Here is a 144,179-nt window from a genome sequence, read left to right as displayed (position 1 = left end):
TGGAAGCATGAGAAAGAAGGGCTCCAGAAAGGATGTCTCCAAGGAAAGAAAAGATGAAATTGATAGATGACCTAAAGTGTTTAAATGTGTTGAGATAATATAGACACTTCTAGAAGAGAGTTTGGGGATAAAGAAGTAAATGATCCATAGAAAACCATGCAAAGAGTAATAATTTGGAGTCAATGCCACAGAATACAGAAAAGTGAATGATAAAGTAATTCACTGTGTTGTTCACTTGTCAAAATATTTACATAGTCACTTAAACTATTGAATATTTATGCAATAGAATAAGATATTGGGAGGATATGGGTATATGAAAATAAATATCTCTCACAATGGGAGATAAATAGAAAAATTGATAAAAACTAAGGCATAATAAAGCAACATTAAGAAAAAATTGATGCTAACTTGAAAAATTAAGGAATGGCTATATAAGCACATTATTAGAAAGATTTTAATGTATTTACCTGAAGAGAGTAAGAATTTTGCATGAAGAAGTGTGGTTCAAGAGACTGCTGGGGTTTTTCTGTTTGTTTTAATTTTTACTAGGCCTTCTACATGTAAATTTTTAAAAAATAAATATTTCTCAAAACATAGACAGATACTAAGTATGTCACGGAAGGCTTGGGTCTTCTGAGAATCAGACACCAAGACGGAATTATGCATGTAGGAGATTTATTTGGGTAAATATCTATGAAGAATGAAGAGTAGAAGAAGTAGAGGTAGACCGGGAGCACCTTCTAACAACAACGCAGGTCTGAGCGCTGCAAAAAGACAGCGGAAGAATGGAGAGGTGTAGTTAGAGCCTCAGACTGCAGAGTAGCTCTGAGAAAGGCTCAGCCAGACCAATGGGGAGCCCCAGCACATAACCCATCAGAAGGGTCCCACATTGTTCAGAAACGGCCAAGCTCCAAAACCTCCATCGTGTTCTGTTGTTGGCTAGTAGCAGCCTGGGAAGAGAGTGATCTTGGCATGAATGCTGTTGTGGAGACAAAGGTGCAGCAGATGGAGGGTGTCAGCTTTCCTTATGACAGGCTCTCTTAAACGGAGAGATGAGTTATAAATTTCCATGGCTGCCACCACACTGAAAATAGAGAACATGGGAAAGTTTAATTTATTTCTCAATTAAATGTTCGAGGTCTCCTCTTAGAGATAATAGAAATTTAAGGTACAGTTAAACTGTCTAGTCTCATTTTAGAAAGTATAGGTTCTTTGTCTTATAAAGATATTCTTAATTTTACAGAAAACTTTTTGTGGTTCTTCAAAATGGTATTTTTATCCATTTAAAGACATGCAAAATTTTCTTCATCAAAAATAAACTTAGGTAACATGGATATATATCTAGATATAAATAGATATAGGTGTATCCATTTTATATATACATAAATAAAATGTTTAAATAATATATATGTGTATATATTAATCTTATTTAGTCTGAATTCTATCAATACAAAATATTACAGTATAATAAAACACAAAAATAAAATATTTTGTGTTAATATGTTCTAGAAATTGTAAGTACTAGCAATTACCGATTGGTTAAGTTTAAAATTGTATTTTTATTTATTTTGTAATTTTAAAATATTAATCAATTATCTCGTTTATTCCAAACACTAGATAGTCATGAGTGATTTAACACCTCTGTTTACTTAAAAATAAATAATTGGGGCCGGCCCGGTGGCGCAAGCGGTTGGGTGCGCGCGCTCCGCTGCGGCGGCCCGGGGTTCGCTGGTTCGGATCCCGGGCGCGCACCGACGCACTGCTTGGCAAGCCATGCTGTGGCGGCGTCCCATATAAAGTGGAGGAAGATGGGCACAGATGTTAGCCCAGGGCCGTCTTCCTCAGCAAAAAAAAAAAAAAAAAAAAAGAGGAGGATTGGCGGATGTTAGCACAGGGCTGATCTCCTCACAAAAAAAATAAATAAATAAATAAATAATTATAATACATTGTAACAAATACTCTATTAGACATTGACTTGTTACAGAGGAGGATTAGAGAAGAAAGGACCACTTCTGCTGCAGCAGCCGTTGAAGAGCAGCGGCCTTGGTTCTGTGCTACTCCTGGACCATGGACCTCAAGAAGGGCCACAAGGTGACCAAGAAAATGGGCAAGCTGGGGTGCAGCTGAGCACACCAAGTTCCTGCGGGACTTGATCCAAGATGTGTGTGGCTTCACTTCACAGGAGTGGAAGCCATGGGGCTGCTCATGGTGTGCAGGGACAAGCGAGCCTCAAGTGCATCAAGGAAAGGGAGTGGACACACGTCTGGCCACCGTGAGGAAAGCAGCTGCCAAGAAGAACTGAGCCCCTCCCCGCTCTGTACCTAATAAAATATTTACAGAAAAAAAAAAGGATCGACTTAGGCAGAGAATAAGGGAAACTTTCATGGAGAATGTTATACTTGAGAAGAGTCACATAAGATGAATTTACAAGGCAAAAGTGAGAAATAAAAAACAATATATGCAAAGTAGAAAAAATAACGTTCAAGAACATAGAGTTGTGAAATAACATGGCATATCAAGAGGATCCTTAGAGATGACTTGTTGAGTGAGGCAGGAGGTGGATCATAAAAGAGCCCATTCTGGAATTTGTTATGGTGTCGTTATGCTTTTATAAGGGATTAGAATTCAGTATTTTTAGAACAGTTATTGAATGTTTTTTAACAGCCTATTGAGATGTAATTCACATGCCAGACAATTCACCCCTTTAAAGTGTACAATTTAATGGTCTTTAGTATATTCACAGATGTGTGCAACTATCATCATAGTCAACTTGAAAACATTTTTATTACCTTAAAAAGAAACCCCCTAGCCATTAGCTATCACTCACCTCTACCCCTATCGTGCCCCTCCCCCTCCTACTGTAGCCCAAAGCAACTACTAATCTTTAGATTGCACCTCTTTGGACATTTCATGTGAATGGAATCATAATATGTGGTCTTTTTTAGTGGCTTTTTTCACTTAGCATAACATTTTCAAGGTTCATCGTGTTGCAGCATATATCAGTACTTCATTCCTTTTTTGGTCAAATAATATTCCATTGTATAGATATACTAAATTTATTTTTATCCATTCATCCGTTGATGGACCTTTGAGTGCTCCTACTTTTTGACTATTATGAATTATGCTGCCATAGACATTCATGTAAGAGTTTTTGTGTAGATATATATTTTTATACCTTTTGGGCACAAAGCTAGGAGTAAAATATCTAGGTCACTTGGTAATATGTTTGTTTGAGGAATTGCCAGACTGTCTTCAAAGTGTCTGCTCCATTTTATATTCCCATAAGTAATGTATGAGGGATCTAATTTCTCTACATGCTTGCCAACGCTTGTCATTATCTGTTCTTAAAATTCTAGCCATCTTAGCCGTTATGAAATGGTATCTCATGTGGTTTTGATTTGCATTTCCCTGATGACTAATGATGTTGCATTATTTTTTTAAGTTGGGTTGTCTTTTTACTATAGAATTGTAAGAGTTCTTTATATATTCTGAATACAACTCTCTCATCAAGTATATGATTTGCAAATATTTTCTCCTCCCATTCTATATTTTCGTCTATTCACTACCTTGATGGTGCTTCCAACAAGACGTGCTCCCTTAAAGAACAAAATCTGTTAATTTTGAAAAATTCCAATTTATCTATTCTTTATTTTGTTGCCCATGCTTTCTTTTGGTGTCATAGTTAAGAATTCTTTGCCAAATGCAAGGTCATGAAGTTTACCCCTATGTTTTCTTCTTAGAGTTTTATATTTTTAACTTTTATATATAGGTCTTTGGTTTTGAGCTAACATTTGTATATGGTGTGAGGTAAGAGGCAACTTCATTCTTTTGCATGTGGCTATCCAGTTGATCCATCATCATGTGTTGAAAAGACTATTCTTTCCCCTAAGAATGGTCTTGGCATCCTTGTCAACCATAGACCACGTGACATCAGTTGACAATAGATGTCTGACTTTATTTTTATACTTTCAACTCCATTACATTGGTCTATATGTCTGTCCTTGTCAGTACCACATTGTGTTAATTAATGTTGCTTTCCAGTAACTTTTAAAATCAGAAAATGTGAGTTGTTCAACTTTGTTTTTCTTTTTTATTATTGTTTTGGCTATTCTTGGACTCTTACAATTCCATATGAATCTCCTATTTCTTTGCATGCCTTGTCTGTTTTTTTTTCTTTTTTTTTGAAACTGAATATTTTAGATAATAAATTGTAGTAACTTTGGGTACTGCCCCTCTCTGGAGCTTGGAGATTGTTTATTTGTTTAATGACGAGCTGGACTATTTTAGTGCAGTCTATTTCCTTCCTCCTCCACTCTGTCCACTGTTAATCCTCTGATGTTTCTCTTGAGGGAGGTGCATCTTTGTGTATGCCCACAGTCACCCTGGGGTGGCAGTGATTATGGTAGAGCTCTCTTCCTCTCTTTCTCTGACCACTCTCAGCTTTTAAACTTCAGTAATTACCAGCCGACTGCCCTATTGATTTCAACAATACCCTAGGCCATAAATTGCTCTACATATTAATCCAATCAAATTCTGGACTTAGGATCAAGTGATATGGAAAACCATTGAAAAAATAGACCAGAGAGTTCTGAGTTGTGTTTAAAAAATTTTTTCTAGATACAGTATGGAGAATAGACTGCAGTGGAACAAACATGGAAGCAGGCAGAAGAGTACGAGGGCCCAAGAAACCAGGCAACAGATAATGGTGGATTGAGGAAGGATATCAGCTATCAGTGGAGTGAGGTAGTAAGAAATAGTTGATTACAGGTACATTAAAGAAGTTGAGTCTATATGATGTGCTTATGCGTTTGATACAGTATGAGAGAAGTTTTTTGAATTGAGAAATTGGAAAAATGGTGTTACCATTTAATAAGATAAAAAGCTTGAGAGAGGAACATTTGGAATGTGTGGAAGTTGAGTTTATTTTTTGACCCATTGAGGTTGAGATGATGACTGAAAGTCACCTGTAGAAAATAGATTTTCAGGGAACAAGAATAAACGGCTATAGGAAAAGAGTTTAGAAATTTAACAAGAAGTGAAAATGTAGAGGCATTTTGTATAAAGAGTAGAGTAGAGAGACAATTAGGAAGTAGAAGCAATGGGACTTGGTGATGGATAAGCGAGTGAAAGGAGGGCTCCAGGATGGCTTTGTTTCCTGGCTTGGTTGAGTCTTTGGAAAATGATGCCATTTATCAAAATAGAAATTACAAGAGGAGGTATACCCTTAGAAATTTATTATAATCGATTTTTATAAGAACTCATTTTTAACTGAATAGTACTTTTGTAATTTCAAATGTTAGCGACTTTAGGAGATTAAATATTACTCAGTTAGGCAGGTCCAGCCACACTGGGCTTTCAGTGCCTGGAAGGGAGAATGCTCCCAGACTAATAACATAGATAGGCTCATAGCCACTATTATGAGGTTAAACAGCTTCTGTCAGACTAATGATCGATTCTCCCAGTATTCTCCTGTGAGTGTTCGTTTTCTATATCAGGCAAGAATATTCACAGGTCCAATCAATCCAGCTGTCCTTCCAAATAATCCAGGCTTAAAGGTACCCCCAAAGTAGAAGCACACTTTTTTTTTTTAATTTCACTTAATGAAGATGCTATGATGACCTGAGATTTAAACTAAAATCCTTAAAATCATCCAAAGAGGCATCCAGTAACTACAATGAGAAAGGGGTATTGATTTCTGAAAAATGTTTCATCGTTTATGGAAAGGTATATTTATAACTAAGACCCTATAAAAAGCATGGTTCCTTTTCTATGTCAAAATATTCTCTGTAAACATATGGACTGATTCCTATAAATTCTCATGGTCACCATTAGACAGCACCTTCTTCTGTCAAAGAATCTACATGAGTCCTATGCTAACGCACGCACTTGTGTTTCCTCAGGCATTGTTAATAAGATGTTATTTGATCAAATTTTCTTTTCCGAGTAATATATTTGGGTTACCTTCATGCTTTGACCTTTAAACTAAAACTAAATTATGTTTTATTACCCTCAAATGAATAAGATACATTTTACTTCTTATCAAGCAGTAGATGAAATAGTGAACTCTACTTGTGATTCCTAGTGGAGGCACATTTTACATATTTCACGAATCATCTCTTAGAAAGCCGTCACCTATAGTTATACTCCTCATTTGTAACAACTGTCTCTTGTGTTCAGATTTTCCTTCTCCCATGAGAACTATTTTGTTTCCTCTTTTCTTTTCTTCTCTTTTTTCCTCTTTTTCTTCTATCTAGCGTTTTTTCTCTCTCTACACATAGATATCTGCAAAGTCCTGTACCGGGTTCCAAAAAAAAGATGAATAAAATACAATCTCTGCCATCAAAGGTCTTATAATCCAGTAAACGTGTATAGATAAAAGACAATACTCAATAATTAATCCATGGAGAAACGTCCAAAAGTGCAGTAGAAACACAGTGAGTGGAATAACTTACTCTGCATGGGAAAATCAGGTTCCCAGTGGAATGGAAATATGAGCTGGGTATTGAAAGGATAAGTAGAAATTTATTTGTTAGAGTAGCGGGTAAAAGATGTATTTAACACAGAGGCCATCATATATGAACCACAAGTTGTGAAAGAAAAGTACTTAGGGAACCATGGCCGGAGCACAGACATGTTATGAGGAGTGGTTAAGGGTGTCTCTGGGAATTTAAATGGAACTAGATTCTAAAGGCCTTGATTGTCATGACAAAAAGCTTACACCCGATACTAAGAGGTGGGAGAATCAATAGATGTTATAACAATACTCACACAAACTCAGCTGAGAGGTATGCTGCACACAAACTCAGCTGAGAGGTATGCTGAATGTGGGATAATTAGGGCCAAGGAGAATACCTTTACAATGGGAAAAGGAAAATGACTATGTTTAAAGAAGAATGTAGAATATTAAATAATGATAAAGTTGAATGGGGTTACATATAACAGTAACTGATCTCAAAATAGCTTAAATAATAAAGGAGTTTCATTGGCTTATAAAATAAGAACTTAGACTTCAGGATTTGGTTTGAAATTTTTTAAGTATTGTTCATGGACCTGGTTTCTTTCTGTCTCTCTTCTCTTCCATAGTGTCAGTCGGCTCCCCATTGTGATTGCCAGATGTTTGTCACTAACACCTTAAGTTTCATTCCTTATTATGCAGCCATAATGATCACTGTAATACCTGGAGGATTTTAATTTGTGGATGAAGCCCAGCAGCGGTAGTCTCTGGCCATTGCCTATATTTGCATTAACAGAGAAGTTGTGTTTTGTAAGGGAAGTTGTCCCAGAGGGGATACGTATAATTTAAAGCAGAACACCAGTTAGCAGCTGAAAATATATGGCTTTCAGTATAATACTCTGGTCATGAGGTTATAAAGTGCTAGGCACTATGGACTCTAGCCCTATTATCTGACTTTAAAGCTAGGCTTGAGTTCTAATAGGAAATTGAAGGGAAAATAAAAACTTGAAATAATTCAATTGCATGGACTGGGCACAGTTGGGAGGGTAAGAGTTATATGATGGGAAGACAAGGGCTTCTAATTCAATGCCTAGGGTATGTCCTTCAGATTCCTATTTGGTAAATATGGTACATACCCCTGTTGGGAACTCCAGCCCCATTTAATGTATATGCTGAAAGATAAGGTAAACACAAATATAAAATTCCCAGAGTTTTGAACACGTACTTTACTTTCAGATTGTAGATTAAGTATTCAAAAAGTATAATTATAATATTTAATTTATTACACATATTTAAAACTACATATTATATAAAATAATAATGAAAACATTTTGTTTGAACTTTAATTTTCAACATCAGAGACTCTCATTTTATCAGAGTTATTTTTTTGGATTTGTATAACACAGATTTCTATAGAATATCATCTTCTTGATCATCTATGTTGCCTGAGAGGTGGCCAAGGTTGAATCCATGTATTATGCTGTCACGGCAAATTTTACCCAAAGCCACAGGTAAGCAATTGGTATAACAGAACATCTTTTTCTTTCTCTCCTTTTAGAATATCTTTGTAATCTCTGCTACATAACCATTTTCTCTATTGCTTCTTTAAAGTATTTAACGAGCTTGTTTGTGATGACATTCGGCCTTTACATCTGTGAGGTCACACTCCGAGGAATATAGACTAATTGGTGTTAATTTTCTTTGCTTCCTTTTCTACTTTTCCATTGATGACCTCTATAAGTTCCCCAAATTAGCATTGATTGAAGTTATTTCAGGCTAATGTGTCATCTCTCAACATTACTTTGATGCTCCAAATAAAGTAATTGGAAAAAAAAAACCCTCATAAGATGAGAGATGTGGTATGGATTCAAATACAAAATAGGTCTTTTCTTGGAGATTTTTTTTGAAAGGAGTGTGAGGGGAGAAAGTCTCTTGTTATATTTAGGGGTATAAGGCATTCAAATGCTTACAAGTCTCCTTCGGAATGTTTAAAATGTACCTCAAATTCAATACAGCCAAAATAGAGCTCATCAACTTTTCTTCAAAAATTGGCCTTGCTTCCTATATCAAATTCTCAAAGAGTAGTAACAATAGTGATCATTTTCTCTTCCTTATCTCCTCTATTTAATCAGTCCTCAAATTCCTCCACTTCTAGCTCTTCAATATCTATTTTATCTCCCTTCTCTTTCCAATGCCCCTGTCTCATTTTAGATATCCTCGTTCAGTCCCTGAGCTATGGTAAAAATCCTCAAACTGATATCCCTGTTCCAGGTTTTTGCACTTTGAGTCACATCATGCTGTTGTTCCAGTTAACTTTTTAAAATGTACAATTGAAAATGTTATTTCCGAATTCAATTATAAATAATTACCTATAGTTCCTTGAACCCTATATGCCTTTTAACACGTGCAAAATTTTCACATGCTGAAACTAATGTCTTTACTAGAAATATTCTCGTCAATATGTATTCATAATCTATGTAGCCTTCCCTGGTAGAATTACTTTGTGTTCATTTCTGTGCCCGCAGCACATGAACTACATAGCCCCTCGAAGCATTTGCCATGATGCACATATGACCACTTAAATGTGTGTTTTTCCACCAGTCTCTGAGCTGTTCAAGGCGGAAAGACATATTCTATTCTTGTTTCTCCAATATAAAATATCGATATTTTGCAGAGGGCAGAATAAGCTCTTATGTTGAATGAATAAATGAGTGAAGGCAAGAAATTAACTCAAAGCATGGTATCTATTTCTTTGTTAAACAGGACAAAAAGAGCATTTGCTAGAAGTAAAAAGTAGATGATGGTGTTAGGAAATTTGATGAGACTGCTAAGTATAAAATGCATTGCAAGAACTCCATCTGGGGACAAGTACAATAAGTGTCCAGCAGTAGTGAAAGTTCTAAATTGGAGTATAAACTATATATTTTAATGTACTAGACAGTAGAGTCTGTTAAAAAAGAGACAACAGGCCCAAAATGGAGTCACTTGTGCTAAGCCCCACATCACCAAACTGATACTTAGTACCTAAGTTAATTACAGTTTCAGCCTCTCCCAGGAATGAAATCTTAAATCAGTCAATCTGCAATCGCCTGGTCAGCACTAGAGAGGTAATCTGCCTGATAGACCCCTCCCATCCCCTAAAGGAAGGTGACCTTGCCACAACCAATCTGCTCTTTGCTAGTGTAACTTCCTTGTTCTGCTTCCTTCTGCCTATAAAAGTCTTTCATTTCGTGCAGCTCCTCATGGCAACTTTCTATCTGCTAGATGTGATGCTGCCCTATTCATGAATCATTGAATGAAGCCAATAAGATCTGTCAAGTTTACTCAGCTGAATTTTGTTTTGTTTTGTTTATAACAAATTTTGTATTTTAACCTGCAGCAGCATCGGGGTGCAGGAGAAGAAAATTGACTTGAGAAATTAAGATATGATATTTTATTTGAAATGAGTCACCATGGTTTTCAGAATGAGAAACAATACAAAAAGTAGGCAAATTCAAAAAAGGAACTATGATATTTCAAGGGAAGTTTATAGGAAACAAAGGCATAAGGGAGGTGGAAAAATAGGAGCTGTTGTCAGAGCATAGATTTTTTGTGAGTGATGTTGAGGGTACCACTATGGGGTGGACTGCTATAGAGGCAGAGGGAATGTGATCACTAACAGAAGGTCAAGCTACTGTGAGATTCCATACTAGAAGCATTTTGCATGAGATTTAAATTGTCTCCTGATTTGATAAATTAGGGTGCCAGGGTAGACAGTGCTCCTGTTACATGATTTCCAAGAGCTGAGATGTTGGGACCCTCTAACTGGGAGATAAATAGTGATCAGTGTATCCAGACACTACGAGACTTGAAAGAGAAAGGCTAGTTCTCTCAAATGCCTCAAATACCCCAGTTGTACATTCATAGCATTCCTCCAAAACTTCCAGTTTACTTACTTAGTTTTAGCTTCATTTTTCTATGGTAATATAAATTGCTATATGATAAAAAGAAATACAAAAGGATAATCACATCACCATCAAATATATAGTTTATCAAAAACAATACATATTTATTCATGAATCTTTTTTGTTTTTATGGAATAGTCAAAGACATTTTCAGTATTCAAAAAAATCCTTACAAACTTAAAATATTATTTTGGCCATCCAAGAATGTAATTGTGAGGATAACATCAAGATTGGCAAAAATTTATTTTATATCTCACATACAAGCACTGCACATAGGCATCATTTGTATTTGTCAGCCCTACTAGAAAACACAATGCATGTGGGTACACACACATACGCCAGACCATTTCTGGCTTAATGAGGGCAATAACAGAAATGACAGCCTTTGTTTTCATATTTTAAAAAATCTTGTAGTTAGTGAACACAAATCACCTAAGGGAAGAAAAGACTGCAAACTGAAGAAGGAACTGTCAAGTATCAAAAAATTAAATTTAAATGACTATAAAAATTAATACAAAGATGACATCTCTCCTTTAAATGAATTAAGAAAGCTTGAAGTCATAGAGAAGCAATATTCATATATCTGAATATGCATTTTACATGCAAGATTTCTAACATTTTATTATACTAAATACTGCTATCCTGCTGCATTGCTTCCTATATTCACCTTGTTTTTGGTGTAAAAATGGTTTGTACTTCACATATATTATAAACAATTATTTATTTATTTATTTATTTTTTCTCCCCAAAGCCCCAGTAGACAGTTGTATGTCATAGTTGCACATCCTTCTAGTTGCTGTATGTGGGACGCGGCCTCAGCATGGCCAGAGAAGCGGTACGTCGGTGCGCGCCGGGATCCGAACCCGGGCCACCAGCAGCGGAGCACGCGCACTTAACCGCTAAGCCACGGGGCCAGCCTGTACTTCACATATATTATAAAGGAAAATTTTAATTTATAGCTATAGTATTTGTGAAGTAACTCATTCTAGAGTGATTAATCTCTTTTACGGAATTATATGTTTCAAATTATTGAGGAAATTAAAACTAAATTTCAAGGAAGTTTGTAATTCTTTTTCCCACAGACTCTCTCATTTAAATGTCATCACTGCCTTTCTCAAGATTTTGAGGCATCTGAATATACATACCATACATATACCAAGAATATGTTAGTGAGAGTGTTTTTGACTTATTAAAATCTATCACGAAAAATAACGTGCACATATTTGGCAAGAAATCATGTCAATAAATGTGTTTGCATTGAAAAATATGAATTTCTTCCATCCTGAATTTCCAAATACACACTCAAGAGAGTATCTAGCTTCAAAAGTTATTGTAGCTCCTAAAAATGTCATTCGTATATTTGTATATTCTTCAAAACAAACAAACAAACAAACAAAATAAATTGTAACATACTATACTTCACTGTTCTGATAGTAGTGTTCCACTCAAAAATATATCATTTTTCATAGTTTTTATTTCAAGTCATACAAATTCACTTCATTCTTTCAATGGCTCTACATACTCTTTCTAGCATAGATGTTAATGCCGTGGAGTCCATTCTGACTCCTAGTGACCCTGTGTACAGCAGAATGGAACCCTGCCCAATCTTTTCGCACCATCCTCTCACTTTCCAGTGCTACATCAAACGATGCTCCGCTGCTATTCATAGGGTTTTCATGGCCAATTTTTTTCAGAAGTGGATGGCCAGGTCCTTCTTCCTTCTTCCTAATCTGTCTAGTATGGAAGCTCCACTGAAACCTGTCCACCATGAGTGACCCTCCTGGTATTAGAAATCCTGTTGGCAGAGCCTTCAGTGTCACAGCAAAATGCAGCCACCACAGTATGACAACCAACAGACTGGGAAACGAACCCAAACCTGGGCCAGGGTGGTGAGCATGGTGAATCTTAACCACTAGACCACCATGTCTGGCTAGCGTAGATGTACAATGATGTATTTCAGCATTCTCTATTGATGGGATATTATTTTGCAGGTTAGTTAGAACCTGTCCATAAAATATCCCAGAGGTAACTTGTTCTTTTTTGGTCTTTGTTTATCTTGTCAATTACTTATATATTATTACTCAAATTAATAATATAGATTTCCTATATATTTTTGAGTCAAATATATGTCTGTTTATTCTTTGAAATTTAACCAACTTTTCTATATTTTCAAATCTATTTTTATGAAATTATACATGTCATTATCTTACATTTTTTACCTCTTCCATATTTTTTTCAATTATTTGCTTCCATTATTATACCCTTTGCCTTGTTATTACCTATAATTAAAAACCTTCAATCATTTTAACTTCATACGTTTTACCCTTCAACTACCATCACTTTATCTTTTCAGCCAACTTTTTCTGGTACTCTATATCCCAAGTCATCCAAATCAATAATACTTTCAATTTGTTGATTCTACTATCTTTTCACTGTGTATCACTATCTTCATGTATTCATTTCTTTTCCTTTCCAGTTTGAATTCCATAGCCAATCATTATAAGCATATTCTGCAACTCCATTGTCTCTCTCTCACTTTCTGTTATTCACTTAGCTAAATCAAACCTTGGTTATTACCAACCCTCTGCTTACTCTATGTTGTCACCCACTATGTTGAATGTGGCTGCAGAAAAAGACATAGTTTTGCTGATTATTTACATATTGAATTCCTAATCACTAACCTTAAGTGGGCGTAGCAAGCATACTTTATATCTCCTTAGTCCTTTGACATTTCCACTCTTCTAGTCAATTATTTTATGCCTTCAACTGTTTCCTCATACATATAGCCTCCTCTCCTGCATCCATACTCTTAGCTAATAGTTTGATTTCTATTTTTCTGAGAAAACAATGCAACCAAGAGCAGCCCTGATGGCCTAGTGGTTAAAGTTCAGCACTCTCCACTTTGGCAGCCCAGGTTAGGTTCCCAGGTGCAGAACCACACCACTCATCTGTCAGTAGCCATGCTGTGGCAGTGGCTCACGTAAAAGAACTAAAAGGACTTACAACTAAAATATGCAACTATGTACTCGGGCTTTGGGGAGGGAAAAAAAAAGAGGAAGATTGGCAACAGATGTTAGCTCAGGTTGAATCTTTCCCAGCAAAAAAAAATATATTAGTGCTAATTTATAGCAGTAAAAGCTGATATAAATTAAAAAAACAAAAAACAATACAACCAAAATGAAATTTCTACAACCTCGCACCACTATACCTAGACACTAACTTGTCTGTGTGCCCATAGACTCTTTTATCCTGTTATTATGGTTTAATTTGGTGCTGTATATCTCAGCCCCTCTTACATATTTAAGGTCATCCAGAAATTCTCCCTTCTGTCTCCTCCATTATCAATTCCTTGCTCAACTCTATTCTTGCTGTGAACGTAAAAAAAGTTATTATTTTAGCCATCTAAAAAAAAAAGGGAACTTCTCTGGACCCAATATCAGTATCCAGCTACCAACACTTTTCTCTTTTTCCTTTTACAGCAAAATTATTTGAAAAACTTGTCTTTCTGTTATCATTTCCTAATTTTCCCCTCAAATTCTGTCTTGAACCCTCTTCTATGAGACTTTTGTTACTCAATCACTACACTAAAACTGCTTTCATCAAGGTCATCATATTGTTAGCTAAAACCAAGAGACATCTCTGAGCAATATTTGATTCAATTGACTTCACTTGACCTCTGTGGCAACATACCTGTTTTTCATCTTAATAGCCTGGTCACTCCTACTCAGTCTCCCTTACAGATTCTTTTTTATTGCCCCTTCCCTAATTGTCAGAATGCCCAGGACTTCATATCTATTCCCCTACACTTATTCCTTTGGTGATCTCAATGTCAAATTTACATCTGTGCATTCATCTCTCCTGAGCTCCAGACTAATAAATCCAACTGCACACTCATGAAATTTTCCATGTGGAAGTCTAATGGTCATTTCAGTTGAAACATGTCCGAAACCAAGCTCTTGATATCCCCAAAACCCTCTACCTCTCATCATCTTCCACATGTCAGCAAATAGCATTTCAATTCTTCTAGTTGCTAAAATTTTGGAGACAACATTGCCTCCTCCCTTTATCTTATATTCCAAATCAGCTAGAAAATTCCATTAGCTCTATCTTAATAGTATATATAGGACTAACTACGTCTCATTTTTTCTACTGTTACCAGTTTAGTGAAAGTCACCTTTATCTCTTGCTTGGGTTATTAAAGTTGTTTCCTAACTGATCTCTTTCCTTCTGAACTTGCCATTCCTCATTGTTTTCTACACAAATCAACCAAACTTAAATTTTGTTCAGACCATATTTCTCCACTGTTGGAACCCTTTAATGGCTTCCTATTTCATTTCAAGTACACCTCAGTCCTTAAAATGATAAATGATAAAATAATAAGACCAGGTGCTTTATTACTTCTCTGGTCTCATTTTCTGCTCTTCACCATTCCCTGCTCAATCCCACTCTAGGGATCTCTGCCTTTCCTCAAACATACCAGGTGAACTCCTAGCTCAGGGAACTGTTTTGTTTGCATAAACTTCTCTCCCTCAGATATGTGTATGATTTACTCACCAGCTTCCCTCAGGACTCTACTCAGTTTTACTTCTCAGTGAGGTCTTCCCTTATCAGCCTATCTAAAAATTGCAACCCTCTTCCTTTATTTTTCTCTGTAGTACTTGTTACGCTCTGATATATTACATAGTTTAATAGTTCATCCTACTTAGTGATGTACTGTCTGTCCCTCTATGCTAGTGTCAATTCCATGAAGGGAGGGATTTTGTATGTTTCACTACCGCTATATTCCTAGAGCATATAGCAATATTTGGTGCATAGTGTTTGCCGAATACTCGTTCCCTAAATGAATTATGGGCTTTCTTTCTCTTTCATAATATTGTTTGTTTTCTCTTCTCTCTTCTCTCTCTTTATCATCATTTTTTCAAAGTTTGGCCTATTTTATTGGTCTTTTCAAAATTTTTGTCTACTTTAAATCAAACCGTTCCACTTAGTATGGCTTTTTATTATTTTTGTTTGTTTGTTTTCTTTGCTTCTTGAGTTGAATGCCTAGTTTGTTGATGCTTTTTTCCCCCTAATAAATTTTCTTCAAAGGAAATATCCCGCATGGTTTTCTTTGCAGAGATTTTATTGTGTTGATTTCTAAATAATTCCCATTCTGATTGTCCCTTTTATTGTTTAGAAGAGTCTGTTTCTTTTGTTTGTCTGTTGGGTTTTGCTATTGTTTGTTGGTTTGTTGGTCAAATGATTTATATTTTCCAAGTGAAGGGAATATTTTGGTGTCCCTTTTCACTTTACATTTCTAATTTATTATATGGTAATCAGATAATATTTTTGTATGCTTTTCACTTTTTCATAATTTTTTGAGGTCATTCTTAAACCTTCTAAGGTACCCTATCAATGAGAATTTTCTCCCTTAACACCTTATCACTAGCCGTCTTATTGACTTCCATCTTACCCGTTTTCCTGTTATCTTTCTTTGCCATATTTTAAAGTGAATTAAAACAGAGGTTCAAGAGAATGTTGGGGAAAGGATATTAAATTTATTTGCCTCAGGAAGTTATGGGAAAAGGCTTTTGGGCAGATTTCCTCTAAGCTTTTTAATAAGTTTGTGAAGAAAAGAAAAAGAATATCAAATTTTTTATGTGGCAGAGAACTTGATAATAAGAGATGTCGATGCAAAGGAAATGTTTAAATAGAAATATTCCAGATTTCATAATATAGTCATTTCAAAAATAGAACACATATACACAGGCAAATTGTGACTAAATTAAAACCTCTACTTGTGGGAATTTCTTTTTTTCACAGAAAGAGAAAGAGATACATTTCTCAGTGTACCATGAGCTGATATTAAAAACAATGTGTAATAAATTGGGTCAATCAAATGATATATTCTATTTACTTTCAGTCTTACAGGTTCCAACATGAATCTAAAACTTTGAGTGCAATTAGAGATGAAATTTTTTTCTAATTAATATTTTCCTTAAGTCAAAAAATATTTCCATAATAATTTCTCAAGAATTTACTTTTTTAAACTTCCAAAACAAATACTCTATTTACTTAGTGGAACGTAGTGAAAAATGAAGTTAACACAAACTTTATGTTGACATTCTATATAGCAACTATATATTAATGTAAACTGCCTAAGCACCAAGATAAATACATTTATAAAGTAAAATTTATTGCTTCCTTTTTTTGATACTTTGCTGAAAAAAAAAAAAACAATAAAGATGCAGCTTAAAGTCTTACAGATAGAAAGTGGCTCCATTGAATTGTCTTCCTCGATTCAGAGTCACAGATCAATATTGTTCCGGGAGTAAAACAATGACAAAGTATGAGGTTTATTTTTAAATTAAATGTGTTTAATTTAAAGGACCTTATTAAATTTTGAATTTAATTCCCTCCTCTTTTTTTTTCGTTGTGTGGAAGATCAGCCCCGAGCTAACATCCACTCCAATCCTCCTCTTTTTCCTGAGGAAGATTGGCTCTGGGCTAACATCTGTCCCCATCTTCGTCTAGTTTATATGGGACACTGCCACAGCATGGCTTGACAAGCAGTGCGTTGGTGCATGCCTGGGATCCGAACCATCAAACCCTGGCCACCACAGAGCATGCACACTTCACCACCACGCCATGGGGCCGGCACCCTCCCTCCACATTTTATTGTGTAAACATTTATTTTGCTTTTACATATGCTGATAAGTAAGCTTTTTTTTTTTTTTTTTTTAACACATTCTCTTGTTAAAATAGAAATTAGTGATCTTGTGGATCCTCCAGGTGTCCTTCACCCATAAAAATCAAAGTATATGGGAATCTAGGGCCTATCAGTATGTTAATGGCAAGGAGTACTAATAATGACTTGAAAGTTTTATAGCTCAGCTTTTCTTTTACTGAGACACAGTGAAAGGACTTTTCTTTGTATTTATTCCATGTAGACTTATGAACTTTCCGTGGATTAAAGGTCCGTTCTAAGTTTTGTGAGCTGACATACCTTTCTTGCTTTTCCTCTTTGGGAACCACTATGGTTAAAATATATGGGGACAGGAGAGAGTTATAGAGGGAACTTGCTTTCTACTACCCTCCCCAAAAAAGAAAATGGCTAACACCTCCTGCTGTGTAGAATGGAGCTTGCTGAATTCTAACTGGCAATTCACAAAAGAGCTTTCTGTAAACAGGAGCTTAACATTTAACTGCCAACATAAGAAATTTAGAGTAAATTGAATTTTCTATGGCCTCCCAGGTCCAGCAATGGAAATCAACAAGCTGAAGAAACCACACTTAGCTGTTGCTAAGTTACGGTGAATACCCGCTGTAATGCACGTGGCTGTACATTAATTCCAAGTGCTGTCATTATGCACTGTGGTAATACAAAGAACAAATAGATTTAAAATGATTTTTTAAAACCCATTAAATTAAACAGAATCCATATCCTCTTGCTCCATTTTTTCTCTTTGTCTTCAAGGTTTTTTTTTTTTTTATTGTTGTTATTAAAACTTAGTAATAAGAGAAGGGAGGAAAATGTGGCTTTACAGGCAGACGTGCAGCACACACTATGTTTCTGCCTATAAGACAACAGAATAGAAAGAAATTCTAAGAGAGAAATAATGTGTGTGTGCACACAATATAAATGTAGAACACATCTTCAACATTTTCTTGCTGCTCAGTGACAACACAGTGCTGTTACTGAAGCTTACTTAGAATGAGGTTTCTTTGAGACAGAAATTTACAATTTGTACCTGAAAACCAATAACTGTGGCTCAGCTATACTAAGTTCCCAAACTGAGAAAGAGAATTGTTTGTACATCATTCGTGAGTAGATATTCCTTCTGTTCATTCTAAGGCTCAAATTGCTGGCATAAATGCCACATCTTCCCAACAATCATGAAAAGACATTTTGCTCATATCTTGAAAAAGACAATGAACTATTTTAAAAATTGATTAATCATTGTCTATGACTTATACTCTACATGCAATTAAACACTGTACTTAAATTCTTCCTATCTATATGAGCTGTAGTACATATATCCTTTACAACATTTAACATCATGTAGCTATATCAATACCATGAGTATAAGTAAAATTAATATGTAGGTAAACTTGGTATCAACCCATGATCTCTACTCATTGAGGCCTGTGTTCTTTTCCTCTTTTTGTATTTGCTAATCTGCTCCTGCTGTCCTTACCATCCCCTTCTCCACAGCATTTCATACCTCACCACATTGTATCTTAGCAGTGTATTTTCTTACAGTCATTCATTCAATCAACAAATATTTGAATATCTACCAGGTGCGAGGTCTGTGCTAGATACTAAGAAAACAATGGCAAGTAGAATCAGATTGGTTTTCTGCCTTCTAAGAGCTTATGACCTAAATAAAAATATTAAATAAATGACTACACAAATATATATAAAAGTATACCTGTAATAAGTACTATTGAGGCAAGTTGCAGGTGCTGTGAAATCACATACTAGAGAACTTTGAACCAATCAGAGAGGTCAAGGAAACCTGACCCGAGGAAGTAAGAACTGAGGTGAGAGCCATAGGATGAGTTGGCATTCAACCAGGCAAAGTGAGTAGAAGTACAGATTTCCAATCAAAGGCATAAGGATATATGACGTGATCAGGGAACAAAAATGGGGCCAATACAGGGGGTGAGTAAAAGGCCTGTGTGAAATGAGACTAATGGGGTAAGGACCAGTTCATACAGTGCCTGAGCAATATGTTAAAGAAATTGGTTTTTATCCTAATAGCTATGTAAAGTTATTGAAATGATGTAAGATGTTGGGGGTAATAGAGTTTGAAAAGTGGGAAAGAGAATTAATATGGACACACCACTTAAGAAGGTATTACCTTAATCTAGTTTAGAGAGGATGACTATTTGCATTAAGGTGGTGATAACAAGATCCAGGTAAGCAGACGGATTTGGAAACATTTAGAAATTAACATTAAGAAATAAAGGTGATGCATTGGATACAGGATGTAGGAGATGGATGTGTTAAGGATTCCTCCCATGGGGATTACTTTCACAGGTTTGAGGGTGAGGAGTGAATTTAGTTTTCAATACATTAGGTTTTAAGCACCTTTGAAAAATCCAAGATGAAATATTAAGTTCAACAAGTTCTAGGATGGTGGTTGCAGTGTGTGAGTTGACCAAATGTTGGTGGAAAGTGAAGCACTGTGGATACAATTCAATACAGAAAGATTATGGAATGAGAAAAAAGAGAACCCAGGAATAAACTTTGAGTAATTCCAACATTTAATGACCATGTACAGGGGAACATTTCCAAAAGAGAGCCTACAGAGTGACCATAAATGTCACAGGAAATTCAAGAAAGTGATGTGTATGGATCAGAATATTTCAGGAGGGAGAATTCAAAAATGTTGAATGTCACTAAGAGGTCAATTCAAATGAGAACTAGAATATTTCTACCAAAGTGAGAGACAAAGAGGTAGGTTAGTAACGATCCAAATAAAAACTGGAATTAAGGGCAGATTAGAGTGGGTTGAAAAGTGAATGAGAAAGTTAAAAAAGGAGGAAAAGAAATATAGAAAACTCCTGTGATGAATTTCTTAGTTTCTTTAATTGCTCAAAATTCAGTCTTAAATATGGTTCTGAGAATCTGTTAATTTAGTTCTTATCACATCATGAAAAAGTATGCATACTACTCTGCAACACATAGGTGCTACCTTGTGTCTTCTCAAAAAGAAAAATAAGGGGGCCGGCCCAGTGGTGTAGTGGTTAAGTTCGTGTGCTCCACTTCGGCGGCTCAGGGTTTTCAGGTTCGGATCCTGGGTGCAGACTTATGCACTGATCATCAAGCCATACTGTGGCAGGCGTCCCACATAAAATAGAGGAAGATGGGCACAGATGTTAGCTCAGGGCCAATCTTCCTCAGCAAAAAGAGGAGGATTGGCAACAGATGTTAGCTCAAGCTAATCTTCTTCACACACACACAAAAAATTAATGCTACAGAATGCAATTGCTGCTACGTTTGGGGAAATTTCATATGTCTTACTAACAATGAACAAAAGAACCACAGTCAGACTTGGAACTAACCAGATGGCTCACTTAATTTTATAGAGTTTTTTATTTTTTGTTTATTTTTTATTTGCTTTATGCTTGCTTCTGCCTCTCTATAACAATGCAGGTTTAAAAATTGCACATTTTCCACTTGACCTGTGATTTTGTCTATGTCCAGATTTCATGTGTTTTACACTACCTTGACTGCTTCTGAGATGCAGAAGTGAAATTAAATTGAGTATTTCTTTTTCTGTCATTTCTATTTACCCAACCTTAGTATTTTCCACCTTGCACCACTAAGTTTAGAGCACTAAATGGAGACTGTGGGGTGTTCATAATCACTGGAGTACACGTCTGAAAAAGTATCACTGGTTTATTAAAAAAATAAAAATAAAATGTCTTCACTTTGTGATGTGAGAAGACGGAGCATGTCGGTGAGACATCTATTCTTCACTATCACTCCTTAATTTACCCTCAAATTTCATAGGCGCTTTAAACAGAGGTTGAAGAAACTCTAATCTTTTCACTTCTGCCCTCTTTTTTGACCTTTGGGTACTGGACAGTGGCATCAACTTAGTGAGGTGGCACATAAATGGGTCAGTCGCCTCTTGAAGTAAAGTGGCTCTGACTGAGCAGGAGAGCCAGAGGGAAGATCTGCAAATGCAAATGCCGGGAGGTGAAGTGGAGGCTGGGGCTAGTCTGCAATGTTTTTCCCTGTCTAGAGAGAAGCTCATATGTGGGTAAAATTGCAGTATGAACCCGATGCTACCTATCTTCTGTAGCGGAATGAGTGGTCTTGCAGGCCAGGGTAAGGAAGGGCCTGTAGCCAGCTTCACAGCAACTATTGAGAAAACACCAGTACCAAGTTTCGAGAAACTAAAGTTGGTGGTGAGAACTGGGTTAGGGCTCAAGGGTTAGACATATTAATTCTCAAAACTCGAACCCTATGTATTCGTAAATATATAAAACATACAAAGACTTATTTGCACACACGTGTGCATACTCACACAAACATACACAACTTGAAAAATCACTGTTTCATTGATATTTCCTGATGGAGAGAGACAAAGGACAAATACTATAGTGATTTGGGTAAAATCATGTCCAGTATTTAGAAGAGCACTTTTCCTGAATTTATCTTTAAAAAAATTTTTTTAACCTCAGTTTCTATGAAATAGACATACAATATTTCACCGAAGGTTGTCTGCAGTCTGGACCCCAAGATGTATCCGCATGCTCTTGAAATAATCTAAAATATAGAATATAGGGAAAAACACCTGAATGCACAAGTGTTTGTGCAATATTCAATATTACTTAAGCTACCAATGTGTTAATGTATTAATTAATGTGTTAATGTGCCAATAAAATAATTTATTTGAAATAAGATTAAAAGTTCTATCGTGCTACCACAGAAATGTAGTAAATCTTCCTTATCTAAAATAAAAAATTGAATTAAAATTGGTTAATATCCAACAGATTCCTGTGACCAAGTTAATTTTAAGTCTCACAAAATAAGTGCCTCCCAGCTTCTTCTTAAACAATGAGCATCACTTTTATAGGGAGAGCTGAGATTGTTTTGCTGAGATAGACAATGCCTCCCCAGGAGTCAGGCTTAGTGTAATGTGGCCTGAGGAATTGAGAATGGCAAGGTTTCAGCTGCTCAGAAGTCTATTTTTGCACTCATCTTCCACAATCCCGCCCTTTCTTCCTGCCTGGTCTAACATTTACACCTTCTGGTACAAGTCTCTAGAAAGTCCCTGAAAAGATCAAGCGGAAACCCAGTCATTCCAACCTGCTGTTATCTACAGATAGCACTAATGCGAGAGCTTGCCAGATTGCCTAAATGGCTGGGAAGCATAAGAAACTAGAGGAGGTGCCCAGGTAGGAAAGGAACAGCAATCATCTTCTCCCTCACAGTCATACTCGAGTACTCTGGATCTTCACTCCCTCTCAATACTGACTCTTACTTAAATACAATTAATCCTAATGGAGAGAGATTTTAAAAAGTAACAAAAAGAAAGCAAAACATATTTAATATTTTTTAAAGAAGTAAATAAAACACAGTGAAGTAAGCAATTAGTGAGATCATATATTAGGTCCTGAAAACGCAATTATTTTAGGAAAAATTAGTTATTAAGCGTGAGAATGGAACATATAGAAAGCAACCCATCCCAGACATACCTACTTGCTTATTTAGTACTTTGCCAAATCATGTCTCGGAGAAAAACAGCATTTATTTTCTTAATATACTAATTAAATTAAGAAAATAAACTGAGTTTTATTTTTCATATGCTGTCCAGTGAGTTTTGAAAGTTCAAAGAGATCATGTGCACATTTAAAAAGAGATAAATGATGTATTTTGTGTGTAATCTTTCCTCTATCAATTTGACATAATTTTATCATAAAACTGAAATCTGGAGAACGTTGGAATCAGTCAAATGAAAATGGCTTGACTTTCTTGGTGGAAATTTCCACATAATTTAGTAATGAAAGAACATTTTGTTTGAATTTTTAAATAAAATTTTAAATACAAATACCAAGACAGGACAGGGTTGCAAGCAAGAATAACGGTCCCTGGCAGTTCAACTCCCCACAAATTTAAGCTGATGCTGACAGATTAAAATAGATGTTTTGAATCATCAACCTTTGTCTAGATAATACTATGTCTTCAGCAGGTGGATGAGGATCAGATTTCCAAAGAAACGATGCATACTTGTTATGTCACTGACTCCTGTGCATGTCAGAACTGTAATCTAGGCATTTATGGCTTTTAAATGCAGTTTCATGATTAATTTCACCATTTCATCTCAAATTTATATCTGGAAAGCTCTAACGTCTGTTTGGTATAGTTAGTAGTGGTGCTCACTTGTTCTGAATGGATTATTTATTACGCATTTTCATTCCTTATTCAAGATGATATCATTTATCTTTTTCCCAATATCCACCTTTTCTATTATTTTGCCTTAGAATTTCAGAAGTAGGCGAAGACAGGCCCAAGGGTTGTATGCATCTGTCTTTGCTCTAATAGAGTCTTGGAATATTCCACTACAAATACTATTTGCTCATGAGCGCATTGACACATAGAATTTCCTTAAGTGTTCTAAGAGTCATGCAGGTGGGAAGAATGCCAGTTCACAAGCAACTGCAGCCTTTAAAAATATCCTTTCTTGAGGCAGGCCCTGTGGCCTAGTGGTTAAGTTTGGCATGCTTGGGTTTGTGGGTTCGGATCCTGGGCACGGACCTACACCGCTTGTCAGCCGTGCTGTGGCGGTGACCCACATATAAAATAGAGGAAGACTGGCACAGATATTAGCTCAGGGCTAATCTTCCTCAGCAAAAAAAATAAATAAATAATGCTTTCTCAATCATTCTTGTTGACACACATTCATCAGCTTTGTCTTGCACAACAAATAATAGCACTGCATTATTTATTTTTCTAACAGAGATCTCCATTTCAACTCTCTAATGCAGGAAAATCTAACTCTAGACGAAGCAGATCAATATAGATAACTGGAATTCTAGGAAATAAGAAATACCAGAATATCAGCTAAACTAACACTGTTTTTCTCTCTTTAAATCCTTCAAATTTTCATGTTTGACTTGCCATTTCCATAAAATTTAATTCCAGAAATTATACATATCCATTTTTAGCTTACTTTTCAGATATTTCTGTTATTACTATAATTACAATAATTGTAAGTAAATATTTACTTTGGTGCTTCCATAATACTGTAATCGTCATTGTAATATCAGTGCTGTTTCAAAACATTGTGCACGGTCACTCAGAATGTACTATGGACACAGGCTCCTTCATTTGTGAGTGGTGATTAGGAGAACAATTTTTAAAATATTTAAATAGATGAGGTAATTTCAGAGAGTAAACCAACAATTCTCATGTCCCTACAATTTATAATTGACTAGTGTTGATTCTTCATTGTTCCTTCAATTTTTTTTTTTTTTTTGGTGAGTAGGATTAGCCCTGAGCTAACATCTGTTGCCAATCTTCCTCTATTTTGTATGTGGGACACCACCACAGCCTGCCTTGTTCACACACCAAAGTGGAGTGTGTGAACTTAACCACTACGCCATCGAGCCATCCCCAAATTTTTTGAATTAAAGATGTAAAATATTTTACGCATAAAGTTATTCCCTTTATCATCCTACTTTCTACCTTCCGTCCTCAGAGGAAGCTATTATCATAAGTTTGGTGTATATCTTTCCTGTGTGTGTGTGTGTGCGCGCACGCGCGCGTGTGCGCGCATGTATGTATGTATATGTATCTCTACAAACATATTGTTTAGACAGTGTATTCTTTTATTGTCATAAGTGACTTAAGCGACATACTACAACTTTGTTTTCACTCAACATTGTTTTTAAGATCTAGTCATGATGATAAATATAGATCTAATTCACATATCTAGATCATTTGTTGTAATTCTATGACACTGCTCCATAAGCATATACCACAATTTATGCAACCCCTGAAAGTTAGAATTGTTTCTGATTTTTCATTATGATAAACAGTATTGCAATAAATTTGTGTCCTTACACACATGCACATGAATTTCTCTAAAGTAAATAATTGCGGATGAAATCTCCATGTTATAGGGTACATGCATTTTCATATTTATTAAATATTGTGGAACTGCAGGAGAGAAAATTTAACTTAGGTTAGCCATGAGAAAATTACGGGCTCTTCATATGTAATATTTTTGCTAACATATTATCAAAACATTTATGGATCAGGATTTAAAAGATATTTATGTCAAGAGCAGAGATTTAATAGTTACAATTTGAGCAGTTAGTAAATTACAATAAATACCATGGCATTATTTTCAAGGCTCAAATATTTATAAACATGAAGCAAAAGTGAATAATATCTTCATAACTTTTAAATTGCTAAAACAATAGTCTTTTCCTAGTAATTTCCTGATATAACCAAAATCTTATATTTATATGCCATAATTATCTCCTAAAATCCTATACATTTTTAATTGAAAGGAACCATAGAGACCAACAATTCGTTTTGGCAATAAACTATAATAAAATTCAGGCCAAACAAATTATTGATACTTTTTAGATACCTTACTTTTCCATATTCCCCAGGGTAAGTATGAATGTATTCACAGGGGAAAAAAATAGTGCCTAGATTCCCACAGCCATATTTTTATATACTGTCTGTTACCACCTTCCATTTATTTTTATATATATCCATTTTACTGCCTACAGTATTTGGAATACTCATCAAATATAAGGTTATATATTTTTTTTGTTTTTAAAATCAGGTAATAATTTATGTTTTGAAAGTATGATGTTCCAGATGATAAAATGATTAACTTTTATAGTCATGTATTTAAATGTAGATTTCCTTTCCTACAATGAGTTTCAGATATACACTTGATTAAGACTAATCAGAAAATTAAAATACTGTATCTTTGTGGGTCGGCTGGGTGGCGTAGCAATTAAGTGTGCGTGCTCCACTTCGGTGCCCCGGGGTTCGCAGATTCGGATCCCAGGTGGACACAGATGCACTGCTTGTCAAGCCATGCTGTGGCGGCATCCCATATAAAGCAGAGGAAGATGGGCATGGATGTTAGCCCAGGGCCAATCTTCCTCAGCAAAAAAGAGGAGGATTGGCATCAGATGTCAGCTCATGGCTAATCTTCCTCACACACACACAAAAAATACTGTATCTTTGGATCCTGATCCTGTCATTTCCTGCTTTATTCAGATGGTATAGATTATAAATTCAAATAGTGTTTTTTCCTAATTTTTCCCTTTCATTTTCACTAATATCACTCTCACTAGTTAACGAATATGAAACCAACTCTTACTTTTGCACCACTGCACGATCCCATTGCAATTATCCTCAACATCAGTTGCATAGTTAGGTGGTTGACTCTGTTTGATCTGTGCCCTCTTTCCTTTAATTCGGGATGGTGTAGATTATATTGTTCATATGTAAATCAAAACCTTTTCTAGTTTGTTTTCCTGACACATCTCATTGTGTGTTCTTTATTGCAATGCTGCTCACTTTACTACTACATTCTGATTTTCACTTCCGATGTATACTGACTCCTTACAATAGTGGATTCCCGAAAACTCTGGAAGAAATCGTTTTCTTCCTGTTTACAATGGCTTCCCACGCAGCCCTAGTGAAATCAATCTGTGTTCTGTAAATAGTTAATAAACACACTCGCATATTGACATCAGCCACAAGTACAGAGAAAAATCCCCAGCCAATTATTCCACCGTTCTAGGAATCGGGTAGTTGATTTGCAGTCAGATATACCATCGTGATATCCTCCACAGGTTCTCTGCGGGAATGCTTCTTGAATTGCATACCTATCACTCCATCTTGGAAAAATCCCAGAGCAATCAGAATGTCTCTAGTTTATGCAAAGTCGAGGGGAAAGCTGCAATGCCTCAAATCTTCCTCCTCCATCCTCAGAGATGTGGAATTTTCTGCCAATAAAAAGGTCCTTTAAAAAAGAAAGAAAGAAAAGCAACATGTGTAAGCAGCATACATAAATAAGGGCAAGGGAAAAAAGCCTCTCTCTCTCTGTCCCTCCTCCTCTATCCCTCCCCTCCTCTTCCTCCTCCTTCTCCTCCTCTCTCTCTCCCTTCGCTTCTACTTCCGCCTGTAATAAGATGAAGAACCACATTCACCAGAATACAATAGTCCTCCTTATCCACATGGGATATGTTCCAAGACCCCCAGTGGATGCCTGAAACCGTGGCTAGTACCAAACCCTATCTACATATATATAATGTTTTTTTCTATACATACATAGCTATGGTAAAGTTTAATTTACAAATTAGGCATAGTAAGAAATTAACAACAACTAATAATAAAATAGACCTATAACAATATAATATAATAAATGTTACCATAGATCTTAGCAACCTCAGCATAGGATTTTTTTGTCTTTCCTTATTTTTTTTTTTTTTTCCTAAGGAAGATTGACCCTGAGCTAACATCCGTGCCCATCTTCTTCTACTTTATATGGGACGCTGCCAGAGCATGGCTTGACAAGCAGTGCATTGGTGCACACCTGGGATCCGGCCACGAACCTGGGCCACGAAAGCAGAGCGCACCATTGGGCCAGCCTGTCTTTCCTTATTAAGTGGGGAACTTTCACCTTTTCACTTGAGGGAAGCAGTTTACGGCTTCTCTTTGGCACATCCGAATTGCCAGCATCACTATTCTTGCACTTTGGGGCCATTGTTAAGTAAAATAAAAGTTACTTGAGCACAAGAACCGCAATACTGCCAGAGTCAATCTGATAACCAAAAGCGCTGCTAAGTGATTGACGGCCGCGTGACATATACAGCCTGGGTATGCTGGACAAAGGGATGATTCACATCCTAGGCAGGACTGAGTGTAATGGCTGGAGATTTCATCACCCTTCTCACAAAGGCGCCCAATTTAAAACTTATGTAGTGTTTATCTTTGGAATTTTCTATTTAATATTTTCAGACCCTGGTTAACTGGGGGTAACTAAATCTGTGGATAAGGGGTGACTACTGTACCAAGGGGATTGCCCTCTCTGAGGACGATACTGGCCAGCAGTGTAGAGCCTTGACTTTGAGAAGGTGCAGGAACATGATCAGAAGGTGCAGCTGAGGGCAGAGCTTGGTGGAGTAGACTGTATGCAGAGAGAGAGAAAGACAGAGGGAGAAGTATGGAGCATGCCATGTACAGTTTTTATTGGAAACCGCCGTGTACTTGGATATAAATGTGCTAGTTTTTTGCAGTATGTTCTAAAAATGTTGTCTGCATGATACTGATTCTTTGAAACATATGAGGCTTCCTTTGTAGACGTCCTACCACTTAGTCAACTGAGTATGTGTGTTTCTGTCTGTGTGTGTGTGCACGTATGTGTGTGAATATTCCATGTGATGCCCTAAAGAATAGCTATTCTTTGTTTGTTGGGTTTAATGTGTGTGTGTGTATTCATATATATTAGTCCAAGCTTAATTTCTTATTCAAATTTGTGGTACCTTTACATATTAAATATAATGGTAATCTCTCAGTGTCTGAGAGGGGGGTGTTGAAATCTCCCCCTGTACATTTTGATATAATTTTGGCTTCTCTTCTAAGTTCTAGAATTTTTGCTTTTTTAATTCCAGGCTATACATTTATGGGCCTGTAAGACAATTATCTATTTTTCCTTTTACTCATATGCAATGCTTGTCTTTATTTCTTGCGATGTTTATTCCTTAATTTCGCTTTTGGATCTAAGGTTTTCTTTTGGTACAGGTTTTACTATCTTAATTCAAGCTTATTATATGTTTGTTTAAATAGGATTTTCTTAGACAAATAGTATTAGATTTTATATTGGTGTCCAAAATGAGGGGTCTCCCTTTCTCTCTTTGGCTAAGTTTGACATATTTACATTTCTTATATTCCTATTATATTAGGAATTACTTCTGCCATCTTATTTTGTGATTAATGTTGTATCTTTTCCTACTTTCCACTATATAATCAAATTTTTGTTATATGGGGTTTTAAAAAACTTTATTAAAATCCACCCTTAATTTTCTCTACCATTTTCTTATGTTCATCAATATCTATACGTTTCACTAAAATGCTGCAAGAGCTTTAGCACTTTCTCTATTTTGCTGAACTCCCAAAACCAACCTCCACCTGTGAAATAGTTAAATTTTGTTTAGTTTTCGGATTTATATAGTTTTCATTTATTTAGTTATCAGATTTAGTTGATAGTTTAACCAAGCTACAAAATTCCTTGTGCAAAGTTCTTTTGCTTTATCAATTTGAAAACATTATTTAGTAATCACCTTGCATCCAGAAAACTATTGAAAAGTCTGAGAACAGTCAATACTCTTCCTTCATGAGTAATTGCATTTTTCTTTAAGTTTTTGGAATTTATCTTTCTTTTTATTCCTCTTAAATTTCCCTATACTTTTTCTTTTGTAATGTTTTTTCTTTTTTTTTCTTATAATATCGTTTTGAGACTCTAGATAAATTTTCAGTTGAGACCCAGTATCTTCCTTTAACTCAAGGAAATACTTAATTCTTTATTTTCTCTTGTTTATTACTTTTTTCTTCTTTGAGTCTCCTACTATAGACATATTGACATTTCTACTTTTTTTCTCTATATTCTGTATCTCTTATCTCACTTTTAAAAATCTATTTCTTATAGATGTTTTCCAGCAGAGCGCTGCACTTGATCTTCCTCCTCAGTCAATAGTTTTAGGTACAAATATTATATACTTAACTATGCACATACATACACAATTATTCACATAAGACGTACCATATGCCATTGATTCCAATATGCACATATTTTGACCCGTTTTTCTAAAACCGAGATAGATCTAACAATTGATGGCATCTCAAATATCCCACTGCTGGTTAGCTGTTATTAAGTAGTTGCTATTGCCTATGTGTGCATGATCTGTCATAGCTGTTCATATGGTTGTGATTTTTTCCTCTGTACTACTAATACTGTACACTTGCTGTATAATTTCTTTATAAAATTCAGAAATTTTATACCATAAGTTGACCTTAAAATTAAAATATATTGTGTACACAGCAAAGCACAGGAACAGTGACATCAGGGTCAAGTTGATGGTAGTGAGATATTTGTCTTTGAAGGAATATGCACAATTTCATAATGTTTGCAAGACAATAACCAAGTACTTTAAGAGAGCTAAGAAAGGAAGATGGCTTTCAGTAAATGAAGCTATGTTACATCTTGTAACTGAGATATATACAAAAGGCATGTAGAAAATGTGTTTTATTAGTCAGAGTTCTCCAAAGAAACTTAACCAATAGGATGTATGTATAGAAAGAGACAGATTTATCTTAAGGAATTGGCTCATACAATTGTGGAGGTTGGCAAGTCTGAAATCTACAGGGTAGCTTGGCAGGCTGGAAATTCCAGCCAGAGTTGATGTTGCAGTCTTGAGCACTGCAGAAGGCTGGGAACTCAGGTGGAATTTCTATGTTGTGATCTGGAGGCAGTCATCCTGTCTTTTAAGGGGACTTGGTCTTTTCTCTTAAGGCTTTCAAATGATTGGATGAAGCGCCACATGATGGAGGGCAATCTGCTTTACTTGAAGTCCACTGATTTAAACCTTAATCACATCTAAAAAATACCTTCACAGCAATATCTGGACTGATGTTTGACCAGTCAACTCGGTACCATAGCCTAGCCAAGTTGACACAAAATTAACCATCATGCAGATCAAGAAAGGTAAATAAAGGCAGGATAAGTTACCAAATCCCTAAGGAGTGATCAAAGAAATTACAAAGTGATGAAAGGCTGATGTGATCAATTCAGGACTAAGTGTTGAACATCATTTTTAAGAAACTTTCTGCTGACTTTGAACAGAAACTGTTCAATTTTCAGTGATATATTTCAATGGATGGGGAAAGAAGTAACTATGAGTTTAGCAAAATTTTTTAAATAGCTGGTGCAATCTCGGTGTCCTTACATGTGCCTTGAGACAACACTGTGCATGCTAAAGATTCTAAAGAGATCAATATATGACCATGGGTTATAGACAATTTATATCTAAATACTTCTAAAAGAGATTTATCAATAAGTAGATAATAAAAACTCTAAAATACAAGAGTTTACAGATCAATAGTAGCAATTTTTTAATGGAAAAAATACTGGAGCATTCTGCAACTAAAGATGACTTGTTCAACTTCTGGTTTCATCCTTGCATTTCTAATATGGTCATTTAATTCTAAGAACATTTATTTTAAATTCCTGTTGTGTCTGGTCCATCAATTTGTCTTCTTTTTCCATAACTGGTTCAGTTTTCTTTCTGAGATTTATCAGCTGCGTCAGCATTTGTAACTGTAAGGAGAAATGGAAAATCTATAACTTAACTTGTACTCCTCCAGGGGAAGGAACTTAGACCTCCAGGGAGAGTTCCTTAGACAAGAAGAGGAGAAGGAGATGGAGAACGTGTCCCAGAGCAGAAAGCCATGGAGGGCAAACTGAGTTCAATCACTCCCTGCCTCCTTGACACCTAACAGGGCAAAATTACCCTGTAGAAAACTTCCCAGGAACTGCTCTTTTATATAATATATATAAGATATATATATTATATAAAATATATAATATTATATATTATATATAATATATAATATATAAAAGATCTTACTGATCTTTTATAGCGTTCCCTCATCTGTTGTAATTTACTAGCCTGCTGATTGGGATTTGAGGGGAGGTGGAGCTGACACAGAGATATGGATCATGTTCAGCTGTTGTGCACCATGAAAGTGTTTTAAATAGCTGCTGTTTTGAGCTCCCTATTGCTCCTGTCACTCAGAAACTACTCTACTATCCAATAAGTAAAGAGATATGGGCTGGCACAGGAGGGATCTCCATGACCAACCACTCCACGATACCATTTGTATCAGTCAGGAGTAGGGTGCAGTGCCCTTCTTCATGGGTTACCACTATAGCCATTGTCTGTTCTGACTGGTCAGTGACTATGCCTTAAAAGCTGTTAAACATTTTGAATATGTAAGTGGAGGCAACACTCAGGGCTGTGCAGCAATCTGTGCTCGTTCTTGTAGGCTCCTTCCCCCGCCAGAATACAATATTACTGCAAAATTACCAGCTCCCTCTGATTGATGCTAGGACATTGCTGTTGTTTTCCTGCCCCAAAATGTACTGAGACCATTAGTGATCTTCCTAGAGTAATGGGGAAATGGAAAATGTCACAAGGAGAAAAGATGTCCTTGTGGTCTAAGCTTTAACATTAGTGCTTAGTCACTTTTCACCCTAGAACTCTGTTCACAGAGTAACATAATTACCTTAAGAATCCCCAAGGATTTGGGGGGTACACAGCTTTGTGTTTAACTATGAGAAAGAGTCTCACTTCTGTGTTTTCCCCAAGTTTGGATTTGGTGGAAGCGGTAAACAGCACATGCCAATTCTCCATCTCGTTTGGAACTAACTGCAATAGATCTCATGGGATAAATTTTCTGCTGCTTCCGTATTATTTTCAAGCAATTATTTTTTCTTTATCCCTAATTCCCCAATTTTTAAACTCTGGCTGTATTATATCTATTGCAGTCAGCTGTTTTCCATTCTTAAATATATTACTTTATAACATAAGTAAATAGATAAATAATTTAAATTATTTTAAAAATGACATAAGAAAGAAAATATTTTCATTAATCTCAGTCCCTAATCAATTCCACTTTTTTCATAGATGTTACACATTGAGCGATTTTTTTTTCACATATCACTTTACTTATAATGCAAAGCCCTAAGTTTATAGATGTTTTACATGAATTTGAAAATAAAACAGCTTTACTATCTATCTAAATAACTCTAATAAATTACAAAACTCTGCTATGTATTTTATACTGACTCAGGTCAAGGATAAAATTAATGTTAATAATCCAAAAGAAGTATTAGATCAGTTTTTACATACTTGTTTCAGATAGCAATGATGTTTTCTATTAGAAATAAGGAGATGAAAAAAACACATTGCAAACTTCCAAACCTATAAAATCTAAATTTCAGATTTTACTCAACATTTTCTAAATATTTTAAGAAGTGTAGTATATGAAGAAGGAAGTAACCAGTAATTCATTCCTCACTGATCCATCACCCTTGGATCATAGTTGAGACTAGATATTTACCCTCAGGATAGATGTGACTGGTCATGAGTGTGTTAGGACTCATTTATGTTTGACCGTTGTTGGCTACCATTAGCTCCACTCACATTGTATATACAAGGGCATCTAACGAGGCATTTTTATGTTTCAGTGTATGATCCAAACACACAGGATGAAAAGCCATAGAACTCTTAACCCACGGTATTCGGCTTAGTCCTTTTATAAAGTCTAATCTATTTTTGGTGATTATTTAACTTCCTTAATAGAGTTTATCTTGGTCAGAACAAAAGTTCAGAAAAACTGCTACTCTATTTTCCTTATCTCCAAAATGAAAATAATCACAAACATTTTTTAAATCTCCCAAGAGATACCATTTAATTCAACTATAATTGTTTATAATTGTCATTATTGAGGAAGGATAAATACCTTGAAACCAAGGACCAATAGAAACATTGTTTAGATACTTAATAATTTCACTTACACTTTTGGCTTCTAATTCCACAGATATCATCGTGATTCACAAATACTATTTCCAGCCCAAATCACTCTGCCAAACTCCTGAGTCCTAAATCTCACTTCAAACTGGATATAGCCACCTGGATTTCCATTAAAAGCTCAAAATAGACATTTCCAAAACCAAAATGACCTTTCCCTCCTCTAAATAAATTTCTACCACTATAGTCTCACCATTGGCAGCTTCATATTCACACAGTCACATAAGTTAGAATGCTGAGTGTCATTCTTGAACTTTGTTCTCCCCTTGTGTTCAGTTAACTACACATTTCTATTGATTTTGTTGTTGTTACATGTTGGCAAGTCAGCTCCAACTCTTGGCGACCCTATGAATGAGTGATGTCCACAATACCCTGTCCTCAACAGCTCTACTCAGCTCCCACAGACTCATGCCTATGGCTCCTTTTATGGAGTCAATTCATCTCATATTTGGTCTTCCTCTTTTCCTGCTGCCTTCTACTTTTCCCAGTATTATTGTCTTTTCCAAAGAATCCTGCCTTCTTATGATGTGCCCGAAGTAGGACAGCCTCAGTTTTATCATTTTTGTCTCCAGTGATAGTTCAGGCCTAATTTGTTCTAGGACCCACTTGTTCATATTTCTGGCAGTCCAGGGTATCCATAGAGCTCTCCTCCAACATCATATTTCAAATGAATCAATTTTTTTCCTGTCAGCCTTCTTCACTGTCCAGCTCTCACACCTGTACATCGTAATTGGGAATATGAGGGTATGGATAATCTTGGCCTTGGTCTCTAATGACACTGTGGGAGATCAAGATTTGGCCACCCTGAAATCTATCTCTTTACCTTGGTTGTTTTCTCTGAGGACATTTGACCTCCCCCACTAACTGCCTAAAGAATTTGACATGGTAGCTCCTTCCTGGAATAGATCTATCATGAGGGCTGTAAAGATAACGTAGGGTAAATGTTACAATAGGAAAGGCACCAACAAGCCCCTCTTATCAGAAGTTCTGTCTCTCTGGCCACATTCTCTGGATGACCCTGCGAAGAGTTGCCGGACAATCATTTACATTTATAAGGGAAATCTCCATTTGTAAAGGTATCTCCCTCTCTGTTTGGAGAAGAGAGGGGCCTGAGCTCATTTTTAATGACTTATCAATGTGGAAGGTGAGGCCTTGGGCTGCATAATAAACCTTACTCTTGTTTACTGTGCTTTAGTGGTAATCTCCTGTAACTGACTTCCCCCACCCCCAAAATCCTCCTTTGTCATTGGCTGAAAATGGTATTTAAGACGAGAATTTCTGCTATTGTGTTGAGAAATGCAGTGTCCCTGCTTTCTCCCATGTATACATGTTATTAAACTTGGTATTATTTTCTCCTGCTAACCTGTCTTGATTATTTGGCCAGCCAGAAGAACCTTAAGGGAAAGGGCAGAGGGAGATTCTCTCTCTTCCCCCAACAACACCTTGGTCTCTAATTATGATAGATCTGATGATCTATTGATTTATCACCTAGAAATGTCTCAAATATGGTCTCTCTTCTGCCCTTTTGCTACAATATTGGTTTAATCTCTCATGCTGTTTTGGACTTCCACAACAAAAACCCCATTCCTTTTACTCCTCTACCTCATTGAACTCTTCAAACACCACCACAGCCATCTACTTACAACTCAAATCTCCTCCTTCATGATTCCTCATTTTCTATATCAAGGTGTCCTTCCCTAGTTGTACAGTACTAAAGTTCTGGAAGTTGTTGATTGGTGTCATTAAAGAGCAAATATGTATGTGGACACAAATGTGTTTGTGACATGCTCAATATAAGATCTCCTTTTCGGATAGTCACAATAAATATTAGTTTATTACAACTTTGGGAAGTTCTGCAGTAAGGACATCTGTTTAAATTTGTTTTCTGAAGCCTAAGAATTTTCTAAACACTCATGATTAGAGAATCTCCTTTTAAGATTTCCTATTAGCATCTTAACAAGCTATAGAGAGAGCATTTTGGATATCTCTGACCTGAATGATCAAATCCAAGTATCTTAACAACACATTCAAGGCCCTCTAAGTTTTGGTACTGGCCTGTCTCTCCAATACCATCCCTTGCCACTAACTACTTCAAGCAAGATGGAAATAATTGTTTTCCCTCCCACCTGGTGCTGCTTTTAGTATGTGGCTCTTTCTTAGGCTATTGCCCTCTGCCTGGAATGTCTCTTATTTCCTCTCTACCTCGTCAACTCAAACTCAGCATTAAAAACCAAATTCCCATCAAATTTCTTCCAGAAAACATTCCCTGACTCATCTCTGATAAGAGAGTTGCCTCCACATTGTTTTTGTATAATATCCAGTGCACATTTCTATCCTCATGCTTTTCACATTGAATTATAATTATTCTTCTATTTTCTGTCATTTTCACTAGACTTTGATTTCCTTAAGAACAGAAACTATCTTATTAATCTTATCTATAATAATTTATACAGTGAATGGACATAATCACTAAATAAATAATTGTTAATGAATGAGATAATTATTATATATTTAAAGTCATGTAAACAAGAAAAGAATATATTCCTACCAGTTTATCTCTATTTTCAATCTGTGCATACCTTTGGTTGAATTAAACAATTTAGTAGCCGCAAAGCCCAATTCTAGGCCTGTAGCTCAGCTCTAATTTTGTGACATAGTAGTAGAGATGCGCGTGAAAAGAGCCAACTCTAATTCAAGAGCAAATCTATATGTATCATAATGGGAGTAAAAATCCAATTGTTATGAGTTCAATAAAGAGGAAGCACATAATTTTCACTTGCTTCAGAGAAATAATTTTGAGTTGAGATTTAAATAACAAGTAAGTTTTCCATACCCAGGGAATGACGTGCCCGACTGAAGAACTGCATGAACAAAATCAAGGAGATAGGACAATGTGTGATCTGTTTGAACAGCTTAGTATGTCTGAAGCACAGAATCCATGAAGAATGCAGTGGGATAAGAGGCAGCAACATCTAGTTAGATAAGCTCAGAGGTGATCTGAATGCTATTTTTAGGAGATGGTCATAGGTGTTACATTCATGGAGTAGAATATGCCAGTTCAGAACAATTTCTGGCTTTTCTTTTTTACTGTAAAAACAATTCACATAGAAGAAAGATTTTAAAAAGACATTACATTTGCAAGTACACTATACGTAATAACTGTATTTGTATATAATATATAAAATATATAGTAACTGTACATTTATCTAAACATTTCAAAAAAAAAGAGAGAGAGAAAGGAAAAAATAAATGACCAAAACGAGGATAATGTATCATCAAAGAGAAGACCAACACTTCTACAAAAACTTCATCTCAATTAAAGTATTTCTTCTCCTAAGGGGACCAGCTTAAAGGAGCCCAGAAAAAAAGAAATTCTCATTACCCCAAGTGACATATTTAGGGATTTCAGAGAGATTATGCTTGAACAGGGAATGCAAGGGCTGGGGTGGGGAGCAGGTGTTGAAGAGTTGAGCATCTAAGAACTAAAACAGAATTTGCACATTTTGAATATCAGATTAAAACCAAAAAAAAGAAAGAAAAAGAAAAGAGCTTACTCTGTTAAAATATTGAGTGGCTTCACTCTAGACAAGAGAGGAATAAAAGACATGAGCTAATTTTCAGCCAAGGATTTAGGACTTAAGCTTGAAATTAGATTTCAGTGATCTTTTGGATCTAATTTGCACCTGCACTCGGAGAAACAGAGGTGAGTTATTTGGAGTATTCTTTATACAGGTAACATGTGGAAGTTGTCCCAAGGAGCAGGGCAAGGAAATAAGAGTTAAAATCATCAGCCAAAACTGTTTACAATGGAGCTAGGAAGCAGGCAGGGACAGGTGGCAACTGGTAGCTGTCAGTAGCTCCCTGAGAAGTTTTTGTTGTTGTTGTCCCCTCCACCCTCAATCAGGTGTTATTGTAGGATAACGTTGTCAAGAAAGCCAGAGATATCTAGAAAGGAAACTGAGAGAAAACTACATAATAAGGGGACTAAGTGAATCTGTGCCAAGTCTCAGAGGGTAAAATGGAGAATTTAAGTGATTATCTGAATAATTCAAGCAAATAAAAATGCCTTCTCTGTACTCTCTGTGACTTGAATAAGAAAGATTTAGGAAGAAATCAAAGATCCATTTCACTTTGCCTTTTTAGACAGTGTACTGTGGAAACATTCAATGTTTTTAAAGAAGTTTAAGAAAAAATAATATTTTTTATTAATATTGTGTTGTTATAAATATAATTATATATATTTTTAAACTTGATTCTTCTATAAGAATCAGATTTTTTGAAAAAAATTATGGCCATAAATATGACATGTATTTAATGTATTTGTAAATGTCTCTGGTTGTTTTGTTCTCGAGCAACCATAGTTAATTCTCCTTGGCATGTCTTCAGTTATATCTCCTAGGAGAAAAACCTTTAAACATTAGCAACTACACTTAAACAACTACATGATATGGCTAGACTAATCTAAGAGCATTTGGGGGAGATATAGGAAGAAATGCCTGATGGTGGAAGTTGCTAATTGCTGTAATTAGTTACCAGGGTATATCATGTTGTGATGGTCTTTTGTGAAAGATTTCATTGGGTTTCAACACTCCAGATCCCTTTCAGCCCTCAGATAAATGTTTACAAGGGTAAAATGGATCCTATCATCATGAAAAAACAGTAAATTAAAAAAAAAGTAACACATTAAAACAAATGAAGTGGAATATATATAAATGTCTGTATCTCCAAAACCAAAATACAGAATTTAACATTTTATGCAGGAAAATACAGAGTTTAGTTACATGTTAGACTCAAAAAAATTGAATACATAACCACACGCACTAAGTCATACATATAAGGGGGAAAAGGCTTGAGAAATACAAAGCTAAACAGTTTTTTTCATTAAAAATGCACTGAACAGACATTATCAGAGGGTCCTGATAGGAAGATTTATGTTTACTATTGCAACTTCCCATGTCAGTGTCTGTGCTAGCCTTTGTTCCTTGTTCTCTAATTTTTTCTCATTGCCATATAATTTTACTATGTGGATTTTATGCTGCATCTGCCTCCACTACCTTGCCCTTCAGGCACTACTTCGATTTGTGTTCTGCATCATAGATACCTTCTTGTCAGATAGTCAGTGGCGATGCTGGTTTTATTGCCCATAACAAATAAAAGTTATCTCCACTCTTTAAAGCTTATCTGTGATTCCAAGACACTACAAGTTCAACAGCACTCAATGACAGGAGGCTATTGCACCAATAAGTAGATGAGACAATGAGATTATAACCATTTGTTTAAAGGATTTAGGACCTCTTTATAGCCATAGTAAGTCACTATGAATGCTTTATTGTCTTCCCTTAGAAGGACAGATAAGTCAAAAGATAATCTGAAGGTGTGTTTATGAGTAGATAAGACTGGGGAATCATTAAACAAAGGTTTCTGGGAGCTGAAAACTCAGAGAACCCCAGTCCTGAATATGAAAGCAAGGATTGTTTGGGAAATAGTTCATTAAAACCAAATGAAACAACTTGCATTAGCGTATGAATTTTTATCTTTGAAACCAATTAACTTTAGAGTATTTCAGAAACTGCCTCTGAAACAACTTATGCACTATAGGTAGTATTTTCTGCCAAAGATAATTTTATAAATAATAATGTATGTAACTTCTGTTTCTTATGTGACATAGAAGAGGAAGCTTCTGATTGTATGGGGGAAATATAATTTTGAAACATGGTAGAGGAAATTCATCCCACAAAACATAGGGGATAAATAAACGTGATGGTGGAACTAAGGTCTGGAGCTAAATCATTAGCTATATTTCTCAACAGTTTAAATATATAGAAAATTACAACTCAAAGGTTTCATATTGAAAATTCATTTCCTTTCCTCTGAGTTAGGAGAACGGTTTTGAACTTATGATAATTGCAAATATGTCTTTGCTTGCTATGTGCCAGGTTCTCTGAGTATCAGTTTACATTGGCTATCTAATTTAATCCTCATAGTAGCTTACGAATTGGGAACATTTATTATTATCACTCATGTTTTACAGATTACAGAATTCAAGTTTAATTAGTTTACCCAAAATTATATATTTGAGGTTGTTGATCAAGAAGTTGAATACAAACTTCTCTGAAAATTGAAGAAAACTTCTGCAGGGATACATTTGATCATATGAAGCAGACAGACTTCAGGAAAACTTATAATTGGTTTAGCAGAAATGAATTTTATAGGAGCCTTTAGCACACTTCCTACAAATTCAACTTGGCTAAAATGGAGAAAAAGTAAGAAATAAAATTCTATAATAACTCAATATAATTAAAATAATAATGTCAACTACAAGAACCATCAGAATATTGTAGAATAGCTATATAGAATGGTTGATTTTAAACAGGAAAAAATCAAAATCTTTTCCTTAAAGGGTTACTAAAGGAAAATAATGTATTTAGTAGACCTTTATGGCTTGAATTACCAGACATCTTTTTTACACTGAACTGGCAGAATGACTGACGCACTAAAGGAAACATAGTTATGTCACATCCACTCAAAGCACGTGTGTGTGTGTGCGTGTGTATGTATAAATACACATAAATACATACACACGCACACACACCACTACAAAAAGCCCCTGCTTGTTATGTACACAGAGGATCCCACAACAAATAAGAAATAATTACTCCTATCAGGAAAGAAGCTTTGAATCTCAAATTAAGAATTTTTATTGGAAAAGTCTATGGAGTTTTGAGAGCTTAGTCTCAGCCATAGCCCAAATGTACCTGTTTTATCTAAGTGTTAAACAAAAAAACCATTTGCCTTCTTGAGGAAAATATTCACGTAACTGTAATAATAATAATAAGGAAGTAACATTGTTCCCACATATACAAACACTCAGATACATATTCAAACACACATTTATATCCACACACTCAGAAAAACGTCTTTCATCATCAATAATTGTTTTACGGCAGATACACTGCTTTTCTGCCAAGATTTCTTCATCGTACGCCCTAGACACACATATTATTTCCTTAGCCTGGGCCTTTAAGAACCGCTCAACACAGAGCTCTAGTTGCTATTAATTAATTAGAATGGATATACAAGATTTAACTCACCTACCAGCTTGAATTTAGATAAATTAATTTGAAAATCCTGTATTAACTTTCCTGGATTAATGCAAACACTGTGTCCTTAAATAGTCAAAATACATTTAATAAGAAATCTATGAAGCTCATGGTTTTAACTGAGCTGTTGTTTAAAGATGACTCAGTAAAAGCACACTATAAACTTTATGCTTAATACGGAAAATAAAGGCCAGAAATGGTCTCATTGGCTGCGTTCTCCTTTCCAGTGGTTGAGTGAGTTACGATGCACTGCTTTTTCACTTGTAAAGAATGAGACCAGGGAACGACTGGAAAATAGACCCATGAGCATATGAATCGTGGAAGTTTCACAAATTGTCACAATGAGATGCTTCAATAGTTTTCATTCTTTTTTTTAGTAAATTTGTTAGTGTAACCCCACTGTAAAAATATGACTATACAGTGATTTCTATTATTTTAGAATAAACATTAGTCAAATTGTTAGGTATATAAAATTCTGTTAAATATTAATACTTAACTGTTTTCTTCAAGATACCCTAAAATTGAAACAAATTTTTATTGCTAAGTTAAAATTCCATCAATTTTAATGAACCAGGAAGTAATCTTTTATGCTTAAAATGAAATAGGATCATCATCTTTGGTATCCAAAGATGACGGTATTTGATTTCTTCTTTTTTTCCTTTGGTATTTGATTTCTTCTACCTCCTGCAGTTGCGTTTATGATGAAACTCCCATCCCTCAAGTCTTACTATAACTATCATTGCAAGTAACCAGGAAAGCAATTTACATAATTTTGTGATGTAATTTCATTGATAGTACGTAATTTTTTCATTGTTTACACTATTTTGAAATATAAAATCATCCTAAACTTTATATCACGTATCATTTTATAGAACTGAATAATCAATTTTATGACTGGAAGAGACAAAATTAATAAATAATTTTCACACTTTTTGCACAGATCATCTAGGGCTATTTAGAATCTGTCAGGGAACACTGGGTAGAGAAAAGGGGGAGGGTATGCACGCAAAAGCAATCTAATGGGGAGGGGAGCTCCCTGTCACTCCTCTATCAGAACAATTCTGTGTATGTGTACTAGTGTTTAAATGTGTACACTCACATATGCACTTGTGTGTGTAGAATTTCTAAGGATTTTAATTGAAGTAAATATTCTTCTGCCAAAAGAAAATATTTGAAATCCTCTGATACATGTTGAGAATCTCACGATCTCTTCTATGAACTAAGTTACCCAGGATTAGTTACTCTGAGCCTGAGTTTCCTACTCCTGTAATGGAAATAAGCCAAATTTTCTCTAACATTCATTATACACTGAAGGTTTATGTTATGGTTTACACAGAAGCACCTCATCTCAAATATACAAAAATAATTGTGAAAATAAAAAGTTTTCTCTATATGTTTTAAGATTCAATACTCACAACATCAAAGGTTAATGAAATGAGAAGCAAAGTACATTATATTTTTGGCAAGCTTATATTTTCATTGATTAAATTTCAAGATTGCTTAAATCTTCATTCATTCATTTGTTAAACAATTGAACAACTATTTTTTGGAATATTTATATTGGTTTCCAGAATAGGGAATGCAAAATTGTATCACATGAGTCAAATATTGCTTATTATGACACAATGTGACCTGTTCATATTTTATCTATCGTAAACACAGTTAATTTTATAATAAAAAATTAAAAACTATTGTTTCTGCCAAGAGCACGTCTCACCTAAAAGTGAAGAAAAAAATCTTTGTCATATGCCAAGGAACTAAGGAGAAGCCTATTGATTTCATAAGCATGACCTCACCTAACTCCTACTTCAGCCTTCAACTGAGTAACAGAGGTTTAGAAATGTGTTTAACATCACACAGACTGCAATTAGTGGATCTAGGATCCAGATCAACCTTGTCTATCTCCATGTCTCATCCACCTTTCTCACTCTTCAGCACAGCCTGTCATGCGATGGAGGAAATCAGCCAAAACCTAAAGAAACCCTCTATATCCTACCTAGGTATGGAAGAGTGTTTCACTGTGTACTATCATGTTAGAATAAGACAGTCTAGCAACTTCTAATTATCCTTCATTATGTTAATAAATGAGATGGATGAAAACACTTCAGAAAAATGTTAATATTAACAGAGTATCAGAAGAATTTTTATTTCTTAGGAGAGAGAATAATAGCACTCTAGAGAAAAACACCTATTGTAGGAAATATAGGAAAATAATAATTGTGATGATAGTATTAGTATTCTTTTCTACCTAAAAATACTCTAATTATATTCCCTCTATTCAAAGCAAATGAGACTCACTTTTAGACATTCCAGTTAAGCAACAAGTAGAAACTTTTCCTGAAAGGTTTATGAAACCATTATTCTCTCTCTTCCCAATAATATGCCACTGTGGACTGATGCAGAACCACACAAAAGGCAATTAATTCATCCAGCAGAGCACTGCACCGGGGCAATTTGTCTGACACGTAGCATTTGATTTTCAACAGTTGCTTATCTACCAAGGGAACATACCAAGTTCATCCTTTAAAAATGGGATAGGGCAATATGCTGGCTCTGTGCCCTGAGACTCAGCAGTACCATTTAGTTAGAGATCTTATGAGTATGGCATTAGAAGTGTAGATAAAAAGCAGACAGTTAAATTACATTCTCTTGAATAAAATAGACTCTGAAATATTGTATTAAACAAAACATACAGTTTGTTATGTAGTCATTTATGTATTTGCAACTAACCCCTAGATAAATGCATAGAGATATAGATAGATAGATAGATAGATAGATAGATAGATAGATAGATGATAGACAGACGGATAGATAGATAGATAGATAGAGAGATAGATAGACAGATAGATGATAGATAGATAGATAGATAGATAGATAGATAGATAGATAGATAAGTATACTATCCTCTCCTCTCCCCCCAACTATCAAAACTAGTGTTGACTCTTGCTACTATCCCCATCTGTGAAATAAGGATAATAGCACCCACTTTATAATATGTTATTAGGATTAACTGTAAAACACTTAGAAAAGTATCTCATTTGTAATAAGTGCTCAATAAATTTAGCTGTTCCTATTGGTGCTAGTGGTTTTTAATAGAAAGATCAGTTGTTAGACCTCCAGTTTGATCAGTGCATATCTCATTGAAGACCACAATCATAATACAAACTGGTGGGCTGATTTCTTCTTCTTTCTTTGCCATCCTTGTCAGTGAACTCTTTGAAGCAAAGATTATGTCTTTCTCATCTGTGTAACCTCCAGCCCCACCCAGCATGGTGCTTGGCACAGAATACATACTCGTGGGTATGCGGGTATTTGGAGTGTGTGTGAATGAGTGAGTGAATTTACAGATGAATAAATGCTTTACATAGCCTTGTTATTTGGGAATATTTCTTGCATGTGTGAGTGAAGTATGAAAAACTTCTGAACTGGTGTTAATTATAAGATTGTTTTAAATCAGCAAAGTTCTGTTCCTATTATTCTCACTCCTTTTCTATTCTTCCGTAATCCACCAAATAGAATATATCCACTATCCTCTTCTAATAAGTCATGTTGTCACCAGGATCCTAAATAGCTTCTTGATATGCTAGTAATGATATGTGACATTACTTTTTTGCATCCATTTATTCAGCTAACATTTGAGCACCTGTTAATGGCCAGACATTGAACTGGCATAGTCTTCAGCAACACTGTCTTATCAAAATAGAATGAAAAAAAAGAATGCAAAGACTGAGTGAAAATATTTTCAAACCATATATTCAACAAAGGACTATTATCTAGGATGTATATTTTTAAAACCCTCAAAACTTAACATTAGAGAAACAAATAATCCAACTAGAAAGTGGGCAAAACATATACACAGACATTTCACTGAGAAGGATATACATAGGTCAAATAAACACATAAATAGAGGTTCAACATCATTAACCATTAGAGAAATGCAAATTGAAACTACAGTGAAATGTCCCTACACACCTGTCAGAATGCTAAAATGAAAAATAGTGATAATACCAAATGCTGGAGAAGATGCAGAGAAATTATATCACTCATATATTACTGGTGGGATACAAAATGGTACAGCTAATTTGGAAAATAGTTTATTAGTTCCTTTCAAAACTAAAAATCCTAGCAACTGCACTCTGCAGTTGAGGACATTTTCATGCAAGAACTAGCACACTAATGTTTATAGCAGGGTTTGTTTGTTTGTTTGTTTGTTTCATTCCTATGGTGGTAAAAACATTTAACATGAGCTCTAACCTCTCAACAAATTTTGCATTGCACAACGCCCTATTGTTATCTATAGGCACAGTGTTGTACAGCAGATCTCTAGAACTTATACATCTTACGTAACTGAAATTGTGTAGCCATTGAATAGCATCTCTCCATTTCCCCCTCCCCTATCCCCTGATAACCACTATTGTATTCTTTGATTCTGTGAGTTGGACTATTTTAGATTCCTCATATATGTGGAATCATGCAGTATTTGTCATTCCGTTCCTGGCTTATTTCACTTAGTGACTGGCCTCCAGGTTCATCCATATTGTCATATATGGTGGGACTTCCTTCTTTTTTTTTTTTTTTAAGGAAGATTGGACCTGAGCTAATAGCTGTTGCCAATCTTCCTACTTTTTTCCTTTTTTCTCCCCAAAGCCCAGGGAGATAGTTGTCTGTCATAGTTGTACATCCTTCTAGTTGCTCTGTGTGGGATGTGGCCTCAGCATGGCTTGATGAACAGCGTGTATGTCCGTGTCCAGGATCCAACCTGGTGAACACTGGGCCACCGAAGTGGAGTACGTGAACTTACCCGCTACACCACCTGCCGGCGCTAAAGGACTTCTTTCTTTTTAAGGCTGAATAATATTCCACTGTACATATATACCACATTTTAAAATCCATTCATCTGTTTATGGCTATTTAGGTTGTTTCTACATCTTGTCTATTGTGAATAGTGCTGCAATGAATATGGGAGTGCTAATATCCCTTTGAGATACTAATTTCAATTATTTTGGATAAATGCCCAGAAGCACAATTGCTGGATTATATGGTAGTTCTATTTTTAATTTTTTGAAGAATCTCCATACTTTTTTTCCATATCGGCTGCACCATTTTGCATTCACAGTAACAGTACACAAGGCTTCCAATTTCTCCACATTTTCCTCAACATTTATATCTTTTGTTCTTTTGATAATAACCATCCTAACAGGTAAGAGATGATCTGTCCTTGTGGCTTTGATTTTCATCTTCCTGATGATGAGTGATGTTGAGCATCTTTTCATATACCTGTAGGTCATTTGCACGTCTTCTTTGGAAAGATGTCTATTCAGGTCATTTGCCCATTTGTAAATCTGGTTAGTCTTGTTGCAGGAGTTGCTTACATATTTTGGAAGTTAACCCCTTGTTGGATATGTGGTTTGCTGCTATTTTCTCCATTCCGTAGGTTGCCTGTATGCGCTATTGGTGGTGTCCCTTGCTGGGCAGCTTTTTAGTTTGATGTAGTCCCATGTGTCTATTTAGCTTTTGTGGTCTGTGCTCTCGGTGTCACGTCCATGAAATCACTGTCAAGACCAAGCTAATGAAGATTTTCCCCTGTGCTTTCTTCCAGGAGTTTTACAGTTTCAATTTAGGATTGTGTTTAATCCATTTTGAGTTAATTTTTGTATATACTTTAAGATGAGTCGAGCTTCATTCTTTTGCATGTGGATGTGCAATTTTTCCAAAAACATTTGTTGAGGAGACTTTCCTTTCCCCATTGTGTATTCCTGGCACACTAGTTGAAGGCCAGTTGATCTTATATGCGTGATTTTATTTCTGGGCTCTCTATTCTGTTCCATTGGTCTATATGTCTGCTTTATTCCAGTATCATTCTTTTTAAATTACTATAGTTTACCATATGTATTGAACTCAAGAAGTATGATGTCTCCAGCTTTGTTCTTTTTTTCAAGGTTGTTTTTGCTGTTAGGGGTCTTTTGGAGTTCCATATGAATTTTAGAATTGTTTTTTCTATTTCTGTGGAAAATGCCATTGGAATTTTTATAGGGATTGGAACAGTCTTCTTTGAGAATGTACCCAGCTTTAGGGACATAAACCAGTGCAATGACCTAACCCATACATTGACTTTCCACTGAGAGACTTACACAATATTTGTCTTTCTCTGTCTGAATTATTTCATTTAGCATAAGGCCCTCAAGGTCCATCCATGTTGTTACAAATGGCAAGGTTTTTTTTCTTTTTAGGGCTGAATAATATTCCATTGTGTGTAGATGTCTATAGAAGCTAACAAAAGAAAAAGAGAAAGGAAATAAATCATATCAATACAGAAAAAAAGAAACAAAAGGAAGTTAGCAAGAGGGGAAAAGAGAGACAAAAGAACTACAAAGCAACCAGAAAATAATTAACAAAATGGTAATTCCTTCCTTATTAATAATTACTTTAAATGTATTCCTTTTGTTTGCTACCACTTAGACCCATTTTTTATTGTTTTACTCTGTCCTCCATGTCTGTTAACATCGTGCTTTCAATTTCTTTGTCTTTCCTTGTAGTGTTCTGTTTATCTTTTATTCTTCGAGTTCACTAATTCACTTTATAGCAATAACTAATCTGCTAATTAACCCATCCACCATATTTTTGGTTTTTAATCATTTCTAAAAATTCTATTTGTTTATTTTTAAAATCTCTTAATTGCAAATATCTGTATCTTTTCACCTGTATGTTTTTCTCCCTCCTGTATTAACCTTAAATAATATTTTAACCTAATTTTTATATTGTATCTAATTACTGCAATACAATTCCTTAATAGTTTAATTCTGTTATTTGTCTCTACTGAAACTTGCTTATATTGGCTTGTGGAAGATTTCAGGCTTATGCTCTTTCGAAATCCATCTCTCTGAAATCTGTAAGACCTGAATTGAGAACATTTTCCTCCAGAAGGAATTTGCTTCTACAAATTTTGGTACCTGTCAAGCTATTTTTCAGCTTTGGATTTTATGTACCATGCACATAGTGTAACTTCATACCACAAACCTCTTTGAAGTTAAGTTTGTATTTGTTAATTCTTAGGGTAAATCTTTTCCTCGTGCAAAGCGTACACCACGATAGACAAGAATAGTTGCAGTTTCTTTGCTGGTGGTTAATTTTTTCCCCTAGGTCATTTATTCACTGATGTTTCAAATCTTTAAGGGTTCCAGCTTTATCTAGCAAATTCAATTCTCACTGTCTATTTTGGGAAGGGACAAACCTTGCTCTCTACCCTTTCTGTGGTGAATAAAACTAAAAATATAGGCCATGAAGCTGTTTAAACACTATAAAAGAAGCAGAGAATCACCTCCAAAATAATTTTACTACTCCCCTGATTTCCACCTCCATGTTTCTATTTTATTTTCTGGAGATTTCCATGTATTTGTGTGTGCATGTATGTATAAGAGAGAGAGACAGAGAGAGGGAGAAAGAGCTATGTGTCTTGATAGATATTTGTTATGTAGTATCCAGCACTTCTGAACGTTGTTAAAGTGGGAACGTTTTTCAGAATACCTTGTTTGCCCTCATCTCACGTCTCAATTCCGATAAAAAGTTGGGTCTTATAATAGTGTTTGGAGCCTCTTGTCTCATGCTTACATTGAATATATCTAAACCACAGATAAGAAACGAGTCCAATAGCTTTATTTAAAGCCCATTTGTAAGGACGGATCAATGTCTTTGCCACAACTTCCTATGAGAGCCGTAAAGCCCTTCTCTCAGCATGGCCTTCAACAATAGCCTTAAACTCACTGCCAGCTTTCATATGTGAGAACCAGGAGATCCATGGCAGCCCCCCTCAGCGCTTTGCATTTCTTGTCCATTTTACAATCCTTAGAGTTATCTACCTTATTTATTTATTTATTTATTTATTTATTATCCTTTTAGATGCACTGTGCCTCTTTCATGTTCTTTTTCAGATATTATATATTTCTTCTAAGTATTTCAGGCAGAGTAGGGTACCAAGTGTGACTTGTCTGTCATGTCTTCACTGGACATCACATATACATTTTAGAAAGGGCATTCTTGCACTAGGAGGGAGCCCAGTTAGCAGGTTTTGACAATAACTTAGGCATGATTATAAAAAGCCCCTAAGCCAAGGCATTGACTCTGGTAATAGAAAAATAAGGACTGATTCAAGAGATGTCCTAAGAAGGAGAACAATTGAATTGTTGTAAAATTAGACATAGAAGAATTCTAGGAAAAAATCTAGACTTATAATAACCTTTATTGTGTACTTACTGTGTTCATATATCTGAGTCAAACTTTAAGTACATTGTCTCATAATACTGGAAACAGTTCTATAAAGTATATTCTTGAGTAATATCACAGAACAGGAGTGGGCCCACCCAGGATTCAAATCTGGGTGGTGTGTTTCCAAGAACTTCACTATTAATCTCAATATTATACTGATCTGTAGTGTAGAAGAGATATCCATGAGATGAGATGGCTATGAGTGTAGATGAGTTTACCCTTTAAGACTGAAGGAAAAAAGCATAAAATAGGTAACAAGCCAAAAGAAAAACATTTCTTTACACAAATGATCTGTTGCCTGCTCTAGCAGAAAGAGTCAGGGATCATAGGTTGAGCCACAGCTTGACTGGGTATGGCATTTTTTTTTTTGCTAAGGAAGATTCGCCCTGAGCTAACGTCTGTGCCAATCTTCCTCTATTTTGTATTTGGGTCGCCACCACAGCATGGCTGCTGATGAGTGGTGTATCTCCGCACGGGAACTTAACCCGGGCCACTGCAGTGAAGCACGCTGAACTTAACCACTAGGCCACTGGGGCCAGCCCATGACTGAATGCAACTTTTATGAAGTCTTTTCATCTTTGTTTGTTCTTTCTTTGTCTGAAGAGAGGTGATGCTGTACTTATCCCTAAATTTTTTGCTTTCTCTGATTCTTCATTCTGATGAATAGATTTTTTTTAATACATGTGCATACAAATAGAAAATAGTGCCCCTAAAACTATCGTCAATAATCTTAGGCTCACTGAAGATTCTGAAGTCAATCCCAACAGCCTGTTTACTTAAAACATGAATCGATACATGCTAGCAAAGATAAACATAAAGAAATTAGAAAAAAGACATCACCATTTATGACTGTCTTCCAATGATTGACCTAAAAACACAGGGTTCTTTTTTCTCTTAACAAAATAATTTCTTAAGTATAAAACATAAAGGCATACTTATTGCAAATTGCCTTCAGTTTCTCTGCTTCATCCTACTCATTTAATAAACTATAATAAAGGTGGGAGAGCAAATCCTTCTCAGTAATTTATGCCTATAGAAAAGACATAAACTTCTATGTAATATATTTATAGTTTTAACTCTGAGGTACATACTGAAAGTGATTTTATATACTCTTTTCTGCATTTTGAACCTCAGGTAAAAATATCTTTTATTTAATTAAAACATTCCATTCTATTAAAATTCTATTTACTAAACACTTTTATGTACTAGGCAGTGGCCTGGTTGCTGACAGGAATAATAAAGTAAATAAGACCAAATTGTTACAGTCAATAGGAGAACAAGATTTCCTCTACGTGGGAGTGGTTCAGAAAGGCATTTAGAGTAACTGGTGTTTCAATGTTACAGCATAGGAGAATTTCAATCTGTGAACAAAGTGGAGGAGATCATTCCATGTAAGCATGAAGGTGAAGGTAGAGATGGGAATCCATGCTAGTTTGTTTTAATCAGCGATAGAGACTCCACCAGTTGAGCTAGTATACAGACCACTTGGACCTCAGTAGTGCAGATTCTAATGGAAATGCAGAGGTCAGATTGTACAGCAGATCACATATCAGGTGGGCAAGAATTTGTCATAGTAGCATTTCTTTTATATTTTATATCAGTTGCTTGTCATTTATATTTATATCTAAAAGCCCTATTATACCTGATTTGTGCCTGTTGAAAGTAACTTTTTATTCAAACTTATATTTGTGGGGATTTTTATTCTTTTACTCCAGTATTTTTATATATATCTGGAAGTTTATTTCTCCTAGAGGGTGAGGAACATAATTATTTTGCATTTCTATTTGTACATAGATGGATTGATTCCCCACTTTTCTCAGAAATGATGGGGACTAACATATCAGAAGGTGAATTCAGTATAAACATTAATCTCCCTCTGCATTCCCTGTGTTGCTGTCATTTCTCATCTTGATTGCCGCAAAGCTAGCATCACATAAGCCAAGACCTAATTTAACTAAAATTAATAATTTTAATAATATAAGAGTTATTGTGTGGCAGCTATTTGAAAAACAATGTCATTAATTTAGCTACTGCTATGAAGAATTCTTTCACACTAAAATCAAAACTTCAAATATCCCCAATTCTTTGTGCTTAATGAAGCATAAGAATTTTGCCATTTCCTTAGAAAGATTAAGCAATATCCTAAAGCAAATTTATTTAGTAAAAAAATGTGAGACATTAAAGTTTTGTTAATGGCTATGTATTTATCTCATGAAAGACAGTTGGAAAGGTAATTATAACATGCAAATTAGCTTCCATCAGGCTGCATATTAAAATTATATATTAATGTACAGTATCTCACGTTGCAACCTGTGCTGAGTTTTTTCCAGGTAGGCAAGTCACTGAGGCTTTTTTCTTAGGTTTATGTTCTCTCTACTAATCATTCCTTTGTGTCATTTTATTTCAAGTCCTCTAATGCTCTTGTTTAAAGCCTCCTTTTTTCCTGTTAGTCTATTAGAGAAATGCTTTTCTAGCCCCCTAATTTTTGCTTCTCTCTTATATGTTCATCTGTTTCACTATTAGAGTTTTCTTAATTTATCAATATGTGCAATATTGTCGTTAAGTAGAGTACAACCAAGACCAGGAAATAAGTCATTCTCAAATAGTTCAATGATAGGAAATATATGAAGTTTTTTTTTAAATGATTCAATTTTTGTGATTCATTAACATCTACCATGAGGTTATAAGGCTATTCTGAGAAGGAAAATACACTTGTGATTTAAGGAATTCAGATTTCTTCAACTCTGTCTTTCGTTTTCTCATTAGAGTCAATAGTCCTTGAGTTCATCTTTGTTTGAAACATCCGGCTATCTCCAACACTCTGTGCTGTGTTCTTTGAAGTTGCTACTAGAAAATCACTGAATAGTACTGTTTGCGTAATACTGTCTTTCTCCTAGATTTCAGTGTATATACATATTTTCATCTATTCTAGTTTGAGAGGAAATTGCTATTTGGGATATTAGAAAATGGTACAAATGCCTTATTTCTATGAAGGCTCTGAATATTCCTTCACTTTACTGTACACTTTAATTCCTTCCTTATTGGTAGCTTTAACATTCTGTATCCCCTTCACTATCCACCACCATTCCCCCATCAAATATATTTGTCTCATTATCCAGTTCTTCAAGATGTTTGCATGGAATCTGAGGTTTTTTTTTTAACGTGTGCATGAAAATGTTCAAGTGTGTTAAATATAAAGAATAACCTTGTGTTTAGTACCCACCTAATGTTAGTTATAAAGAACTCTCTTGTATTTAGCACCTATATTTATTGAACCTTAATATTTTTCCAAATTTTCATTAAAGTTTTTAGAAACTAGTAAAATATTACAAATATGTAATATCACCTGTGTACCACATCTACTACCATTCTTTTATTTCTCTGATAATAGTTATTCAGACATAACTATTATTCTGACCATTTTTGATTTTCTGACTAGTTTTTGTTATTTTACTACATATGTAAGTATCCACCATAAATAGTTTGTTCACTTATGTTCAATAAATGGTACATATCTTTTGTGACTTGCTTTAACCACTCAATATTGTATTTTTGAGATTTATCCACATTGATGCTTCATTCACTTATTTTAATTGACATATCATATTCTAGTGAGTGACTAAAACAAAAATATATTTATTATTGCTTATGTTTGTAAACATTCTTCTGTATTCCATTTTTTTCAATATTATCAAAATGCTGCAATAGTAGGCGCCTCTTTTTACAAATCAAAATTAAATAATCCCAATGACTAAGCCCCACCTCCAGAGATCCTGTATGAATGGGATGCCAAGGAAGATTGGTATTTTTACAAGTTCACCAAATGATTCTGATACGATTCCAGGAATGGAAATCACTGCTTTAGATTCTTAGGTATGGAATTGCTGAACTGTAGGGTATGTAGGTCCTCAACTCAATTGGCTACAGACACGTACATTTTCAAATTTGTTATGCCATTTTATAAGCTCATCAGGAGTATATGAGAGTTTCTATCACCAACATTAGTGTTTCTAGTTTTTTTTAATTTTGCCAAAATAATAGCATATTAGTGTTTTAACTGGAATCAGTATGATTATTTGTATTATCATATTTATTAGGTAATGCACGTAGGGTTCTTCTTTTGTTCATTATTTCTTGTTTACATTTTTCTCTTTGTTCTCTAAAGTTGTTCTTTTTCTTTGATGAATTGTAGGATTTATTTCTGTAGTCTGAATCTTAATCCTTTATTAGTTTACGTCAGATATATTCTCTTAAATTCTGTGGTTTGTTATTTTATTTTATTTTGGTAACTTTTTATGAGAATAAGTTTTGTTTTTTCAGTGTTTGAATATATCAAACTTATGAGTTGCTTCCTTTATAATTTATGCATAACTGTCTCAACACCATTAATTCTATAGTTCACTCTTTCTCAATTCGTCATATTCCTATGAATTAGTCTGTCATTCTATGACTAACATACTTTCTTAATTATTATATCTTTGTAATTGATCTTGTTTCTGGGCCTTATCTCTTATTCTTATTTGTCAAAGATTTTTTAGCCATTCTTAAAACTTCCATACATATTTTAAGATAAAACCATAAAATTTTACACAAACATGCACACACACACACGAGATTTCAGTTGGAATTAATTGAATTTATACATTATAGTTTGGAATATTTGACATCACCTCTAGAATGTTTTTTTCATTTATGAAAATGATGCATATATTTATGTCTTTATTAGTGACTTGAAATAAAATTTTATAATTTACTGAATATGAATTATATCTTTTCTTTAGATATATCTTTAGGTACTTTACAAATATTTCTTATTATCCTACTATTTTAATTTTTAAGTGAGTTTTTAATTTTAGATAGTTTTAGATTTACAGAAAAATTGCAGAGATAGTATAGTGAGTTCTGATACACTCCACACCCAATTTCCCCTATTTCAAATCAGTTGGTTAAATATCTAAGAACTAAGTTGCTGGATCACATGGTAAGATTATGTTTACCTTTATAAAAACTACCAAAGTGTCTTGCAAAGCAGCTGAACAATTTTGCATTCCCACCAGCAATAAATATGCATCCCTGTTGTTCCACATCTTTTCTAGAATTGGTACTGTTAGTTTTTTGGATTTTAGCTACTCTTGTAAGTATGTAGTGATACCTTATTGTTGTTCTAGTCTGCATTTCCCTAAAAACGTGATGTAGACCATCTTTTTGCATATTATTTGTTGTCTGTATATCTTCCTTGGAGAAGTATCTGTTCAGATCTTTTACTCATATATTTAATTGGATAGATTGTTTCTTTATTTTTGACTTGTAAGTGTTCTTTCCATATTTTGGATACAAATCCTTTAACAGATCTGTGTTTTGCAAATATGTCCTCCTAGTATGTGGCTTGTCATTCCTTCCTCTCAACAGTATCTTTCACAAAGCAATATTTTTTCATTTTAATAAGTTAAATTTAATAATTTTAGTAAAGTTCAAATTATCAATTGCTTCTTCCTTGGATCATACATTTTGCGTTGTATCTCAAAACAAGTATCCAAACCCAAAGTCACAAAGATTTTCTCATATATTCTCTTCTATAAGTTTTATAGTTTTGCATTTTGTATTTAGATCTCTTATCCATTTTGATTTAACTTTTTATGAGTTATGAAGCCTATGTCTAGATTTCTTTATTTCTCTTTTTTTAAATTTATTTATTTCTTTTTTTATATGGACAGCCAATTGTTCATGCACCACTTGTTGAAAAGTCTATCCTTGCTCCATTGGATTGCTTTTGTGCATTTGTCACTATCTACAAAATAGCTTGCTGAAATTTTGATGGAATTGCATTTAATTGAGCGGTCAAGTTGGGGAGAATTGACGTTTTAAAAATATTGAGGCGTCCCGTCCATAATAACACAATATGTCTCTATTTATTTGGATCTTCTTTGATTTTGTTCGTCAGTGTTTTATAGTTTTCTGTATACAAAGCCTGTACTAATTTTGTTACATTTATACATATTTCATTTTTTAGGAGCTATTTTAAATGTATTTATTTTTAAATTTCAAATTCTAATCTTTAATTGCTAGTATATTGGAAAACAATGGACTTTAGTATATGGACATTTTATACCGAGATGTCATACTCAGGAATATACTTGTTAGTTCCAAGAATTTATAGGTATATTCTTTGGGATTTTCCATATAGGCAATCATGTCTGCAAATAAAGACAGTTTTATTTTTTCTTTCTAATCTGTTTACATTTTGTTCCTTTTTTTTTTTTTTTTGAGTTAATACACTAGCTAGGACTTCTAATACAGTATTAATTAGGAGTAATGAGAGAGTATATCCTTGCCTTGTTTCCAGTTGGTAAACATCTAATATCTCACAATTAAGTGTGATGTTAGCTGCAGGTTGTTGTAGATATTCCGCATTGAGTTGAGGAAGTTTTTATCTCATCCTAGGTTGCTGAGTGTTTTTGTCTTGAACGAGTTTTGTATTTGTCAAATGTTTTTTTCTCAGTCAATTGATATGAACATGTGCTTTTTCTTCATTATCCTGTTGATATGGTGAATTAGAATGATTGATTTTCAAGTGTTGAGCCAGCCTTGCACAATTAGAATAAATCCTACTTGGATGTGCTCTATTATTAATTTAACACATTGCTATATTTAATTTTCTAATATTTTTCTGATGATTTGTGCATCTGTGTTCATGAGAGATATTGGTCTGTAGTTTTTTTATACATGTCTGTATGTGGTTTTGGTATCAGGGTAATGCTGGCCTCATAAAATGTATTAGAAAGTATTCCCTTTGCTTCTATTTGCTGTAAGAGATTGTAGAGAACTGACATTATTTCTTCCTTAAATGTTTGGTAGAAATCAACAGTATAACTAAGCTTAGTGCTTTCTTTTTTGGAAGGTTGTTAATTATCAGTTCAATTTATTTAACAAATATAATTCTATTCAGATTATCTGTTTCTCCTGTGAATTTCTGTTGCTTGTTCTTTCAAGAAATTCATCCATTTCATCTATGTTATTAAATTTGTTCACACAGTTATTCATAGTATTTCTTTATTATCCTTTTATTGTCCATTGGATCAGTAGTGATGACCCCTTTCATTTCTGATATTGGTAGTTTGTGTCCTCTCTTTTTTTTAACTAACTTGGCTATAGGTTTATCAAGTTTACCAACCTTTTAAAAGAATGAGCTTTTGATTTCATTAATTTTTTCTATTGTATTACCATTTCAATTTCATTGATTTTTGGTTTAATTTTTATTATTTCTTTTGTTCTGCTTGCTTTAGCTTAATTTATTCTTCTTTGTCTAACTTTCTAAAGTAGAAGCTGAGGTTATTGATTATAGGTTTTTACTTTTCCAACATATACATGCAATGCTATAAATTTCCCTCTAAACCCTGCTTTTACTGCCTCTGACACATTTAGTTCAAAATACATTTAATTTATCTTGAGACTTCTTAATCCATGGGATATTTAGAAATGTGTTATTTGGGAATTTTCCAAGTATCTTTCTGTTAATAGTTTCTAGTTTAATTCTTTTGTGTTCTGAGAACGCATACTTTGTATGAGTTCTCTTCTTTTAAATGTGTCCAAGTGTTTGTTATGTAAGTAAATTATGTAATTCACCTTTACACAAGATTCTGTTAGTAACTGTTTCCCAAAGACTCAAATCTGTGGTATTTTGTGACAAAAATGTACTTTACAATAGGATTTTGGAGGTGAAAACTCACCAGCCAGCTAGCAGTGAAAACCACGTCGCTGTTGGTAGGTGGAGTATCAATAGCCTCTGACATGACGCAGCTGTGCAGTTATTAAAACTTTCACTGGTAGTGAATTAGAATGGTATACTTTTGGAAGGGATGCACTGGAGGGTTCAATATCTCAGACATTTGAGAGACATGGGGAATGCAGTAATTATAAGAACTATGGAATTAGATGTCTGTTGCTCAGGGCTATTTATGGAGGAAAGACAACAAAAGGCTAAGAGTAATTAATCATCAATTTCAGGCAAATTCTGGAAGTCAATAGGCCTCATTGGAAGCACGAAACTAAACTTTCTCTTCTCGCAGCTGGAGGGCAGAAAATAGAAAGCCAATGGTCTGGCACAGAACTTAATCCAAGAGTGGCAGAGCTCCAGAGGAGATTAAACTCTCAACCCAGACAAGGCTGCTCCGCTAAGGTCAGAATTGGGAAGGAGTTGGGGGCTGACATTTGGAATAGTGACACCTGGATTGATGCACTGGGAATTGTTGAATGATCCGATTTCCCTGAATGCTCTGTAGCTACCTAATTGGCCCACTCCTTTCTGTTAAAGAGTGGTATTCCCCCTTACTTGAAGCTGATGCACAGACTGCCTTGAAAGGTAACTCATGCTTCCTTCCTGCCCTTCTCCTCCTCTTGTTCACAAAATAATACAATAACACAAAATAATATGACAACACAATCTGGGGAAGTGACGGGATGGGGCTGTTACAGAGAGAAAGGATTTATAACCCAAAGGAGCTGCAGAACCTAGTCAATAGGTACCAGCAGGAGCAGAAGAGTATGTATAGGACTAAATCCTGAGGCTGTTGAATCAGGGAGGTTGAAATAGAAAGTTGGATGTGGAAAATCCTGTCAATATGTCAGCATTGTGCTATGATACAGAATTTTATACCTTGGCAATGACCCAAAAGGTATGGCTCTAGATTGCTCTTGGAAGCAACAACCACAGACTCAGTGAAGTAGAAATGCCAGAACTGTATGAAATATAGTAGAAGAAGTGATAAAAACTCTCAGAGAGATAGGCATGCTAGAGTAGATAAACAATGTCTCAGGGGTAGGTCTGAAGGACACTCTATTTACCAAAATGATAAGAAATGATCTCATGAAAAGGACATCTGAATCATCGAGAAGCTCAGTTGTGCCTGCCATCTGTAAGCCAGGGGTAATGATGAGAGATGCTGTCGAAAACTTGTCTTTCTGATTGCAATGGGAATGACAGGATCTCAAAATTAGAGAGGACAGGTGGCAGCAGTTAATCATCACAAGTAAGGTGGATGCAATTATATAAAAAGTGGCAAGGCCAGAATTATAACCAGGTGGCAATGACTCAAAGAGATCTATGGAGATGTTAACCAAGCAAGGTTTTCTGGGGGAAATATAGATGGGCTACCAACATGTATATTGGTCAATGTATACAATCAAAAGAAATCAAGGATGGATGTTCATGAAACTGAAAGCAACTGCCCCAAGGAAGAGACATGATCTGTCATCCAGTTTCTGAATCCAGTTTTCAGACCTGGAACCCTTGTCAAATAAAAAAAAATTGAGGTGTGGGTAAAAAGAGACTTTATTCAAGAGTATTGTAATAAGGGGAGGGTTACTATTGTTTTAGGGGAACAGGAACTTACAATAGGGAGAAAGCTCCAAAGGTAAGATCTAAAATCTTCCCAAAATTCAAGCAGAAAAGAGCTTTTCTTTTATGGAGAAGAGTAAACCAAGCTAGAAGGAATTGGGTGTGAGGGAGAGGGATGACTAGGTGGCATGATCAGAGAGTTAATGTTTCTCCCTGAGATCAATTGATTCTCAGGGTGGGGTGGGAGGCATGTTAAGGAGGGGATTTTCCATGTTCCAATGCTCAGTTAGGCTTAGGAGGTGAGTGAAAGTTCAGGACCCTTTGGGGAGGAGACGATTTGGTCAATGTAACAAGCATTTTGTTTCAATCAATCAACAAGGACTAACAGCAGTCATTCATAAGACAAAGAATAGGAATTTGGAGGGTCATGTCTGGCCTTGTCATAGGTAAACATGACAGTTACCCAGGAGCCGTATCTAAGTCACATGGGGAGGAGTGGCTTTGCGAAGTAAGCAATTTCTCTGAACACAAAGGTTGGGGGGTTTTCTTTAACCATCACTGTTTTCTAGGACCACAGGGCTCTGGTAATGTTCAACTTTAAGACAAAGGACCTAATGATGCTACACTAAGTGATTATGGTGATGATCCCCTAAAGGAAACTGTGGCTTTTTATTCAGGTAACTACATATTGGGGAAAAAGGGATACACAGCACTGTTTGACTAAGGGTTTGAGTTGGTGTTGCTGGTGAGGAAACCAAAGCAATGTCATGGGGCCCTTGTTAGAGTGGAAGCAAATGCAGGCCAGGTAATAAATGAGGTCTTGACACATGTGTAGTTCACAGTGGGTTTATTGGGTCCATGAAATCATCCAGTGGTCATTTACCCAAGCCCTAAATTTACGAATGAATAGAATAGACTTTTTAGTTAGCAAAATTCCCACATTTATTCCTTGGCCTTGGAATAAAAGATATGGTTGGGGAAGGCCAAGTAGAAACATCAGAAACTGCCCTCACACCAAGGCAAGGAGTAATTAAAAAAGAATATTCCATTCAGGGGGCCATGGCAGGAATGAATCCCTCTCTCAAAGATCTAGATGATGCCTGGCTGGTGATACTCATCATATCCCCATTTCATTCACTGATACCTACAAATACTGATGGATTCTAGAGAACAGCAGTGGACTACTGCAAATACAACTAATTAGTAGCTCAAACTGTAGCTAGCTTCTGTGCCAACTGTGGTGTGTTTGCTAGAGCAGGTTAATATAGCTTCAGATATATGATATGTGGTAAATGATCTTGTTTATTCTACAACAAATTAGTAGCTCAAATTGTAGCTAGCTTCTGTGCCAACTGTGGTGTGTTTGCTACAGCAGGTTAATATAATTACAGATATGTGATATGTGGTAACTAATCTTGTTAATTTCTATCCCAGTTTGGAAGAAGGAATAGAAATAGGTCACAACCACTTGGGATGAATAACAATACATTGATGATTTTGTTCAATGGCTGTGTTAAAGTTCCCACTCACTGTCAAGATATTGTTCAAAGGACTTGGACTTTATGGACATTCTGCAGAACATCACATTGGTTCTTTATTTTGATGACATCATATTAATCAGGCCAGATGAGCAAGAAGTGGTAAGCACATTGGAAGACTTGATAAGACATATGAGTTCTAAAATGTGGGAAATAAATTCTGTGAATAATATTCAAGGATCTAAGACATCAAGGAAGTTCTTAAGGGTCCAGAGGTGTGAGAGGACATCTCCTCCAAAGTAAAGAGTAAATTATTGAATTTCATACATATGCTTTAAAAAAGGAAAGCACAAAAGTGAGTCAGCCCCTTTGGGTTCTGGAAGCAGCAAATTCCATGCTTGGGATTACTTCTCTGAGTGACATGGAAATTTGCAGACTTGAGTGAGATCTAGTGAATCTAGTCTGTGATACATGCAACTCTGCTGCTTTGGCCATACAACCTGGCAGAACCTATGGTATCAGAGGTATCTATGGTGGTCTAGTGTTTAAGATTGAGTGCTCTTATTGCCATGGTCCAGGTTCGGTTCCTGGTCAGGGAACCACACCATCATCTGTCAGTTGTCATACTGTGGTGGCTGCGTGTTGCTATAATGTTGAAAGCTATGCTACCAGTATTTCAAATACCAGCAGGGTCACCCATGGTGGACAGGTTTCAGCAGAACTTCCAGACTAGACAGATAAGGAAGAAGGACCTGGCCACCCACTTCCAAAAAAATTGGCCATGAAAACCCTGTGAAAATCCCAATGCAGTGGAGCATTATCTGATATAGTGCCGGCAGGTGAGAGGATGGTGCAAAAAGACCAGGTAGGGTTCAGCTCTGCTGTACACAGGTTCGCTAGAAGTCAGAATCAATCCGATGGTACTAACAAACAAACAAAAAATGGTAGAAAAAGTATTATGTAGAATCTGTGACAAGTTCCAATAGAAGAATCCCAAAGTTGATCCTTGGTGATGAGGAGCAAGACAATGCCTTCTCAGCAGATAATTAGACACAATACCCTTAGGCTCTAGTAGACATGGAGTGCTTGTCCAGGGGACACGAAGTGACAATGTGGTAAGAACCTACCATGTCATAAGTTCAGGCAGGCTTAGGAGCAGTCCACTCTAATATAAAATCCAAAATTGGGCCTGATCAGGGCCAAGGGGCACGATTAAGCCTCTAGAGCAGCTGGTCCAGACTCCCATCATATTCACCATATCTGTACTGGTGGCTCTTCCTCAGATTATACCTATGGCTATATGAGGAGACCCTTTATGGCCTGCTGTTGGAGGAAGAAATGTTGAGCTTAATTCATGGATAATTCAGCTGAGTATGTGAGCGCAAGCCAAAAGTGGACTATGGCTGTAATACCTTCAACGGTGGTCTGCAAAGGCAGCAGAAAGAAAAACCCTCCCACTAAGTCATCTACTTTGTGTAGAAAGAGAAGCAGGTATAAAGCCTATGGGCAAGGGCAAATGGCCTGGCTGGTTAGTCATAGATCTCTAAGGAGAAAAATTAGAAGATTGGGGACAAGAAGGTCAGAGGAAGAAGTATGTGGATGGACTGATGGGAGTGGCTATAAAGTATGAAGATTTTTGTGTGGCGTCTTCATAACAACCAGAGTAGTCTCTGTGGAAGAGGCACTAAACAACCAATTAGGGAGAATGACTCTTCCGGTTGACATCAGATAGTCTCTATCATTGCCACCACTCCCTGCTCTCCCCGCTGAACCCTGCCAGTGCTAGCACAATGGGTGCATGAATGGAGTAGTCATGTGAGAAAGATGGAGGATATGCGGGAGCCTATACTGCTGCCATCAAATCCCCAAACTACTGGCACTAGAGACCAATATTGAGCCCTATATATGAAACTATCTCTCAAGGACATCCAATAACCACATGGTGGTAATTTAATTACTTTGTGTCCCTTTCACCATGGAAGGGGCAGCAATTTCTCTTGACTAAAATATATAAATATTGTGCAGGTGGTTTTCCTTTCCTGCCCAGAGGGACTCTGGCAGCACCACCATCCAAAGGCCTACAGAGTGTTTAACCCACTGAAAGGTGGGCATCCCACATAACATTGCATTGCAACAAGGAACTCGCATTAGAGCCAAAGAAGTGTGCATGACCTCAGGACTCAGTAGCAGAGTTACAGTCTGTCCTGATAGAGTGTTAGAACAACATTTTAAAAATAGAGCTTACTTAGAGCAGATACCTGCAAGGATGGGGAGTTATTATCTGTAAGAGTATACACCTTAAGTCAGTGATCCTTATATGGCACTGTGTCTGCAATAGGTAGGAGACCATAGAGGTTAAGAGGTTCTGGTTCCCAAGAGGGAATGCCACAAATGCCACCTGATCTCTTAAGATTCCTTGTGTATTGAAACCATTGGGCAAGGAGAGGAGTCATCACTCTGGCAGAGGCAACTGGCCCTGTTTATCATTAGAAGCTAGGATGCTATTATATAATGAGAGGCAGGGAAGAATCTACTTGGTAGGTCATCCAGTAATCTAGTGGACATCTGTGGGTAAATCTCTACCCAATTTTGATAGTAAATGAACAAGTGCAGTGGCCATGACATGAGGAAGCACAAGATCATTAGAAGTGAGGAAGTTAAGGAACTGGAGGTCAAGATGCTCGAAGAGTAGTCATCATGAATGTTTAAATCACCATGAATTATGAAAGAAGTGATGCTGTTTAGAGAAATACTAACATCTTCAAGACTAGAGCTAGTGACTTGAATATTGGTAGATGATCAAAACAAGGAGAGGTTTTAGTGGTATAGTTTGATGTCATAATTTTCCAGAGAACTGGAGTGAAGATCTAAGGAATGGATAAGAAACAACACACTTGGGGCTGGCCCCGTGGCTTAGCAGTTAAGTGCACACGCTCTGCTACTGGCGGCCCAGGTTCGGATGCCCGCGGCACACCGACACACCGCTTGTCAAGCTATGCTGTGGCAGCGTCCCATGTAAAGTGGAGGAGGATGGGCACGGATGTTAGCCCGGGGCCAGTCTTCCTCAGCAAAAGGAGGATGATTGGCAGATGTTAGCTCAGGGCTGATGTTCCTCACACATGCAAAAAATCCTTCCTAAATAGAATACAATCTAAACTGCTTAGCCCAATGTAAAATACTGTTCATAATCTTTCCCTTGGCAGTCTTTAGACTTGGTAAATGCACTTCAAGATTCAGAATAAGTGTCACCACTTACAACTCCACCCTACCCCCACACCTCTTACTTTGTACTGTGGTAACACCCAGGGCTCATATATATCTTAGCATGTATCATGCTGGATTGTAATATTCTTGTTATTTGTGTGTTTCTCACTAAGTGAATTGTAAATTCTTTGAGGTAGAAACTGTATCCTTTATCTTTGTATACCCAACTTTTGGGTATACAATAGCATATATTAGGGAATGAATGGCTTTTGAATAGAGATCTACTTAAAGTTAAGGAAACCATATTCACTAGAATCCAAAATCGAGCAATGACAATGATATTATTAAGAAAGGAAAAGAATTCTATATTTATCACTCTTAAAATCTGAAAACAGAATTCTGTTGTCTCCAAAAGAAAGGTCAACTTTCATTCACAAAAGCTAGCCATTGCAAAAGGTTCATTTTCCTGCTCAGATCATTTACCTGTGTGATAATGGTCAAAATTTTTTGGAATCCCTGTGGCTATTATTTTGTTTGAAGAATAATTTAAAACATGCGTAGGCTCACTCATCTGCAACTGTTGATAGAGTAGAAATTTGAACATTTTAATATAATTAATTTCCCATGTGATGCACTAAAAAGCAGCCTACAATAAAATATATATTTCTATAATATTGTGTTTTTCTTGAACTGGTATTTTATTTATATTAAAATGCTGGCAATATTTTTCAAAATCAGTTTAAGCTGCTCCACATTTCTCCTATAAGAAAAAAAAATCTAGTGACAAAGTATAATTAACTAATGTAACTGCTTCAATGAAACAAAGACACCCTTTGTACCTGTTGTTTAAAACTCAGAATGTATAATGTCTTGTACTTTTTCTCCATGTGTGACTCATAGAGTACCCAGGATAGGGTCTATGTCATAGGCTTTGAAAATTTTGAAGTCAAATGAAGTGGGTTCAGGGTTAAACTGCCAGTTACCAAACTTCTATGTGGCCTTCAGCAGACTACTTACTGTATCTTATCAACTTACTAGTCTTCAATTGGACAAAATAATATTTTTGCATGGTTTCCTGGTGCAATCTATGTGGTGTTATTATTGCCTCATGAAGCTTAAAAAGTACATTGAAGTGCAATACCCACGTCTGATCATCGTTTCATACTTTACAAAGTTGAACCTTTAAAGATGTATAAGATTGTTATTATCACAGGCCAGTGGCGTAGGGGCCAACACATGCAGTGGGCACTCATTCAGTTTCTGCTATTGATGTTGCTAATATAAATGCAGACAAGAACCCTGGAGAAACATTACAAAGATCTCTGTGGTGAAATATTAGAAATATAAGACGATATTAATCTAAAGGGCAAACAAATTATTTTTTAATTATTATTGAAGCCAAATAATGACCTAGTGATTTAACTCGATTTTTAATTGGTACTCATGTAGCTAAAGCATCCATTCCATCTGTTGGTCTATTTACAGTGTATGAAATGAATTATTATTGAATGATTAGAGGTCTAATACTTCCTTTGGGAAAGTTTACTGGTGTGAAAAAATGACCTATTATTAAAGCATTATCATTTATATACAGACCCTTTGGCACCAATATGCATTATGTTTTCTAGTAATCACAGTAGGTTCAACTGATATTCATTTGGTACAATCCATTTTGTAACCAAAAGCATATATTTGCAATAAAATTGGCTGAGGTTAAATGGAAATTTTAATTAAAGTTAACTAAATCAAAGGGGTCAATAGCAGGACAAAACTGATTACTGAGGCCTCATTAGTATTAAAGTCTAATCAAATGAATTGGCTAGCCTTAAGTCACTACCCACCAAATTATTGTCTTATCAAATATTTTTTCTTACCATGGATGCTACTTTCAAATGATGCCTACAAAAACCAAATATAGACTATTAGGAGGCTTTTTTACATGAGTACAAACATCTGAATAGTTGAAATTACTTTAAAAAATTTAAATGAAATTTTTGATATTGTTGGTAATTGGTTGTTTTTAAAAGAAAAGATAATTTTTTGCTTTTAAGAGGTGAGCAATTGTTGATTATATTGACTTGTCATTTTTATTATCTGCCATTTTTGTCTGGCAGCCATTAACTAACCAAATTCCTAAAAAGACATTTAAACATTCATTGGTTATTCAAATGAAGTAGATTATTTTGTCATCTTCAAATTGTTTAGCAGGGGTATATATACCAATATACATTGAATAGAAAGACAACAAATATTCTTTAATAACTGAATAAGACAGAACTTATTCCAGTTCCTATAAAATTCTCAATAGAAATTATATATCAAAAGTAGAAAGTGAAGTGGGAAGTTGAAGGCACATAAGTAAAAATACAAAAGCTCTCTCCTATAAAAATTTGCTCTCTGATAACTTTGGTAAAATTAAAATGAAAGGAAGAAAGGACAAAGCAAAATGTTTCTCATGACTAAGGAGAAAAGGGAAGTTGGAGGGGCAGAAAGTGGTGCTAGGAGTGAGGTAGCACAGCCAAGATATGAGGAGGTAAAAACCAACAAGAGGAAAGTTGGAATAAATGAAGAATGAAAAGAAATTGAAGGATCTCACAGTGAATGAATGAGATTGTAAAAGAAAATTTAGAAAACTGAAGACAATCTAATCCCACAATAAAAAAGAAATGATAGAGGCCAGCCTGGTGGCATAGTGATCAAGTTCACATGCTCCACTTCGGTGGCCCAGGGTTTGCAGGTTCAGATCCAAGGCATGGACCTGCACACCGCTCATCAAGCCATGCTGTGGTGGGATACCACATATAAAGTAGAGGAAGATGGGCACAGATGTTCGCTCAGGGCCAATCTTCCTCACCAAAAAAAAAAAAATATAAAGAAATAATAAAGAAAAGAAACAACAAACAAAAACCAACAAGTAATTAGAGATTCTTCTATTTTATAAGAAGAAATTTTTTAGGGAAATAATTTTTTACAGGATAAAATAAAGTAAAAATAGGAAAACCTTTTAAAGAGAATACTTAAATTCATGTTTTCCACAAATATCACATACCTATACTGTTCAGACATTGCGGTAGACTTTGTATACAAAGGTAAAAAGACATGTTTGCTCAAGGTACAAACAATTATAATAGCATAATTGCTTCCTGAAAGTATGTACAACATACAGGGTGAGAACATAGGAGAAAGAGGGTCTGAGAATGCTAAGAAGACGAGAGGATTTATTCTGAGACTGGAAAGTTAAATAAGCATTTATAAAATAAGATGAGATAAAACCTGATCAGAGGAAATAGATTACGAAACATCCTAAGGACCTTCCGGGAGCCTAGCTTAGCACTGCAGTGCTATAGAATGCAATGGTCATGTCGCTGAGTGGAGACACAGCAGGCACCAGATCAACGATAGTCTTATGTGCCAGAGAAGGAGTTCTATATTTTATGCTGGAGTTGAAGTGAAGCAGCTGGGTAATTCTGAGTCAGAGAGTGACTTAATCAAATTTGCTATAAAAAGATGACTTGATGAAAGTGTGAGAAAGAATGAGATATGGAAATATTTAATGCAGGGACATTATTAAAAAGATAATTGAAACATTACAGGTGAGAAATTATAAAAGCCTTAACTGGGGCAATGATAATGGACTAGGAAAAGAGGAGATAAATATTTAAGGCACAGAGTTAATAGGACTTAGTGATTCTAATTCTTCTATCGTTATGAGTTTCAGGTGTACTCAAGATCTCTTTGTTCTCAGGACATCCAGGCTGCATTGACCATTTTCTCTGCTCCACCATGAAGTTATTATTATTCCCTATGTGAACTAGGATGTGAAAAAAGTTGGGAAGTGCTGATTAGTTTTATTAATGCTTTTTAAAAAGATTTTCAATAATAAAATCTTGTAGTTGCTTAAAGATTTATTTCCCATTAAAAAGAAAATCCATTGTTTTTAATTACAACCAGGACAGCATTCCTTCACTGCTATGGATTTCTGCTATCTCTGGGCAAGGTAGAAGAGATGGATATCAATCTGCTACCTCCTGGCTCCCAAACTTAGAACCTTGATTTGAATTCATGATGCCCTGCAATGTCGTGAACACCTAACTGTGGATGAAGCCCTGCTTTTAGACACTGGAAGGGCAGTAGTAAGGAGAATGGGGCCCCCGCCCTCATGGAACTCAAACAGTGGGAGAGGCAAATACGATATGAATGGTAACAAGAATAAGTGCATAGCTACCAACCACTACAAGTGCTATCGCGGAAAATGCAGGGAGTCATGAGATGTTTTAATGGAGTGATTCTAGTGCAGGATTTGGATGGGAAGGAGCTGAAAGGAAGAGGTCAGAAACAGAGTGGAATGGAGGACTATTCTATGAGAAGTATGTACAAAAATCCTTGAGGTGCTTGAGATATTGATTAAAGGCCAGTGTGGTTGGAACCAAGTAAGGATGGGAAAGATCACAGCGTGGGGCTAGGGGCTGTAGAGGGTGCAGATGAAAGACAAGGTAGGGTGTTTCTAACCTTGTTAGGATTCTGAGTTTATGCTTAGGTGATGGAAGGACTTCAAAAAGTATTGAACAGAGCAGTGATATGGTCTAATTTATATTTTCAGAAGACCTGAAAGCCACTTAGGGCACTGATCTAAGATGGAAGAGAATGGAAGTGAGAAGATGGTTTAAGAAACTTTTATAGTGGAGAGAAGTGATGGATCCAAGATACACGTTGGAGATGGAATGAATAGGATTGGGACAATAATGACTCTAACATAAAATAAATAAGCCTCATTTTAACCAGAGCTTTATATTAGAATAAAAGTATGTACTCTAATATTTTCACAAATCCTTCCTTGTGAACTCCTTTTCTTTCTACTCCTCCTTTCCACATAGCAACTCCTATCCCATTACATGTACTAAATTCATTATCAGAAGATGTTGGCTGAGGTAGCCTGCTCAAAATTCCCAGTCCTCAGTTTGGAACTATTTGTGATACTGGCTCAAGACAAGGTTGACATGAGGGAAGCCATATTGTAGAAAAGAAGCCCTATGGTAACTTTGAATGACCTCTGACAAACTAACCCAGCTGGATATGTAGCCTCTAGGAGATCTAACTGCTCTGTAGATTTTACAACCCCTGCTTGCGCAAGTACCTCCCAGCTGCAAAAAGATGATAACTTTGTTCTTTTGAGTTCCTTAGGAGGGTGATGACTCCCAAACAGAGAGTCTATGCTGATAGCCACCATCAATGAAAACTGAAAGATCTTGTGTGGCACTCCCAGTCTGTAACATCAGAAGGTCAACATTCCTAACCCCTTCCCCTATAACCCAATGGCCTATATAACTGCTGTAAGATTTTGTGCCCCCTTAAGATGGGTCTTCAAGACATTAGTCGGCCATCTTCCCCCTTGCTAGCAAGCTGTGATAAACTGCCCTTTCTTGTCCACCAACTTGCCTCTTGATGATTGGCTTTTGTCTTGGGGTGAGCAGATTGTGCCCTTTGTGCAGTAACATTTGTATTAAAGGGTTTTATACAGGAATCATTTTTCTTTTATTTTCCTTTCAATTGTTTTTTCTTTTGAAAACCCATCAGCATCTTGTAATTCATAAGAACTGAAAAAGAAAACACCTTTGCTAAATCAGTGTTTTCAAAGACGTGATTTCACAAGCGTGACTCAGATTATCCTGCATAGACAGAAATAGGTCATTTGAATACCAAAAATTATATTGATCTTATATAACCATAAGAAAAAAAAGGAGAAGGCAATACATTGTAAGATTTAAAGGAACAGTAGTTAGCACCAGTTGGCCCTAAATAATGGAATTTCAGAATGATAGAAATTTGTAATTAAATTTAATTCTAGAGAACAAAGGGGAAAGAAGTTGACTCCAAGCTCTTCCTCCATGTCCTTGCTGCCTATTGGGGAATTTAGTATAGTTTCCCCAAATCTGAGTGAGCACTCCCTTTGATTTCCCCTCAGCACAATGAACACCTCACTTCTGAGAAGGGAGAGAGAGAGAGAGAGAGGAGAAAAAACCAATAAGAATAACAAAATATGCATGGACGAGGAAACAGTAAATAAAATTTGAGGTGAAAGAGGGTCTAATGTTTTTGAGTACTTTACTTGTGTTTAACTGATTGATAGCTGACACCATGTGTGTGTGAATATAACTACAAGAAAACACATGAGTAGCTGTATTTTAGGTTCAGTCCTGCCTCCCAAACTAAAGAACAAGCCACACTCCCTATTTCTGTGCCTTTATTGTGAGTATGCTAAATGGCTTGCTAACCTTTAAGGATATAGTTTGTTCTGTGTATTTGTTGATATATTGTTTGGAGCTAGGAAGAAAAGCTTGCATTTCATAATCATGGGTTGAATTTCTGGACTTTCAGTGAGTATGGAGAGCATTAATCTTTAACTGGAGAATAATTCGAATGATTCATCTGAGCGCCTGATTTTTATAGCTTACTTCACTTTCTTATCCACTCCAAGAAGTTTTTGTCTAACTCCTAGAAACTGACTCTAAGTATGGTGATGCACATTTAATTTTTTTTTGCATTGTATAAAGAAGTCAGAAGCAAGAAGAAATAGTCAATACGGAAATTATTGGGTCTCCCTTTGTATTTTATAATAATATTAATGGACAAACTCTAACTGGGGTCTATAATAATTTCATTTCAAAATAACAAATTGACAATATAATAAGCTAGTAAAAAGTATCCAAACTGAAATATAAATTAGAGAAATCAATGGCGGAGATATGGAAATTACCACTTAAACTAGCTGTTAAACTGTAGTCATGCACTGCATAATGACATTTCAGTCAATAATGGACCCCATAGTTTCAATGGTGGTCCTGTAAAATTACAATGAAGCTGAAAAATTCCTCTCACCTAGTGATGCTGTACTTGTTGTAATGTCATAGCACAGTGCACTACTCATGTGTATGTGGCAATGCTGGTGTAAAAAAACTTCACTACCAGTCGTATAAAAGTACAGCACATACAATTATATACAGTACATAATACTTGATAATGATAATAAACAACTGTGTTACTGGTTTATGTATTTACTATGACTATACTTTTTATCATTATTTTAGAGTGTACTCTTTCTACTTATAAAAAGAAAATTTTTACTGTAAAACAGTATGCCATATGCCGGCAGCCTCATACCTCTCGAGTTTACTGCATCTCTTGATTCATCATTTTCTGATGCTTAATTGATTTGATCTTGTATTGTTTTGTTCATTAAGGCACCTAACCATACAAAATCCACTGCTAATGTTGCGAATAAGAGGCCACGTCAAGTGAGTGACCTGGAAACAAAATTAATAGTGATTAAGGACTACAAAGGTGGAAAATCAGTGATGGTTATTGCTCATCAGTCAGTCATGTCCCATTCCACCATAGTGACAATCTTGAAGAACAAGAACAAAGTGACACTGCAATGAACACAGGGGTGCATGTATCTTTACACGTTGGTGTTTTCACATTCTTTGGATAAATACCCAGCAGTGGCAGCAACCTAAGTGCCCATCAAGGGACGAATGGATAAAGAAGATACGGTATATATACACAATGGAATACTACTCAGCCATAAGAGACGATGAAATCCAGCCATTTGTGACAATACGGATGGACATTGAGGGTATTATGCAAAGTGAAATAAGTCAGAGGGAGAAGGTCAAATACTATATGATCTCACTCATTAAGTAGTAGATAGTAATAACAACAAACAAACACATGGAGACAGAGATTGGATTGGTGGTTACCAGAGGGGAAGGGGGGAGGCAGGAGGGCAAAAGAAAGGGATAATTAGGCACATGTGTGTGGTGATGGGTTGTAATTAGTATTTGGGTGATTAGCATGAGAACATGATGTAATCCATGCAGAAATAGAAGTATAATGATGTACACCTGAAATTTATACAATGCTGTAAACCAATGTTACCTCAATAAACAAAAAATAAAAACAGAAAAAAAAAAAAGAATAAAGTGACAAAAGCTGTTAAAGGATCTGCTTCCTTGAAGGCAATGAGACTAACAAAAGTTCGAGAACGGCCCATATCAGACATGGAGAAACTTCTAATGACCTGGATTGAAGACCAGACACAGAAGCGTATCCTTCTCAGCACCATGACCATCATGGTCAAAGCAAAAAGTTTGTTTGCAATGTTGAAAGAAAAGGCTGTACCTGACTACTATGTTGAATTTACTGCTAGCTCTGGGTGGTTCAAATGATTCAAGAATTATTATTCATTACATAAGGTGAAAGTGAGTTGTGAGTCTGTGGGTGCTGATGTTAAAGCAGCTGAAGAACTTTGGGGAACTTGAGATAAGCGTATTGTGGAGGAAAATTACTTGCCAGAGGAAATATTCAACATGGATGAAACCTCCCTATTCTGGAAACGGATGCCTGGAAGGACTTTCATCCATAAGAAGGCCAAGTCAATGCCAGGTTTCAAGGCTTTTAAGGACAAGATAACAGTCTTGCTTGGGGACAATATTGCAGGCTACAAATTGAAACCTTTTGTGATCTGGCACAGTGAGAACCCCAGGGACTTGAAGCATATCAGGAAGCACACACTACCAGAATAGTTCTGGAGCAATAAGAAATCATAGATTATCCAGCTGCTCTTCCAAGATCCTTCCTGAATTGCTATGCCAGTGAAATGGAGAAGTACTGTTTGGAGAATAACTTACCTTTCATGATTTAGCTTATTGTTCGTAATGCTCACAGACATTCTCCTTTTATTGGTGATCTTCATCCCAATATCAAAGTAGCATTTCTTCCTCCAAATATCACCTCCTTGATCCAATCAATGGATCAAGGGGTTCTAGCAGTCTTAAGGCCTATTGCCTGAGGAGGACCTTTGCCCAGGCTATTGCTGCAACTGAGGAAGACGCTGCAGAATCACTGATGCAATTATGCAAGGATTACTACATCTATGGCTGCATCAAGAACCTCGCTTGGGCTAGGGATGATGTCACAAAGGAGTGTATGAATGGCATCTGGAAGAAGACACTCAAGAGGTTTGTCCATAACTTCAAAGGATTTGTCAAGGATGAGGAGGTTGCAAAAATCAATAAGACTGTGGTTGAGATGGCAAAAACTCTAACCTGGGTGCAGATGAGGATGACATTGAGGAGCTCCTAGAGGTGGTTCCTGAGGAATTGACTAACGAGGAGCTGCTGGAACTGGAACAGGAATGCATAGCTGAAGAAGAGGCAAGAGAAAAGGAAACTGCAGGAGAAAAAGAAGAAGAACCTCCCAAGAAAATTCACAGTGAAGGGTTTAGCAGAAGCTTTTGCAGCCCACACAAGCTCCTTACAAAGTTCAAAAACATGGACTCAAATACCCAAAGATTTGAATTAATAGAGAGGAATGTTCATGGTGCATCATCTACTTACAAGCAAACCTATGATGAAAAAAGAAACAAACTGAACAAATCACCATGGACATATTTCTTAAAAGAGTGACACCTCCTCAAGCAGAGACTGAGGCAGGTCCTTCAGGAGGTATTCCAGAAGAAGGCATTGTTACAAAAGCTGATGACGGCTCCGTGGGCGTTATTGCCCCTGAAGACCTTCCAGTGGGACAAGATGTGGAGGCGGAAGATAGTGATTTTGATGATCCTGACCATGTGTAGGCCTAGGCCAATGTGTGAGTTTGTCTTAGTTTTTTAACAAAAAAGTTTAAAAAGTAAAAAAAAAAAAAAAAAACATTTTAAAAATATAAAAAAGCTTAGAGCATAAGATTTAAATAAAGAAAACAGTTTTGTACAACTGTATAATGTGTTTGTGTTTAAGTGCTATGGCAAAAGAGTCAAAAAGCTTAAAATTTAAAAAGTTTATGAACTAAGAAAGTTACAGTAAGCTAAGGTTAATTTATTATTGAAGAAAAATATTTCTCAATAAATTTAGTGAAGCCTAATGTACAGTGTTTATAAAGTCCACAGTAGTGTATGTAATGTCTTAGGCCTTCATGTTCACTCACCACTCACTCTCTGACTCACCCAGAGCAACTTCCAGTCTTGCAAGCTCCATTCATGGTAAGTGTCCTATACAGAAGTACCATTTACTATCATTTATATCATAATTTTACTATTCCTTGTCTATGTCTAGATACACAAATACTTGCCATTGTGTTACAATTGCCTACAGCATTCAGTAGAGTAACACGCTGTACAGGTTTGTAGCCTAGTAGCAGTAGGCTATACTATGTAGCCCAGGTGTGTAGTAGGCTACACCATCTAGGTTTGTATACTCTATGATGTTTGCACAATGACAAAATCACCAAATGACACATTTATCAGGACATATCCCCACCATTAAGTGACACATGACTTTATATAAGTTATCACCTCCCAAGGATGATATTTCTTACACCACATCTATTAGGTTCTCTTTATAACATACTGATTTCCACTTTCATAATAGTTTTGTGATGAAGCCTCTCTCCCTTGCCTTGGATTGCCTTTCTGTTTCCTACATTCATGAACTTAAATTTTATCACACTCTTTCCATGTCATTCTTCTACTCCTACTTATAACAGCACTAGAACTTCTGTTTTATCAGATGACTATATTGCTCCATACTGATGATCTTTCTGTATCAATACAACAGCTGGATTAAACAGATTGGCCATGTTTAGAAAATACAATTACTTTTGAAAGGTACAATCACTTCTTTAGACTCTGAGGGGATGATTCAATACGTACTAATCATGTTTGTCAAACTTTCCTTGATATTGTTCTTTACTATAAATCTGTACCTATTTTGTTTCTATTTCTATCAGCCACATGCGTCTTTGTAAGGTAGTCATGCAGAAAATATTTCCCAGCTATCAGTGTTTGGATGTTTCTTCATATGTATCCAGAATGGCATTAAGAACTGTAAACATTATTTGGTTATTTCATTCTGGATCTCTTTTTATTATCTGTTTGTGTTCTCTGGGTGTCCATATCATCACTCAATTTAGTATTGTCTGTGATTTGAATTAATGTGCTATGTACTTCTACGTCCAGACCAAAAATAAAAGTGTTAACATTCTTCTGAGATACTTGAAACCAAATGCAATTTAATACCAATAAAGCAGTGCCATGATGTTTTTCAGAAATGGATTGACAGAATATTTCTACCTAAGGGAAGTACAGCAGTATATTGATCATGAAAAGAGATTTGCAACTTCCTTAAAAAGAATCCCTTAAAGCTTTAACTTAACTTATTGCATAGCTGCAATAAAGAAGGATAACAGTGTGGTGGATGAAATTATTTTTTAAAAAGGACTTAAATTGAAAAGGAGATGACTATAGGAGATAATCTTGCATGCTATCACCATGAAACTTTAGAGACAGTAATGAACATAAGTGTAAAATATCCTTAACATATTAACATGAGAAGCACAGAAGAGTGGAAATTCCTATTCAGAATTTCCACCGTTTAAGAGATAAGCTGTATCCCACTATAGCTGTATCAACAAAAAATATCTGGAATACAAGAATTTAATAGCAAAGGTTTATTGCTCAGACAGTTTGCAAACCGGGGAGATTCAGCCTCTGAAACAAAGCAAAAGTTTGCTCTGGGGAGAGCGTGGGAGGGCAGAGCCTATAAAGGGAAAAACCATAGACTGCAGGGATTGTGTTGAAAGCCCTCTGATTCGTTGGTTCTCCTATGAATACTAGTGTTCTAAAATCAGCTATTTCAGACTTCTGGCCATCCGTTAGAAAGCAATGCTCAGTTTCAGGTGCAAGTTGTGGTTTTTCCGAGAACCGAGTACGTGACTGCACCTCGTGCCGTGTGACCGCTTGACTCTATTTTATTTTAGGCCCCGGTTAGCCACACAGAGTACATTTTGTGTTTCTCTTTTAGGGGTCCTAATTCCACAGCTGTATTTCTTAGCATGTTTGATTTTATTACTCTACACGTGGTAGGCAGAGAGACTTCAAGTTTCAAAGAGTATTGCCCTATATGTATTTCCTCCTTCAGAGAAGTGTATGATACTTAAGAAATACCCCTAAATTGTATGGAATAAAAATCCAGAAGCAGCAACACCCACCCATAAGGCTGGAATTCCCATACCAGGCAATGCTGCTTGCAATTGTGATGTACTTTATATTCTTCCCACAAAATCTCATTGCATTCATGGTTTTTATAGGTATTGCAGCCATATAATTTTTCACTATTTCATTCTTACTTTGGAGGCAATGAAGAGGGAAGAAGGTTGGACTATATGGAGCTAAGGAAGCACGACCTTGATTCACTGCCCTTCTGAAACACATTTATCAGCTTTATATGGTCAACCAGAGCATATTGAGCTTTAAGCACTGAAGCACTCTGAAGACACTGGTGTTTTCTTTAGGAGTGCCTTTGCAAAACAAAAATTCTTACATTTTTCATGAAATAGGAATATATACACTTTGCTATATGAATGAATTCAGTGTTCTTTAGATGTTTATTGGCTTATATGCGATGTCCTTTCCCTGATGGGATTTTAAAATCCTTTTCTACTATAAAGTTCTGCCTATTACCACCTGCACTTTCCCTATTTCACTAGTTTAAGCATTGATTAAATGATGGACTGTAATGGTTTGTGTGTGTGTGTATACACTTGTGTGTTAATATGGAGAATTTCAGGTAAAATATATTTCCAAAACTCTGTCTTCCCTTTTACCTGTTTTATAATGAATAATTCTAAAAGACATCATGTAGACACTAAATGGTAGAAGACCACCTTAATTCTTTCTAAGATCAGAGGTGCTCTTTCATCTAAAAGCTTGCAAGTATATGGAATTTGCCAAACCAAAAGCTAGAGCATCCAGGATTTGAAGGCAGTGGACACATCCTCTTAGCCCTTCTGAAGGGCAAACAGGGCAATTTGAAGGCTACTCATTCTATTTACCAAGAGTTAAAGCATTTACAGAGTAGGCCGTCCTTAATACTGAATAATAGAGCATAATTATGCATAATTTAGCTCCCCTCCTAGAAATATCGGTCTTTATCTGAAGAGATTAATTGCTGTATGAATGTGCAGGTCCCAGTACTTCTAGGAAACACCTTATATAATGAGCTTTGTGGGATGAAAATAATACTAAAATAATAATATTTTCAACTATTAGGAAAAACACTGCCTGTTAAAGTAATTAAAGTAATTTCAAGGCTTCAATAAACTGTCATGGAATTATGAATAGAGAAATGTGTGGAAATAGGGGACATTCCCTCATGCATCTTCAAGACAGTTTTGGAGCTTGCATATATTTGATAGCTGGGTAATTAGAAAAAAAGTGCAAGCTTCAAAAAATTCATGGGTAGAAAATAAAAAGTAAATAGTGCTTCTATAGTTCCTCTTGATACAAGTAGCTACGTTCACTCGAATATGAAAACAGAGCAGAATGTGTACAAGACAAAGCAGAACAAGAAGCTCATTTCCTATCTACACGAAACAGTGAAATTCAATGTTCTCTATGCTTGAAGGAATAACCACTTTGTATTAGATTTGTTAAAGTTACAAAAAACATTATTTCCTGATTTTGAAACATTCAAATTATTTTGAATGTTGTTTAAGGAAATGTATTCATCAGAATTTCATGCAGCTCATAAATACCCCATAATCCCTGCGCTCAATGCCTCATATTCATGTTCAAGTGTCCTTATACATACATATATACAGACACAAGCACAGAAAAATACAGATACGTATTCCAAACCATACCTATAGATTCCAATAGACTCTAGCATCCAACATATATATATATATCCCATAATTATCTGAAGCTACTGAGTTAGCCATTGCCAGCAAGATAGATTTTAAAATTTGAAATTGTTTTGAAATCTCTCACAATAATGACTTTGTTGAATTTTATGCAATTATCATTATTTGACACAGCAAAAATCTGCTTGTCCTTAGCCAATTTGAAAATGGAAATGCTGATATGTGGCTTATTCCATAAGGACCATCTGTCTGTCCTTTAAAATGTTTACCATTTTGATGACACAAATCATAGCTTTACCCTTAAATGTAAATGGCTTTCCTACTTGAGCCCTGCTATCCCATAATTATGTCAGCAGATGGAATATTTGTGTGTCAAAATAAGTCAGAGGAGTATAGAAAATGAAAATTCAAGGTGTTATCTCTAAAGTCCATGGAATAATGATAAATGTAAAAAGATGATTTAAAAAAACACAAAGATTCAAGAAAATGACTACTTCAACTGGTGTCAAAATGATTCAATAAGTGTCTTCTCAAGTTGTAAATGTTCGACCATTGCTGGCAATGGCTATCTCAGGAGCTTCAAGTAAATACTTTTTCTAATCATAAAAAATAGAGTTTGTGCAAGCACCAAGGAGCAAGCTGAATACAACAATAGATCTTGGAAATGAAGTTTACATTCAGAAATCATAGGAAAGAATTCTTCATTTCTTTTCAGAATGGATATCCCTAAATGTCCCAGGGAACAACAATCAGGGACAGAGTAACGAGGCAGAGAACTCACCAATTTGATTCAGAATGGAAAAGCTTAATTTATAATGAATATCAATATGTCAAGTATATATATTTCCAATTGAATTACAGGAAATACCCTCTGCATAACCTTATAAAATCAAAAAGTTCTACCAAATCCATGGTCACATTATTGTGAGTTTAGGGAACTAACCTCAGCTGCAATTTGGGGCCTCCTGGTGATAAATTGTTCATTACGGCTTTTATATCAAAGGAGAATAATGTTCTGGTTTCAGAAGGTTTCTAGAACATGGAAAAAATTCAAAGAATTTCCATTTCATTGGCATTTGTTTCCTCAGCTCAATAGAGGGATATATACATTTATCATTTTTTTTCTAATTGTGGTAAAATATACATAACATGAAATTTACCATCTAAATTGTTATTAAGTGTATAGTTCAGTAGTGTTAAATACACTCACATTATTATGCAGACAGTCTCCAGAACTTTTTTCTTCTTGCAAAGTTGAAACTCTATACTCATTAAACAAAAACTTCCCATTCCTCTCTTTCCCCAGCCCCTGGCAACCACCATTCTACTTTCTTATTTCTATGAATTTGACTACTCTAGGTCCTTTATATAAGTGGAACCATGCAGTATTTGTCCTTTTATGATTCACTTATTTCACTTAGCACAGTGTCATCGAGTTTCATCTGTGTTGTAGCATGTGTAAGAATTTTATTCCTTTTTAACGCTTAATAATATTCCCTTGTATGGCTATACAACATTTTGTTTATCCATTCATCTGTCAACATATATTTGGGTTGCTTCTACCTTTTGGCTGTTGAGAATAATGCTGCTATGAACATGGGTCTACAAATACCCCTCTGAGACCCAGCTGTCAATTATTTGGGGTATATATCCAGAACTGGAATTGCTGGATCATATATGGTAATTCTATTTCTAAATTTTTGAAGAATAGAGGGACATTAGGCTAGAATAATTCTCAAGTTGAGTGGATTCTCTGCTTCGTAATACATTTATCTTCTCTTTCTCCACATGGCTTTATCCTCTTCTCCACATCCAGTGGCTGAACTAAGCAGAGAATGGGAGAGAATAGGAAGACAGAAACAAATCATGTGTCACCTGAATTTATGTTCATAACTGAGTTTTACCGTACTATGAAATTTGGTGTCATTTTTCATATATAAAGTGACACTGATAACTCCTCATCATTAAGACAAGCAATCAGAGTTCTCTAAATGTGCGTGGATTTCATTTGTATATACTCTACATCCAGGCTTCCTTGAGACAGTGGCATGAATTAGTAACATACACTATCTACAGAATCAAAAATAATAAATTTATACTTTCGGCAAAAAAAATGTTGGTTATGAAACAAAGATGACATGATACAGAGAACTCTGATTTCTTTACCATGGCATTTAGCCAATATAATGGACATTTGCTGATTTTTGACCATAGAGAATCCACAAACTTTCCTGACATTTTAATTTTCATTTGGGAAATTACCCATTTGCCTTTGGATGTAGTCTGATGGGATTGTTAATTATGTTCCCTGCCTTACACTGACCTAGAGGAAGGTAAGAGACCTAAGTTAGACTAATCAGATTCACACTCCCAAATTAAGGAAGAGATTATAGTTGGAATTTTTTCATCCTATCAACAGTAGGAGAACCAAAATATTACTAATATGAGGAGTTTCCCCTGATATTCATGATGACTAATTCCCAAACTTCTCTCCAGTTGAAAAAGGGGAAACACCTCTCTGTAACTATAATAGTATATATATACACACACACACTAGTATATATATATACTATAATAGTGTAGTTAATTCTATTCCAGATGCCACTCAATTTCATAAAGATTACTGGGACCCAGTTCTGCTTCCGTTATCTTTGTCTAAGTACCTTGCAAATTCTCTATCACAATGTGCATGGAATCTTCATAATAGAAAGTTTTATTGTTTTGATTTTGTTTGTTGGTGTCCATATTATACTATCACAAAATCTTCTTGGCTTATGAGTTTTCATAAAGAACACTTGTCTATATTATCCACAGTGGAGAAATGATTGCTTTCTTTAATTTTGACTATATAGGATTTTATAGAGCAATATATATCATACAGATCTATCTATCTACATCTACACCTACATACCATACAGATTATATCTATTATTTTTTTAATTCAATTTATTTAAACTAAAAAAAAAACAAAAATAATTTATTCATTTCTCCCATTCCCCAACCTCTTCCTCTGGCAACCACCAATCTGTTCTCTGCATCTATGAGCTTGTTTATATATATATATATATATATATATATATATATATATAAAAATTTCTATATTTTATATATATATAAATTTCTATATTTTATATAGATATGTATATAAAGATTCCACATATAAGAGAGGTCATAAGGTTATTTGTCTTTCTCTGACTTATTTGACTTAGCATAATACACTTGAGGTCCATCTATATTGTTGCAAATGGGAAGATTTCATTCTTTTTTATGGCTGAATAATATTCCATTATTACAGTTTCTTTTTCCATTCATCTGTCAATGGACACTTATGTCATTATTAATATATACTATCATTACATATTATGTATAATATAACAATATGTATAATATAATGATTATGTATATGTGTATGTTTGTATATATGTATATATATATAAAATACAGAGAGATTATTTAGGATGTTAGAAATTTACTTCTTCATTCCCTCTTCATAGAATGATACAGCTTATATCCTTCAAATATACAGGACTATATAGATGTGACTATATACTATACTCATAATTCTGGTCCATTTAGCCAATATATTCATACATTGATCCATGTATTTACTCATTAAACCAACAGTTATTGAGTACCTACCATGTCCCAGCATCATGTTGTGTACTAGGGATAACGAAACAAATAGGAAAGATGTCCTAACCTGACTCCATCATATAAGTGTTTTTTTTAAATTAAATTTCTTGGACTTTTGTGTTGTTTATGGACAAATCTAGGACGATGTGAATTGAGGGTATACAATATTTTAAATGTTTACCATGCTATCTTAAATAATTCCAGTGATAACTCTGGTATGTTTGAGAATGATGGTTACATATTTCTTTCTACATTACAATGAACTGATAATTTGGGCTAGAACAAAAAGGAAAGTGTGTCTTTTGCAAATTCTGCGGGAGGAACAAGATAGGCATCCAGCAGGGTAAGACTATTGACAAAATTTCTAAATATTCAAGAAATAATACATTTTGAAAACTGATTCAATATGGTGATAAATAATCAGCGTTTTAAATCAGGTATGTTGCCAGAAAATGGTATTAATTACTTAATAAATGATTGTTAAAACAAATGAATGGATAGGTAAATGTAAAAAAAGATTACTGCTTTTTTGAATAGGGATGGATAAATAAAATAAATAAATAACCGATTGCTTGATGCATGCAATGAGGAGGGAAGTGTGAAGTATAATCTCACCTATTGACATGTTCATCCCCAAGTATCATATAAGAAAAAAGCACACCAGGTTTGCTGAGAAATGAGAAGAGAAAGCAGTTAAGATCTTGACAAGCTTAGAGCATAGGAACATGTAGAGGGTTGGATCTAGGTAAAGGAACTTCCATGAGTCAATAAATTAATGTGAGCAATAATTAGGTAGAGAGTTATGGGACATCTACAGCATCCAGGGCTAAGATAGGGTATAAAATTCACTGCTTTTATTCATTTGTGTATTATTCATTAAATGTGTATATTATTCAATAAACACAAATTTAGTGTCTGCTATGTGCCAGGTACTGTGGGAGAAAAAGTTAAAAGATGGCAAAATAGATTCTTCCATTGACATGCAGAAAGACATTTTTGTATTCTACAAATATTTATTATGCACTTACTATTAGTAGCAGGCAGTCATAGGGAATACTGCAATGAGAAAAATAGACAAAACTCCCTGCCTCATAGGTTCTACATTCTACATTCTAATGTTGGTGGGTTGGAGAGAGATAGTCTTTTAGAATAAAAAATTGGGACAAAGACAAAGACAAAAATAACAGAATGGGCAGAAGAAACAAGAATAAGAGTATAACTGAATTTTCATAAATGTGAATTAGACTTCCATTAGGCTTCTATTAGGTACCATTAAATAGTACTGAGGAGTATTGAAGGACTAATTTAATTTTCCAGAGGTAACACAGAGTCATGAAAAAATCTGAAACCCATCTTAGAAATAAGATTGATTCATAAAGAGACAGATTATTGTGAGTTGTGTAACACCTAAAAAATTGCTTGCACTCCTCAGGATTAATATGAAAACTAAAAGTACTTTAATGGTTGATGTCTGTAAAAATAGCCAGTTCCTCTCACTCCATCATCAACCAAAAGAAGCATGATCAGGAGGCTTAGGAACCTAAGCCCTTAACATGCGTCCTTAATCCCAACTGGGATCTGTATATAATCCTGAGATTTTTACACCTTTCCCTAACTCAGGAAAAAAAAAAAAAAAAAGGAAGAACATTGGCTGAAAACAGTCCCAGTATATGACAGGTGGGTTTAGTATGGATATAACCTTATTTTTATTTTATTGAGTCACTTTAAATTGAAACCAAGTTTGGTTTTCTTTTGTGTGTTTTCCATATCAACACATACTGACTCCACAGGAATAAAGAGCTGTCTCTCCTCCAGGAAAAATCAGATTCTGGTTTGGGTAATATTTGCATTTTTGTTTAACTTGTTAGTTTTAAATTTTGATCCTATTGATCATCAGAACTGAGATTCATTAAAAACCAGAAAGGAAGATAATGTGAAATGTCTCAACATTCAAATCTCTAGACACCTAAATGCTACTTTATATTAACCAGGGTGTTTCTGAATTATTACTGTAGTATTTCAGTAATAGGATAGAAGCTGTCAAGGTCAGAACAGCTTCATAAGGGAGATGTGCAAAGAGAAATCATTAGATCTGAAAAGAGCAATTGTAGCTGTTTTAAGGAATCTTTTTATTAAAGTAATGAACCAAATGATATCACGTAGAACTGTGAGATTCCAGAAAACGCCATGTGGCAAGTGTACTCAGAGATGAAAAGTAGGTTTTTGTTTCTGTTTCCTTTATGTTTTAGCATATAAAACACCTTGGCACCTTTCATTCCAAGTAAAGCATGTATTTAATATATATAAAGCTTAATGAAAGTGATTATTCTACAGAAAGATTGATTTAAATGACTTTAAATTGGATTTTTAGCCCACAGAACATAGTGATATTATTTGCAATATGTCTGGTGGTCTGCAGGAGGAGCACTGGGCTGCACAAATGTTGGTGGGTACAGCCTCCTCCAGTGTGCCTCATGTGGATATCCCATCTTGCTCTGAAAGGCCATGGTGAATGACTGGGTACAACCACTAAGAGCATAGCTTGGTCATTATTCCCTTCTTCCTCACTAGGAAACAGAATGTTTTCTCTCATCCAGTTGTCCAATCAGTGGCCAAATTTCAGGTTAGGGGGTAAGTCTTCTACCTTTCTTTCTCCTCACCACGCTCTGTTATAAAAGGAACGAACAAACCAAAAAGAAAGCAAAACTCTTAGCAATGGACGTTGAATTGTAATCCCCCAAACCATCGGCATTTGTATAGCATTCACAGTTTACTAAAAGTCTCTGTCATTTGTGTTCTCTTTTGCTCCTCCCACTACAGCGGTGAAGTAGAGTTTACTATTATCATTATTTGGTATTTGAAAACTTTGTAGTGAAAAGATATCACATAGCTGAAGGTTATTAAGTCAACAGGTTTATATGCAGGACCCAAATCAAGACACCCTTATATTATATATTATATATATATCTGTAATCTTTTCTCTACGCTTACACATCCTACAAATTTTTTTCCCAACTTTTTACAGTGCTGTGATCCCAAAGAGATCCAGGTGAGTTGGAGTCTGCAAGAGCGATGCAATCCTAGAGAAGACTGAAACATTCTACCACGTTTTTGTTCTTTTTCATATTAACTTGAATATAAGCTTAAAAACTGATTTTTTTCATTAAACTTGAATTATCATATCTGGCAAAATATTCTATATAGATGTTTATATTTTATGTTTGTGTAGGTGATAGTTACGTTAATACTGCCAAAGGAAAGAACTTTTAAATCATATTGCTTATTTTTTTCTTTGTTTGCACTAGACCTGAAATAAAGACTCTTGAACTAACTCTTTCATTAAAATCTTTGATGAAACCTTTTTGAAATCCAAAATAAGGTCATTTTAATATTATTTATTGTAAGTCCCTTGCCATGATTTATTAAGTCAACACATATACCTTGATGCATCAAAGTGCTGTTTCAATTAAATCACTGGACCACAAAATGATTGTTCTGTTTTTCTTCGTCATTTAACCAACAATGATTTCTGCAATGTTTTTCTATGTAATTAAATGTGTCTGTGAATCATTAATGCCCTCTAAAAATAAAATATCCGTTAAATTGTTGATTTGACAGTAATATAAACATGAAGCATGAATGTTCTCAGGTTTTCTGAGAGGCAAATCCTCTCTTGGGAAATGTTAATATTTTGGCACTATGGGATGTTTAATTCTTAACCAAATATAAAGCTAATTACTCTAATTTAAATAGCATCAAGAGACTTCTATTTTGGCGTAGTATTTCAAATATTCTTGACAGTAAGATTATTCTAGATGATCAACAGTTTGTAAGAGCATATTCATCTTCAATTCAGAATAGCCATGAACTTATTCCAAGAGGAATTTCAAATGATAACCATTATCAATTTGAACAATAATTAAATATCTCAAGTAAGATTAGCACAAGGCCAGACAAACAGCTGGTATTAGCAAAGGAACCAGAATCAGTCAAGATTTCCTAACTCTCCAATGTGTGGGTTTTTAAAAATTTTGCTTTTTGTTTTGTTTTGTTTTCAGGAAAACCAAGATTCTCTCTATCGGGGCCAGAGATACGAGTATTCTTTCACACATTCATCTGTATAACCATGGCTTATTAGACCAATAATTTTTCCCCCCAAATCTGGTTACAATTGAGCAGAACATTTAAAACATTTAAGTGGTTTTCATTGATATAGTATATGAGGAAATGCACGGCATTTCCATCACATTGACTTGACCTCACATTCCCGTTCTGCCATACTTAGCGGTTTAATTGCAAGCAAACCATTTAAACTGTCTTAAGCTCTATTTTTCTTTCCTTAAAATAAAGAACTAAGAAAAGTATATCTCACATATTTCATAGATTTCTTAGGACAACCAGATAAGACAGTGTGTCCAAAGCATCTAACAGTTCCTAGCATACAATAAACACACAATAAGTAGTAGCTATGATTTTGAATATTCTTCTTACAGGGAAGTATCTGGATAACTTGTTTATAGTGTTCAAATTTATTAAACAATTAGATGATTATTACACCCTTTTGATAGATTCTTTCATCTTTTAGTCATTCACCCATTTAATAAACATTTATTGAACTCTTATAATGTGTCACTACTGTACTAGGGATATAGACATGAAGCAGAATCTTTGCCTCAAGAAATTCACGGTATTATTAGAACCATAACAGCTCCCATTTATTGAAAGAATATCATGTGAAAAGAATTGCATGAAACACTTTTAAGACACGTTATTTAGTGAAAACTGTTCTGAAAGTCAGGATTTGAACCCGTTATATTCTGACCTTTAAGCTCAAGTTCTCAACTGGTACAACATCCTACTATGGAAGAAGGAAGCACATTTTGATACAGGGAGAAAAGAGCAATAATTGATTTGCTTAATGAAAAATATCCACTTTTCTGCCATTTATTTTTCAACTGCATATTGATTTCAGGAGAGAAAAACAAATGAGTTTTGCTTCTTTAATTTTTTCTTTAAACAACAGACATGTATTCCCTCACAGTTCTGGATGCTAGAAGTCTGAAATCAAGGTGTCAGCAGGGCCACATTCCCTCTGAGGGCTCTACAGACAATCTTTATTTGCTTCTAGCTTCTGGTGGCCCCACGCATTCCTTGGCTTGTGGTAACTTAACTCCGATTCCTGCCTCTGTCTTCACATGGTCTTCTTCTCTGTCTCTGTGTCCTTTCCTCTTCCTATAAGGATGCTAGTCATTAGATTTATAGTCTACTCTAAATTCAATATATCATCTCAAGGTCCTTACTAACACATCTGCAAAGACTCTATTTCCAAACAAGGTCACATTCTGAGGTTCCAGGCAGATGTGAATTTTGGAGGGATGCTATTCAACCCACACAATTTGTAATTTGTAATTATTGGAAATAGCAGAAATTCTCTATTGAAAATGCAGCAGTGCACATTCGTTTATTAAGTTAATGCAGTTTATTAAATTTCTGGGATATACATAGTGCAGAATTTGTCTTTAAGTAAAAGAAGCCTTAATATTTATTCTACATGTCTATTACTATATGTGATAAATATGTACGGAGTCCCAAATTCATACATTACCAAATAGTCTAACAATCTAATAAAGAATCCAAACATATAACAACTAATTAAAAAAAAATATTTAGTTATATATTTGATATATGGAACAAGTCAGAGGAACAAGTACTATGAACACCCATATCAGGTTCTTATATCAGATAGACCTGACCCAATCTTGGGAATTGAATTACTTGAGGAAGTAATATCTAAATTGAGATTAAAAGTTGGCTAAGAATTAACTAATTAAGGAGAATGTATCTAAGCCTCCACTATATTTCTGAACAATACGTAGTATAAAATCAGCAATTCCATTTTGCTTATATCCAATTCACCCTTATAGCATAGCCTAATATCCCCCAAAGAGAAACATATGCATTGTCCTGTGAGTAGACAACATAGCTCATTTTTGCACTAACTTTTGGCATTCACATGCAGCTGGGCAGAAATAGTAGGAAAACTTCAAGGGTAGAAGAGCCCTAATTTGGCCTATTAATTCTGCATCTCTAAGCTCTTCTGAAAAATCATGTTTTATAACAGTATAATTATAAGTAGAACTCATCCAATGTAACACTAAACTATAGTCACTAGTAGATTTCAGAGAATTCCTATTTATAGGGAAGAGCTTGTAAATACGGTATAAACCCCAACTTTAATGCTTTCATCTGTTCTGCATAAATGGATCTGCTGTGGAATATGTATATATATATTATATGTTCATCCGGTGAGGCTTTTACCACCTAAAATGTCCAGTAAGACTCCTAGATTACTGCTTCTGTATATTCTCTTATTTCCTTGGTAATTCTGGGAAAATGGGCATATTTTAGAACAGAACAGAGTCTCTCAAGCTTGTTCTCTAAAACAAAAGGGGATTGAATTGAAAATCTCATTGACGATAACATTCAGGTTAATGAACCAGATTAAAAATAAGTCAAAATATCTGATTAAGATTGTCCCATGTGGAAACATGTCTATTTTCTGACAATATTGTTGGCCACTTTCTGTGAATAACTCCCTCAGAATATCCTAGGAATCCACAGAGGAAAGAAGGAATTTAATAAATAAGCCTCTGTCATAAACAAGCAAGTCCATATGAAACAAAGAAGCTTAGAAGAGCAAGGTGACAATTTAATTCAATTTAATTTAATTTAATTTAATCAAACTTAATCATATTCATATCTCTATTGTACCAAATAAGACCTTCCCTTAGCTAGAGATTGTATGCACCTTTTTTGGCCTCTAATCAATTAAACTGTCAATTGAAGCCTTGTTTCCAGTATGATTCAATCATAACACTTGATTAAAAAGACTCCAGAAAAACTAATCTTTATTGGTTTAGGAGAGTCTTGCATACATCAGTTGGGAAATAATGCACATAATTCTGTTGAATGCCTGATGACACTCTTATATTTCTACTTTCAGCATTGAAAACCAATGCAACAAAGATGTTTGATTATATCCTCCCCAGCTCTCAGGTGGGCAAATTTCCCTCCTTTATTGTAGAGTATAATAACCCATTGCCTGGAGCTGGGTATACATTTGCTGTATACATCCCTTCCACTAGTGTCTGAAACCAAACTTCTTGCCTGCAGATTGCACAATTCGTTTAAATGCTGATCATTAGACATAAATCAAGGACTCTGTTCCAAACACTGAGCCAGGCTCCACAGGAACATGAGTAATTTGTCTTTTCTCCTAGAGCCATCCGTACCCTAGACAAAACAAGTATGCAGAACATTTCCATACAATGTTAAAATTGCTATAAAAATGCTGATAGTTATTGGATTCTCACTCTGTGCCTGGCACTGTACCGAGGGTTCTCCGTGTAGTAACTCGGTTAATCCTGTATACTCTATACTGTCACTATGGAAAGAAGTTACATAGCAAATTTAAGTAATTTGCCAAATGTCACACAACTAAAAGTGGGATTTATGCTTCAGATAAATCACTAATTAATATGTTTATATATTGGCAGATACAACGTTTATCGATCCTCTGTCTATGCTTTGTATCCTAACTCCTTTCACCTTCTAAAAGACCTTATTAATCATTTCTTGTTTCTTCCATATAAAACCTGTCTCTTAACTGCATTTTTCACATTAACATTTAAATATGCTTGAGTCTCCTACCTTACAACAAACAATACTAAATATAGGATTACATTAATATCCTATACTGGGATTTGTTGTTGTTGTTGTTTTTGTTTTTCAATATAATCTCTTCCTAAGAATATTTACCCTTTCCCAGGGTTTCCATTATCATTGATATGACAATAACTCCAAATTTCTATCTTTAATCCTTAACTCTTGGTATCATGCTATCATTGATCTCCATTGTCCCCCACTTCAGTGAATGGCATTCTTATCCATCGATTTTGCAAGTCAGAAACCTAAAAGTCACCCTACTTTCCAAGCCTCTCTTCCACTCCATAACAATACTCCATAAACTGACCTTCTAATTCTCAAATTTGTCTACGTATCTCCATCTCAAATCATATGGCCCTAGATCAAGCTATGATTTTCTTTTCTGATCTGGAAAGACTAGCCTCAAAATAGATTTCCCTTTTTTTTACATTTGCCATGCTACAATTTATTCCCCACTCTGTAACCAGGATGATTATTTCAAAGCATAAATATAAGGAGGACATTTCTTTCATTAAACCCCTTTCAGTAGCTTCAAATATCTCCTGACAGAAATTCTTAGCAGAGTCATCAAGGTCTTTTCTGGTCTGGTGCCTTATACTGCCCTGAACACATCATATAATGTCTCTGGCCATCTGCATATCAGCCACACTTTCCTCCTTTCAATTCCAAGCTCTTTCATATCAGAGACTCCGGATGAGCTGCTCTTTCTATGTAGCATTTTCCCATATCACAGCCTGCACTTTAAATTTAAACAATAAATTGGGTTTCACTTCCTGGGGGAAACCATCCTTTGAGCTTTCAGAATAAGTTAGATCCCCTTTACATCCTTTAGAAAACCTGCGTACATTTCTTTTTATAATCCTGATGAGTTCTTTTGACACATTTATATTTATGATTATTATTAATGTGTGTGTCTCTCTAACTAGAAACAAAGCTCCATGAATTCAGCTAAAGTATCTTTTTAAAACATCATATCCCTATCATGTAGTCTGTAAATAGCATGTGGGAGATGATCAATAAAATATTTGCTATACATGAATGAAAAAATAAGTTAAAGGTTTTTATTTTCCAGTGCTTTGACAGATTTTACATCATAAATCTTATGTATCCTTGGTTTTCTTTCAGTTTAGAATAATTTTCCAGGAAGAATTTCTATTTCTTTACCTAAATTTTAAGTTGGGGGTCTTAGAAAGAACAACTGTTCCAAAGTATGAAATATAACTCAGAAAAACTCAGAAGAAATTTTCAAGGAATTTAGTCTATTATGCCTTCACTTTCTTCAATTTTTTAAGAAAATTTTTCTTACCTGAAACTTGCTAGCACTAAGATTTAATGGGCATAATGCATGTGACAGTCTTTCTCAGAAAATGAACACAAAGAGAATGAAAAAAAGTGATTGACAGAAACATAAATACAAGAGAGCAGAGAATAAACTGGGAAAGTACATGTCTAGATAACTATACGACACTAAAAGCTATTAAAGGTGACAATAGATTCATCATTTGTCTACACTGTCTTTTATGCAAAATATACTCAAACTAGACCTCGAGTGACCTCTCCCCAAAGGGCACAGCTTGGGGTTTATGAATGCATCTTGGATTCGCATTGTATTTTATTCATTTTCACAGTGACAGTGGCAATAGTATCTAATAATATAAAAACTATAGATTCTGCCTGCATGATATTCAGCTCACTTCTGCCAGGACCTCTCTATTCTAGACAACTGTGGTGTTGCCTGTCTGAATATATGAATTGGGGACAAGGGGTGAGGTGATGGAGGAGGAGCTTCAACACTTTCTTAGAAGCAACTTTTTGGGTCTCTGTTAAGTGAAAAGAGAATCAATAATAATGACTCAAGGAGTAAAGGTGACTATGGTGGTACTTTCTGGATCATAGGTGATCCAGTCTAAGAAATTCTACAGACGGAAAAGAGAACATGCAATTGAGATGCTTTCTACAGCACCTTCTCCCTCCTTCACTTACTATGTTTTTCTTCAAAGCATTTGACTATAAATCCTGACCTTCTTGCTTGTAATGTGAAGTCAAGCTACCCCAGAAATGGGGCTCTGCTAGATATGGGATTTTCAATCCACCTGGCCCTACAATTATGTTTTCTTTTACTGCCGGCACTGCTAGGCCTTGTCCATTTTTATGAGGAGGTAAATGCAAATTCTTATTCACAGTGCATTCTATAATGCTACATGCATTTGAGAACCCAACTATCAGAGATGTATAAAGCTTTGACATAAACATAATCTCAGTGCTAAAAATTGACTGAAACTATCACAGACTTTTAGAACTGCGTACTTCCTAGCCATAAGAGGGGAAGAATTCAACTGACTATAAAAAAGGGCTATCTCACAGTTGTGATTGTCTAAAGATGGGAAATAAAAGTTATTTTAGGAGTTTTCTGGCTCCTTATCATGACAGTCTTTTAATCATAAATTGGACAACAGCATGATCAAGTTGACATAGAAAGACATCTTTAAGAACCTTATGAATGAAGTATCTTTTGAGTCCATATTAAAACAGTTTTTCTATCTATTTAATGAAAATAAGACCATGTAAAATGAGAATTGTTAAATTTATCAAAACAGATAAGGTAAAAACAATGAAAACACTCTTAGTCAAAGTTCACTACATGAGCAGAAGCACCTGGAATGGGAAATGTAGTTTGAGCCATAGGGTGGTGACACTAAGGCAAAAAAGGAAGATTGTGTTTCTGGCTGTTTGAGCTAAGCATAAAAGCTGCTGAATATATAAAGTACAAAAATATTCTAGTAGCCAAAAGAAAGAACAACTGAACAAGAGAATGACCTAATCTCTATTGTGAATGCATCACCCATGTGGTTTGTAGAAGGCTGGAGAAACAAAAGGGAGACAAGTAGTGGGAACTGTGCCTGCAGGATCAGCAGAAAAAAATCAATAACAATTTTGGTGGGTTACTAAGGGAGAAAATATCTCTCCGTTGTGTTATTAAAATGGGATTCGGTTAAACTGTGAGACATAGGACTTTGTTTAGGTATGATAAATGTCATGCTATCAGTGAGTGTATTTCGAGTTTCCAAGATAAAACGTATCTGCAGTTCTTGAGAAGAGAGAATGGAGCAATTGAGCTTTTGCAGGGTCCTTCAACCTGCCTTCGCTTTTTAGGTCAATTTTCTCTAAAATACTTAATAAAATGTAATCATATATGAAATCTTATAACATACACACTCACATATATTTGACTTATGGAATAAAACTAACATAGAGCAGTTCATGTGCATTAGTATTTGGAAAAGTAAATCTGTAGCCCCAACAAAAGCAGGTGAGTACATGATATTCATTATGTCACAGAGACAGGGTGCTAGATTCTCAAATAATGCAAATTAAGTCAATATAATTAATTGGATTCTATTGTGAAAGAGAAATGTTAAGCAATCAGCATCTTAAGCCATAATAAATCCTCTAGGATACAGTTCCAGAGCCATTGAGAGGAAATATATCATGATTCCTGGTCGTCCATAAATCACCAGACAAAAGAGAATGGGAAGCATAGGAAACACTTTATATTTCTGCTATAGCCTCTTTTTCATCTTTAATATCAGAGAGTTCTAATGGATTTTTATATATAATCACCTTTAATCTTACTATGAGCAGACAATATTATATAAAACTGGTAAATTCCCACTTTTTTCAAGAAACTCACTACCATCTAATTATATACTGTAGGTTGAGCACAGGTCAGCTGGTACTCCATGAATAATTCAGTTTTATTAATTCATCTATATCAAGGAGGATAAATTATATAATATGTGCAAGTTAATACAGCCGTACTCATTTATGCTATTGACCATTCAACCTATATTTTGGTCTAACTAATGCATACCAAAAATAAAACATAGTCCTGTACAAAGCAATGCCACTGTAACATAAACATTTCAAGAAAGGTATCAACATGTTACCAAAACACAAAGAATGGAGGTGGTCTTGTTTACAACACTCGAGTAAAACCTTGTATCTTGGGTTTGTTCATTTAATTTTTCACTAAATTCATTTGTGCAATAAATTTATACTTATTGAAATACTACTCTGTTCTAAATGCAGTATAAAGTTTTTGGAAAAAAACAGGTTTTTTTCTCAAAAGATTTAGAGTCTGTTGGAACAAAAAACATTCAAATAAATAGGTGATTATAAGAAAATGTATTATGAAAGATAGAAACACAAGGTACTATTGGAGCAGTTAGGATGTTCCAAACTTATGACTCCATGTGTAGAAAATCCCTGAGTCACAAAGGAGCATGCAATTCCAAGGGAATTACTGGTAAAGTAAGAGTAGAAGAGGTGGCAAGAGATGAGATAGGGAAATAGAAAGGGATCAGTTCCTGGAGAGCTGTTTATTTCATGCCAGGAAACACAGATGTTGATCTGTAGGACTGGAGAGCCAAAAAATGGAAATGAAGCAGGAAAATGACACCATGAGATTTGTATTTGAGAAAATAAATTCTGGTAACTGTAGAAAATGGATAGGCATTAGATAAGCTTAAAGAAATGGAGAGCAGGAGGAAGAGTGTTTCGGAAATTCACAGAAAATGGTAAGATCTTGAATAAGGGAGTAACACAGGTGCTGGAGAAGAAAACAGAATCAAGAAATATAAGAAAGTAGAATCAATACTAAGGGAAATGAAAGAATAAAAAATGATGTGCAGAGTTCAGAGCTTGGCCATCTCATGGATAGTTGTGCTATTCAAAAAGATGGGAACACCAGAGAAATTACAAGTTTGGGTAGGGTGAAATAATAATTTCAGCTAAGGACATATTAATTTGAAGTTTATGTGGGGCATTCAAGTGTAGATACTCAGTGCATAGTTGAACATGTAAACCTGAAGCTCAGAAAAGTAGTCTGGGCTGAAGATATGTATTTGAAAGTCATCAGCACCTAGGTACTAATTGAAACCATGGCAAAAGATAAGACCATTCAGAAAGAGTATACAATATAGGGAATAAGAAGCAGTTTGATGGTGAAACATTGGGGAACTCTGATATTTTGGGGGCTGGAAAAAGAAGAATCTACAGAAGAGGTTAAGATAGAATCCTAAGAGAAGGAAAAAAGAAAACTAGAGAGTGTTGTCCATAAAGTCAAGCAGAAAAAAATTCCATGTAGTGCATGGTCACCAGAGTCAATGCTATAAGAGCTTAAATTAGATAGAGTAGAAAAACAGCCATTTCATTTAACAGTTTTAAATAGTTCTCATTACATTGGGATATAAAACAGTCTAATGGAAATGATGGAATCTAAATTTCTGTTTCAAGGAGTGAATAGGAGGTAAAGACATTATGACAGTTAGACAAGTTTTTTTTTTTTTTTCTATAAGCCTGCCTATGGGAGAAAGAAAAATGAGTTTAGGAATGAGAGGGCTACATGGGCTCTAGGGAAGAATTTCAGAGAATAAACTCATAAAACAAAAAGATACTTTTTGGAGCAAATTACTTAGGAAAGTTGAATAAAATGGTATCCAGAACCATGGCTGAGAATTAACCTTTAAAGGCAAAGGAACCATCCTCTTCCACTCATAAAGGGGTTAAAAAAATGACTATAGATATACACTGAAACACTTATATTTGTGGAGCACAGGATGTGGGGCACCCTTGTGTTTTCATGCCTGATAACCTCAAAGTTGTCTGTAGAAAGGAGGCAAGATAATTTGATAATTGAGAAATGGGAAGGGACTAGGTAAGACATTTGACTATGATAATGACTATTTGGAAGGGGTATTATGAAAAATGACAAGAAAGTGAACAAAAATGAGTAAAATGATTGCTAATAGAACTGAGGGTCCAGTGAGTATGAAGAAAATAAATGTGTAGAAACATCAGTCTGCAAAGACGTATGATTTTCTCCAGCAACTCTCACTATCCTGAGAGAGGAGGTAGATGGCTTGATTGAGCAAATTATCAGGATTTTTATGGTGCTTATGCCAAAAATCATATAAACAAGTCAGAAAAACAATCGAAACAACCAATTCAAAATAGCAAGCTGCAAATAAAATGTTGATATGCTTTACCACTGAGGCTGGGATTCAGAGGAAATAAACTGAAGCAACAGGAATGGGAGAAAAATGAGGGAGAAACTGAAAATCCAAAGACATGATAAAGATAAAATGCTGTATAGTGAAAGCAATGAAGTGAGAAGCTGAAATGAATGGAAGCTGTGATCAGAAATTAGTACTTTTGGAGTTTATTATATTGGAGGTGATAAAATTAGAAGTGATGATAAAATCCAGCTGTGGCCTGGGGATGGTTGCCTAATGCAGGGTGGAAGTTGAGAGAACTAGAATCCAGGAAGTCAAACATCTATGAGAATAAGGTGTCCAGTGGCTAGCCATATGCTTTTAAGTCATCATGGAGGCTGTCAGGATTTGAAATAAAAAGAAGTACTGTGATCCATGTGCCCAACGGCCTCAGCAGATGACAGTATCAAAGGATGATAAATACAGGCAAAACTTCAAAGATAGGAAAATTTTTGCATGAGCTAAACTAGGGAAGTAAGAGTGAGAATTAAGAAAGTGTAGATTCCATCTACAACACGATAAATGGAGTGGGAATGAATGAAGGATATCCTCTGTAGGAGAAAGTGGCAGGCACAGGGGAGAGTCAGATCGTTAACTGAGTCCAAATGTTGAGAAAAGTATTTGGATGAGAATTTAAGCATGTAGTTAAATGGTTGGTCTGACATGGAAAAGTAATCAGTGGAGAGAAAATGCAGGGTTAATTACGATATTAGACGATAAAATGACGATATCAGAGAAGAGAAAAATGGATCAAGGAATCTGGATTTTACATGTAGCTGTGAATGGCAAATCATGAAGTATGAAGAGCATTAACTATAAATTGTTGCGATGATAGGGCTGGAAAAGGCAGCAAAGTTCAAACAATGAAATTCAATGGACGATGTTTACAAGTTTTACTTTAACCTAAGAATTCACGGGAGACAAATTGAACATTTTGAGCAAGAAAGTGGCATAGTCAGATTTGTGATTTAAAATATTGTTCTGACTTCAGTGAGAACAGATCGGGGGCAAACGATACTTGAGATAGGGATGACAATTAGGAGGCTATTGTAGCAAACCAAGGGAAAGATGAGGATGGACAGATTTAGAATCACTGAGTGGGATAGAGAAAAGTGGGTCAATATAAGAGAGACTCCAGGATGATTGCTTGACAGGATTGTCATGTCAAACTCACTGAGTAGTCAGATGATATACGAAAAATGATGTAAATAACACTTATGCAAGGTTTTGTTAAAAGTAGTTATATAGGTTTTATATATGCATTGGCATTCTCAGCCACCTAAACTATCCCCCTGTGTCACAGAGTCTGGAATCCTAAAAACTGTATTTCCCAGAATCCTTTGCCAGCAGGGTCCTATCTTATATTGCCATAGGGAAGTAATGTTTTCAGATTCAAAAATCAAAAGAGAAGAATATATATTTTCCTTCCGTTAGAGGCTTCAAGGAAGTGGGTGAACAGACAATACCATATATGAAACTCTCATCAGTTTCCTGGAGAACTCCTTGGATCCTCAAGCTTTGGTGCTCAAGGAGTCTGAGATCATTACCAGTGATTTCCTGCAGCCCTTGCACTTCCCAGTTGCATTAAATCCAGCAGTGTTTCTCCCTGGCCTATGTTCCGCTGGTCTTCAGATGTAAGCACTTAATTCCCTGTATTAAATCTGTTCCCTCTGAGGTACCTAGAACAATTTCTGTTTTTTCTAACCAAACCCTTGACTGATGCAGAATTTTGTAACATAAATGGTTCAAGGTGGGAAACTAGAATTGATTATCTGACCTGGTTTTATTTGAAAACAATAATGACGCCATTGCTAAGATAAATGAAATACTAGCAGACTCCAGCATGCCTGTAATTGCCTGGAAAGAAATATTTCTTCAAAGTATAGCTCTGTGAGACCACAATGATTATTGCAATAGAACTTAATAGTGGAAATAAGACCTATAAGTACTATGAGATGGCTACTTCTGACTGTGTGGTTAGCTTACAAAAAATTACAAATTCAGAGCTTTAAATTTTTGGCTTAAGGCAAGACCAAAAAACAACAAGATTCTATTACTGATGTTAAAGAATCTCTAATCCCCTGGAACCTCAGAGTCCATATTAAGAATAGACCATTCAGGATCCAAAATTACAATTACTTGATATTCACAGAGTCATTCACGGACTCTATAGGGCTCTTATATGAAACTCAAGACATTGACTAGTGGAAAAATGTGACACAAAAATTTGGAATGGTAATATTTGGTGAATTCTGGTGATTTTGAGTACTTTGGACCTCAAAATTTCACTGTCTTTCCTGCCTTAATCAGCTCCTTCTCATCTGTCTAAGATCAGTCTCCTCTTGTTGGAAGACCCTATAGTGAGGCAATTAGCTTACTTCAAAGAGTTGCTGATTCTCAAGACCCATCCCCCCAAATTTCAGTTCCTAGAAGTTCATAACAAAAGTCAAATTCCAGTTCATTCTAAAGAAATATTTCCCTCCAGCTTACTCTAGAAGGAGACAATATATAAACCAAAATAACTATAATCATTTTATCAATTTATATCAAAACAAAATTGGAGAATACATGTAAGAATGGAATTTGAGTGTGTATACCAGAGAAGAAGAAACATAGTAAAATGAGGGATGTTGATAAACAGGAGATGTCTCTGGTCCACCATATTCAAGTTTATCATGCTGATTGGATCAGGGAAAGAAAAGTAGCAAATATCCTAATTAACTTAGTAAGAAACATGCTTGTCCTCATAAAAATTCAAAATTCAGAGGCATGCCACCTTGATAAAGTTTTTAGTCATCTGAGGCTTGTCAAGGTATCCTTCCAAAACGAAGGGCAGATTACTGTACTTTACTCCCCATACCACTAAAAAAAAGATAAGACTTGTTGGACATTTTGGGATTCTGCAAACAGGACCATATTTGAGCATGCTGCTCCCAACCATTTACCAAGTAGCCCAAAGGCACAGGATTTGAGTGACGATCAGAGTAATCAAATGCTCTGCAGATAGTAGAGACTTCAGCACAAGGTATTCAGCCAACTGGACCTTGTGAAGCAGAAGAAACAAAGATATTCCAAGTGTCTATCACCAATCAGGATGCAAAATGCAGTCACCATTCATTTGAAGCAAAGCAATGCCATCTTCCACAGGTAACTATTTTCACTTTGAGAATCAACTCCTGAATTGCTATTATATTTGTACATATTAACTAATTTTACATTTTATCCCTGTCATCTTCCGACATTCTTTTTGTCTTATTTTTATTTATTTATTTTTTTGCTGAGGAAGATTCACCCTGAGCTAACATCCATGCCAATCTTCCTCTATTTTTTAGTATGTGGGCCACCAGCACGGCATGGCCACTAACAGAGCAGTGTAGGTCCATGTCCAGAACCGAACCTGGGCTGCTGAAGTGGAGCACACAGAACTTAACTACTAGGCCACTGGGGCTGGCCTGTCCCACATTTGTTTATAAGAGGTATGTGCGCAGTATTTTTATCTAGATTTCTAATTTTTTCTTTGAAGTTGTAGAATGTAAAGGCAGGTTGTGACTGAAGAAGAAGTGCGACAATCATTACACAGAGATGGATACAGTAATATATGGGACTTTTTATCTCTTTTTTTATAGGAGTGTAGGAATATATTAGACCAGGGGAGAAAGAACATAACAAAACATCTATTATCATGTTAGAAGGATACATGCTGTTGCTTCTATTATTTTTTAAGAGTTTAAATGTAAATAGAAGTATTTCTTAGATACCAGGAAACCAAGAGGGAGAGTTGAATCCCATATTGTTTGTTGATATTTACCACTATCTCCATTATTCTAAACTCTCTCTTGTTACACAGCCTTTAGAACCCTAAAAATGACACTTTCCAGGTTCTTGCCAGCAGAATTCCAACTTGGATTTTGATAATAAGCATTTGTATGAAATTAGGCAGGTAGAAGCAGAAGTCATTTTTCCCTTCCCGTAGTGGCTGATACGTATGTAGCCAGGCAGTAGATGAAACCGTCAGAGGCACCCTGACTGTCTTCAAATCACTTTCCTTAGTTCAGTGGACAGCTGAGTTCATAGGCAGCTTGCACTTGCTGGTTTCCCCAAAGCCAGCAGTGGTTCTTTCTGACTATCACTCACTCAGCCCTTCCAATGGTTTTGTAAGAATATAATTCCCTGTATTAAATCCTGTCTACCAAAATCTCTAGATTCCTAACTAAACTCTGATTTATATAATATAGTAATATGAAAGTTAAAAAATGAACTCTAATCAATTTAACCAAGAAAGAAAAAAATTGTTTGGCTTAACAATTGTGATATTTGGTTCTGACCTGATCCTCACCAGTGTTTCATGTACCACATCTTTGTTATCATTTCCTTAAGGGAAATGTCTCCAAATAACATTTTTCTCCTCTTTAGGTATACATAATTTGCTAACTCCATATTTTTCTGGGATTAAATGAAATGCTGTTAAGGCAAGTAATCAAGCAAGAAACAAACTATTTTTGAGCAACTGCTGTAAACACTTAAAAAATTTAATGATCAGGCAGCAATTAAGAGATATGCTGTGATTGTCACAAATCATTCAAAATAATCTTTCTGAAACTCAGTCTCCCTACAAGTAACATGAAGATAATAATACCCCATAGAGAAAGTATAAGAAATAAATGAAATAATATATGTGCAAATCATATTGTTAACAGTAATTCACAGTACGATTGATAGTTACTGTTTTTGTTACTATTATAATGTGGATTTATATCTTTCTAACATTTTAATCATTATCTAAACAAATGTGCCTTATTATGTGATGATTTCTTCACAATAAATCAGCCATAATTAAAAGAAAAATGAAGAAGATTTATTTAGCATTCTGGTAAGAATCTTATTAAAGGAATTCAACTAATACCACTGTTGGCAAATAAGAGGTTTCTGAAAATGTAATCTAAATTGGCTTCCCAGCTGTTCCCATCTCACCACAGCCACCACAAGATGCCAATGACTGCTCCTCTGGTCTCTTATCCTCTCCACCTGGCTCTCATGGAAAGGCCAGATGAATAAACCAGCCGAATATGACTGGTGAGAAAACTAATTATACTAAATGTCCTTGCAATATACTCATGACCACTAGTCTCAAATGGGTTCTTGGTGTTGCTGAACTTTCATTTTACGCTTCTCTAATCTATTTGCTTTCTTTATTGGCTTTTCACACCTTTTCCTCTCTCTTGAAATTTTGACACCATCTCATTCATTCTAGAAAGCTTAGATCCTATTTGATTTAATTTTTTTTTAATCTGAAGAGAATTTCCACCAGGTCCCACCATATCTATGCTCCTACATGTTTTGAATGCCTGCTTTCTGATGCCCTTTTTCCTTTTATAATAAATTGTCCATATTCCTAAAGGCAGCCTCCTCAATTTTTGTACTAGATACTATTTCTTTTGGCCTTTTCATTGACTGGAGTTTAGTAACTCTCTAAACAATTAATTTATCCTTCCCTATTGGATCATTCATATGAATATACAAACATGCTCTTTTTTTCTTCCGTGTTTAGAAAACACTTCCACTCCCAATTCAGTCTGCAGTTACTGCACCATCTCTCTGCTCCTCCATAAACTCCTCATGAGAGCTGACAATGCTGGTTTTCTTCAAGTCCTCTCTTAGTTTATCTTAAACATCCTTCAATGAGTGTTTGCCTTCAGCCACTCCATCAAAACTTATCTTGTCATACCACTGATGCCTTAACTTTGTTAAATCCAAGGATTAATTCTCAGTTCCCATACAATTTTGACACATTTGACCAGCCCATCCTTCCGCAACTCATCACTTGGATTCCAGGGCCTCATCTTCTATAGGTTTTCATCCTATCACATTGATCTCCTTTTTTGGTTCATTCTCATTTTTCAACCTCTTAATGTTGGGCCTTGACCTTGGACCACATATTAGTTTACTAAGGTGGCTGTAACAAAGTACCACAAACTGGGTGGCTTAAAAAACAGAAATTTGGGGACTGGCCCCGTGGCTTAGCGGTTAAGTGCGCGCGCTCTGCTACTGGCAGCCTGGGTTTGGATCCCGGGCGCACCAACACACCGCTTCTCCGGCCATGCTGAGGCGGCGTCCCACGTACAGCAACTAGAAGGATGTGCAACAATGACATACAACTATCTACTGGGGCTTTGGGGAAAAAAAAGGAGGAGGATTGGCAATAGATGTTATCTCAGAGCCGGTCTTCCTCAGCAAAAAGAGGAGGATTGGCGTGGTTGTTAGCTCAGGGCTGATCTTCCCCACAAAAAAAAAAAAAAAGAAAGAAAGAAAAAACAGAAATTTATTTTCTAACAGTTCTGGAGTCTAGAAGTCCAAGATCAAGTTGTTGATATGGTTCGTTCCCATCCGAGGGCTATGAAGGAGAATCTGTTCCATGTTCTGTCCTAGCTTCTGGCGGTTTGCTGGCAATCTGGTGTTCCTAGGCCTGTAGACATATCATTCATCTTTCCCTTTATGTTCACATGGCGTTGTTCTTGTGTCCAGATGTCCCCCTTTTTATAAAGACACAGGTCATATGGATTAGGAGCCCACCCTAATACTCTAATATGACCTCATCTTAATTAATTACATCTACACTGACCCTATTTCCAAATAAGGTCTCATTTTGAGGGACTAGGAGTTAGTAATTCAACATATAAATTTTGAGGGGGCATAATTCACCCCAGGATAAACTATTTCCTAAACACACATTGTTGTGTATCTCATCTAGATTTGTGCTTTATATTGTGTCTATACATTAAAGACTCCTTAATTTATAGCCCAGGCTAGACTTCTTTTCTGAATTCCAGACTTATATATCTAAATATATTTTCAACATTTCTACTTTGATATATAACGAGCATCTCAAACATAGCAAACAGTCTTGTGAAATGAACTCTCATACGATCCCAAACCAAGACGATGATAGAACATAACAAGAACCCCAAATGCCTACTACACGTCCAATCATTATTCCCTTACTCCTCCAGTCGTAACAAATAGCCTGATTTTAATGACATTCACACCTTTGCTTTTTTAATTACATATATCTAAACAATACAGTCTAATATTACTATTTTTGAATAGTATATAATTGAAATTATACATGATGTATTTGGCTGTGTCTAGCTTTTTTTGCTTTTCACTGTGTTTTACTCATTGTGGAATAATATTTCCTAGCAAGACTATCTCATGATTTTTTTATCCATTATATTCTAATAAACCCTTAGGATGTCTTCATTAGGCCATTATAAACATTGCTTCTACGGACATTCTATGAACATGCATCCTGGTGCACATAAGCATGAATTTCTATGGACTATATACATAGAAACAGAATTACAACATCATAGGTACGTTCATTTTCACTTTTACTGAATACTGCAAAATACTTTTCAAAGTTGTTTTATCCAAATTTGGTCAGGAAAATAGAAGCCACTCTCCTTATTCTACATAGGAGGGATTTATATTTCAAAAACTGCTTTTCATTTTATCAGTAGCAGAAGAAATTAAGAAACTGAAAAAACCACCATTTGATTCTTATGTTAATAGCTGTTTAGGAAAAATTCAGGATATTCAAATATGAACCAGAAAAATAAAACCACAGCCTTCTTAACACAATGATATAAGGAAAAAACTTAAAAACTTAGAAATGGAAAATGTGAAATGAAATATTTGGCAGACGAAATAACTCCAGAAAAATATTACCTCGAAGCAGAAGAAATATAACAAAGCAGTGTCATACAGTTGCGGTATATTTATTGCATTAATGACTCCAAACAATGACGTCTCTCTTTCCATGACCTTTGCCCTGTACCTTTATAGTCCCCTCCCATTCTGGCTTTGAGCCTTGCTCTGTGACTTTCTTCAACCAATGAGACGTTAAAAATACGATATCAGCAGAGGCTTTAAAACTCTTGTGTGCGCTTCTGATTGCTCTGCTGTTTCTTGGCCTCTACTATAAGAAGAAGCTTGTGATAGCCCACTGAACAATGAGAGACCACATGGGTAGATATTAAGACATCTTAGCTGAGCCATAATAGACCTGTCAACAAAGACACCAAAGCGAGACCAGTTAAGATTGTCTCAGCCTGGCCCAAATAGCAGAACTGAGATGCTGACCCATAGATTTGTTTTAAACCACTAAGTTTTGGAACGATTTGTTATACAGTATTATTGTTGTAATAAATAACTGATACAAGCGTCATGAAAAAGAAATGCAAATACTCAGAGAAGAAGTTATAAAATAGAGGAAGATGATAAATGGAAAGATAGAAAATAAATTGGAAAAAAATGACAAAAATTATTTTATAAATGAAGACAATTGTACAAAGGAAATTATATGTGATCAAAAGTACAAGAGAAATAAGCCATAGATAAGAGAAAAAAATACAGAGAAATCAACAGAAATTAAGAAGAAATCTAAAAATCTAAAAATTGGATGAGAGAAAACAGACACAGAAGACAGGCAAAGGATTTCCTATCTATATATATATATTTAATGTTCTTGAATTTAAAATATAATAATAAATTTTAAAAGATTTTCTTAATTGCCTTTTATGTTAGTAGGGTTCCATATGTTTTCCAGGTGTGAATTTATTTATGCTTAATTGGGCTTCCTTATTATGAAGCTTTATATGTCTCACAAATTCTGGGGAAAATACCAGCCTTTGCATCTATAAATATTGCCCTCACCTTATTATTTCTCTGTCTTTCTGGAACTCAACTTGCGTATATGATAGATGTTCTCATTCTATCCCCCATGACTCTTCCCTTTCTTTTGTATTTTCCATTTCTTTGTTCCCCGGCACTGAAATTTCTTCATATCTACCTTCCATTTCACTACGTTTTTTCTTCAGCTATTTCCAAACCTCTTTTAAACATACCCACATATTTCTAATAAATGGCAGAGTAGGGAACTCTAAGGGCCTATTCCCCCACAGAATCAACAAAAAACTGGCAAAAACTGTCAGAATCATTTTTTATTAGAATTCAAAGGTTGACAGTAACCAAGAGAACTCTTTTTCAATAACAACGTGACTGAAACACAGTGAACGAAATGTGTGGCATTTTAACTTACTCTCATCTCATCCACTCTACCCGGTTCATTGATAATCTTCTGTGGGCTCCTGGTTCCAGAGGTAGCAGAGCAGGCTTATTCTTAAGGAATTGTGGTTGCCTTTTTCAACTAGTCTGGTGCTCCCAGAAGGACTAACAAAAAGAGCTTCCCTTTATTTTTACTAACTCTGAACTCTATCAGGATCGAAAAAGAGCAATTCTGAGGACATTCCAAGAAAACGTTGAAAGGCAAATGAACAAGCCATTGCCACCTGCAGGCAAAAGATAACAGTTGAGTCGAACAATACACATGCTGAAAGTCAAGGAAGCTAGGGAGTATGATACTTCAGGGAAGAAGGGCTTTGAACAGCTCCCTTGCATGCTGGGGAATATAGGCAGAACACGTGCTCAGAACAGACTTGAGAAGAAGACCTTAAGCATTCATTTATGGCTGATTTTTTTTTTTTTTTTACCATCTTTACCATTTTTAAGTGTACAATTCAATATTGTTAAGTTCATTCACATTGTTGTGCAACCAGTCTCCAGAATTCTATTCATCTTTAAAGACTGGAACTACATCCATTAAACAACAACTCACCATTTCTGCTTCTCACAGCTCCTGGTAGCCACCATTCCATATTCTGGTTTTATGAAATTCACTACTTCAGATACCTCATATAAGTGGAATCATGCAGTATTTGTCTTTTTGGACTGGCTTATTTCATTTACCAAAATATCCTCAAGGTTCATTCATGTTGTAGCATATGTCAGAATGTCCTTCCTGTTTAAGGCTGAATAATATTCCATTGTATGTATATACCACGTTTTGTTTATCCATCTGTTAATGACATTAGGTGGCTTCTACCTCTTGGATATTGTGAATAATACTGCTGTGAATATGAGTGTGCAAATATCTCTTTGAGATCCCGCTTGCAAGACTTTTGAAGACATATCCAGAAGTGGAAATGCTGAATTGTATGGTAATCCTATTTTTAATTCTTTGAGGAAGCATCATACTGTTTTTCATAGCAGTTGCACCATTTTACATTCCCACAAGGAGAGCACAGGAGTTGAAATTTCTCTACATTCTTCCTGACACTTGTTATTTTCTGTTTTTTTTCGATAAGAGCCGTCCTAATGGGTGTGAGGTGATGTTTCATTGTGGTTGTGATTGTCATTTCTCAAACTATTAGTAATGTGAGCATCTTTTTAAGTGCTTGTGGGCCATTTGTATATCATCTTTGGAGATAGCTTTATTCAAGTCCTTTGCCCAGGTTTTAATTGAGTTGTTTTGTTGTTGAGTTGTAGAAGTGTTTCTATATTCTGGATATTAGCTCTTTATCCAATATGTGATTTTCAAATTATTTTCTTCCATTCTATAGGTTGCCTTTTCAGTCTGTTGATTTAGTCATTTGATGCACAGCAGTTTGAAAGTTTGACGTAGTCCCATTTGTTTATTTTTGCTTTTGTTGCTTTGGTGTCGTATCTAAAGACTCATTACACTCAATCCAATGTCATGAATATTGCCCCTATGTTTTCGTCTAGGAATTTTATATTTTAGGTCTAACATTTAACTCTTTAATTCATTTTGAGTTAATTTTTGTATTTTAGTGTTGGATAAAAGATACAGGTCCAACTTTATTCCTTTCTTTTTGATTCCAGTTTTTCCACCATCACTTGTTGAAGAAATAGTTCTTTCCCCATTGAGTGTTCCTGGCACTCTTGTAAATTATTTGACCATATAGAGGGTTTATTTCTGAGATCTCTATTCTATTCTTTTGGTCTATATGTCTGTCTTTATGCCAGTATCACACTGTTTTGATTATTGTAGCTTTATGACATGCTATGAAATAAGGAAGTGTGATTTCTCCAATTTTATTCTTCTTTTTCAAGATTGTTTTGGCTATTCGCGATCCCTTGAGACTCTATATGAATTTTAGGATGGATTTTTTTTATTTCTGGAAAAAATGCCGTTGAGATTTTTATAGGGATTGCATTGAATCTGTAGATTGCTTTGAACAGTGTTGACATCTTAAAAATATAAAGTCTTCCAATCCATGAACATGAGTTATCTTTCCATTTATTTGTGTCTTCTTTAATTTCTTTTAGCAATATTTTGTAGTTTTCCATGTACAAGTCTTTCACCTCTTGGTTAATTTTATTCCTAAGTATTTTATTCTTTTTTGTTGCTGAGGAAGATTCGCCCTGAGCTAACATCTGCTGCCAGTCTTCCTCTTTTTTTTGCTTGAGGAAGATGAGCCCTGAGCTAACCTCTGTGACAATCTTCCTCTATTTTGTACGTGATTGCCGCCACAGCATGGCTGACGAGTGGTGTAGGTCCACACCAAGGATCTGAACCTGTGAACCTGGGCCACTGAAGTGGAGTGCACCAAACTTAACCACTAGGCCATAGGGCTGGCCCCAATATTCTATTCTTTTTAATGGTATTGTAATGGAGTTGTTTTTATAATTTTCTTCCCAGATTGTTCACTGTTTGTGTACAGAAATGCAACTGATTTTTTTGTGTTGATTTTGTAGCCTGCAACTTTACTGAGTTTGTTTGTTAGTTCTAAGAGTCTTTTTGTGGCATCTTTAGGTTTTCTCACATATAAGATCATGTTGTCCAAATGGTCAACAGGTACATGAAAGAATGTTGAACATCACTAATCATCAGGGAAATGCAAATCAAAATCACAGTGAGATATCACTTCACATCTGTTAGAATGGCTATCATCAAGAAGAAAAGAGATAACAAGTATTGGCAAGGATGTGGAGAAAAGGGAACACTTGTACCCTGTTGGTGGGAATGTAGATTGGTTCAGCCACTATGGGAAACAGTATGGAGGTTCTTCAAAAAATAAAGACTAGAACTATTATATGATCCAACAATTTCACTTCTGGGTATGTAACTAAAGGAAATGAAAACAGGATAAAGGAGATATATGTACTCTCATGTTTACTGCAGCATTATTCACAATAGCCAAGATATGGAAACAACAGTAATGCTGGTTAGTGGATGAATGGATAAAGAAGATATGGTATATATATAAATAGAATATTATTCAACCGTGAGAAAGAAGGATATCCTGCCATTTGTGACAGTGTGGATGGACCTTGAGAACATTGTGCCAAGTGAGATAAATCAGACAGAGAAAGACAATTATTGTATGATATCACTTACGTGTAGAATCTAAAAAAGATAAACTCATAAAAACAGAGAGCGAAATGGGGGTTACCAGGGGCTGACGGTGGGGGAATAGGAGAGACATTGCAAGTACAACCTTGCAACTAGTAGATAAATAAGTCCTGGAGAACTAGTGCACAGTATAGTGATTATAGACAGCAATATTGTGTTATAAACATCAAACTTGCTAAGAGACTAGATCTTAATTATTTCCACCACAAAAAAGAAATGATAATTGCATTATGTGATAGAGGTGTTAGCTAATGCTACAGTGGCACTCATATTGCAATATATAAATGTATCAAATCAACATGGTGTACATCTGAAAGCTGATTTCTCATCAGACACCATGGCAACCAGAAGGAAGTGGATGACATATTTAATGTGCTGAAAGAAACGAAAGCTGTGAACTGACAATTCTATATCGGAAAACTATCCACAAGAATAAGGAAAAATTAAGATAGTCCCAGATAAACAAAAGCTAAGGAATTCTGTCACTAATGGACTTGCTATACAACAAATGTTAAATGGAATTCTTCAGGGTGAAATAAAAGGACACCAGACAGTGACTTGAAGCCCTATGATGAAATAAATAATTCTAGTAAAAGTGATTACATAGATAAATATAAAAGCCAATATTTTTGTATTTTGGTTTGTATCCTCTTCTTTCCCTATATGTTTCAAAGGAAAAATGCATAAAACTATAAGTCTACGTTGATGTGTACGCATGTGTAACAAAAGTAACATAAAGCAGAAGGGAAAGACCTGTAGTGGAGCAGGGTTTTTGTATACTACTGAAGTTAAGTGGGTATTAATTCAACTATATTGTTATGAACTTAAGATGTTAAATGTAATCCCCAGAAAAACCACTAATGAAGTAACTTAGAAAAATTCATAAGAGGAAATGAGAAGAGAATCAAAATGGCACATTACAAAAAGTCAGTTAAACAAATAATGAAGCTGGTTTGGGAGGATTGAGGAACAAAAGAGTTATAAGACAGAAAACACACAGCAGAATGATAGAAGGAAATCCTTCTATATCTGTAATTATGTTGCGGGTAAATTATCTTGAGGGTAAAAAATCTTGAGGATTAAACTCTCTAAAGACAGATATTAGCAGAATGTATTAAAAAAAGAAAAACATGAATCAGCTATGTGCTGTTTACAAGATACTCGCTTTAGATCCAGAGACACACATCCGTTGAAAGTGAAAGGATGGCAAAAGATATCCCATGTAAACAGCAGCAACTGATAGAAAGCACGGATGGCCACAATGAAATCAGGAAAAAAAATAGATTTTAAGACAAAAACCATTACAAAATACAAAAAAGGACATTATATAATGATAATAGAGTCAATTCACCAGAAAGATATAACAATTGTATATATATATATTTTCAGAGCTCACAAATATATGAAGCAAATATGTTCAGAATTGAAGGGAGAAATAGACAGCTTCACAATAATAGTAAGAGACTTCAATTCCCTACTTTCAATGATAGATAGAACAAGCAGATAGAAAATCAATAAGGAAATAGAGGACTTGAACAATACAATAGACCTATTGATCCTAACAGGCATGTACAGAACACCCCACCCAACAACAAACATAATATATATTTTTTTCAAGTGCACATGGAACATTCTCTAGGATAGGCCACACATCAGGCCACGAAACAAGTCTTAATAAAGTTAAGATGATTGAAATCATATAAAATATCTTCTCTGATGACAATGGAATGAAACTAGAAATCAATAGTAGAGGAAAATTGGAAAATCCACAAATATGTAGAAATTAAATAACATGCTCTTAGACAACAAATAGGTCAAAAATAAATCTCAACGGAAATCAGAATATAACCTGAGGCAAATGAAATAGAAATGGAAGTTAAATGCAAAGCCAGAAGAAGGAAAGAATTAATAAAGACTAGTGTAAAGATAAATGAAATAGAGAATAGGAAAACAACAGAGAAAAATCAATAAAAACAAAAACTGGTTCTTTGAAAAGATTACCAAAATTGACAAATCTTTACCCAAATTGACTAAGAAGAAAAGAGAGAAGACTAAAATTACTTAACCAGAAATGGAAGTTGAGACATTACTAAAAACATTACAAGATATCAAGGATTATAAGAGAAATGAACAGATGTGTGCCAATAAATTGGATAACCTGGATGAAATGCACAAATTTTTAGAAGTACACAAACTCACAAAGCTGACTCAAGAAGAAATAAAAAATCTGAATATAACTGTAACAAGTAAAGACATTGGATCAATAGTCAATTCTACTAAACATCTAAAGAAGAATTAACATCATCCCTCGTCAATTCTTTAAAAAAAGTAAAAATAAAAGAGGACGGAACACTTCCCTGCTTAATGGGTACAGAGTTTCCTTTTGGGATGACAAGACACGTGGATCTCCGTAGAGATGATGGTTGCACAATATTGTAAATGTACTTAATGTCACTTAATGGTACACTTTAAATTGATTGAAATGGTAAATTTTATGTTAAATGCATTTTACCACAATTAAAACAAACACCGACCTTTAAATTCTAAAGGTTATATTATTTTTATTTCTAAAATTTACATTTAGACTTTTTTTCAACTATGAATAACGAATTTTAATACTCTCTTTTTCCTCTCCACATGTTATATTCTCCCTTTTATTTTTAATACAATAAATACATATATTTTCCATTTTATAGATGATAATTCCAATATCTAAAATCTTTTTTATTTGATCCAACTGTATGTTATATCAACTGACTATCATTTATATTGCCTTACTTCCTTGTTTGCTTTGTGATTTTTTTATTGGGAGTTCATGTGTTTTTTTTGTGTGTGTGAGCAAGATCAGCCCTGAGCTAACATCCATGCCAATCCCCCTCTTTTTTGCTGAGGAAGACCGGCCCTGAGCTAATATCTATTGCCCATCCTCCTCCTTTTTTTCCCTTTTTTTTTCCCCTCCCCAAAGCCCCAGTAGATAGCTGTATATGGTAGTTGCACATCCTGCCAGTTGCTGTATGTGGAACGCCGCCTCAGCATGGCCGGACAAGCCGTGCGTCGGTGCGTGCCCAGGATCTGAACCCGGGCCGCCAGTAGCGGAGCACGCGCACTTAACCAGGAGTTCATGTTTGAAAACAACTGAATTTGTGGGAGATCCCTGTAACCAGGATTGAAGTTTTGTTCCTTCAGAGAGTACGTACATTTCTTTCTGCTTACTACCTAGAACAGTGACAATACATGATCACTTCATGGCATGACTTTGTACTTTATTTTTTCCCTTGGGGTGGTCAGACCACATAGGTAATGTGAAATTGGACCACAAAACCACATGAGCACCAGCTTGTGGTTAAGAATCTTGAAAGCCAAAGGGATGATAGACAAGCTTTTGAGCATTCTATCTTTGCCAATGATAACTTTTCTGTTTTATTTATTTTTCCAGGTTCACCCTTTCACTGAGATTGTCAGCCTTGAGTCCCAGCTCTATGTATGATCCCTGCTCTGATCTTTCACTGTGTGTGGGCTCTGGGCGCACACGTGTTATTAAAATCAAAGCTCTATATTAAGGGATGCGCAAGTTTTCCCAGGGAAGCCATGGACTTTATTTCACTTATTACTCTGGATTTATGCTTTCTATTTGCTTTCTGCCTCTGAGGATTACTCTTACTTTATTGCTGGCTCAGACACGCATTTTAAAACTATCCTTTTTAAAATTATATTCAACATTTTCCGGTATTTGGGGAGTAGGATGATTTGGAGTAACTGTTCTGCCATATTGCTGGAGAGGCTATATTCTTATATTGTTTTTATCCAGAGACAGAGGAAAAAGTCAGGGCCTAACACTGTATCATTGTCCAAATTATCCTAACAATGAAACAAATCCACTAACTCTCCTTGTCAGCCTTTCTGTGGTCATCATTAGCACTTTCACCAAATAGTTCCAGGTCTTTAACTTTCATGCACAAGGTAGGATTGCTTTCCGCCAGTTTGAAGTTGGAGTTAGCCATGTAGCTTTATTTGGCCATTGAAATGTAAGTGAAAGTGAAATGTGTCACTTCTGCCTAGAAAATTTCAGAGACAGTGAGTGCGTCAATGCATACCACTCTTCCTGCTGCACAGGTCAAGCGAAGAAGAATAAAGCCTTTGTCTTTCTGGATCCCCGAGGGATTACGATGACCAGAGATGATCCTTCCCCTTTGCTGACCTGCATTGGAAATGCAGACTGTATAAGAAATGAAGTTTTGTTATCTTGCGCCACTGAGATCTGGGGGAGTTTTTACTATCATAGCATATCTTAGTCTATACTATTGGCTATACAGTCAAATACTATTACTTTTTAAGCTCGGTCCAATGGCCATTACTTCATGATGACTTCGTTGATGTTGCTCAAAAAGTAATCGCTCTCTCTTTTAATCTATACTGATAAGAATAACAATAAAAATGACTAATTGAGTTTACTATTAATGAGTTGGTGTGTGGTCTTTTGCTCACATTAAGTCATGTACTATTACCACAGAATTATGAAGAAGATGCATTATCATTTCTGTTTTTCAAGTGAGGAAAATAAAGCTTTAAGAAATTAAGGAGCACCCACATTGCTCATGTGACTTTTGTCATATTTGACTGAGATTGTAATTATTGCTATATTCATGCATTATCCCAGTTCAAATCAGAACACCTATTTAACTTCATGCCATCAGTCCTAGCCTAGTGGGCTGAGCACAATTGGTGTTCAATGTTTAAAACATTTTTTCTAATTTAAAAAAATACACTGAAAATTTAAATAAGAAAGAATATATAAATGATAAAATAACAAATACTATTAAGTTTACCACTCTGAGAAAGTCTTAGTAAGGATTTTTGGTTTATTTCCTTCTACTTTTTCTATGCATATGCAATTTGTAGATTGTTGACACAATATTCTGTGTGCAAATTTATAGACTGAATTTCATATTTAAATTCATATATTAAGTACTCCATGCCCTTAACATCTATTTTAATGACAAAATAAAATGCAATCGTATGGGTAAATTCATAAGTTACTTCACATTTCCTGTGTTGTTATTGACTTTACCCATTCTTTAATTCAAAAATATTTATTGAGTTCCTTTCATATACCAGGTACTCTTCTAGACACTGGACACAAGTGCAAAAAAAAAAAATGAAATCTCTGCTCTTATGGAATTTGTTTTCTAGTGGGAGAAGACAGATGATCAATCAATAAATATATAATCTCATATAAGCACTATGAAGAAATAAAGTGATAGAGAATGAACGGTCATTCTATCCTTTAGAAAGCGTGGTCAGGGAAGCTTTTTAGATGAGGTGATAATGTTTGAGGAAAGGATGGAATGAAATGAGGGATCAAACTAGTTCTTTGAGGGAAGAGAGTTCTGGGCAGATGGAACAGCAAATGCGAAGTAAAGTCCTAAGGCAGGTGCTTGGCATGCTCTGGAAGGAGTCAGGATGGCTGGAGGAACTCAGTGAGTAAGGAGGAGATTGAATAGGGATCAGACAAAGGAGGCAGCAGAGATCCAATACTTATAAGCCACAGTGGTTTTTGAATTTTACTTTGAATTTGTAGGGAAGTAATTGAATTATTTTGAGCATAAAAATGATATGATCAAATATGTATTTTAACAGTATTTTTCTGGTTTCTCTATGGAGACTATATGGGGTGGTGGGATCAAAAGTGTAAGCAAGGAGACCTGTTAAAGACTGTTGCAGGCTTCAGGCAAGAGAAGATGGTGGCGCAGAGAAGAGTGTTAGTGGTTTAAGCGGTAAGATGTAGATGGTCTGATTATTTGGGGTATATTTTGAAAGCGGAGCCAATATGATTTCCTGATGGTTAGGTAGGAGAGAATTAGTTAAGGCTGGTCCCTAGCCCTTGTTTAGCTTTGATTTGTAATATACAATTAGATTTTTAACATATCTACAATAAATATCTCAATGGATGTCTTGTGTATAACTGTCTGCATATCTTAGCTACTTCTCCTTTTGTTAGATTCTTTCCCTAAAAGAGGAATTACCTGTCACTGGTGAATTTTTAAGAAATCTCTTGTAAAACCATTGACACATAGTGGCATTTGTGGGGGCATTTCTTTGACAACATTTACTTTTTGTATATTGTATATTGTATATACTTTCTCCTTCTTGGATTAATTGAATTAGAAATTAACTTATAATCTTTTCCATTTCATTGATATATTTGAATTTGTTTTACTATAGATTGTGCAACTTATTTTCATCTAGTGCATCATCTGCTTCTACATATGTAATCACACCTCATTTGTTGTTTCTAGATTAACTACTTTATCTTCTACCTCATTAGACTTGTAGATTTCTCTCCACTGTCATCCCTACTAAATCTTCAAAAATGTCAGTTATTCTCCCGATTATATTTATGCCCTTCAAACTACTTTTCTAACTATATTTGCCTTTTCTTTCCTAACTTTTTTAGTTGGATGTTTTATTCATTCATTCATTCTCACCTGTATGTTTGTGTACATGTGGATGTGGATGTGCAAACACTAGTATACATCTGTAAAGCTATGGATTTGCAATTATTATAGTTTCAGGCAAATTTAAAATATGTTTACATGTAGTTTCAGGTCATCTCTTCTTTCCAAGGTATATGCAATTTTATTTTGATTTCCTTATTGATCCATTCTTATAGAATACTGTTTAAAATTTCCAAATAGTTGTGCAGTTTTATAAGTTTCTTATTAACTAGTAGTTTTACTACAGATTCAGAGATGTGCCCTATGTAGTTTCATAGGTATATTCTTGGTGTTAATCTTGTCTATTACATTAAATACTCTGTTAGTCATAGTGATCTAAGTCCAGTGTTAATATACACGAATGCTAATTTTCCATCAGAAATTAACTGTTGCTTCAGGCTTATAACTTAATGACTGGAAAGGACACTCCACGCAAATGAGTCCTGCTCATTTTGAACTCAGATCTGTGATCCCAGCTGGCAACTTTTCCTATTATTAATGTTATTTATGAGAAATCATTTTATACTTACTAGGAAAAAAACTTAAGATCTCTGTTCCATGCTTATTATTTCCTGAGTCTCCATCTTGGATTCATTTTGGCCTTAACATATGGAGAAAGAGGCTGGAGGAACAGGAAACTGTTTTCCCAAACAATTAGAAATCTCTTCCCAGTTAAAAAAAGAAGAAAAGAAATCTCTTCCCTTTACTACACAACTGAATAAGATCAAAGAGAAAAGAAGGCAAAGCCAACCAAAGAGATGGTATAAAACAGAAGCAACAAGACATTGTGCCATAAGTGTTCTCCTTGTGAAAAAAGTCACCATTTTGCTTTTTCCAGTGAAGATTATGTCATGCAGGGCCATCGCCCAGGAGTTTGCCCTTGATCTGAATCAGAAGACCCCATTCACAAGACTGGAGTGATGGCTTTAACAGTGATCATGGAGGACAGAAACTTTTAAATTTCTTCTGTATGCTTTATTGTGATAGGAAAACTCTCCCAAATTTAATTTCTTTCCTCTCCTCTTTCTTGTTAAATGTTTATTTCACAAAGTAGCATTTCTTCATAGTATTCTGAGAGGGCACTGTCTACTAATTTACAATACCACCGCAAAGACTGCCAAGTGGTTTTATCTGTTAACACATTCTGGAAAGTATTTGCTTGTTGAACATTTTCACTCAGGGAAGAACAGCTACTATATGAGCTTATCCTATTATGTTGTTACTCTTGGGATGAAGCCCAGGAGTGATGGGTTTCTGCTATTTATTCCTACCAATGCTGGGAGGAGCCTCTGTTACTTTGGCTTACTACATGTAGAAGACATCTCTCCTAGACAAAGTCCTGCTGCTAGGTTGGATTTCTGCTTCATGTGTCCACTAACTCCCTGGCTTATTATATGATCTTCTCCACTTACAGTGAAAGGAATAACTAATTATGCCTGCAAGACTAGGCAAATGATTTCCGGAACAGATGGTATTTGAGCTGGCTTTTTATGTTTTTATAGGATGAGTTGCAACCTGCTACGTGAAGAAGGGCAAGGGAAGGATTTTCGGGTTACTGGAAAAACATCTGCAAAAGCTGGATTCAAAACTAGATATGTTCATATTTAAAGCCAAGTATGCAATGGTGTGTCTGGAATACTAAGTTTATATGACTTTCCAAAGAAGACTTTATATGCCATGTCAAAGAGTTTTTATCTTATAGCACAGTGGTGTCAAAATAACGTTACACAACTGGATATTTTTAAAAGGATTGTAGTACTTAATCATTAATCACCAAGCCTTCTGCCAACTTCCCTAGGTCTCCCAAGAATCAACAGAATCCACTCAAAACTATCATAGCACTCATCTCACTAGAAAGTGTGCTTTAGAAGTAGTTTTAGCTCCTTCCTTAAAGAGGGGTGAGTCTCCAAATGATTCAGAAATGAAGTAAACAGCAAACTCCCAAAATAATCTGGCCTTTCTGGCCCAGTGCCCACTCACACTCTAGGGCCTGATTCTCAGCCAGTTGACTTGAATTTCTTTCCAACTTTATTCTTCTCAGCCCTATTTTGGAAGATCCTTTCAATGATCAAGTTCTTCCTGAAAATTCCACCAATTCTGCCTTGCGTTCTGTAATATTGGGGGCCAGTAAATTTTTTTGTTTGTTTCTGTAAAGGGCCAGATACCAAATATTTCAGATTTTGTGGGCCATATGGTCTCTGTTATACCTACTCAACTCTGCTGTTGTAGTGCAAACGCAGCCATTGACAACAAGAAAAAGAATAGACATGGCTGTGTTCCACTAAAACTCTATTTATAAAAGACACAGTAAGCTAGATTTGGCCCAATGGCTGTAGTTTCTAACTCTTGGTCTAGAGTTTCCTCATCTTGAATCTCAAGGTCTGCTTGGACTCAACTGAATTTATTACACTTGATTTCTTGGACTTGATCCCTACATGTTGGTTTCATCCTTGGAACCACTGTGTGGCTCCCATTATATTATGCTCACAAAAAACTCCTTATTATTCTTGTACTGCAGCAGCAAGGCTAACTTGGCTTCCTAAAGCAAACCTTTTGCGGCACTGAGAAGAGTTAATGTTGTAAGAGCTCAGGAAACTCATTATGAGGCCCAGAAGAATTATAAAGACAATGGGAATTGATAAGTAATAATATTATCTAATAATTATAAGGGTGTCCTATGTGTCAGACACTAAGTCTGACATAAGTATTTACATATAAAAATTCATTTAATTCTAATGATAATGCTGTGAGGCACTATCCTCTCTAACAGAAGAGGGAACTAAAACAGACAGATTAAGTAAGTAATCCGCCCAAGACTCAACAGCTGGTAAGAGATGGAGCCAGCATACAAACCCAGGCAATCCAGCTCCGGAGTCAACATTCTTAACCACTATACTCCCCTGAGAGGTGCTGCAGAATGCGAAAATTTTCTGAGGGAATGATCATGACTCAGCAAACAATTAGATACAGTGAGAGTGGAAGAAGAAACAGAATAAATTGCAAATCATTCAGTTGGGAGAATATTTGCTGACTATGTTAATATTTCAATTATTTTGTAGTTTTGTATGAATTTCAAATAGGTTTCTCATAGACAGAAGTAATTGCCTTAGACCTTGTTAGAGAGTTCCTAGCCAGAAATATAGTCTTAAAATCATTTTAGTTTATCAGTGCTTCTCGAAACATAGGTGCATATGAATCATCTAGGAATTTTTTTCATATGCAGATTATGATTCAATAGGTTAGGGGTAAGGCCTGAGGTTCTGCATTTTTAACAAGCTCCCAAGCTGGGCTGAATTCACAGGTGTGACTTGTGCAGTTACACAAAGGCCTCACACTTGATTTAATGCTCTGCTGTCAGCATTTTAATATTCTTAGTAAATTTATGAACAAAGGGCCGTGCATTTTTACGTTGCTTTGGGCCCCACAATTTTAGCCTGTCCTGCTTTGGAATGCTGCTGCTGCTGCTCTGTGGACCACACTTCGAATTGAAAGGGTATACTATAAGGATTTGCAAAGTATGGCTCACTGGGCAAATTTGGCCAGCTGCCTGTTTTTGTAAATAAAGTTTTACTGGAACATAGCCACACCTCTTGTCTATATATTTACATATGTTGTGTATGGCTGTTTTTGTGCTCTAACATGAGCTGAGTAGCTGTGACTAACAGAGACGATATGGCTGTCAAAACCAAAAATATTTGCTTTCTGGTCCTTTATGGAAAAAGTTTGCTGACCTCTGGCCTAGTAGATGATATTAGAGGCTGTAGGATCAGAAATAGTGTGTTAAACAAATAGTTTTCTCAATATTTTGGATACTATTGTCTTATATTTGTTAAGTTTTTGGGTTTTTTAAACAAAGCATTTTTAACATACATTAATTCATTTTATCTTATAGCACCCCTTTGAGGTAGATGTTATATTCTTAATTGCATATGTTGAAAATGGGGGTTCAGAGAGCTTAACCTACAGTCATGAGCAACATAAGGATGTTTTGGTCAATGATGGAGCGCAGATACAACAGTAGTCTCATTAGTTTAGTAACATATAGCCTAGGTGTGTAGTAGGCTATACCATCCAGATTTGTGTAAGTACACTTAACGACATTTGCACAAGGATGAAATCTAAAGATGCATTTCTCATAACATATCCCTGTCGTTAAACAGCACATGACTGTACTTGTGCAGGACCATGTAATAGTCTGTTAAAGAGATCAAACTCTTTCCACTTTTTTACACCCCATTCACATACTCTATTTCTCTTTAACGGTCCGGTTAGGGAATTTTTTCTCTAAATAGAGGCTCTGGTCTTATCCTACAACAACATCATTTTCATACAGTAATTCAGTGGTTATCAAACTGCATTCCAAATAGCACTAGGGGATCTCAGAGATACTTCAGAGGCCACTGAAAATGGACAAGGTACAGAGAGAAGACAAGCACGTCCAAGATACCTTACTAACTTTCCATATAGGACACCTGTGTTACATTGAGTCTGAAGAAATACTTCCACTCAATATTGTTTTTAAACACTACTTCAATAATTACTATCTCTTTTTGTTTTTTTCCTTAAACCACTCCAAAGTGCCTGGAAACATCTGCCTTTCTTCCCTCTCCCTCCTCCGTCAATGTAACACAGCACTCTATTATAAATTAGTACACCATTATCTTTAACAAAGTTGATTATCTGTGAATCATGTTACTCAGCATGACTACATTGAAGCATTATGCAAATTGGGTCTATTATTTCTTCCTTTTTGTATATGAAGGGAGGATTGTTTAGGTAGGAGTAATGGTGAAGATTGATTAGACATTGTATCCTATTACACCACAATAATAATTAAGACAACGGTTGAAATTCTCATATATACATGACAGAAAGGCATATTTAAGAAATGATATTAAAATTCTCAAATAAAAAAATGAGCATTATATGGCTTTAGGGCTTTTAACTAGAAATAGCATGAGACTAAATATGACTGTGGAAAGTATCATATCTGGTTTTAATAAAGACAGTAGATCATCTTGCACTTTTTTCATAAGAAACACATAGCCGAGAGGAAAATGAAATTTCTTGATCAGTACTTCAAGATTATGTTTATGGTAGAGATGGAAATGTGTCTTTTTGCCTCATAAAATAGGTTTCTCAGAGATTATTTTAATAATTTCCTCAATTAATTTTTCAATAAGTCTATTGCCTACTGCAACTGGCATCCAGCCAATACTGTCAGGTAGTTTGCGGTACTCCTGTTCCCTGGGACTGGGTCTTACTTTTATTTATTTTCCTGAGCTTTAATCCATAGAACATTTTAGGAATAGAATCGTTATTAACCTCTCAGATTAAAGCATCCCTACCAGCTACCCAATCTATTCCCAGTAAATAGAATGTAGGTTTTAAAATGGGTAAATTTCAAATTTACCCATTTTAAAATTGGATGGGAAGTGGGTCAAGGTCAAATTACTTTGAATAAATGAGAATTAAAGTTGAATCCAAAATACAAATTCTGATTTCTGCTTCTTTTTAGTGAGTGCATGTGTATGTGTGTGTGAGCAGCATATCTCTCTTTCTATTTGATTGGGAATTTTGAATCACTAAAAGATGAAACAAGAGAATACTTATACGGTTTCTTAAATAGAACACATTCAAAAGCAATAATCATAAAGGAAAAGATCAATTAATTGGATTACTTTAAAATCATCTTTCTGCTGAATAAATGAGAGTCCAAAAAGCAATCCACAGATTGGTTTATATGGCTAACATTGTTGGCAATGATGTGGGGCAACAGAAACTCTCAAACCTATCTGGTCAAAGTGTAAATTGGATATCCATTCTAGAAAATTCTTTGGAATTGCATATAAAAATGATAGATATGAACTGATAATATCATCACTGGTTATAAATGCAACTTAGTGGTATGTACTCAGAGACATGCACATTCGTTCATGGCCGCTTTATCTGTAATGGCCAAAATTAGAAACGATCAAAATGCCCATAACCATAGACTAGATAAGTAAATTATGGTGCATTTATATAACAAAATTCTATAAGATAACAAAAATGAATGCTGCTACATAGAATAATGTGGATGAAACAATGCAGAGCAAAAAAAATCAGACATATGTGTGCACTTAGAGAGTTATTCCATTCATATAAAGAACAAAGACACACAAAAATCATATATAGTGTTTAATGTCAGAATAGTAGTCACCTTAAGAAAGAAAATGGGTCATGATTGTGAGGGGCATGAGCATGGCTTCTGAGATGCTGGTAATGTTTTCTTTCTGGACCCAGTGGTGGTTACTTGGGTTTTCATTTTGTAATAAATTATTGAATTGTATATTTATGTCACGCACTTTTGCATGTGCATTATATTTCTTTTTGGAAAAGGGGGAAGTTACAACAATAAGATATAATCTATATAGTAAAAAAAGTTACTTTTTCTATTAATTCATTCCAGAATAATGTAAATTTGTGAGAGAGATAATTTTGTCACAGTTCAGAGGGGTAATTATTTTTCTTCCCATTCTAGAAATTTATCAACTTCTAACATAGATTTGATTGAGCTAATAATGCTACAAATAGCTTGCAACCACTTATTAATATAAGACAATTAAAACAATGGTAGCATGGCTTTTACTATTCATAGAACAGATATCCATACTAGTAAAGTTATGAATTAAATCAATTAAACTTAAAAAACAGCAAGATACCACTTGAATTAGCATTTGACATGTACATCTTAAAATGGCTGAGAGCTAAATTCAACCTTGTTTTTGTCAGAGAATAAGGAAAGATCTTCCTTTTACAGACTCTTGAATAAATTCGGATACCTAAGTAGATACATTAAAGGCTGCAAAAGAGAAGCAAAGATGAATATTACTTCTGCCCAAAGAAAATATTTCTAAATACCAAAAAAAAGTAGAAAAAGGCATAACTGTGATACAACTGTACCGGTAATGAAATAGTATAGAGTAGATATCAGACGGTGGCTCCTAGAATGTGTTTCTCTCAGCAATCAGGCAACAGGGTATTTTACTTTCACTCCAAGAAGGAAGATGAGAGCCATCTGAAAAATAAGATTAATAAATTCCAAGCAATGCATTTGGCAGAGTAATTAGCAGGTTGGGAATTCAAGAACTCCAAAGGAATAATTTTAAAAAAATAATGCAGAAAAACAATGGTCAAACTGAGCAACTGTTCACAAATTGAAAAAATGTATATATTCAGCAAGAGGCAGGATCTAGGAAACCAAGATAATTATTTAATTGCTACTTTGAAGAATAGAGCTATATTTTCAGTAGGACAGTCAAACAGCAAAGGGTCCTATAGGAGCTAATAAAAGGAAATCTAAGCAATTTCTACAAGAAGCTCCGTAGGAAATAATGTCACAACAGAGGGATAGTAAAGACATGTAGGATAAAGTGAGAAATACCGTAGTTCAGAAATATTGCTATCAAAATAGAAATATACTGGAATATAACTTACACTATTATTTGCAGAAAAGAAAATTCTGATCTATTGCCTGATCACCTCGTGTGAATATTATTTTTAGAGTCCCTTATTTTCCCTGAGACAAAAATAAGTACAAACCGGGTGAATTTCCACTACAACCCTCAATCTATGGTCAAAATGAACAGTCAAGCATATAAATCTTAAGTGACAGTTGGGAGGCAACAAAATAAAGTTTCTCAATAAGTGTGAGGTTATTTATCTTATGACCCTTTGAAGTGCTCAAATAAGGAAATCATTTATATTGTGAAATCAAACTAGCATGCTTCGAATTTTAGGAATATTAGTTTGCCTCTACTTTCTAGAATTTCAATCATATAAGTCCAAAAACAAGCACAAAAGAGGAGAAGTAGAGTGGGAGAATGGAAATGACTCTGAGTGTGTAATATGGACAGAGAACTATGCTTATATTAGGTTGAATAAGAAAAACTCAGTTTTCCTCCTTCTGTGTAGGGAAAAACCCAGTTCTTCCCTACCGTGAGTTTCTTCTCTGTACATCTCCTTTACTATTCACACAGAACACTTTACTTCTGAGGCTTCTCTTCACCAAATGTGTGGAGGTTTTTCCCTAAAACAAGCAATTCTTTATGACCCTGGCTGGGTGTCCTACAATATGATTCAATTCTAACACTATCTACCTAGATATAACATCAAATCCCACAGGTTAAAGGCTCAGACCCACAAGACTGATCCCTGCTTCAGATGCCAGTCAAAAGCCCAGGTTATCACCTATGCTTATGACCAACCAGCTATAGATCGGAGGTTCCAATGACCCCCTCCTTGGGTTTTATTAATTTGCTAAAGCAGCTCACAGAACTCAGGAAAACACTTACTTTTACCAGTTTATTGAAGGATATGTTAAAGGATACAGGTGAATAGCCAAATAAAGAGATACATAGGACGAGGTTTGGGAGGGTCCCTAGTGCAGGTGCTTCTGTCCTCATGGAGTTGGGATGTGTCACCCTCCCAGTGTGGACGTGTTCGCCAACCTGAAAACTCTCTGAACCCCTACTATTGGAATTTTATGGAGGATTCCTCATGTAAGCAAGAGCAATTATGAGCTCTATTTCCTTCCCCTCTCCACTTTCTGGAGGGTGGGGGGTGGGGCTTCTAATCCAAGCTTCTAATCATGACTTTGTCTTTATAGTGACCAGCCTCCACCCAGGAGCCCACCCAGAGTCACCTCATTAGAACAGAAAATGCTGCTAGTGCTCTTATCACTGAGGAATTCACAAGGGTTTTAGGAGCCCTGTGCCAGAGATGGGGTCAAAGACAAATATTAGAATCAGAGATGCTCCTAGTATTCTTATCACATAGGAAATTACAAGGATTTTAGGAGATCTGTGTCAGGAACCAGGGACAGAGACCAATCTATATATTTTCTATTATTTCATATAGATGTACGATCTATTTCCCACAAGTGCTTAGTATTTAACTACATGTTACATGCATACAGACTGAGGCCCATAATGATTAAGCAAATTGTTAGAGGTCAGTTAATATTAAATGCTGGAGTAAAAATTGAAACATACCTGTTTGAGACATCCCTCTTACCTTCCACTCTTTTGTACTAGCTCCCTAGAATCCAAAGAATGAGCAAATAGACTAGGCTTTGCATGGTTGACCTTATTGTGGGGGTCAAGAAAGCAGTCACTTATGAGACACAAAATATTCTCTTCCTGGCTCTAACATTTTCTGAAATTCCTACTGTTCTCATCTGTATTTAGAGCCGAAGGCCAAAGTTATGTGCAAATATTTTTGGCTGAAATAGCCATAACAATAATTCCTCAGGTACTGAGTGCTTTAGATAGCCAGGTAGCCTAAGGGAATAATGGAGAAAAAGACATATAGGGCTATTCTCTCTTTTTCCATTGTTTCCAGGAGACATTTGTTCTGTTGCTACAGCTATAGCTTTTATAAAGTGTAAAGGTTATCAAGGATATGTGCCTCTTATTAGTGTCTCTGAAAATAAAAATTTGATAAAATATATTTAAGGAACTCTATGATTTGATTTATTAAGTCATAAGCCCAAGCTACTATCATTTAGGGATAAATTTCAACTTGCTATGTGGATTACTTTGTTTAACAAATATACATTAAAATTTTACTCTGCATCAGGCATTCTGGCATGTTCTGGGGCTATACAAATGAAAATAATTTTGTCTCTGGAGTCTGAACTTAGGAAGCTTAAATCTGTTGAGAAGACAGACTATTCTTTGCACTCCACTCCTAATACCCTTGCTTCAATTCCTTAAGCAGCCATCTCCTTAAAGGCACACTCCCTAATGAACAGCATGTAATATTCACCCCACTTCTGCTTCATCTCATACCTGGATAATACCTGCTTATCCTTAAAATTTTGCCTAAAATATCACTTCCTAAGAGAGGCCTTTCTTTATTTTCTGGTTTAGGTCATAAGAAGGAATAAATATTTGTTGATTGCTTGAGTGATTGATTAAAATAACAAATGAAGGTGTCTTGAGGAGAATTTGAAGTTTTTTCGGTAGAGGAGACTTTAGAATGGTGAATCTTATTACATCCATTGGGATCAGCGTATGTCCAGCTGTGGATATGTAAGCTCCTTGTTTTGCTGGAAGTTTATCCAAGCAACAGAGAGTAGTGTCAATGATTTCTAACCATATATATCATAGTCATCTTTGAATCTTTTATCAAAATACAAATATTTAAGCCTCACCATCAGAAACAGTGATTCTAAAACTCATCTCCTGTGTCACTCCCCGTGAGGCCTTCCTTGACCCCTTCATCCCCTGTCATAAAGCTCATGAACTCCAAAATCTTTTGTCCTGTTCTGTTCTGTATGCCGAGTGCTTAGAATAATACCCAGAAGAGTTCCTCAATATAATACCTGGTTGAATACTCCTTTTAATTCCCCACGGTACTTATATCACTTCATAATTGTCCAGGAATTATTTACAATTTTGTCTCCTCTGTAAGTGTGGGTTTCTTGAGGACACAGACGGCATGTTCCAATCATTTTCATATCCTAATTAACCAGAATAATATGTATGAGAATAATCTATGCTAAATATACAGTCCTACTTGCTTCTTAGGCAAATACAGATATGATGCCTAGCATGCAGAGGATGAATTTGAAGAACTAGAGCTTGGAGTCTCTCATAGCAATAAAAACATAATTGCATTAGTTCATGGAAAAAATTATATGTGCATGAAATATTTTAGCCATAAAAAGGAGAATAGAAGGAAATAGTTTGTGATTTATGATTCTTTTGGTGTTTGGTTAAATGTGGATGAATGAGTGAGAATATAAATATAATTATTATTATATATAATAAATAAATAATAAATATTTAAGACAATTTACAATTTTTGAATGTAGGCAACATGGGTATCATTAGCTAAATAGGAAATACAAAAGGAAAAACTCTAGTTTGCAACAGAAAATATAGCACTAAATTGAATTCGAAGCAAAGATGGGACATGCAGGTAATATATATGTAGGCAGATGGAAAAATGAGGCCTAAATGTATTTCTCAGGAAAGAAGACTGAGTTGGATCTATGGTTTTTGGAAATGATAGTTTATGTCACACAACAAAGCACAAAGAGTGAGAAGAAGGCTAAAATGATCACATAATTTTTATCCTTCGTTTTGTTAATGTGGTGTATCACATTGTTTGATTTACTGATGTTGAACCATCCTTGCATTTCTGGAATAAATCCCACTTGATCATGGTGTATGATCATTTTAATGTATTGTTGAATTCAGTTTGCTAATATTTTTGTTGAGTATTTTCGCATCTATGTTCATCAAAGATATTGTCCTGTAATTTTCTTTTCTTGTTGTGTCCTTGTCTGGTTTTGGTATCAGGGTAATTCTGGTCTGGTGAAATGAGTTTGGAAGTGTTCCCTCATCTTCTATTTATACAATAATCTATACAATATACTTTTTTTAACATTATTGAGAGTAAATTACTAATATACAAAGAAACAAAGCTGAAAAAATATTTCATGAGGTTTTCTCAAGTGCAAAAGTCAACTTCTAAACATTGCAATATAAACTTTACAAAACGGTGTCTTTGACTTCATATACGCAAATGGAAAAACGTCATTTCTAATTCCATTTCCACAGGCATGGTAAGTCCTGATATACTTAGAAAATAAACAATTTAAGGATATAATATTTTCCTACTATTAACCAGAAATTTTTTTAGTACATATATTACCACAATTGTGGACAATTAAAATAGCATTAAAACTACAAAAAAAAAAAAAAAACCCTCACATAATGGATGTTAACAGTTTATTAGCTAACAGATTTTTTCTATTTATCTAAGGCATCTTCTAAGAGATTAACAAATACATGTATATATAATATCGTCTAATATAACCAACTAATTGAACTTTCTAAGACCAAAATCTCCTTTGTTTTTTCGTAAAGTAACTCAATCAAGAAAAGACTGGACTGTAGTATCTATTACAGTTTTACATCTGCTTACCTTATGACCCAGAATTTCCACTCCTGGGTTTGCACTCAGCAGACATATGTTCTTTTTGTTTTGCGAGGAAGATCAGCCCTGAGCTGACATCTGTGCTAATCCTCCTCTTTTTGCTGAGGAAGACCAGCTCTGAGCTAACATCTATTGCCAATCCTCCTCCTTTTTTTTTTTTCCCCAAAGCCCCAGTAGATAGTTGTATGTCATAGTTGCACATCCTTCTAGCTGCTGTATGTGGGACGTGGCCTCAGCATGGCCGGAGAAGCAGTGCGTCAGTGCGGGCCAGGGATCCAAACCCGGGCAGCCAGTAACAGACTGCGTGCGCTCAACCACTAAGCCACTGGGCCAGCCCAGACATATGTTCTTATGTTTACCAAAAGACATGTACTAGAATGTTCAGGGCAGCACCATTCATAATAGCCAAAACCTGAGAACAATCCACATATCCATCAACAGTAGAATGGATTAAAAATTGTGGTATATTTGTATAATGGAATACCATAAATCAATGAGAATAAATAAACTACAACGACATACATAAATGAATCTTAAAAACATTTATTGAATGAAAGAAGCCAAACACAACAGAGCACATAATGAATGATTCCATTTGTATAAAGTTTATGTATCAGTAAAAGTAATCTATAACGATCAAGTCAGGATATTAAATACTATTAGGGAGGATGGTGACTAGAAGAAGAGACAAGAGGGGCGTCCAGGCTACTATAATATTCTCTATCTTGATCTGGGTGCTGTTTACAGTGTGTTCACTTTGTGAACATTTATCAAGCTGTATACTTATGATGTATTCATTTTTTATATATGTCATACTTTAATTAAAATGTTTACATTAAAACGATATGTTTTGGGAACTACGAAAAAAACAAATATATTGGCAAGTCCCCAGGGAGGATCCTAGTTCTAACTTAAATATTTTCTACCTCTTCAGCTACACAGTGGCTAAATCTTCAGCATCAGTGTGGGGTAATGGGAGTAAACTCTACAACTATCAACATACCATTTATATGCCTAATTTCAGGGAATTTTCTTCACTGGTTTATATAACCATGGTCAATGTCTGTTAATAGGAATGCCTAGGAAGGAGACAAATTTAGGTCTTGTGGTGAACATATTGTGAATCCAGATGAGGCTCATTGGATATTTAATCACAATTCCCCAGAAACATATGAAAACCAAGTTTTTTTGACCTTCTCAGGCTAAGATAGACTTAATTTTATTTACTCCCTTCCATTTTCCTCAGCAAAGCATTGTTCTAATAGAGCACGAAGTCTCAATTTACTGAGTTAAACTTTGTACGAGTTTTCTTCTGCTAGGGCTAGGATAATGTTTCCCTTAGAAAAAAAGTACATAAAATTATGTCTGTTGTAAATAAAACAATATCATGTTTTTAAAAATATGACAGCAAACTATAAACTGAAAAACCAACAGCCTTGCATGGTAGGAAGTGCCATATGGAATGAATGAGTCAGTCAATCTGTCAGCAAACATTTGTTGAGCATCTACTTTGAGCCAACCACCATTCTCACACGGAGAATGTAGCGGCAGACAAAACAGTTGTGACCCCTGCCCTCAAGGGGCTTGCAGTAGAAGAACTACAGCCTGGTATTCCAGAGTATTGGTTGAAATGAAGAAACATTAAAGAGACCAAGACAAAATCTAAGTATTTTTTATTTTGTCCTTAATACATGTAAAACATATTTTAACTTGGAGATATAATATCAAGATCTTTTCTCTTACTATATATCCCCATATTGGAGTTCTGCATTTTATTATTTTCATTAAACACAACCATAAGATCATTCTATGATATCCAGGTTCATTTTCTTTATGTAGAGCAGGAAATCACCAATACTTGCAAAGTTTCCTGAATGCAAAATCCCTCTAGCTTTTGATAATTTTTCCTCAGTCTTTCAGTTGTCTCTATTATATCTGATTCCAAAAGACAAATTTTAATGTCTCTCTGTCATGTATCTTTTCCAAAACACTTAAACTAATTTTCATAGAAACTACTCTATTTCTTTTCACACTAATATTTCTTTGGTTTATAAACAAATACATTAAATTATTATAATGAAAAATATAACAGACATAAAAAAGTCTTGAAAAAATGCAATTGATTGTTCATTAATGTATAATTACTGGAAGCAGATGTTCATGGATGCATAAGAACGTTGCCCGCAAGTGCTGGGCATTTAGCATCCTATAAGCACATTTTAATTAACAGAAAATAATAGAGAGCAGTGGTCCATCAAGTAAGTTGTTTAAATAGGTGCAGGTTAGAAGAACAACTAAAACTGAACTATATAACTATTAGAACTATCTAGTAAGGGAGATACCAGCCATGTGTGGCCCTTGAGCTTTTTGGTATACACAAAAATATACTAAAAAATCTAGTGTATATTTTACATTTACAGTACATCTCAGTTTGGACTAGCCAATTTACATAAAAACGTAAAATATCTCATTAATTATTTTTCATACTGATTACATGTTGAAATAATAAGATTTTGAATATATTGGGTTAAGTAAACATATTTTTAATTAATTTTACCTGTTTCTTTTACTCTTTTAAAGTAACCACTAAAAAATATTAAATTACATGTGGCTCACATTTATGTTTCTCAATATACTACATATTATATATATAATACATTTATGGTTCTCAATATATTATATATTACATATATATAACATATTTCTATTGGTCAGTGCTGTTCTAATATATATATATGTGTGTGTGAGTATACATATATGTATATATATTTCATTTATGAATAAGAAAACTGAAGAACAAATATGTTAAAGTGTGCTCAGCGTCATACACAGTGGGAAGTGGACAGTGGGAAAGCTGCTGGTTCCAGAGGCTGTTCTCTTAAGCGCTATCCATGCTGCATTCTTTTAACACATTCTTGACCCTAGTACAACAATTTTTTATATGTTCCTCCAATAAAATGGTAATTCTAAACAAGCATGCTAAACTGGATCAGCTGAAAAGACTTAAAGGACAGATAGGAAAGTGAATAAGGAAAAATGTAATACACTTAGATTAGCAACATCAGGGAGCAGAACTCCCCCTAGTGCTGAAAGGGCAGAGTAGTTTCCAGAACCTAGAGAAGTCACCCAGGGGGCTATGTCTCACTAAGTAAAAAGGGTTCCAAGAGAATGTATATCTAGACTTTATTCTCCTCCTGTCCTCTGATCTTCTGCTAGTATCTCCCATTGATGAACGCCAATAGGGAGCCAGAGAAGAAGGGCACCATTAAGCCAGCTATATGGATCAGCTTCACAGACCACAGAGGAGAGTGGAAAGAGGGTGAAGGGTAGATCTAAGCAGACAAATGAAATATCTAGCACTCAAATGGATTATGATCTTGTTTCTAACCATAAACTCCTGTTGGATAGATGTACTTTCAATGCAGTAAAAGACAATTAGAAATGTTATTGCAGCTAAATTTTGTGTACGTTCAAATGGAACTAATTTTTTTAAGGGAGAAGCAATAAACACGGTGTGACAATAGCTTGAAAGCACTAGACTGAAAAATAACATATGAATTTTGGACTCAGATCCACAGCTCAGTAAAATCTCTCTCTCTCTTTTTTTGTTTTTTGTGTTTTTTTTGGCATGTGTTAAAGATTGGTTTTATAAAGAAACAAAAAAAAGTCCCAATATGACAGGATTGTTGTAAGGGTCAACATTTCACTACGTGAAAGGTATATAACTAGGAAGTACTATACAATGTAAGACAGATGTCAGTTTGGGGTAGAGGCCCATAAGATTGGAAAGGGAATAGTCTAATGCTTGTTCTAAACTCTGAAAAGCCCAAAGATCTCCCCAAGGTTGCTGTAAATATATATGGGGTTATGTTCTCATATCCACATTCCCCCTTAGAACAAGCTCTAGACTCAAGTTATCAATTGTCTCATTGATCAACATTCATTTTCTCTATGTTATAATGTGAAACAAAATATCTTTTTTAATTCTCATTAAAAAAATAAAATCCCGAAATCAACAATCCAAAGAGGCTTATGCACCCCTATGTTCATTGCAGCATTATTCACCATAGCCAAGAAGTAGAAGCAACCTAAGTGCCCCTCGACTGATGATTGGATTAAGAAAATGTGGTATATATATACAATGGAATACTACTCAGCCATAAAAAAAGGCAAAATCGTCCCATTTGCAACAACATGGATGGGCCTGGAGCGTATTATGTGAAGTGAAATAAGCCAGAAAGAGAAAGACAAACACTGTATGATCTCACTCATATGTGGAATATAAACCAACACATGGACAGAGAAAACTGCACTGTGGTTACCAGGGGCAGTGAGGGTGGGGGCTGGGCACAAGGGGTGAAGGGAGTTATATATATGGTGATGGACAAACAAAAATGTACAACCCAAAATTTCACAATGTTAAAAACCGTTAAAACATCAATTAAAAAAAAGATAATCCAATATAAAAGCAGGGAAAAGAAATAAAAAATAAATAAAAAAAATAAAATCCCACTTGGAAAGAGATTTGTGAGTGAAATAGGTTTGACTTTAAATTTGAGAGGTAAATTCACCTAGCAAAGCAAATATAGTGCATGGTTATTATAAAGTTTTTTGTAACTTTGGATATGTCACTAACATATTTATCTCATAATGACTTTATCTGTAAAATTGAGTTGGCTAGAAGATCTTTACAATTTTTTGAGAGTATTACCTAAAAAGAGCACTATAATAATATAAAAATAACAATAACGAGATAATGATATAATTGTTAGTTTGGTCAAACATACCCATTTCCTAGGGGTTATGTTAGTGTTATGTAGCCACAGTAATAAATTTGCTCAATAACTAAATTATCTTATGATTATTAAGGAGACAAACAGAATTTTATAAATACTCTAATATAACCTCCAAACCATTCTCCATACTAACACCAGACTTTTCTTCTAAATCTCAAATAGGATTATGTCAGTGGTTTCCAACTACAAATTGCCTTAACAGCTCTTTCACATTCAAAATAAAGTTCAAACTCCCTAACATAATAGTTCTTGCTTATCTTTCCAGCTCTCTCTCCAATGCCTTCTGCCACCATCCTCATTGTTCACACGCCTGTCATATGAAACTTATTTGAAACATGTTTCCACCCACAAACCCACATGCATCCACTACTTCTCTCACTATCAATATCAAAGCTGGATTGGAATTATTTGTCCATTGAATGCTTTTCTATAGTAAATATAAAGTAGCTCTATTAAACTTACTTTAATGCATTATTATTGTCTGTTTACTTATGTCTCTCCCCACTAGAATTTATGACATTTCAGGACAGAAATAGTGTCTTAATTACCCTTATATCTCCAATACCTGACAAATAAATGAAAGATATTAGCATATAAAAAACTAGGCATTGACAGGAAAAGTAAAATCATTTGTAGTAAATACGAAAATTGGCCAGATTAAAAAGAGAAACAAAGTAAGAAACTACAAGATAAAAACAAAAGTGAAATTTATATTGAAGTCAAGCAGAGCTATTTCTTAGGCACAGAGATGTGTTAGCACAACTCAACCACGTTGCTTAAATTTAGGACGACAATCAAGAAGGAACTTACAATAAATTCTGAAGAAATGAAGCTACAAATTAAAGATGGAATCCTACTAAGTATACTTCAATATTTCCGTCAAACTATTCTCTTTTGTCAGAGAAAATAAAAGAATATTTATATCCCAACAGTCAGTGGCTGTTTTGTTGATGAGCATGTACACCAAATCAGTTATATAATATCAATTTAAAATAGATGCTTTCCTCATGCCCACATATTTAATCTACCCCAAGGGCCATTAATAAATGCCTAATATTCTCAGAGGGGACCATATACGTTAGCCTAGAATCAATAAATTTATATTGTAAATTTGTATTGCAAGATGATTTTTAAAGAATTCTGTCAAAGAAGAATTGCACTGGACAGGGTTAAATAGGCAAGGAAGAGTTTATTCAAGACTACTGCAATAGGAGAGAGAGATAGAATTCAACTTCCTTGAAAAAAAAGGCAGGAGAGTTTCTACGCTGAGATGAGCTGGTGGAAAATTCATGGAGGATATGAGGGTAGGAGTTTGTCAATGCGATTAGGCCAAGTGCTGACTGGCACTTATCAAAATTAGGCTCCTATCCTCCCACAAAGACTAGTAGATGGGGTGCTGTCTTTCTGGATGATTACATTTCCAAGGGCTGGTTCCCAGGTCCTTGAGAAAGACATTCCTGGGTATTAAACTGGCAGGAGGTTGGAAGAAGATTTACATCTCAAAAACATACAAAAAGAATTTACAGTTGTAAGTTTTCTAAAGTAAATGCCCTAAGCAAAGAGAGGTCAGGGACCTAGAGTCAGAAAAATACCAGTCTAAAATGTAGTGAAGGGGACGGCCTGGTGGCGTAGTGGCTAAGTTTGCGTGCCCCGCTTTGGCCGCACGGGGTTCACAGGTGCAGATTCTGGGTGCAGACATATGTACCGCTCACCGAGCCATGCTGTTGCAGGCGTCCCATATACAAAATAGAGGAAGATGGGCACAGATGTTAGCTCAGGGCTAATCTTCCTCAGCAAAAAGAGGAGGATTGGCAGCGGATGTTAGCTTATGGCCGATCTTTCTCACACAAAAGAAAAAAAATGATAAAATAAAATGTAGTGGAGTTGAGGCTGCCTCGGTCACCTCAAGATTATAGCTTTTACATGTGGGAACCTCTCCTGAGAGAACAGGTATATGAGCTGCCCCACTGTGTGCCAGCTTCTTTGTCTTTGCTCCATTATCTCCTCCATAAAGAGCAGGTGCCAGGAAAAGTAAATAAACCACACAGGATATGCATCTTCCAATATCTGTATGGTGAAGCTCCCTTTCTAAATAGGGCATGGTGCAAAAACAGGTGTTTGCTAGAAAGCAATTTTCCCTCTCCTATGAAGCATACGCACCTGAATAATCAGAACCACAAACATTTACTAAGAACCTCCCATAATTTAGTCCTTTGCTTAGAATAACTCTAACTCTTAAAGTGTCCTGGAAATACATTGTTATGTCCACTTTATATCTGAGGACAATGAGCTTTAGAAAGTGTTCAGTCCCATTACAGACACAGATGGCATCGATCATGCTCTATATTGCCCACATTCTAATGCATTATGAGTTTCTGAGGAAACTTGTGTTCTAAGCAGTAGAACGATTCCTTTATTTTTTCCATATTAAAACTAGTTTTGTATCAATATTTTTCTATTTACAAAAAGCTCTACTTGGAGTAAAAAAAATGGTAATATATCTAATCTCTCCATATCCCACTGATAGGTAGACGACCATCATTTGTTCAATTAAAAGATCTATTTGAAATAGCAACAAAAAAAGATAAATACTCCTAAATAAATTTAACAAAATTTGAAATAGCAACAAAAAAGATAAATACTCCAAAATAAATTTAACAAAAATAAGCAAAATTTTTATGAGGAAAGCTTTAAAACATTCTTGAAAGATAGAAAAGTAGATTTAAATAAATTGAAAGACATCCCTTGAATTTGGTTGGGACATCTCAATATCATCAAGATGTGCTTTCTCTAAGTTAATTTATAAATGTGAAACTACCCCAATAAAAATAGCAAGGAGCTTTTTTTTACAGAGGTAGAACAGTTGACCCACAATAATAGCCAAGGAAACCCCAGAAAAGAGAAGATATAGGGAAGAGGCTGGAACTAGTTCTTTAAGAAATGAAAACAAATCGTAAAGCTGCTATAATTAAAAGCGTGTACTGACACATGAAAAGACAGAGTAACTGATGAAACAGATAAGAAAGTCCAGAAACAGACAAAACTACTCAGAGAAATCTAGTATATGAGAAAGGTGGATTCAAGAATCAATAAAATAAAGTTTGTTTTTTGTTTGTTTTTAATAAATAATGTTCTTTCAACTGTTTGGCTATTTTGAAAAAGGTAAAATTAGATCAACTCCTCGCAACATATACAACAATAAACTCCAAACAGATCAGATATCTAAATATAACAAAAACAATAATCTATTTATGTATTAGAAGGAAATAAAGATGAATTCCTATTTAAACTGTATGTATGGAAAGGTTTTTTAACCATGACTGAAACTCCAGATGTAGCAAAAGATTGACACATTTGACAAGATTTAAAAAAAAAAATCATGGCAAAAAAAAGATAGCATTTTTTACCACAATAAAAATAAAATACCATAAGGAAAGTCAAAAGACAGATGACAAAGTGGAATTAAATATTTGCCTTATATCATGGGTAAAAAGCTAATATCTGTAATATACAAAGAACTTTTAACAATCAAGGGAAAAATCCCAAAAATGTCATAGAAAAAAAATGCATAAAATACATGAACAAACAATTCACACACACACATACACACACACCATATTACTTAACAATGTTTAAACATAGAAGATTAAACATAAAAAGATGTTCAGTTTCACTCATAGTAAGAAAAATGCAAAATAAAATCACACAGAGTTACAATTTCTTACCTATCAAATTGGCAAAAATTCACAGGCTTAGCAATGTACATTTTGGTAAGGCTGTGGGGAAACAGCCACTCTCATACATACACTGCTAGTGAGAATTCAGAAAATGCAAAATGATTCAACCCCAGTGAAAGGAAATTTGGCAATATCTAAGAAAGTTACACACGCATTTGCCCTTCAACCCAACAATCCAGCTTCTAGCAATTGACCCTTGGAAATATACCTCCAACAACATTAAAATTCAGATGCATGAAGGTTATTCATTATAGCATTTTTTTAATAATTGCAAAATATTGGAAGCTACCTAATTGTCCAAACATAGGAAATTGATTAAATGAACAATAGTACCTACACAAAATGTCATACTATGCTGTTAAAACAATGAAAGAAAGAAAAAGAAGAGGAGAATCTATGAACTGATATGGAGTGATTTCTATGAGATATTAAGTGCCAAAAGCAAAGTGTAAAGAAAATGTATGATATTTTATCTTTTATGTAAGAAGAGTATATATCGATATCTATATATGTATATGTCTACATATATATCTACCTAGCTTTTCAAAAAGAAATGGAGAAAGTATTTCAGTAAACAACAAACTGTGTTACTTCAACAGATGGAGGGGCGGGTGGTGTAGTGGAAGGGATGTGAGAGGGAGAGACGTGTCTTTGAGCATAACTTTCTGTATTGTTTTGACTTTTGGAAACATATTAACTTTGTACCTACTCAAAAAATAGAATTATAGCCTTTTTAAGACTCAATTATAGTACTGGCAACACCCTTCCGCAACATCTACTGGCTAGGTGGCAACACCTCTCGAGTTACCCAAACCTTCATTCTTGAAAAATCTAGTATTGAGTTGTTCTACTTTTCCACTGACTATAATCACAAGATACAGGAATACTAAATGACCCCAGGGGTCACTTGCATTCCAGATATATGCCTCCTTATCCCCATTGTGTAAAATCAGTCCAATTTCCATTTAATAATCAGGCTCAACCACTCTAGCCAGAATGAGTAACTCCCTTCTTTGCTTGTTGTTTCACTGGCTTAAGGACCCCAAGGTGACTATCTGGCAGTCTCAGATTCCAGTCTAATGGCACAATTGTTGGATCCCCTAAGAAAGCATTTTTTGGGGGGGAATCAAGACTTTAAGACTAACGGAACCTAAGGTTACCCAATGGGAAGCCAAACTTTCAAGAGCTGATAGTGAAAAAAGACACATCCATTTTTCACCCCTTGATTCTCAGACCTTAAACTTTGTGTATGTTAGAAACAGCACAATATATTGGTTTAGAGGTTTCTGGAGGGCGTAGTAAGGCTCTAAACTGACCTCACAAGCATAAAAATATATTATGTTTTATAGCATTGATAAATGCTAGGTGTTGGGATTTTCGCATGGAAGGAGAGTCAACAACATGGAAAGGAGGACAGCGAGAAAGAATTCCATGATGTGTTGAATTAGAGATATTAGTATAAACCCATGATTTCTAAATTATTTATGTGTGTGTATATGTGTGTGTACGTACTCACAGACATGTATGCTTATGTATGTGTATATGCATTTGTCTGCTGAAAGGGTCTGGGGAAAAAATCTAAATGAGCATACCTAGAGCCCAGATCTTAATCTCTAGTACCATTCCCTGCTAAATAGAACCAGGAATACTAAGATAAATAACTAATTGATTCCAGGGCTGAGAAAGAGCTGGTACAAGAGACTCCTGGAACATGTTGCTATGCCAGAAATCAAGAAAGTGCCCAAAAAACTAACGATGCATGTCACAAGCATTCAAGAGCCAGTTTATATGGCAATTTGAATACCAAAATAATTTTGTATAGCGATAAATTACTAATCATTGAGGAAAAAAATCCATGTGCCCATACCAATAATAAATAGGCAAATAAATGGAGGCGAATGGAGAGTTCTTGTTTACAATAGAGCGCCAACTAGTGAATGTGGTGGGAGTTTTGAAGGTAGAAAAGCAGAATTTTGCAGCCATCATAGTAGATTGATTCAAGCAAGAATCATCAATTGTTGCTGCGTTTTGATGAGGAGCACGATATTTGTATTGCCTTAAAGTGTCGATACCAGACTGTACATTAATTGTAAGGAAAAAAATAAAGTGTAACTATCAGTGGAGAAATCAACAACCCTTTGACTCTGTGATTCAAATTAAAGTCACCAGTGAGAGGCATATGGATATCTATTGTTTCCAGATGTGATAATCTAAGAATAACACAAAGCACTTATATGGTATTATCTCTGGGAATACATAACCTGAATTGAAGATGAATACACACCAGATAAAAAAATAGTGAGGGATTTCATATTTTAAAAAGTATTCTTTCAAAATGTCAATATCAAAAGACAAAGAAAGGGGGCCAGCCCAGTGGCGTAGCGGTTAAGTGCACACGCTATGCTTTGGCGGCCCGGGTTTCACACATTCGGATCCCGGGCTCGCACCGAGGCACTGCTTGTCAAGCCATGCTGTGACGGCATCCTATATAAAGTAGAGGAAGATGGGCATGGATGTTAGCCCAGAGCCCATCTTCCTTGGCGAAAAGAGGAGGATTAGCCTTGGATGTTAGCTCAGGGCTGATCTTCCTCACCAAAAAAAAAAAAAAAAAAAAAAAGATAAAGAAAGACTATGAAAACTCTGACAATTAAACACAATATTTGATCCTAGACAGGATCCTGTGCTGAAGGAGGGGGGAGTGCTATTCATAGCATTATTGAGTCAACTGACAAAATTGGAATATGAATCATGGATTATGAAAAAGCCTTATTTTAATTAAATTTACTGAATTTCATAATTATAGTCAGATTATATAATAGAATATTCCTATTTTTAAGAAATAAATAATGAAAAAGGGCATGATGAATGCAATGTCCTCTCTAACGATTCACAAAAATATTATGTGTGTGTTTGTGTGTGTGGGTATATATACAGAGAAAGAGAAAGACAAAAAATGAAGAAGCAAATGGAGTAAAATGTGAACAATAGTTGAACCTGTTACTATTTGTGCAATTCTTATTTTTGTAAATTTTTACTTTAAAATTATTCCTAAATAAAAAGGTTTTTTAAACTGTACTTGAAATCATACAATGGTAGCTGTCTAAAAGATTGTCTAAAAAAAATCTGAAATGTCCTTAATTCAATGACATAAATTTTATCCCTCCTGATAAGTATACAAGAAGCATACCTAACTTATCCTACACAAGAAAAGGAGAATTTTAAAGTTTATACATAATGAAAGCTGGACAAACTGTTTCCTGTGTGTAATCAAGTTTTTATTAAAACACTTTTTCCTTCTTTTCTTTCTTTCTTTCTCCCATTCTTTCTTTCCTTCTTTCCTTCTTTTCTTCTTTCCCTTATTTTTTAATTTCTTTCTTTCATCTTTCTTTTTTCTTGAGAGACTTAAGTCTGAAATATACAGAAGGAAATAAGCAGTTTTTTCAGAAATGTCAATTTATTTTTCACTTGTTTTACTAGATTTCTGGTAAATTTTGAGATCAAATTCCCATTCAAAGTCCTCACAAAGTCTTCAAAGTGTTACTGCAGAGCCAGGGTCTATGATGCTCTCAGAATTCTTTTCATTGTGGTTCTGGGGCTAATACATCAAATCCTGTTTGGAAGTCATTTCCCAGTGTTAGCTGACTTTGAAACAAACCAAGTTGTCTCCAGCTAACGGGGTGCTTAGGCAAGGCAATGACTTAGTGCTTAAAACAGCTTGCCAACTCTTGATTCACATTGACTAAAACTATTTGACTAAGGCATTGCCAAGATAAGCTGCATATTTTATGACAAACAGCTTAACATAAAATTGTTTATTTTTCACTTTGCTATTTTAGCAGCTATTTGAATGTGGGTTAAACAATGTGTAATTTTCCTGAATGTCCACAAAGGTAAAAAAGAATTCTTGCATGTTTTTTAGTGAAAGCCAATTTTAGCCAAAGCTACTCTATTCTAATTGAGCTGTGGAATCGATGAGGTCAGACCTACGCATGCATGCTTCTCTTATTCTTTTCTTTGGCCAAGATCCGTGAGTGCTCTGATAAGAGACAGGGGAGGGTAAACCCTCCCCTTCTCAGTGACTCAGTGAACATGCAGGCACCATGACAAGGTCATTCAATGAGCAGGGGTACCGCTTTCCTCCACAATAGACAAGTGGATCTCTCCGGATGTTTGAATATTATGTTTGAATAAAAAAAATAACGGGCTTCTATTAAGGTGTAATATTATATTAGTATTTTGCCCAGGAAATTTGTGAATATCCCGTTTTTATCTACAGCCTGTCATTCTTTTCTGCAAGGTTCCCATGGGAGGTGTACATACAATGCAAGCAAAATGCAACAAAGAAGCATTTTATACTTTGCTTTGGCCATAACCCCTGAAGTGGAATTTCAAGAAACTAAGCAAAAGCATTTGAAAGACTACTTTATTTTAAAGATAGATATGTATGTATGCTATTTACAATCAAAGAAGTGTGAGATCTATTTTCTCTCTGACCCTTGAACCCAAATCCTAGTCTTCGAATTTACCCCTTTAATTAGACAAAGTTTTGAGAGGCCACAAGCCCAGGAAGAGACTGCCATATGTTTGGACTATACAGACTTATGAACACTATCTATAAAATGTAATTCAAAGAATAGCTATGAATTTGACCAATCTGGGTAAGTTTTGTGTGTCTTTGGACATGGAATAAAATGTGATTGGTGAGGACTTCCTTCTTCTGGTGACTGACTAAGAAGGGGGTATAGAAAAATACTTATTTGTGTCTATGTGTGAATTTAGAGACATAGGAGACTTTAGACTGGCACAGACCTGAGCTCTGGAGGCATTACAGTCTATTGGAACTCTAATAGCTTTGGGGAGAGCACCGGATTCAAGTTTTGTCTTCATTACTTACTGCCTCAGTAAATCTCAGAAATTTTTCTAAACTTAATTCCCATGACTAAAAATATGAACAATAATAACATCTATTTCAAAGGGTTATTACGATGCTCAAATTCCATGTAGCAGACATGTATTGCATACCAGGCACTATTCAGAACACTGCAGATTCAAAGATAAATAAGATATAAGCCCTTATATTGAGACATTGCTTGTGGGGTAAACATTCATGTGAAATGTAGATAATTTACATACAGCATTATAAGCATCATGATACTGATATTCATGGGTCAATGAATGCATGGAAGAGACATTTAGCCCAGTTTAGAGGCTCAACAAATACTAATTTGCTGGATTTGTAAAAACTACCCAGGAGACGAAAGTGAAATATGTATTCAGAGTGGTAAGCAGGAAGACAATATAATGTATTCAGAGAATAATAAGGAATTTTACATTTATTAGAACAAAAAAGTGAAGGGCAAAGATTGAAAGATAAAACTTAGGAAGTAAGAAAAGTCCAAATCATGAAAGATCATTACGTTGGCTTAAGAAGGTTATAGACAATGGTAGCTTTTCAAAACACACACACACACGCATACAAAACAAATCAAATACAAGAAAACTTTAAAAACCCGAAAATACTTTATCATTTCAATGCTTGCCTATTCCAAAAAGCTTTTTGGAGAGACAAAGATTTAATCACTCTGATTTGGAATCAATGAGGTTCATGGCTGATTTGGTCCAAGAGAACTAGAATTATTATTTTATGCATCAATCTATCCCCAATTCTGCTCTTTTTGGGCTCTCCTTATGGAGTCATACTCGTGGTGGCCAGCTACTGATTTATGCTGGACTCTAAATAATATGCAGGTACCGGGGGAGAGGTCGAGAGAGGTGGAATAGTCACAATTCAACACATTGGAACAAACGCAAATAAACATGCAGCTTCTGACCTACATGATTCTTTTTCATCCTAAGACATGGCGGCAAGTTATCTCTGTTGTCACAATATTGCATAAAGTATGTCAAGCGCTAGCTGAAGGCAGACTGGGGTCATGGTAAATTCCAGCTGAAGAAGCTGTATGCTTTTCTGTAGCTGCCATAGTACTTTAGGAACATCATTACCAAGAGCCGAACCATGCTGCAAAAGCTAGAGCAAAGTAAGGTGATACACTCAATTCGTAGATAGTTGCAGCAGTGAGAAGAATATGCTTGCAAGAATGAAGTCTCATAGTAAAAATAAATGGCTGGAAATGGTTCAGTGCTAGACAGAATTAATATAGAAGTGGATATACATTTTATGTCTGAAAAAGAGTATAACTAACCAAAGTTAAAAAGCCAAAGAAGGGCTGGCCCTGTGGCTTAGCCGTTAAGTGTGCGCGCTCCGCTGCTGGCGGCCTGGGTTCGGATCCTGGGCGCGCACCTACGCACGGCTTCTCCGGCCATGCTGAGGCCGCGTCCCACATACAGCAACTAGAAGGACATGCAACTATGACATACAACTATCTACTGGGGCTTTGGGGAAAAAAAGGAGGAGGATTGGCAATAGACGTTAGCTCAGAGCCGGTCTTCCTCAGCAAAAAGAGGAGGATTAGCATGGATGTTAGCTCAGGGCTGATCTTCCTCACAAAAAAAAAAAAAGGCTAAAGAAGTCCAGATGAAGGAAGGAGGAAAAGGGCTTACAAAAACTTAAATTGGGTAAGACTGATGGTTTCGGGTCAGAGAAAGATCAGGATCAGAGAGATGAAGGTGCATCTTCCAGAAAGCGAACAGGATGATATCAGTCAAGATGGTCTCTTTATGCACATTTGCTCCCCACACTGCTATGTTCTGCTTTTTTTCCAGGGAAAATCTTGTGACCTCTGACAATACATATGATATTAAAATCTTTGTGAACACAGCGTAACTACTCTGTTCTCATGACCCCCAGATGCTGAAGGCTTGTGTTTTCCAACATAGAGATTGTATCTATCCCTTCATCAAATCAGTCAGCAAATGTGTGTTGAGAATTCTGCAACACATACCACCTGCTATAGTAGAAGCTAAAGGAGCCAATAGAGGCTTATATCAATGCCCCTAGCGTAAGTTACTTAGAATCCAGTGCATTAAAAAAAAAAAAAAAGTTAAATAGCAAAAGGTGAAAAGATATTACCACAATACTATATTTCAGGTGTCACAAAAAGGTATGTACTGAATGCCTATGAAATCAGAGGGCAGTAGGATCACTTTGGGTTTTAACTTGCAAATTTATAGTTATATTTTAATTCATTTTCAAATAGATGAATGGACTACAAAGTAAAATGTATATCATATCAGGTATAAATGATGCATAATAACATTATGCAACTTGTATTGTTTTTTAATTAGCAATTTTTGTCTATTACCTTGGATATATACTCAATAAGGCAAATTAAAACAAAAAGATGTGATTTTCTACCCATCAACTTGTCAAATATTTTTCAAAATATTCAAATCTGTCAAGGACATTATGACTTAGTTTCACATATTATTAAAAGGAGTATAAAATGAATACAACTTTCTGGAAAGTAGTTGGGCGATATGTCTCAAGAAATCTAAGCACATTCCTACATTTTGATCCAGTAATTAGCAGCTTGGAATTTAACCTCATGAAATAGTCTCATGTTTGTACAAAGATATATATACACAAGTTTTCATTTGATCTTTTTTCATTAGAAACAACCTAAATTTATTTTAAAATGACATATATATCCATAAATAGAAGAGATGTTCATTGAGAGCATATTCAAGTGATGGGTGATTGTAGCCATTACAAAAGATCTTTTCAAGGAATATTTGATGACATGGGAAAATGCTCAAATTAAAGTCTGCTTTAGCAGCTTGCTGCCTTTTGATTTTTCGGGGGTACTATGATGGGTGCTGCAGAGACATCTCAGCCCACTTCACATCCAGCCCCTATTCCCAAACCCTAGGCCCCTGTGAGTCTAGTGTTGCAGTCTCAACAGATAGAACTTGACAGAAACAAGGTCCAGGGCTGCAGCTAGACTCAAAATCAATCAAAGTAAATAAAACAGAGGACAAGGAGGAGACTTGAGACAATCCAATGTGAAGTCGGGAAATCCATATCAGTATTCCTGAAGATGTCTATTCAGGAGCCAGAAGTAAATTATCACAGACCGATAAAAAGTTGCCTCAAATGTTTTGACAGGAATGAGGAGAGAACCATAAGGGCTTCAGCTCAGAACACCAACCTCTGTGATGTGGTTCTTACATCTATCTTGTTACTTGAGAGTCTGTGACATTGGAAATCTCCCTGCACCACATTTTCTCTGCTTAAATAATATTAAGTTCTTTCCCTGCCAGCTCTAAATTCTTGTGATTGAAAAATTCTAATAAATGGCAAAATTTTCTATAGAAATTGAAAATAATGTTTGTTAGAATAAAATGAGATGAGGTATACAAAATGGCTTAGAAAACTATAAATTACAAACAATATAATATTATGACTTATTATATCCTTTGTTGAAGGAATAATCTAAAACCATATTTATTTTCTGACTATTCAAATTAATTTTCTTATATTTTGTGAAATTTAATACAAAAACATTTAAATGTACAAGTTGAATATCAAAGTCTTTATACCTGGTTTATCATCTGTGAGGAATAGGTTAAAATTTTACACTGGCCTCTAATATTTAAATACAGAAAGATACAATATTTATAGTTGTGAAGTACCAATACAATTAGGTGTTAAAAAACTTTTTTTTCCCAGAAGTTCAGATTTTGATTGCATAGAAGTGTTTTATTTTCACAGTAGCCAAACAAATAAACAGACACAAAGTGCTTTTATAACCTGAAGGCAAAGTCATTCCAGCCAGTATATAGGTCATCAGTTGTTTTCTGGTTCTGTTTTTTTCCAGACAAATACTTCTTTTCTCTCATCATTGACCAATACAGCCCACTACCATTCTTCAAATGTTATTTCTTAAATTGTTTTCCATAAGCGAGATCTTGAATATCTTACAATTCAGTGTTTAGAGTAGGCTTCGGTTGAATAATGGCAAGTCGAGAGGCTCAACAGAAGGGAGGTGGTATAGGGGGGACGTAGTGTCACACTGTTCTCCAGCACAGATGGAGCGGGCAGCCCTACTCAACGTGCTTGGAGAGCCTCTAAGCTCTTTCCATCATTAACATTTCCCTCCTTAACCTGTTTTGATTCTTTCTTCCCCACTTACTTGGTCTTAAATTTTTATTTTTAGATTTTCATTGATTAAGAAAATAAAGGCAGAATAATCTCTTTATGTGACAGCTTGATACAGCAGTAAGAACATAAATAATTTCTGCAATCAAGCCCCTTTTTGAATCTTGGCTCAACTCCTAAAACTTAACCTATCTGGACCTCATTTTTCCAAAATATGGAGAGAAAGAGAATAATATCTTTATGTCTAGCATAAAAGGTTGCTTTGAGGATCAAATGATATCCATGACCATGCTTTACAAATCTAATTAGGCCACTTTAAAATATATATTTTGTCTAATAGGAAAGTAGATGGTCCTTTATCCTTCTTTTGCTACACAATTAATTGTTCAACTTAATTAATCATCACCATCTAAAAGAGGGAGGTGATTCAAGACAGGTAAGTGGGATCTGTGATGACAACAAGCTAGGAGAAGAGTTTTCCTACCCCACACCCAGGGCTACCAGCCAATAGACTGACTGGTGGGAAGGATAAGAACCCAGCTCCTTTGCTTCCAGGTGAAGAAGGTTGGAGCTGGACTTTACATTCCAGAGCTCCTCATGGGAACTACCTGTGTCTGGACTTCACCGAAATCACACCCTCACTTGGCTCCTTTCCCTTTCCGTCCTGCTCCACACTCCCCTACTGCCTTACTGGTTTCTCCTGGGAGCGTGTACTTAATAAATTACCGTAACTCAGTCCTTGGCTTAAAGTCTGCTTCTGGGAGAACATGACCTAAGACACCCAACAAATTAATTTTTCATTAACTCAACAAATATTTATTGAACATCTCCTAAGTGCCAACACTGTTCTCTTCCATAAGGCAAAGGGGAACAAAACAAACTCCTTCTCCATACACCTTATATTTTATTGCAGAGATTAAAAAAGTAAAGAAATTAATAGGTCTATAATATAATTTGTGTTAAAATTCTGATAAAAATGCTATGATAAAAAATGTACCAGAGGGCCGGCCCTGTGGCTTAGCAGTTAAGTGGGCTTGCTCCTCTACTGGCGGCCCGGGTTCGGATCCTGGGTGGCACCAACGTACCGCTTCTCTGGCCGTGCTGAATCCTGGTCCCACATACAGCAACTAGAAGGACGTGCAACTATGACATACAACTATCTACTGGGGCTTTGGGGCAAAAAGGGAGGCGGATTGGCAATAGATGTTAGCTCAGAACCGGTTTTCCTCAGCAAAAAGAGGAGGACTAGCATGGATGTTAGCTCAGCGCTGATCTTCCTCACACACACAAAAAAATGAACCTGAATAATTTAGGGAGGGGATAGAGAAGGATAGAAAGCACTATTTTAGATCGAGATGTCAGATAAAGCCTCTCTGAGAAGTGACCACTGAATATGAACAAAAATCATCCTCCTACAAAGTATTACTTGTTCTTATCTTTCAATATCGAGAATCAGGTCAGCTTACGTCTTTCTAAGAACTTAACATGTACTGGACACTCTGATTGGCCCTGGGAAGGCACTTCCTCACAGAAGAACAAGAAGAATAAAAGGTGTGGGGTTGAGATTGGGTTTTGGCCCTGTGTAGGGGTGAGTGGGAGGTCATGTGTCCATGTCCTACCTCAGCATCCTAGCAACACATGGACAGAGACAGGAGGAAATGCAGAGATGCTGGGTTTGTTCTGAAGGTTACACTGAGGCAATTCAGACCTCTTAGAATCCAAGACAAGGGTTTATTCCGTTGCTTCCTGCTCTTCTGTTAGGGAAAAAAATTTATACTTGTCTCTTTGTATGCTTCACAGTAATGCTTTTCTGCACTCAGTCAGTT

This window comes from Ceratotherium simum, chromosome 14 (genome assembly GCF_057802395.1).
Source record: "Ceratotherium simum simum isolate JZ-2026a chromosome 14, ASM5780239v1, whole genome shotgun sequence".
Lineage (NCBI taxonomy): Eukaryota > Metazoa > Chordata > Mammalia > Perissodactyla > Rhinocerotidae > Ceratotherium > Ceratotherium simum.
The sequence above is the reverse complement of the archived record's forward strand: the minus strand, read 5'-3'. Positions refer to the sequence as shown.